Source organism: Hyperoodon ampullatus, assembly GCF_949752795.1.
Source record: "Hyperoodon ampullatus genome assembly, chromosome: 2".
Taxonomy (NCBI): domain Eukaryota; kingdom Metazoa; phylum Chordata; class Mammalia; order Artiodactyla; family Ziphiidae; genus Hyperoodon; species Hyperoodon ampullatus.
Genome location: NC_136915.1, coordinates 7,200,626 through 7,344,109, shown reverse-complemented (window position 1 = coordinate 7,344,109; position 143,484 = coordinate 7,200,626). Strand labels below are relative to the sequence as shown.

The 143,484-nt window shown below is 50.3% G+C and overlaps 2 protein-coding genes across 4 annotated transcripts; both read right to left on the bottom strand.

The window, feature by feature from the left end:
* Window positions 1–42,387: 42,387 nt before the first annotated feature.
* On the bottom strand, window positions 42,388–64,908 carry TMEM201 (transmembrane protein 201; the record flags this gene model as incomplete). 3 transcript variants are annotated; one of them, XM_079697817.1, is made up of 11 exons in its annotated part: window positions 42,388–42,485; window positions 43,675–43,812; window positions 44,623–44,922; window positions 45,602–45,673; window positions 47,882–48,114; window positions 53,488–53,691; window positions 54,178–54,530; window positions 55,665–55,841; window positions 57,055–57,249; window positions 57,900–58,035; window positions 64,796–64,908. In XM_079697817.1, 11 exons carry the CDS (start codon window positions 64,906–64,908, stop codon window positions 42,388–42,390), a joined length of 2,019 nt encoding a protein of 672 aa, XP_079553943.1. The 3 variants fall into 3 exon arrangements, with proteins under 3 accessions (XP_079553943.1, XP_079553944.1, XP_079553945.1); XM_079697818.1 differs by having other exon boundaries at window positions 57,900–58,020; XM_079697819.1 differs by having other exon boundaries at window positions 44,623–44,868; window positions 57,900–58,020.
* A 3,159-nt stretch (window positions 64,909–68,067) lies between these two features.
* SLC25A33 (solute carrier family 25 member 33) lies at window positions 68,068–98,828 on the bottom strand (the record flags this gene model as incomplete). The annotated part of the gene is made up of 7 exons (XM_079696457.1): window positions 68,068–68,564; window positions 69,755–70,035; window positions 72,977–73,043; window positions 75,011–75,111; window positions 77,497–77,574; window positions 89,718–89,897; window positions 98,773–98,828. The coding sequence occupies 7 exons, from the start codon at window positions 98,826–98,828 to the stop codon at window positions 68,362–68,364; spliced, it is 966 nt and encodes a 321-aa protein (XP_079552583.1). The 3' UTR covers window positions 68,068–68,361.
* Between the last annotated feature and the right edge of the window lie 44,656 nt (window positions 98,829–143,484).

Below are 143,484 nucleotides of genomic sequence, written 5' to 3'. Positions count from 1 at the left end.
AGAGTCCCACGCCTTCCACATTCACACACTAAAGAATTTCAACAGTGGCCGGAGAAAAGCGGGAGGCAGCCAGGAGCGCCCCCAAAGCCAAGTGCAGGGAACTGAGCAGGAGGGAGGGTAAGTGGGGCGGAGCTTGGAGCTCAAAGTCCCACTCCGCTCAGCCCTGGAGGGAAACGGTGGCCTCCAGGCTTTGATGGGTAGAGAGCATGGGGGTTGGGGGCCAGCGCGACCCCCCACCCCGCCCCGCCCCGCCCCAGATTACAGTAGTGGCTTCAGATCCTTCTAGGATGTGATGGGGGATGAGCCAGTCAATAGCTTAATCAAATGACTTAAAGGACCCTCCCCAACCCAGCCTGGGAGGTAAAACACCTGTTTGGTTCCCTTGGACAGATGAGGACACTGAGGCTTGGGGAGGGTCTCTTTCTATCCAAGAGATTCCCTGGCCTCTCAGGACCATCTTGGGCTCAGTGCTGGCTACAGCAACGGAAGGGCAGGCGGTTCTGTGTCTAGACAGGAAAGAGGAGAGAATTGGGGCAAGATGAGTGGGTTGCTAAGTGGTCCCAGTTTTCTAAGATCTAGGATGCAGGCTCTGATCTCTCAACTGGATGATACCTGTGGAGGAACCGGAGGGACCATGGGTCTCTTTGGCAGAGAATGTTGGGTCTGTCCCCAGGAGTGTACATCCTTCCCAACAGAACATCTGAGGCTCACAGCCTCACTCCTACCCCAGGCCAGGACCACTCCAGGGCGATACTGTCAAAAGCTGGAAGAGAAATGGACATTTCAGAGAGAAAATCTGATGGCAGGTGTGGATGTTTCCGAACATCTGTCCTAGCACTGCTTTTGCCTGGTTGTAATTTAAACACTGCTTGCTGGTTTTCAGAGCTGGTTGTAAGAAACAGTCAGATCAGGAACGCTTTTGCATCATCCAAAGGAACTCTTCGTTGAATACGTGTTTGCTGACAGCCAGTCAGATCATGCTTTGTAATATGCAAGACGGGAGACCTGCCAAGTGCTCAGATGTGCTTCACACGCTATTATCTCTGATCTCGACAATAGCCTCCCAAGAGAAATCTTATCATCCCCACTTGACAGATACAAAAACTGAGGCTCAGGAAGGTTGAATCCTTTTGAGGGGCCACACAGTCAGTGTCTAACTGCTTCCAGATCCTCGACTCTTTGTCCATGTCACACTGCTTATGCCCCAGTCCAAGAATAAGTTTCACTTTCCTGAAACCCCAATGCACTTCCTTTTAGAGACCAAACCGTAGGACTTATCCCCGTCTTTTGCCTGGGGTACCAGGAAAGTCAAGCTAACTGTGGCATCAAGTACAGTCAATATGGCCCCTCAAGTTCCCGGTAGACTTCTGCTTTCCTCTCTACGATTTCTGATCTCTCTTTCTCACTTTATTTTTAACTGTTGTCATGTGTGTTTTGGAGGAAGCTACTTCAAGTTCCTTTTGAATTGTAAGTGAAATGGACCCGCCAAGGTGGAGCATTTATAGCAGTCCTAGAAGAAAAGTGGCACTTGGGCTGTAAGGAAGTCAACACGTGTTACTCCCATGACCTCCTGACTGGGTAAGACTTTGGCCCCATTTTATGGAAGGGAAAAGAGACCTTGGGTATTAAGGGGGCAGCTGGTCGGTGGAGAACAGCTCGGCTGGACAGGAGGCACCCCGCGGGCCTCTCAGGGGAGCACACAGAGCCCTCCAGACCAGTTTCCTTCTGGGCCGGCCACCTCGTCCTGCAGAAGTTCCCCCTCCAAAAGCCAAGTCAGCCTCCACAGCTTCTCACGGGTGCAGTAAGCGTCTTTGCTCTGTTCGACCTTGAGTGCTTTCACCACCGCCACCCACACATTCCCGCAGTGGGGTTAACTCAGCGCAGCCAGAGCCAAGATGAGCACCCGGCTGCAGGGGTACAAGTGAGGGGCTCACTTCCTCAGCCCCTCCACATAGGGCTCCAGACACCTGCCTCCACGCCCCATCCTGGCACGAAGCCCACTTTGCCGAGGGGCCTTTCCTTCCAGGCAGGGCAAAAATTATCCAGCTCAAACCCTTGCCCATTTGCCTTGGCCAAGGAAAGTGTGGTGAAGATTCACAATTAAGAGCACCTTCCCTGCAGCCAAAGTGCCTGGCACTGCCACTGTGGAGCTGTGTGTGACCTCAGGTGAGTGGCTTAAGCTCTCTGTGCCTCCATTTCCTCATCTGAAAAACAAGGATGCTGATAATGGCTTTCAACATCTAGAATTGGTCTTAGGATTAAATGAGTTAATACATGTAAAGTGCTCCTAAGAATACCTGACACAGCGGGAACCCCCAGAAAATGGTAGTTATTGAGTTATTCCAGAACAGCATCTTTGTGCTTTGTGGGATTGGATGTTTCTGCTCTAGGACAATATTTTTCAATAGCAGTAACAGCAGGTTGTGACATATTAACACATTAGTGTACTGGAAATCCATTCAGCAGGTCAAGTTTATAAAAATGCAACAGAAGAAACAATACCAGATTGTATTCCACATAGTAAGGGTGGTATCCCTCCCTGAGGCTCTTTGTCCCATTTATAGGTATGTGTGGGTGACCATTAAGTCAAGATGCAAAATGCCTCCTCACTGCAGGTCCCTGTCAACACCACGAGAAAGCTGCTGCCTTCTGGGGACAACAACATAATGGTGGTGGCAATGGAAGGGAAGTGCAGATGGGTAGAGAACTCGGCCAAGGTCAGGCTTGATTCCTGGAAAGTCTGACTTCTGAGGACACAGGCTGCAGCGAGTGCAGAGAGATGGCCGGGGGGAATACCCGAGGAAGAGAAGCTGGGGCTCCAGACTGTGCCTGCCATGTGGGGAATGACCCAGGGGTGGATGGTTTGTGCCCTCGCACTTCATTCACCTCAGGTCAGAGCTGGACTGAAGGGCCCAGGAAGACCCAGACAACTCAGAGGTGGCCCAGATGAACCTGGCTCCCGTGGGACCAGGGCTGAACTGATGGGGACTGAGTTTCTGGACCCACCTGGATGGGAGCTCCAAACAGAAATCGAGTTATCCTTTTTGTAAAACATGCACACTCGGGAATTCCCCAGTGGCGCAGTGGTTAAGAATCCTCCTGCCAATTCAGGGGACACGGGTTCGAGCCCTGGTCCAGGAAGATCCCACATGCCGCGCCGCAGAGCAAGTAAGCCCGTGCGCCACAACTACTGAAGCCCACGCGCCTAGAGCCAGTGCTCCGCAACAAGAGAAGCCACCGCAATGAGAAGCCCGTGCACCACAACGAAGAGTAGCCCCTGCTCGCCGCAACTAGAGAAAGCCCGTGCGCCACAACGAAGAGTAGCCCCTGCTCGCCGCAACTAGAGAAAGCCCGTGCGCAGCGACAAAAACCCAACACAGCCAAAAATAAATTAAAAATGAAATCTAAGAAAAAAACCCCACTCACACTCAAAACCCAGGCTGCCTGGGTTCAAATCCCAGCCGTGCAACCCTGGGATAGTCACTTCAGCACCTCCTGACCCTGCGCTGGGGAGGGTTCCCTGAGTGGATGATCCTGCCCCTAGCACAGTCAATGTTCCAGAAACAGCAGTTGGCTTTAAACAAATCCTCTAAAGCTCTTCCTAGTCTAGGGTGTGGGGGAAATGTGGAAAGGGGACGGAGGGAGTAGCGGGGTTTGGGGTCATGAGGCTGGATCCAGCCCCCGCCCCCACACCTCCATACACTGGGGGTGACCCAGGTTTTGCAACACTGATTCATTTGGCAAGTTCTGGGCTTTGGGATCTAGTACTGTACGAGCCAAAGACCTGCCCTCCTGGGGCTTACACTCCAGTGAGAAGAGAAACTATGAAGAATGAAAATAGGATACAGTGTCATGAAGTACTAAATGCTGCAAAGAAATATTCAGCAGGTTAGGAGGGGAGAGGGGTGGGGGAGGGGACACTGGCGGTCAGGACCTTCCAGCAGAGCGAGGATCTGAATGAGGGGAGGGAAGGCCCTGAGGGAAGGGCATCCCGGGTGAAGGAAACAGGCCAGTGCAAAGGTGCTGAGCACCTTGGAGGGCCAGGAAGGAGGCCAGGGAGGCTGGAGGTGAGGTGGGTGCAAACAGCAAAGGGAAGGGTCTGGGGAGGGGATTTGGCTGAAAGAGTGATGAGAAGCAGAGGGAGGGTTCTCAGCTGAGCGGGGGCAGGGCGGGCTGTGATCTACATGTTAAAAAGTCTACAATATACACGTATATACTTCCTTGCTCTGCCAACCCTAAAGTTCTAGAAACAGTAACCCGCAAGAAGCATCGAGCACACAGCCAGCACCCAGATCTGGGTCTCTGATCCCACTCTGCTCAATAAAAAAGACCAGGACTCCTTGGAGAAATGGCTGATTCTTTGATGAGGACAGGAAATAGACAAGATGAGCCTGGAGCACCTTACAGTGCCAGAAAGAGAACACAGCAAAAACAACAAAACAAAACGCCACAGTGATGGGGTTAGGGACACGGCAGTGAACTGAACAGGCTTCTAATGGCCAATGAGGGGACAGTTTGAGCAACAAAATAAAGCATTATTGGATTAGAACCCAAGGTATAAAATCTGTACCCAGCTCTTTCCTTATGGACATATTATAGGGTGTTAATAATCAGCCATGAGACCACAGCCCTCAGGAGAGTGTGACTCTCCCGCAGAGCTACAGCCATTTGCCTGGAGTGTTGCCACCTTCAAAGATGAATTCACATCTCCCATATTATTCATACTACAGCTGTGAACTTCTAAGAAACAAATGAATACTTCTACAAAATAAATCTGGGAAGAGAAATTAGGAAATTAAATTTAAAACGAATAGTATTTAAATCATAATAAGCAGGAAAGATTGAGAATTTAAATTCTTTGAAGGCAGAGATCATTTTTTATTTATCTTTACTATCAGAACAGTTGTCATTATATTTAATTCAATAAATTATTTTTAAAGTGAATGACAAAAAAAAAGAGCCTAAGGTATAAAATAAATATCTGTGAGTCCAGACTGATATAAGTAAATGATTGAATAAATAAATAAACAAGGGAGACTAATCTTCTGCACAGAAGAACACCAGGTAATTTTTTTTTTTTTTTTTTTTTTTTGCGGTAAGCGGGCCTCTCACCGTTGTGGCCTCTCCCGTTGCGGAGCACAGGCTCCGGATGCGCAGGCTCAGCGGCCATGGCTCACGGGCCCAGCCGCTCCGCGGCATGTGGGATCCTCCCAGACCGGGGCACGAACCGTGTCCCCTGCATCAGCAGGCGGACCCTCCACCACTGCGCCACCAGGGAAGCCCCGAACACCAGATAATTTGGGAGAGGCTTCACCTGCCCTCACGGAGGAGGAGCTGAACTCACGACCCCTTCAGTGTAGGCTTGTGACTTCTTCCAAAGAGGACTCAAGGGAAGGGGGGACAAAGATGGACTTCCCAGTGGAGACACCTGGCAGCCACCGCCACAGCCAGGTGATCAAGGTTCCCATCATCAGTGGTAATTGTGTTGACAGCAGGCACCCTTGATGTGATGTGATGAGAATGACACTTTGCTCTGTGGTCTTCCTCCTAAGAGCCCATAAACACCAGTCTAGTCATGAGAAAAAAAAAAAAAAAAACCCAAAACCACCATGCAAACCCAAATGAGGGAACGGTCTACAAAAATACCTGACCAGTCCTCCTCATAACTGTCAAGATTATCAAAGACGAGGAAAATCTGAGAAACTGTTGCAGCCAAGAGCAGCCTAAGGTGACATGACAACGAAATGTCATGTGATGTTCTGGGTGGGATCTTGGAATAGAAAAAGGACATTAGGTAAAAACTAAGGTAGTCTGGATGAAGTATGAACTTTAGTTAATAGTCATGTACTTGTGACGAAAGTACCATCACAGTGTAAGATGTTAGCAATGGAGAAACTAGGTGTGGAATATATGAGAACTCCCTATACTATCTTTGCAACTTCTCTGTATATCTGAAACTATTCTAAAATTTAAAGTTTATTTATGGGACTTCCCTGGAGGTCCAGTGGTTAAGACTCCACACTTCCGATGCATGGGGTGTGGGTTTGATCCCTGGTTGGGGAACTGAGATCCCACATGCCACGTGCCACAGCCAAAAAAATAAATAAATTTGCAAATTTTGATTTAAAGAAAAAATATTAGAATGATGCTGGGGGGATGTGGGGAAGGACCAGGCTGAATGCCTTGGGGCCAGGAAGGATGTGCAGAAAGCAGGGGCATCGTGTTAAAAGCCTGGAGTACAATGATTTAGGCAGTTAGCCAGAGTCACAGAATGGGAGGGGGTGCAGCGCAGAAGGTTCAGAGGCAAGGCCTTTATTCTCTGGCCCTGGAGACTCAGCCTGTGGAGTCTGATGGGGCTGGGGGATGGGTATTCTGGAACCTTCTCTTCTGGGAGCCCTGAGACCCAGCCTTGCTCCCACATCGTCCAGTCTGTCTCCTCCTCTGTAAAATGATAATAAAAAGTTGTGATGCCAACCTCAGAGAGCTTGCGAGACTAAAAAGACGTGTTTCAGTGAAAGTGGTCTGGAGACAGACAACGCTTTGCAAATAGGGTGCAGAAGAGGCAGTGCTGGATGGAGCTGGGCCTTGCTCTCCCCCGACTACATCCCGGTACACACTTTACCCCCTGCTCTAAAAGCTTCTATCTACCTAGAAAATGAGCCTCTAGATAGCTATCTTTAAAGGCGCCCACTCTGAGGAGAACTGCCACGTGAAACGCTAAAAACCTCAATGAGAAAACAACCACCTGGGTTCTTTTCCCACAGGCAGAAAAAGCATCAGTAAGAGAAGGACAGAGGAAGATTCGAGACAGACAAGCAGAGGACCCAGAGACGGGAATAGGAGAGGGCCACGTGAAGACGGAGGCAGAGACTGGAAGGATGTGGCCACCAGCCGGAGACCTCCTGCAGCCACCAGATGCTGGAAGAGGCCAGGAAGGACTCTCTCCTAGAGTCTACGGAGGGGGCGGCCCTGCTGACACCTTGAGTTTGAACTTCTGGAAGGAAGAAACTGAGGCAGTGCCTTGGGTAACTGGCCAAGGTCACCCAGTTGGCAGGTGGGATTAGCGGACCCGGTGTGCCTAGGTCAATAGCTTCACCACTAGGTGGCAGCCTTCCTATGACCCCGAAGTCAGATGACCTGGAGGGTGTGGAGTCTATCAGACAAGCAGCAGCAGTGAGTTGGCCCATGAACCAAAAATGAGAGGAAGAAAATGTGTCACCTCAGCATTGTGGAGGGTCTGCCCCTTGGCCAGAGCTGTCCGGAGGAAGGCATGGGCCATCCACTGAATGGAATAGTATGCAGCCACTGAAAATAGTGATTCTGAAGACCTGGGGCATCATGGGAAGTGATCCCATCACGAAGTGAAAAGGGCTCAAGGCAGAATTGCCTCTGTGCTGGGTCACCACAGCATAAGTACCCCATACATGCACGTGCATAACAGGAGGTGACTTAGAACAGTGAAAGCTGTGTGGGAGGAGGGTGACAGATGTTTTTCTTTCTGTTTCATTTTCCGGTCACACTTTGCCGAATGTGTAATAAAAATGCAAAAACGTAAAACTTGATTTCCTCTCCCCAAGTCAGAGCTAATCCCTCTAACGGCTCTTTACATCAGGACATTAGATGAGCCATTGTTCCATCCTGCCTGGGCTCCACTCATATTGCACTGCAGCCAGATGGTCACATGTCTGCAAATGAGGAACAGGGGTGACCCTGTACAGGGATGAGCACCCAGGAGAAGGACTCCTTTGGGAATACAGGTGGCATCTGGGAACTCTGTCAGTGGATAGCAGGTCCTCAGCCAATGGGAGCTCCAATCCGTGGAGGCACCAGATGGCAAGGGCACCACGCTCTTCGGGTGCGTGTCCAGCTCCTTTCTCTAGAAGCACTCCCCGCCCAGTGCATCCCCGTGGCCATATCACACTCTTGGTCAGGTGTGCTTGCCTTTGAGCCTGCCCAGGTTGATGGAACCAGGGGCGGTCGCCTGGTGCCAGGTTTGCCAAGCAGTGATCTTCCCCAGAATATGGGATTAGAACTAGGAGAATAGTGCTTCTTCAGGTACGTGGAGCCTGGGCGCTGTAACATGTGAGCTGGGGAGCTGTGGGGCCTCTTATGCCCATCGAAAGGACGCAAGAGGGAAATTCCTTAGTGGTCCCGTGGTTAAGACTCCGCACTTCCAACGCACGGGACGAAGGTTCGATCCCTGGTCGGGGAGCTAAGATCCCACATGCTGCGCGGCATGGCCCCCCCCACCCGCCAAAAAAGGACTAAAGAAATCAGAGAGTCTGCTGTGCAGAGCAACGGAGGTTGAGAGAAGATTGTGAGGCAGGTGCATGGAGGGCAAGAGAGGATCATAGACAAGAGACAAGATTCGGGGCAACTTTTCAGCTCTCGGTCCGTGCATCTTTTTCAGGTCCCGTTGCATTCTTAGCTTTGGGTTCTTCTGAAAGCCCCCTGCACCCTTAAGCCTTCCTCCCATATGCTGCTCAAAATCTGGACCCGTTTCCTAGAGCTGCTGTAACAAATTACCACAATCTGGGCAGTTTAAAACAACAGAAATTTATTCTTTCACAGTTCCAGAGGCTAGAAGTTCGAAATCGAGGTGTTGGCAGGGTGGATTCTCTCCAGAGGTTCTGAGGGAGAATCTATTCCAGGCCTCTCTCTTATCACCTGGGGGCTGCCTGCAATCCTTAGCATCCAACAGCTGGTACATGCATGACTCTAATCTCTACCCCTATCTTCAAAGGGTATTCTCCCTTCGCATCTGTGTCTTTGTCTGAATTTCCCTCTTCTTATAAAGACACCCTCGTCCAGCATGACCTCATCTTAACTCATTAGATCTGCAAAAACCTATTACCAATTAAGGTCACATTCTGAGGTTCCAGGTGGGCATGAGTTTTAGGAGGACAATAGTCCACCCAGGACAAACTCTCTTGATTTAGGTTCTGTCATTTGAAACAAACAAACAAATCCCAAGTAATATAGAAATTGGTATCAGAAGGGGGGTGTTGAAAGAAACAGCTTTTCAAAGGAAGTATTGAAACTAGATATCTTTTTTAAAATTTTTATTGAAGTGTAGTTGATTTACAATGTTGTGTTAATTTCATCTGTGCAGCAGAGAGACTCTAATATATATATATATATATATATATATATATATATATATATATTCTTTTTCATATTCTTTTCTGTTATGGTTTGTCACAGTATTTTTTTAATAGATCTTTTTTGGAGTATAATTGCTTCACAATACTGAGTTAGTTTCTGTTGCACAGCAAAGCGAATCAGCCATATGCATACACGTCCCTATATCCCCTTCCCTCTTGAGCCTCCCTTCCACCTCCCTATCCCACCCCTCTAGGTCGTCGCAAAGCACCAAGCTGATCTCCCTGTGCTATGCTGCCACTTCCTACTAGCTATCTATTTTACATTTGGTAGTGTATATATGTCAATGCTACTCTCACTTCGCCCCAGCGTCCCCTCCCCGCCCCATGTCCTCAAGGCCATTCTCTGTGTCTGCGACTTTATTCCTGCCCTGCCACTAGGTTCATCAGTACCATTTTTTTAGATTCCATATATATGCGTTAGTATATGGTACTTGTTTTTCTCTTTCTGACTTACTTCACTCTGTATGACAAACTCTAGGTCCATCCACCTCACTACAAATAACTCAGTTTCATTTCTTTTTATGGCTGAGTAATATTCCATTGTATATATGTGCCACATCTTCTTTATCCATTCATCTGTCGATGGACACTTAGGTTGCTTCCATGTCCTGGCTATTGTAAATAGAGCTGCAATGAACATTGGGGTACATGACTCTTTTTGAATTATGGTTTTCTCAGGGTATATGCCCAGTAGTGGGATTGCTGGGTCATATGGTAGTTCTAGTTTTAGTTTTTTAAGGAACCTCCATACTGTTCTCCATAGTGGTTGTATCAATTTACATTCCCACCAACAGTGCAAGAGGGCTCCCTTTTCACCACACCCTTTCGAGCATTTATTGTTTCTAGATTTTTTGATAATGGGCACTCTGACCAACGTGAGGTGATCCCTCATTGTAGTTTTGATTTGCATTTCTCTAATAATTAGTGATGTTGAGCATCTTTTCATGTGCCTCTTGGCCATCTGTATGTCTTCCTTGGTGAAATGTCTATTTAGGTCTTCTGCCCATTTCTTAACTGGATTGTTTGTTTTTTTGATATTGAGCTCCATGAGCTGTTTGTATATTTTGGAGATTAATCCTCTGTCTGTTGTTTCATTTACAAATATTTTCTCCCATTCTGAGATTTGTCTCTTTGTCTTGTTTATGGTTTCCTTTGCTGTGCAAAAGGTTTTAAGTTTAATTAAGTCCCATTTGTTTATTTTTGGTTTTATTTCCATTACTCTAGGAGGTGGGTCAAAAAAGATCTTGCTGTGGCTTATGTTAAAGAGTGTTTTTCCTATGTTTTCCTCTAAGAGCTTTAGAGTGTCTGCTCTTACATTTAAGTCTTTAATCCATTTGGAGTTTATTTTTGTGTATGGTGTTGGGGAGTGTTCTAATTTCATTCTTTTACATGTAGCTGTCCAGTTTTCCCAGCACCACTTATTGAAGAGGCTGTCTTTTCTGCACTGTATGTTCTTGCCTCCTTTGTTGTAACTTAGGTGCCCATATGTGTGTGGGTTTATCTCTGGGCATTCTGTCTTGTACCATTGATCTATATTTCTGTTTTTGTCTTGATTATTGTAGCTTAGTGGTATAGTTTGAAGTCGGGGAGCCTGATTTCTCCAACTCCGTTTTTCTTTCTCAAGATTGCTTTGGCTATTCGGGGTCTTTTGCATTTCCATACGGATTGTAAAATTTTTTGTTCTAATTCTGTGAAGAATGCCATTGGTAGTTTGATAGGGATTGCGTTGAATCTGTAGATTGCTTTGGGTAGTATGGTCATTTTCACAATATTGATTCTTCCAATCCAAGAACATGGTATATTTCTCCATCTGTTTATGTCATCTTTGATTTCTTTCATCAGTGTTTTATAGTTTTCTGAGTACAAGTCTTTCGCCTCCTTAGGCAGGTTTATTCCTAGGTATTTTATTCTTTTTGTTGCAGTGGTAAATGGGAGTGTTTCCTTAATTTCTCTTTCTGATTTTTCATTGTTGGTGTATAGGAATGCCAGAGATTTCTGTGCATTAATTTTGTATCCTGCAACTTTACCAAATTCATTGATTAGTTCTAGTAGTTTTCTGGTGGCATCTTTAGGATTTTCTATGTATAGTATCATGTCATCAGCAAACAGTGACAGTTTTACTCTTCTTTTCCAATTTGTATTCCTTTTATTTCCTTTTCTTCTCTGATTGCCGTGGCTAGGACTTCCAAAACTATGTTGAATAAGAGTGGTGAGAGTGGACATCCTTGTCTTGTTCCTGATCTTAGTGGAAATGCTTTCAGTTTTTCACCGTTGAGTATGATGTTTGCTGTGGATTTGTCATATATGACCTTTATTATGTTGAGGTAGGTTCCCTCTGTGCCCATTTTCTGGAGAGTTTTTATCATAAATGGGTGTTGAATTTTGTCAAAAGCTTTTTCTGCATCTATTGAGATGATCATATTGTTTTTATTCTTCAACTTGTTGATATGGTGTATCACATTGATTGATTTGCGTATATTGAAGAATCCTTGCATCCCTGGGATAAATCCCACTTGATCATGGTGTATGATCCTTTTAATGTGCTGTTGGATTCTGTTTGCTAGTATTTTGTTCAGGATTTTTTCATCTATGTTCATCAGTGATATCGGTCTATAATTTTCTTTTTTTGTGATATCTTTTTCTGGTTTTGGTATCAGGGTGATGGTGGCTTCATAGAATGAATTTGGGAGTGTTTCTCCCTCTGCAATTTTTTGAAAGAGTTTGAGAAGGATTGGTGTTAACTCCTCTCTAAATGTTTGATAGAATTTTTGGTAGAACCTGTGAAGCCATCTGGTCCTAAACTTCTGTTTGTTGGAAGATTTTTAATCACAGTTTCAATATCATTACTTGTGATTGGTCTGTTCATATTTTCTCTTTCTTCCTTGTTCAGTCTTGGAAGGTTATACCTTTCTAAGAATTTGTCCATTTCTTCCAGGTTGTCCATTTTATTGGCATAGAGTTGCTTGTAGTAGTCTCTTAGGATCCTTTGTATTTCTGCGGTGTCTGTTGTAACTTCTCCGTTTTCATTTCTAATTTTATTGATTTGCGTCCTCTCCCTCTTTTTCTTGATGAGTCTGTCTAAGGGTTTATCAATTTTCTTTATCTTCTCAGAGAACCAGCTTTTGGTTTTATGATCTTTGCTATTGTTTTCTTCCTTTCTATTTCATTTATTTCTGCTCTGATCTTTATGATTTCTTTCCTTCTACTAACTTTGGGTTTTCTTTGTTCTTCTTTCTTGAGTTGTTTTAAGTGTAGGGTTAGACTGTTTATTTGAGATTTTTCTTGTTTCTTGACGTGAGATTGTGTTGCTCTAAACTTCCCTCTTAGAACTGCTTTTGCTGTGTCCCATAGGTTTTGGGTCATCGTGTTTTTGTTGTCATTTGTTTCTATGTATTTTTTGATTTCCTCTTTGATTTCTTCAGTGATCTCTTGGTTATTTAGTAGTGCACTGTTTAGCCTCCATGTATTTGTGTTTTTTACAGTCTTTTTCCTGTAATTGATTTCCAGTCTCATAGCGTTGTGTTCAGAAAAGATGCTTGATATGATTTCAATTTTCTTAAATTTACTGAGGCTTGATTTGTGACCCAAGGTGTGATCTATCCTGGAGAATGTTCCATGTGCACTTGAGAAGAAAGTGTATTCTCCCACTTTTGGGTGGAATGTTCTATAAATATCAATTAGATCTATCTGGTCTATTGTGTCATTTAAAGCTTGTGTTTCCTTATTTATTTTCTGTTTGGATGATGTGTCCATTGGTGTAAGTGGGGTGTTAAAGTCCCCTACTATTATTGTGTTACTGTTGATTTCTCCTTTCATGGTTGTTAGCATTTGCCTTATGTATTGAGGTGCTCCTATGTTGGGTGCATAAACATTTATAATTGTTATAGCTTCTTCTTGGATTGATCCTTTGATCATTATGTAGTGTCCTTCCTTATCTCTTATAACAGTCTTTATTTTAAAGTCTATTTTATCTGATACAAGTATTGCTACCCCAGCTTTCTTTTGATTTCCATTTGCATGGAATTTCTTTTTCCATCCCTTCACTTTCAGTCTGTATGTGTCCCTAGGTCTGAAGTGGGTCTCTTGTAGACAGCATATATATGGGTCTTGTTTTTGTATCCATTCAGCCAGTCTGTGTCTTTTGGTTGGGGCATTTAATCCATTTACATTCAAGGTTATTATTGGTATGTATGTTCCTATTACCATTTTCTTAATTGTTTTGGGTTTGTTTTTGTGGGTCTTTTTCTTCTCTTGTGTTTCCTGCTTAGAGAAGTTTCTTTAGCATTTGTCGTAAAGCTGGTTTGGTGGTGCTGAAGTCTCTTAGCTTTTGCTTGTCTGAAAAGCTTTTGACTTGTCCATTGAATCTGTATGAGATCCTTGTTGCTGGGTAGAGTAACCTTGGTTGTAGGTTTCTCTCTTTCATCACTTTAAGTATATCCTGCCACTCCTTTCTGGCCTGCAGAGTTTCCACTGAAAAATCAGCTGATAACATTATGGGGATTCCTTTGTATGTTATTTTTTGTTTTTCCCTTGCTGTTTTTAATATTTTTTCTTTGAATTTAATTTTTGTTAGTTTGATTAATATGTGTCTTGGTGTGTTTTTTCTAGGGTTTATCCTGTATGGGACTCTCTGTGCTTCCTGGACTTGGGTGACTATTTCCTTTCCCATGTTAGGGAACTTTTCCATTATAATCTCTTCAAATATTTTCTCAGACCCTTTCGTTTTCTCTTCTTCTTCTGGGACCCCTATAATTCGAATGTTTGTGCGTTTAGTGTTGTCCCAGAGGTCTCTGAGATTGTCTTCAATTCTTTTCATTCTTTTTTCTTTATTCTGCTCCTTGGCAGTTATTTCCACCATTTTGTCTTCCAGCTCACTTATTCGTTCTTCTGCCTCAGTTATTCTCTTATTGATTCCTTCTAACGTATTTTTCATTCCAGTTATTGTGTTGTTCATCTCTGTTTGTTTGTTCTTTAGTTCTTCTAGATCTTTGTTAAACATTTCTTGTATTTTCTCAATCCATGCCTCCATTCTACTTCTGAGATTCTGGATCATCTTTACTATCATTACTCTGAATTCTTTTTCAGGTAGATTGCCTATTTCCTCTTCAGTTATTTGGTCTTGTAGGTTTTTACCTTGCTCCTTCATCTGTGACGTATTTTTTTGCCATCTCATTTTTTTTATTTTGAGTTGGATTGTGTTCCTGTCTTACTGGTTGTTTGACCTGAGGCTTCCAACACCAGGGTTTGTAGCCTATTGGGTAGAGCTGGATCTTGTTGCTGAAATGAGGAGCTCCATGAGACCTCACTCCAATGAATATTCTCTGGAGTCTGAGGTTCTCTGTTAGTCCAGTGGTTCAGACTCAGAGCTCCCACTGCAGGAGCTTCGGCCAGACCCAGGGCTCATGAACCAAGATCCCGCAAGCCGCTGGTTCACTTTGGGGCTCCTTCCATCTCCTTGGGCGTCCAAGTCCCCCACCAGTGGCCAGCAGGTGCCCTAATTGTAGGGAGACACTAACTCCGTGTCTTCCCACACCACCATCTTGACTCTGCCTCCAGGATATTTTTTTAAACATTTTTTGGGGGGCCATGCCTCACAGCTTGCGGAATCTTAGTTCCCCGACCAGGGATCGAACCCAGGCTCCCAGCAGTGGAAGCACAGAGTCCTAACCACTGGACTGCCAGGGAAGTTCCCTGTCACAGGATATTGAATATTGAAACTAGGTGACCTGAGGTAGAGTGAGGGGCATTGAGGGTTCCCTATCCTGGGACAGGACACCGGCAGATCTAGCTACATGGTAACAGATCAGTTAAATTACTTTCAATGGGACTTCCCCGATGGTGCAGTGGTTAAGAATCCGCCTGCCAATACAGGGGACACAGGCTCGAGCCCTGGTCTGGGAAGATCCCACATGCCTTGGGGCAACTAAGCCCATGTGCCACAACTACTGAGCCTGTGCTCTAGAGCCTGAGAGCCACAACTACTGAGCCCGCACATCACAACTACTGAGTCTGTGCTATACAGCCCACGAGCCACAACTACCGAGCCCATGCACTGCAACTACTGAAGCCCGCACGCTGTAGGGCCTGTGCTCCACAACAAGAGAAGCCACCGCAATGAGAAGCCCATGCACTGCAACAAGGAGTCGCCCCCGCTCGCCGCAACTGGAGAAAGCCCGTGCGCAGCAACAAAGACCTGACACAGCCAAAAATAAATAAATAAATACATACATACATAAATTTATTTTAAAAAATTACTTTCGATGGTCTCATGCGGCCCAGAACATGTACCAATCAAGGCTGATACTTCAGGAAATTTGGTAGCAAAATGTCCAGGCTGCCAGTCTGTGCGTGACTTCTAGCTGTCTTCAGAAAGTGCTACAAGATGAGTTCAATTCTGTTCAGTTCTGCTCAAGATCAGGAAAAAGCAGGGCAAATATTTAAGTCTGTCAAGGGAAATTCTTTTTTCCTATAGCTGGTGACTACCCAGGATCTGCTAATCATGCACCTGCTCTAAGCGGCAGCCACATTCTCTGTCTCACCCTGTTTCTAACGCTCAGGGAGCACTGAACAGAAAAGTCTGTGAGCTTAGTGGTTGGAATGGGGATATCTGGGAAGAGCCACAGGAGTGAACAACCCTTAACCTCTGGTCCGTCTAAAGCCTCCTATTGTCAAGTGGCCGGAGGGCAGGCAGGGGTAACGTCCCAAGAGAATTTAGAGAAAAAGTCTTCCTTCCACCCCAAGTCAGATGATGATTCCTCTTCTCATCTTTAGGCTAAAAGAAGAAACTGGCCACCATGCTTACTGCTAAGAAACCCCAGCCCTGGGGCACGGCCCAGCCTAAGGCTGAGTATTGAACTGGGCAGGATTTCATGGAATTGGATATTAGTAAATGATGCCACCCAAAATAAAATGGACAGGCAACCAACTAGGGTTTTATGGGGGTTGAAACTCCAGGAAACCCTAAAACTTGGAAGTTGGGGCTTGTGATGTCTTACCCTCTGGGCGACTCCCAGGCCCAAGTACTGGCACCAACAAGAAGCAGGCTACCGGGGCAGCTGCATCCTCTTCTAGAAAAAGCCTTCCCAAGAACCTCTCAAGGACAGGCCTGAAAGACTGTAGACAAGGGGTCTCTTCCCAGTGGGCAGAACCTGGGGCAGCCACACTTGCCAACAGAGGAGCCGAGGTAGGTAACCAGCAGAGCAAACCCCACGTGATAGATTTTTCCTAAAGTTTCATTTACTGTGCCCGTCTAGAAGGCCATGCTGTGTGCTCTGTACGGTGCTTCCCTTTTTTGCTCTATAGATCAAGTATGGTAGGGGAGGTTAAATTGATCATTTAGTCTATCAATCAAGGGGGATCCTGAGGGGACACCGTAGAGGAGATTCAGCAGAAATAGAGGTGGGTGGGGATCAGCTGGAGATGGCAGCTCTGAGGATGGAGCCCTGGGCACAATCGTTTGACAGGGCTTGGATTGCCTCGCATTTGGTGCGGGGAGCGAAACATCTGTGGTTGAGTTTGTGGTGTCAAGGTTAAGCAAAGGCAACTGGAACGGAGATGTCTGGGGAAAGCCGAAGGAGAACAGCAAGGCTGTGGGTACTGGGCAGGACAGACCGTCTATCTGGCCCCCTTTTCTGGTCACTCTCCCTTGTGTGGTCATGAGGACAGGCAACTCGGAGCAGAAACTTGACCACTAACCATAGCTCTCTGGGCCAGAAGGGAGGCCTTGATCCAAGAGAGGATAGTCAACTCCTTCTCCGGAAATGGGCTTGGGACCTGGAAATGGTTCTCTTTGGGTGAAGGGATCCAGGATCCATCAGCTTGGCAGGTGCGATGCAGGTGGGCAAATGGGAACGAACCAGCAGCGCTGAGAGAGTGTCCAGGGCTGTCTGGTCCCATCACCCCAAAGCTGGCTGCGTCTCTGGGTCCCATGGGCACATCCTATACATCGGCCATGGAGTCCTCTTTCCTCTTGGAGCTAACAGCGCTGATTTCTGATTCTCGGAACCACACACATGGTGGGACAGTGGCCTATACTGGGGTATTCGGTGAGACTGAGGTTCAAGAACACAGTAGACATGGATAACCAGGGGAGCTGACACAGCTAGGCCCCCAGCGTTGCGGGCTGCCCTCCATGCTGTACCATGAGCTGTGACTTGCAGCTCCAGAGCAGCCCGGGCTCTCTCTCTGACTCTGGGCCTTTGCTCGTGCCGTTCCCCTCACCTGGAGCACCTTCCCAGCTCCCCCTCCTGCCCCTACCCCATACTTTATATGCCTGGCTACTCCGCACAGGTGTTACCCACCTGGCTCCCTTGCCCAGAGGGGGTCCCCATCTTTACTCCAGGCTGTGCCATCCCCATTGCAGACTTGGTCTGCTCGACTGTGACTGCCTGTGTGCATGGCTGCTCCCTGGGATCAGGGGCTCTGCATGGATCTGGCCTGGCTCCCTGGCCCTGAGCTCCGTGTCGGGCACCCAGAGACTGTTGCAAGTGAGTCTGTAGAAATGCTGAATGAATCGGATGAATGAATGGCACAGTCACGGCTGGACAAGTCAGGCTTTGCCCGGGAGAAGGGTCAGGGGACTGTAGCCAAGGGAGAGGAAAGTTCTGGTCCCAGCCAGTATGGAAACAGCTCCTTCATTTCCTTCCAGCAGGAACCTGACACCCAGTGACACTGAAACTGGATGCTCAGAGGCCGAACAGCCTCAGGGAGGCAGGGAGGCTGGACTCACCTTTCAGAGTGGCCCCTCCACCCCTCCTATCACCAGAGATGTGGCTTCAGCCTGGCTCGGTCCATCCCTAGGTCCTGCCCCAAGCGTAGGAACAAATGCCGTTTCCCGAGGGAGGATGAGGAGTAGGAACCCCTGCTCCTCCCGTCAGGCGGGCTCCTAGCCTCCCCCCACCAGCCTCCCAGGTTCTAGCATCCTTGTCTATGCTGAGCAGGAGCCCCCAGAGTCCAGAGCGTGTAGCTGGGTGGCAGGGTACGCCCCACGCACCCCTCTCTCTGGCTTCCCCAGGTTGCCTTCCCAGGCAGGCCTCTGCCTTCACCCCACCACCCACCAGCTCGCCCTGATGAAAGAGCAATGGTGCAAAATTCGTTGGGGAGAAAAACAGGAAGTGGAGCTGGAGAGCAAGGCTGCAGAAGCGCCACCAGTGGGGCCTGCGGCAGCCCCCTTCCACCCGCAGTCTTACAGGAAAGTGGTGAGTGGGCAGCCCCCGCCTGAGCATGGGGGTGAGGTCGGGGAGAATCCAGAAAGAGCCCTTTGCCCAGGAGGGGCTTTTTTTTAGACCAAACATCACACCTGCGTCCCGCAGTTTACATCTTCTCTCACCATTTTTTTTTTTTTTTTGGCGGTACGCGGGCCTCTCACTGCTGTGGCCTCTCCCGTTGCGGAGCACAGGCTCTGGACGCGCAGGCCCAGCGGCCATGGCTCACGGGCCCAGCTGCTCCGCAGCATGTGGGATCTTCCCGGACCGGGGCACGAACCCGTGTCCCCTGCATCGGCAGGCGGACTCCCAACCACTGCGCCACCAGGGAAGCCCCTTCTCTCACTTTCTGATAACAACTCCTCGAGGAGGGTAACTTGGCCCCATTTTACAGGTAAGCAGATAAACCCAGAGAAGTTAAGTGACTTGGTGGAGGCCACACAGCCTTTCCCACGGCTGGGTCATGGCTCCTTGATTCTTTCTCAGACTTCGATTTCTATTTGTGGCGTGTGTTTGTTCTGGGCCTGTGAGTGCGCGGTGGGTGGGGGAGGGCGGGGGGGAGGGCTGCTTCTGGCGCCTGCATCTCAGCACATCTGAGCTGGTGGGAAGAATGGGGGTGGGGCCGGCAGCTGAGGGCCTAACCCTTGAGGTTCTGGTTCCTGGAATGTCTGAGCTGGGAGGACCAGAAGAGAAGAGGGGCGTCAGGGAGGGGAAGGCACCCAAACGACAGCCTCAGAGGGAGGGCACCGCCCCCCCAAATCCAAAATCAGGTGTTTATGACCTCAGCGGGCCCACGGTCCAAAGGACTCAGAACTTCAGGTGAGTTCAGAACTCGCTTTCCCTCACAGGCCTGGAACTTGGGGTAGCCCCGATCCTTTCTCTCTATGTGTCTGAGAAGCATCATCAGAATGGGGCCCCAGGGAAAAGAGACGGGACTCCAGGTGGCCTGAGCAGCGAGGTGATGGGGTGGGGAGGGCACCCCGCAAAGGCTGCTCCCCATCCGGGCCCGAGGCCTCACCTTGACCCCAGCTCTCCCCAACCCCAGGGTCGTGAAGCCCACCTCACCCTGCCTGCCCCACCCCGGGACAGACCCTGGCGGGCAAATGGGGGCTTCTGGGGACCCTCCCGACTGAGTGCCCACCCCCAAGCCTCCCCCTGGCCAAGCCCCCCGAGATCTTGACCCACGGGGTCTCCCCTGTGCTTCAGCCCCCTGTGCCGCACCCACCTGCTTCCTGGGCACCCCCTTACCTCCAGCTGCTGCTGGGCTTCCCCCCACCATTCCACAGAGCTCTCCCGCCCCTGCGGAAGGCACTGCTGCCCCGTGGTCCCTGAGGTGGGGACCGTGGCGTCGTGCTGTGGCCTTCGCTCACTGCCACGTGCCACCGAGCGACCTCTGCCACGACAGGGGCCCCTTTCCCAGAGCCTCTGTGGCTGTGAGACCACACGGAGCCGGGTGCTCTCCCCGTGGGCAAGCAAGACGGGGTCCCGCCCTCAGCATCAAAGGCGGCCCCTGCTCTCCCTGCCCCCTGGGGGTAGCCGCCCCCCTCAGCAGCACCCAGGGGCCTCCTTTCCTCTGTGCAGGAGCCTCGGCCTCTGGTCCCCAGCCACTCCCGTGTGAGAGGGTGCTGTGAGAATGGGCTAGTTCAGGAGAGTGCTTAGAACAGTGCCGGGCCCTTAGGGAGACTGCAGTAGATATTTATTATCATCATCCTCTCGTTTAATCCCACAACACCCCCCTGAAGTCTCAGCATTATGATCCTATTTAACAGGTGAGAAAACCGAGGCAGAGAGAGGAGAAGCCACATGCAGCACGAAGGGGCTGATCAGGGGTTTGAACCTAAGTCTGTTGGAAGCTGTGCTCTCACTCACTGTACCTGGGGTTTTCCAGTCTCCTCTGGTTTAGGGGCCAGCTTTGGATGTACACACACTGCACACACACACACACACACCCCAGCTTTGGATGTACACACACTGCACACACCCCAGCTTTGGATGTACACACACTACACACAAACACATACACACCCCAGCTTTGGATGCACACACACAGCACACACCCCAGCTTTGGATGTACACACACTGCACACGCCCCAGCTTTGTATGTACACACACTACACACAAACACATACACACCCCAGCTTTGGATGCACACACACAGCACACACCCCAGCTTTGGATGTACACACACTGCACACACACCCCAGCTTTAGATGTGTACACACACTGCACACACACCCCAGCTTTAGATGTGTACACACACTGCACACACACACTGCACCCAAACACACACACTCTTGTGCCGCTCCCACCCCCACAGGAGGGCTGGATGGGATGCGATGCTGCACCCCGACAAAGAGGCTAAGGTGGCCCGGAGCGGAGCCTTCCGGTTGCCCACCGCCTTTTCCCCTGGCTCCCGCCGCCCCAGCCTCTGGGCCTCCTGTCTGGGCTCCAGGGGAGCACAGGCGCCACCTGGTGGCAATTTGGGGTAAACGCCACCTCTGTCCCAGCCGCGCCTCGCTGCGCTCAGCCCGCGCTCCCTGCGGCCGGTCCGGTTAAGTGCGTGGTGATTCTGCTAAGCTAATAAATTATAAAACAGGGAATTCACCTTCCTTTCTACCCAGCTCCCTCCAGGGATAGGAAAATAAGCACCCCCTGTGTTGCTGTGCCTGGGCTGCTGGTGGTTTGGGGCAGATATTTTGCGCCCCAATACATTGTGTACTTCCCCAAACTTCTTATTCTTTTCTCAATTCCTGTACGCAAGTGGCAGGTTATTCCAGAGGCGCTTTCCCGGCTTAGCTTGGAGCCGGCGGCTCAGCCCAGCTCTTGCCTCTTCCCGTTGCTCAGCTCCTGTGCCTGGGGCGCCCGGCTGCAGCTCCTTCCCGGCTTTCCTCCCAAGTTCCCCGCTGGCTCTGCAGCAGCCTGGTGGCCTCTCCACCTGGGCACGCGGCAGTCGCCTCCAAGGAATCTGCCCCCAGCCCGACTTCCCATCAACCTGCCCTCATCCTGCATTTCCTTCCTGCTTTGGTGAAAGTTGTCCCACCCTAACCGCCCCGCAGTGGCCTAAGCAGAAACCTGCCTCACCGTCCACTTCTCTCTCTTCTCTGCCACATGCGGGTGTCACCTTCGAGGGCCAGGGGGCTACAGGTTTCACTCACTCATTTGACACGTTGTCAGATGCCACCAAACATGGTCCTATGCCCTGAGGATACAGGGTGATCAGCGTCCCCACCCTTGAGGACATTCTAAAGGTGGGCGGTTCGGGGGGAGGGGAGGGGCAGATGTTACAGGAAACATACAAGAAACAGGCACATTCATAATACCTTGCAAGGCAGTATGCGCTATGCAGAAGAAAGCAGGGTAGGGGGCCGCCATCGACAGACCCCCAGGTGCCCTCCTCACCCTGCTTGGGCTCCACACCCCACATCAGGAGGCTGCTGCCCTGCCCGGCCTCCCTCCCTCACCGTGGAGCTCCCCAGCCTCTGGGACTGGGGAAGGGAGGAGTGTGAAGCTGGAGGCACAGCAGGCCGGCTCCCACCTCCCCCTGGCCCAGGCCTCTTGGCTGAAGCTGGTTTGAGCCAGTTTCTTTCACTTTATCACCTTGAACATTTCACTGGAACCTTCTAAATGCAGCTTCTTTTTTTAAATAGATTTATTTATTTATTTACTTTGGCTGCGTTGGGTCTTCGTTGCTGCACGCGGGCTTTCTCTAGTTGCGGCGAGCGGGGGCTACTCTTCGTTGCGGTGCGCGGGCTTCTCTTGTTGCGGAGCACGGGCTCTAGGCGCACGGGCTTCAGTAGTTGGGGCACGCGGGCTCGGTAGTTGTGGCTCGGGGGCTCTAGAGCGCAGGCTCAGTAGTTTTGGCGCATGGGCTTAGTTGCTCCGCGGCATGTAGGATCTTCCCGGACCCGGGCTCGAACCCGTGTTCCCTGCATTGGCAGGCAGATTCTTAACCACTGTGCCACTAGGGAAGCCCATAACTGCAGCTTCTTTCCTCTAATCCGTCTGCCCTCCTGTCCCAGCCAGATCCTATTTCCAGAAGAGTTCATTGCTCTACAGGCTAACTAGGCAAAGACAAAGTTCTGGAAAGTTCCAGGGTCCTGAGTGGGAGTGACCATAACCAGTGCTTACCAAGTACCAGGCACTGTTCTAAGCAATCCTCACCCAGCTAACTCACTCAGGTCTCACAATGGTCCTTCATGCAGCCTCTACTGGGATTTCCACAGCACAGGGGAAAGGTGGGCGGGCAGACGGGGGCTAAGGTGATGGACAGGCTGGGATCCAGACCCCCTGGGCCTGACTTGGTCCAGAAGCTGAAGGGCCCCATGTTGCTGGATGGCACAGGAGGACGGGTGCTGGCAGGATCCGTGCGTAACGTGCAAAGGGGAAACGTACAAAGGGAAACCAAGAATTTCCAGATGGCTTTTCAAGAAGGGCATTAAACCGAACATCGGGCCTCTGATCACACTGGTCGGACACCCAGGAAGAGGGCGTGGTGGTAAAAAGAGACAGGAGGACCTTGGCTCAGGCCCTTAAGAAAGGGAGGTCCAGGGTGGGTTGTCGTAGGTGATGCTCGCGCTGCTGCCTTTGCCTTCCCACGGGGACCCCCCTCCCCAACTTTCCAGGGGCCCCTTGTTGAGACTAGAAAGGTCCTCTGTGTCCTGGACCCAGAAAGCAGGGGCAGGGGTGCAGCCCCGCATGAGAGAGGGGGGTTAGGGGTTTCCCGCTGGCTTTGACATGATCCCTCCTCCCTGTCCAAATCCCCTTCTCTGAACTCAAAATCACCGGAACCCAGGGGGAGTATGGTATCAGGACCAGCAGCTTCCTCCCACCCACACCTTCTCCCCACCCTAGGTCCCTGGGGAGGGACATTTAAAATGTGCAGGGGTAGGGCTTCCCTGGTGGCGCAGTGGTTGAGAGTCCACCTGCCGACGCAGGGGACGCGGGCTCGTGCCCCGGTCCGGGAAGATCCCACGTGCCACGGAGCGGCTGGGCCCGTGAGCCATGGCTGCTGAGCCTGCGCGTCCGGAGCCTGTGCTCCGCAACGGAAGAGGCCACAACAGTGAGAGGCCCGCGTACCGCAAAAAAAAAAAAAAAAAAATGTGCAGGGGAAACTAAAGATCCCTCAAGCGGCAACGAAGACCTCATGTCCCTGCATGCCGCAACGAAGACCCGGCACAACCAAATACATACATACATACATACATACATACATACATACATACATACATACATACATAGGGACTTCCCTGGTGGTGCAGTGGTTAAGAATCCGCCTGCCCATGCAGGGGACATGGGTTCGAGCCCTGGTCCAGGAAGATCCCACACGACGCGGAGCAGCTAAGCCCCTGTGCCACGACTACTGAAGTCCTCGGGCTCAAGGGCCCGCCTGCCGCAACTACTGAGCCCGCGTGCTGCCACTACTGAAGCCTGCACGCCTAGAGCCCGTGCCCCGCAACAAGAGAAGCTACCGCAATGAGATAGCCCGCGAGCGGCAACGAAGACCCAACGCAGCCATAAATAAATAAATAAATATTTTTAAAAAACGTGCAGGAGATGTGTTCTGAGCATCCTTTATACACATAGGACTCGCTCTAACTCATCTTCCATTTAGCGAAGCTGCTTACTTTAATGAAGCCTGACGCTCAACAGCAGGGGATTGCTTTGAAAAAGTTACGGTACCAAAGATGAAAAAGTGTGCCATCATCAGAATCGTGTAGAAGAATATTTAATGAAAAGGGAAAATGCTCAAGATGTGAGACATTTTTTTAAAAGCTGTCTTAAAAAAACAAAACCAGCATGCCCAGCATGATCTCAGTTTTGTTAAACAAATATACACATTTTCACTCATTTATTCCTTCAACCAACATCTATCGAAAGAGGAGCCACCTGTGAGCCAAGCCGACCCTGCAGGTGTGGGGGTGGGGGACGAGTGTGAGGAAACCGAGCTGCTCCAGCCTCACAGGTGAGCCGCAGTCTTGGCTGCCAGAAGAAAGTCCCAGGGGCTATGGGAAGGGTTGAAGGCTTCCTGGAGGACGTGGCACTGGAAGGAAAAGCTGCAGGACTGAGAGCTGGGCAGAAAAGGTGAGGGAGACCCAGAGGCTGCAGAGAGCTCACCAGTTTGGGAACGAGCCAGATAGATCCCAAGCAGTGCTCGGGGCTGAATCGGGGGTGCTGACCAGGACAGATGGGGCCCCGTGAGCCACCAGAACGGGAGTCACCCAAGGGCCTGGGTCCATCCAGCACCCGCGCATGACACACAGTCTTGCAAAGGAAATAAAAATGGGTGGGAATAACGGTAATGGTCAGGGAAGGCCCCTCTGAGGAGGTGATGTCTGAGCAGAGACCTATAGGAAGAGTGTGGGGAGGGTCGTCCAGGCAGGAAGTGCCACGTGTCTGCGGGTGGAGGCCTGGAGGTGGGAGGGGCCTGAGATATTCCAGGAGCTGCAGAAAAATCACTGCACTGGAGCAGGGCTGCCCCCCGGTGTGCAGGGACCCCAGCAGGTGTTTACGGGGCTCCTGTCTGTATAAGCAATTCTGAGGAATCCAGAATCAGCGTGGCATCAGCATCCTTGCAGCCCAATCTCATGCAATCTCCCGAAGCAATGCCCTGCTGGCCAGTGGGAGCCACCCTTTACCAGGCTCCCTCCTGGGCTGACTGCATAGGTGTGAAGACCTGAACTCCTCGAAGCATCTGGGTGGTTAAGTGCCCCACCTAAATGACAATTCTGGCCCCTGTTGGTCCTGGGCACCCAGGAAGATGCTTTTTGAGGAAGCGGATCCAAAGTTTTGGGCACCCCTGAGGCACGGGGCCTGCGGTCCCCGTACCCCCTTGTCTGGGCCTAAGGGTGGTACTGAGGTGGAGGGTGAGTGGAGAGCCAGGGAGCCAGGGACGGGGCAGGGGGAGGGAGGCAGGGCCTGCAGGGGCTGGGCCTGCAGGGACTTGAAGCTAAGAACCCAGGGAAACCAGCCCTGAGTGTCCACCACACCCTTTGGGTCCCAGGCATCATGGAGCCATGAACAAGCCCGTCCCCACCCCTCTCTCCAAGAGTCATAGTCCAGTCCCTCGTTGCACAAGCAGGACCAGTGTATGCAATGAAGTCCTGCCCCTGGGTTTTCGGGGTCTCCTGAGCAGCTGTCGCCAGGTTCCAGCGTGGGCCGTGTGGGGTCTTCTCCGTGCAGGGCAGGAGGGGAGCCCCTCCTCACCTCTTCCCTCCTGGGAGTTAGCGGAGCAGTCCTCTCCTCAAACCTCTCCCTGGCGTGGGCCCCTCTGAAGGCAGAGGCCCCGAGGTGTCCTCTCTGCAGCCCCCGCTTGCCTGCCTGACCTTCTAGTGCGCTCAGCACCCAGTGAACAAGCGAACAAATGTGGCCGCCTTGACAGAGTGTCTGCTCCTCCCTGGTCCCCCCGGGTTCCTGCCCACCCCGATGAAACACCGTGATGTGGCATCAACGCCCACACGTTAGGAGACCCAGAGACCTTGTGCACGTTGCCCAAGCCCACCCAGATGATAAGGGGCAGAGAGGAGATTTGAGCCCAGATTCATCTGGTGACACCCAGTAACAACACCAACCAACCTTCCTCATGGGTCAACCCCATGCACCTAGCACTGCGTGGCTTCTGACCCACTGCAAGGTGTCTAAGCCTCGCCCTAGCTCTGGGGGGTGGTCCAGATTCACCATCTCACAGCCACAGGGGCGTCCAGAGAGCCCTCCATTATCAAACCCATGAGTCATTCTGCAGGAGAATGTGTGGCTTGCAGGCAAAGTGTGAGGGGGACGGGCGGTGGGTGGGGAATCCAGATCATAGCCTCATCTCAGTTCAGGTCAGAGATTTAGCCAAGTGAGTTTGTACCAGACTTCAACACTTGCCGTTTTCAGAGCTTTGGGGGCTTTGGAACTGACAATAAGGGATTGTGAGTCTGTACTGCCCCCATTTTATTGATGACAAAACTGAGGTCAATACAAAAAGGATCCAACTTTATGTGGGAGTTGGCTGAGTTGGAATTTATGTACTTTTTTTCTTGGTGGTGGTGGGTCGGAGGTCGACTGCGCTGCGCAGCTTGAAGGATCTTTGTTCCCTGACCAGAGGTTGAACCCAGGCCCTGGCAGTGACAGCACGGTGTCCTAACCACTGGACCACCAGGGAATTCCCCGAGTTGGGATTGAAATCAGGCCGTGTTGTCAGCTTCTGTGCTCTCCTGCCTCCCCAACCCAGTAACTATGTAACAAGCACCTTTATACTATAGACTCAACCTTATAGCGGCCCGGAGAGGTAGAAAACAGGTCCCCAGTTTTTTCCAGGAGGGGCCTGAGTCTCAGGAGAGTAATTAATTTATCCAAGGTGAGCGAGCCAGGTAGAGGCAGCGTTTCACCCAGTTCTGCCCACTGCAAGCCCACGTTGTTTCCACGGGGCGGCTAGATTGTGTCCTGGATATACGTATACAAGTTGCAAGAGAACAAGTGCTTGGAAACACGCATAGTGTACGGAAGGTACAAGAAATCCTGGCCTGCTTTCTCTCTGCCCCAGTCCTGTTCCCCAGGGACCACCATTGCTGATAGTCTGGTAGGAGCTCCTTCCTGGCAGGAGGGGATACAGAACTGCAGGGCCCTGTGCAAAATTAAACTGTGGGGCCCTTTGTTCAAAAAAGATGAAGAATTTCAAGATGGTGACAGCAGAGCATTAAACCAAGTGGAGCACGGAGCCTTTCTGCCCATGGGGCTGTGTGCCACTGCATGGGTCTCACACCCAGGAAGCCAGCTCTGCTTCCTGCTTTGCTTCTTAAATACACTCCTAAGGAGGTGCAGGCCTTTAGATCTATACAAGAATTGTAATAATTGTAATAATTCTATTGTACATGTTACTCTGCAACCTGCTTTTCTCATCCATGAAGAAGAACAAGTCACCCTACATACCAGCTCCTGTGCTAAGCACTTTATATGCTTATCTCACTTTCAATGCTGTGAGGTAGGTATTACAGGATATAGAATAAACTATTGCTATCCCCATTATACAGATGAGAGACCGGAGGCACAGGTCCAAGTGATTTGTCCAAGGCCACAGTGCAAGCGGAAGATGGAGGATTCGCAGACAGGTGGTTTGGTCTGGAGTTTGCCCACCTAACCTCTCCCTGATCATACCTGATGCGTGGGCTCTGGATGGTTGTCCGACTTCCAGATCAGCACGCACAGAGCTCTCTCCTTCCTTCCTTTTAGGAGCTGCCCGACACTCCAATGGATGGAAATGTGCCATATTTATCTGATCAGCCCCCGATGATGGACATGCATGTTGCTTCCAATTTTTTTTTATTGAAGTCTAGTTGATTTACAATATTGTGTTAATTTCAGGTGTACAGCACGGCGATTCAGTTATATATATATTTAATATATATATTACATATATTTTATATACATATATATATATATATTCTTCTTCAGAGTCCCTTCCCTTATAGGTTATTACAAAATATAGTTTCCTGTGCTATACAGTAGGTCCTTGTTGGTTGTCTATCTTATATACAGTAGTGTATATATGTTAACCCTAACCTCCTAATTTATCCCTCCCCCTACCCCCCTGCTTCCAATTTCTTGATCATAAACCCAGCAGCGACCCTCCTTGGCCCCTACCTCTGCCAATTTCTGGAGACTGTTTCCACATTGTAGGCCAGGGGCTTGCGATCTAAGCTGAGCCCCAGCCAGTGGGAACGTAAGGTCCTCAGTAGCATGGGATGGCAGTGTCGGGGAGATGTTTCAGTTGGAACATCCAGGCTGAGAATGAGTGAGCGGCGGGTCCAGGTGTGAAGAATGTCTTGGCAGGTGTTGCGGAAGCTTCAGGGCTCTCAGGGGGAGGCTGGCACAGGGGCTGGGGGCCGGCATGTGCCACATGACAAAAATCACAGGGGCTCTGTCTCGGATTCCGAGTGGGTGAATCTGGGCTCAGCTTCACTTACTGCTCACCCTGAGGCTGCCCCAGCATCAATCCCCCATGATCCCCTGCAACCTGAGACACACACTGATAAAAAAGAAACCAGCCCCCAGTGTGGGGAGGGCAGCCCCTCCTGGGGTATTCCCACAGAGACACCAGGGAGGCGTCTGTATGAGTATCCTCTAGTTGCTGTAACAAGTTACAGCAAATGTAGTGGCTTAAAACAACACACATTTGTTGTCTCACAGGTCTGTGGGCAAAATGTGCGACATGGGTCTCCCTGGGCTAAAATCAAGGTTTTGAGAAGCTGTGTCCCTTCTGTAGGCTCTAGGTGAGAAGCTGCTTCCTCGCCTTTTCCAACTTCTAGAGGCTCCCACGTTCCTCGGCTCGTGGTCCTTTCTTCTGTCTTCAATGCCAGCAGTGTAGCTTCTTCCAACTCTGTTTGACTCTAGCAGGTCCCAGGAATTAGGATATAGATTTCTTTGGGAATCATTATTCTGCAGGCCTCCATCTCCTTTGAATGAATCTCACCCAAATGAAAAATTGGAACCACTTACCTGAGACACTGAAAGAGTTGTTTGTTTGCTTTTAAAAAGCCCTTCCTTTTTTTTTTTAAAAAAAAAAATAAACTTTCTATTTTTATTTTTTTTTTGCGGTATGCGCGCCTCTCACTGTTGTGGCCTCTCCCGTTGCGGAGCACAGGTTCCGGACGCGCAGGCTCAGCGGCCATGGCTCACGGGCCCAGCCGCTCCGCGGCATGTGGGATCCTCCCGGACTGGGGCAGAACCCATGTCCCCTGCATCGGCAGGCGGACTCTCAACCACTGCGCCACCAGGGAAGCCCCCCTTTTTTTTTAAAATAAACTTTTTAAAGATATAATTTATGCACTGCTAACGACATCCATTTACAGTGTCCCATTGGCTGAGTTTTGGCAAACGTATTCACCCCAGGAACATTGTCTCTGTCAGGATGAAGAACATTCCCATCACCCCCAAAGATTCCTGGGGCCCCTCCATATCAGTCCTTCCCTCCACTGCAGTCTCAGGCAGCCACTGATCTGTTTTGTTTTTTATCATCACTATGGATTCATTTGCATTTCCTAGAATTTTACAAAAATGGGCTCATAATGTAGTATTGCTTTGTATCTAGCATCTTTCCCTTCACATAATGATTTTGATACTCATTCTTGTTGTTGGTTGTATCAGTAGTTCGTTCCTTTTTGCCAAGTACGATTCCATTTTGGGGATATGTCACATTTCGTTTATCCAGTCATATAGTAATGGATATTTGAGTTGTTTCTAGTTTTGTCTATCGTGAATAAAGCTGCTACGAAATTTCATGTACAAGTCTTTTTGTCACATACGTTTTCAATTCTCTTGGGTGAGTTTCTAGGAGTAGACTTGCTGGGTCATTTGGTGACTCTATGATTAACATTGAAATGTATGAGGGTTCCAGTTTCTCCAAATTCTCATCAATACTTGTTACTGTGTGTCTTTTTTTGTTATGGCCATCCTAGGTGTGAAGTAAGATCTCACTGTGGTTTTGATTTGCATTTCTCTAATGACTACACGGGGGAGGGGTGAATGCTGATGGGCACAGGGTTTCTTTTTGGGATGATGAAAATGTTCTATAATTAGATAGTGATGATACTTATACAATGCTGTGAATTTACTAAAAATCACTGAATTGTACACTTTAAGATGATGAATTTTATAGTATGTAAATTATGTCTCAATAAAGACATTATTAAAAATAGAAGACTAGTATATAGAGTATAGACAAAGCATATATCATAGACATTCATAACTTTCAGTGACCTATAGGGTTTGCCAATTATTAAATACAGCCCGATTCTAGGAACCAATAATGTCCTTAAAATGAGGCAGAGAAGCCCCTAGTTCCTTCATTCCCTACCCCAACTTGGACATATTCAGGTTCTCTGCACCAGACTATGAAGAAAGGATCTCAATTTGATAGCGTTTGGGCTACTGCAGTGATCCTCAATCTTGTGTCTATATTAGAATAACCTGGGGAACTTTTAACGTTTTCAACTTTATATTGAACTATGTCATCTGTATTAGTTTGCTACTGCTGCCATAACAAAATATCACTGACTGGGTCGCTTAAACAACAGAAATTTATTGTCTCACATTTCTGGAAGCTGGAAATCCAAGATCAAGGTGTCAGCAGGTTTGCTTTCTCCTGAGGCCTCTCTCCTTGGCTTGCAGACGACCACCTCCTTGCTGTGTCCCCACATGGTCTTTCCTCTGTGCACATGCCTCCCTGGTGTCTTTCTCTCTTCTTAAAAGGACACCAGTCTTATTGGCTTAGAACTCTATTCTTATGACTTCATTTAACCTTAATTACCTTCTTAAAGGGGCTATCTCCAAATACAGTCACATCGAGGGTTAGGGCTCAACGTATGAATTTTAGGGGAACACAATTCAGTCCACAACATCATCCATACAGGAAAGCACACAAATCCTAAGTGTACAGCTTGGTAAGTTTTCACAAGCCACACCAACGGCATCCAGCTTAAGAAGTAGAACATTACAAGCACCCAGAGCCTCACCCCTCCAGGCCCCCTTCTAGGTACTTCCCATCCCTCAAAAGAGTAACTGATACCAAACCAAACTTGGGTCTGCTCACCCGACGCACAGGAAAGCCAATCTACTGATTCTGCGTTGTGGTAAGGAAAGAAAGTACAGCGTTTAGGGCAAGGTGCCCAACATGTGGCCAAGCAAGGAGAACAGGCAGCTCATGCTCAAAAGACCCCAACTCCCCAGTGGCTTTTGGGGAAGGGATTTTAAAGGCAAGGTGAGGGAGAAGGTCGCGGGGCCTCTGATCAGTTTGTGGACATTCTTCTGATTGGTTGGTGGTAAGGTAACCGGGTGGTATTTTGGGAGTCAGCATCATCACCCTTCTGGTTCCAGCTGGTCTGTGGTCTACGTGCTGTGGTCAGCAAGAGGTTAACTTCTCCCACCTGGTGGGGGTTTTAGAATCCACAAAACAGCTCAAAGGACATGGCTCATGATATTATCTGAGGAGGAACTGAAGGTCCTTGACTTTGTTTTACGGCTAAACTATTATTATTTTGTCTTGCTTGACCGTTTTCTTTTGTTTCCGCATTTTCTCACTTCTCTGATTAAATCTGCTCTTTGGAACTCAGAGAAGGCTTAGGAGGCTAAAGCTTTTATATAAACAAGAGGCCGGAGGGGGACACTGGGGTCTGTCCCCAGGAAGAGCCCACAGGGTCCTGCTTGGTTTTATAACCACTATTGTGATTCTAACCTCATAGATTATTGTTGTCTGATTTTGAACTTTTTATATAAATAAATATATATGTATTCATTCGTGTCTATCTTCTTTCATCCAGTGTTGTGTTATAAGTCCATCCATGCTGTTGCCTAGCAAAAATCTGCTCATTTCATTGCTGTGTCAATGTCCACATGTGTCAATGTCCACGTTTGCTGTAATTTTTTATCCATTCTACTGTAGATGGACGTTTGGTTCGTTTACTGTTTTGGGTCCTGCGGTAACTACAGGAGAGTAAATAGGGACTACGCTAAATAAAGATCAACCTCTGAGAATCTAACAGGTGAAGGAATCAGACTTTTATCGAGCACCTACTATTGCGAAGCATCTTCATATAGATTATTGCACTTGTTTATCTCTCCTTCCTCTGGGTCCCCAAGCTGCTTTGTTTGGAACTCTTGCGTTTATCTGTCTCCCTGTATTCCACCCCCCCTTCCCCAAGCTCAGTTAGCTCATCAGGGGACTTCCCTGGTGGCCCAGTGGATAAGACTCTGCGCTCCCAATGCAGGGGGCCCGGGTTCAGTACCTGGTCAGGGAACTAGATCCCACATGCATGCCGCAACTAAGAGTTTGCATGCCACAACAAAGGAGCCCATGTGCCGCAACTAAGGAGCCCGCCTGCTGCAACTAAGACCCAGTGCAACCAAATAAGAAAAATAAATAAATAGGCTCATCAGAATCTCTGGGGGTCGGAACCAGCATCAGCATTTTTAAAAGTTTTCCAGGGGATTCCAATATCCTGTCAAGGTTGAGAATCAGTGAGTTAGACTCAAAATTTTAGGGCTATGTGTTAATAAGGCAGGGCAGTTCCAGCAGGCCTCTGGGCGTCACTTCGGTGGTCTTGGTGAGCCCTGCATCAGGTAGTGGGTTATAAATGCCAGCCTGGGATCAGAAGGAAGATTGGGGGCTGTGGGGAGCAGGTGCTGCCTCCTGGAAATGCCCTCAGGATCCCTTCTCCTGGTAACAGACTATGAGCAACATCTTTGGAGCACCACACCCTTGGGCACTTGCTGGAAATGCAGATTCCTGGGTCCCTCCCAAGATCTAAGGCTCAGACTTTTAATGAGTCCTGTGCACACAAAAGTTTGAAAACCACTGATTTAAAAAGTTGACAAGTTCAGGATCTGGAATCCAGAGCATGCATGAGATCCCTGCTGATGTTCTGTATTATCATGGGGAGAGGCAGTGCCTCTGTTTCCTCATCTGTAAAATGGGTCTTATGATCTCTAAGGTTGTTTCCTGCAAAAGGCTCTGGTCAAACTTGAACTGAGTCTGAATTAGTTATAAGTTGAAAGCTTTTAAGTTGCCATCAAGTGCTATGCTGATACCTTTAAAAAGATACTAATTTCAAAAATTTAGCTGGTGTGTTTCTACTGATGAGTTAGGGACCAAGTGAAAGATTAGGGATGTTTATTAGGGGAAGAATGCATAAGAAAAATAACTAAAGCAACTGTCCCATTAAGCAGTGTTATTGTAATGGCCAAGGATTTCCCCAAGTTCTGTAAATAAATTTTTTTAAAATAACCTTTTTATTTTGGAACAATTTTATTTCTTTTAAATTAAAAAAAATATTTTAAGTGAAGTACTTTTTAAAATTAATTAATTAATTAATTTAGGCTGTGCCACGGCTTAGTTGCGGCATGTAGGATCTTTTTGCAGCATGTGGGATCTTTTAGTTGTGGCATATGCACTTCTTAGTCGCGGCATGCTTGTGGGATCTAGTTCTCCGACCAGGGATCGAACCCTGCATTGGGAACGGAGAGTCTTACCCGCTGGACCGCCAGGGAAGTCCCTGGAACAATTTTAGATTTACAGAAAAGATGGTACAGAGAGTTTCTGTATACCCCACATCTAGCTTCCCCTGTTGCTAGCACCTCGCATAATGATGGTACAATCTTCACAACGAATGAACTGATATCACTACTAGAAAAACTCTATAATAAGGTTTTGTTTTTACATAGGTTAATATTTTGGAAATCCATACCAATTCCATGTATTCTAGTGATTTTGTGGGGAAAAAAATACAGCTGAGAAGCAACTTCGGGCTGGTTACTGCTTACTCAGCATGGAAACAGAAAATGGGACCTGCTGATTTGGTCTCTTTCTATACTGCTCGGTTGTGCCTGAGGTCACTTGGGGCCATTTCTACCAGCCCTTCTATAAGGTCATCAGCTAATGCAGTTGGTGAATTGGCAGTGTGGAGTGACGGGCCAAATAAAAGTGAAATATTCAATCCAACTCCCCCACCCTTTTTGCTATTTATAAGGTCAAAATAGAGATCCATGTCCCTCAGGCTCCACCACAGTGAATTTGGGAGCTGCAAGTTCATGACAAGGTGTCAGTGTCTCTGAAAACAGAAAACCAAATCTCTAGACAAAATCCCAACTCAGCAAACCTCTCAGCAGCTGCAGGGAGGCCTCAACGTCATAAAATGCCTTGACCAGTGATAGATGGCTGCTCCATACTAGGCCTGGCAATAAAATCAACTTCAGAAAACCACGAACTTTTCCTTAAACCAATTAGCTTTCCTGCATTATGTCTACAGCAAGTTGAAAAGGGGAAATCATGCATCCCCTCACCAGAAGGCAGCACCAGCAGTTCTTGGGGAAGGTTCTGGCGATCTGGTGGGCAGGTGAGAGCTATGCTATGTGGACTTGTGCTAATACGTATAATTTAGATGGATTAACTTGGAAAGGTCCGCTAGTATTAAAAGGAAGAGTTCAGGTTGTTTAAAGAAATTCTATAAAATGCACCAAGTGGCCCCAGCAGCAATGCCCTGACACACAGGCTGCCTGATTCTGGCTAAGGTGCCACAGGCAGTGAGGAAGCCCCTACATATGTATTGCTATTAATTTCCACACGTGATTCAAGCTAAGTAGCAAATAATTCAGCTAAGTAGAGGAAAACACCAAACACAGAAAGTGCTGCTATGCTCATAAATCTTGGACTCAGATCTTGGTTCTCCAAAAACTGAACAACTTTTAGTTTAAAAAAAAAAGAAAAGAAAAGAAATCACCACCAGAAAACTCTTCCCACCTTCAGAATTGAGGGGAACAGTGAAAGGACCCCAGCAAAATTTCACCTGCACATTTAGCCCACTTAATGCACTGAGTGGGGTAGGTAAACCCCCTGGGACTCACACCCAAAATTGCTTTCGGTGGGACTTCACTGGCAGTCCAGTGGTTAAGGCTCCTGCACTTCCACTGCAGGGGGCACGGGTTCAATACCTGGTCAGGGAACTAAGATCCCACATGCCCCACCATGTGGCCAAAAACAAACAAAAAAACCCCCAAAACAAAAACCAAACCAAAACACAATTGCTTTGTTTAACCCCAAAAACATATAGTAGAAGTGTCACCATTTCTGCCCCAGGGGACTGTCTCTTTGACATCGCATAGGATTTTCTGGGCAGCAAGGGCAGAGCCGGAACCCAGCCTCCCACTCAGTTTTTTTCCCCCTCAAATCCCAGGGCTTGGGCCCAGTGGGAGACTGTCCACTCTAAGCACGGTTATTGGTCCTTACTTGGTTTAGAAGGGGAAGGACAAATATCCCCAGAATCAGCTGCAGCTTCATCCCTGGGCCTGTCCAGGTCCAAAGCCAGCAGCTCTGCCCATCGCCACTGCCCATGGTCTGCTTGTGCCCCCGAGGTAGGAGGTTCCATTCCTGGGGCAGTGGATGGAACAGCCAGAGCTCGTGTCCCCACCTCTGAGGGGCGGCCTCCAGGTCCCTCCCCATAGCCCCCAGATCCAGCCTGGCCCCTTTGCCTTTGTTGGGGTGAGGGCAGGTTGGCGGGGTCACACCAGGCCAGATATTCGCAAATGCCCATCCGCATCCTCCTCATGAAGACTCTGCCTGGACTTCCGTGGTGTCACAGTGGTTAAGAATCCACCTGCCAATGCAGGGGACACGGGTTCGAGCCCGGGTCCGGGAAGATCCCACATGCCGCGGAGCAACTAAGCCCGTGTGCCACAACTACTGAGCCTGTGCTCTAGAGCCCGCGAGCCACAACGACTGAGCCCTCGCACCACAACTACTGAAGCCCGCATGCCTAGAGCCCGTGCTCCGCAACAAAAGAAGCCACCGCAATGAGAAGCCCCTGCACCGCAACGAAGAGTAGCCCCTGCTCACCGCAACTAGAGAAAGCCTGCGTGCAGCAACGAAGACCCAAAGCAGCCAAAATTAAATAAATACATAAATTTATTTTAAAAAAAGGGGAAAAAAAAGATTCTGCCTACCCCGACCCCCAGCCCAGCCTTAAACCACACAGAGACCTCACCTCTGAGTGTGGGTGGCAGACACTTTCCTCCAGACGATCCAAGAAGACAAAACTCCTAAATCAGACCCATTCCCCAGTGACTTCCAGTACGAGGTTAGAGGTGGACTTCTCTCCCACGCCTCCCCCAACCCGGCCCTCACAGGGACCCTCTAGCACCCTGGTTCAGCTCAGAGAGGAGGGTCAGAGCTTGTGTCCCTCAAGCCTGAAGTGCCACCAAACCTGCAGGACCCCTTCTCAACGGTGGCTTCTGCCACCTTCTGCCTTCGCCTCCCCCCATCATGAGCACCTATTCCAGGGTGATGGCTTCCTAGGTGGGAAGGGGCTTTGGATGCCTCCTGGCCTCTGTTGTCCTACCTGATGTTCCTCTAGGACAGTAGTAACTTGTTACTGTGACTGTTCCTTTAATCCTGTCTCCTCCCCATCAGCACTGCACACCCTGGGGGCAGGGACCGTGTCCTCCCCTCCAGTGGAAATGGGATAGGTGTGACCCTTGCGGCTTCCCTGGGGATCTGGTCTCCACTGGCCTCCTGCCCTGCCCACAAGTGCTCAGCCCAGGTTTCCCCTTCCCTTGTCTCTGCTCCTGGTCTGCCCTCCAGGTCCGTGAAAGACCCTCTCCAAAGGGGCTCTGAAGCCTAGCATCCGACACTCTCCCCCTGGCTTCAGGGAGCCCTCCTTGGAGCTGAGACCCAGACATACCTGCATGCTGGCAGCCTGATGGACATTTCATTCATTATTCATTCATGCATCAACAGCTAATGAGCCTCAACTCCAAGCCAGGTTCTCTGCTCTCGTGGAAATTATGTTCTGAAGGGAGAGGCAGCCGAGTAAGTAATCTCAGTGGGCAAAACCACCACTTGTCATTCATGGAAGAAACCGTACGATAATGAGAGAATAATAGGGGAACCCATTCAGAGCGGGCCTCTCAAGGCGGCCTTTTAGTGGGACCTGAAGCTGTGCCGTCAGAGGAGGAGGGCTCCAGGCAGGGGCACAGTTGTCTCCAAAGGACCCCATGCAAATGCCCAAAGCCTATGCTATGCCCCTGCCACCACTCTCGTTTCCCTAGGTCGGGAGGGACCCCTTCAGCCAGCCAGTTGTGCTCACTAAAAACCCAGGGGTCCACCTGGACGCTCCCCTGCCCCTAACCTCCAATCACCAAGTCCTGTGGGTTGTCCCTGGACCCTGACAGTGTCACTCTGCCTCCATCCCGTCCCAGCTGCCATTTTCTCTCCCCTGAACCATGGAGCAGCCCCCCTCCCCGCCCCCAATGGTTCCCTGCTTTCGTTCTTGTGCTCTTCCTACCCGTACTCGTTGTTCTGATAAATCATCTTTTGGAAATGCACGTTTGCTGGGACTTCCCTGGCGGTCCCGTGGTTAAGAGTCCGCGCTTCCACTGCGGGGGGCGTGGGTTCGATCCCTGGTCGGGGAGCCAGGATCTCGCGTACCGCGCGGCGCGGCCAAAACATAAAGAAAAGCACGTTTGCTCCCGTCCCTCCTTTGCTTATCCTCGACACGGGCTTTCCTTTTTTTTTTTTTTTTTTTTTTGCGGTACGCGGGCCTCTCACTGTTGTGGCCTCCCCCGTTGCGGAGCACAGGCTCCGGACGCACGGGCCCAGCGGCCATGGCTCACGGGCCCAGCCGCTCCGCGGCATGTGGGATCTTCCCGGACCGGGGCACGAACCCGCGTCCCCTGCATCGGCAGGCGGACTCTCAACCACTGCGCCACCAGGGAAGCCCTTTCCCTTTGTTTTTAGGATGAAATCTGAAATCCCTAACGTGCCCCTCATGGCACCCTTTGTGGGTGGCTTCTGCTCTCCTCCTGCGGTCACCTGGAGCTACTTGCACACTCCCTCCCTGGGTTCCTGCCGCACTAGCACTAACCTTTCGATTCCTTGAAAGCCACCCCAGGGCCTTTGCATAAGCACTTACTCCCACTTACAGTGATACGTCTCATCTTGCCTTAAAGTTTCATCTCCAACCTCAAGGGGCCGTGACCCACGACCTCACAGCTCTTTCAGGTGTGTAATGATGTACTGGGTACTTACCTAAGCCCACCCTCCTGCTCCAGGTAGGCTCTGGGGAGCAGGGGCATCTCTGTTCTGCCCACCATTGTAGCCCCAGTGCCTAGCACAGCCTGGCACATGCTAGGGGCACCACAATAATTATCGTGGAAATCTGGCTGGCAATGGGTGAAGATGCTGCGGAAATCCTGGATCTCTCGCCTCCTTCACTGTGATCCAGCTCGCCCTCACCTGCCAGACCCTTCGGGGATGGAGAGCAGCTTTCTCCACTTCTATCCCCTTCAGCAAAACGTCCTCAGAGCTGCTACCACAGAAAGCATTTTGCAGCAGTGGAGCCACTCCGGACCCCTCAAACATCCTCTAATGGGGGGCTTCTGACTCTGATCGCCCCTTAGACCCTTCTAAGGAGGTCATCATCTAGGTCCTTCAGCTCTTGTTGCACGGAGGGGTCCAGGCATCACACGGTTGGTAAGGTAGCTGGTACGCTAGCAGTGATTTTCAGAACTTTTTCTTTTTAATCTGCAGAACTGTTTTCTGACATACAACCCAAGTGGAGCCCAGCACTTGAAAACTGAGCTTCTCTGCTAGACATGGTGCTGGGCATCCTGCTTGCCCCCCTTCATCCTCCACCAAGTCCCTCCGTGGAGCCTGAGGGGGTGAGGAACCATCTCTTTACAAATGGGACCAGAACTTCGATCTTCTGATCATCTCTCCACCCCACCACATAAGCTGTCTGGTAAGCAGGTGCAGGTTTCCAAAGCAAAAGTCAGCTCAAGATTTTTGAACAAACAAAAAACAACTCATCATTTTCTGTAGCTTTCTAGAATGCAACCAGGCAACGCATATAAAAGGTTCAGAATCCTGAAAACCTTTGATAGAGCAACTCAACTCTCAAGAATTATCCTAAGAAAAGTCTTCAGTACAGACGACGTAGGTTCCTACAAGATGCTTACTGCTGTCCCAATTATAAAAGCAGGGAGAAATGATAAGCCTTCTACATGCTCAGCAGTAAGGGAAGGTAAAATTACCTGCTTGTGCTCACGGGGAAGGCAGCCTTTAAGAGGGACGAGAAATCACACTTGATTTGGAAATAGGCCCATGATGGTGTAAAGTGGGAAATAAAGTGACAAACTGTTGTGGACAGAGAGATCCCATTTTCGTAAAAGAAAAAAAAAAAAAAAAAAAAGAAGATATGTATGTAGAAAAAAAGGGTAGATGCCAATATTTTAATTGTGGGATTATGAGTCGTCTTCTTTTTTTTTTTGCTCACTTGTACTTTTAGATTTTCTACAATAAACGTATTTCCCTTTTATAAGAAAACAACAGGACTTCCTTGGTGGTCCAGTGGTTAAGAATCCGCCTTCCAATGCAGGGGGACACGGGTTTTGATCTCTGGTCGGAGAACTAAGATCCCACATGCCACAGGGCAACTAAGCCCGCACGCCACAACTACTGAGCCCGCACGCCATAGCTAGAGAGAAGCCCGCATGGCACAATGAAGAGCCCGCGTGCTGCAACGGAAGATCCCATGAGCCACAACTAAGACCCAATGCAGCCAAATAAATAAATAAATAAATAAATAAATATTAAAAAAAGAAAAAAAACAACAGATGACATTAGTAAGATAATAATAGACACACCTAAAGGAAGAAATACCTCACAGAAACAACTGTGGTTGAGCCTCCCCACGGCCCCCCTCAGCTGGGTTTCTTCTTCCCGGCACAGGGCTGGGTGGGAGCCCTGAGCAAGGGGACCCGCGTGACTTGTAAGGGAGCCTCTGGTTCTTCCTGGGCAGGCACCTCGCAGGCTCAACGGAGGAGAGGGCTCCTAAGAAGTGGGTCCTTTGGCCCCCTGAGGTCACAGCCTCAGGGGACATCACACTCCTGAGGTCAGTGAACTCAGGGTGTTTGTGGCTCCACCTGCAGGCAGCTTGGCCCTGCTGCCCCAGAAGGTCGGCCGTGACCCGCGTGCGGTCGGAGTGAGCAGCCCAGCCCCATCCCTTCCCATCTGCCCCGCCGGCCTCAGGGAGCCAAGCACCCACCACCCACCCTCCCCATGGGTGCTGGGCCCGAATGAGGCCCTCTGCATCGTGTGGGGCTTTAATTATCCCCAGCTCAACCCTGGATGGTGGGCTTGTTACTTCACAGCGTCAAAATGAAGCCCATAAAAATGCAGACTCCGCAGTCACCAGGCAGCCTGGGCCCAGAACTTGTGCTGGGACGCTTAGGACGCCGGCCCGCTGGTTGGGACGGGATCTCGGAGAGACGGCTAAGCCCCTGCTCACGCTGTTTGCCCAGAGCCTCCTGTCTCTGCTCAGGAGACTCCGGTTCACCCTCCCGCCGCCAGTCCCGTCCAGGCTGATAACGTCCTGTTCAAACCCTTCAGTCTGTCTGGGGACACTGCCACTCAGCACCCACCACCCTGGGCTCTGTATCCAAGAAACGAGTGAAATCACTTCCACGGCAGCCCGGGCTCCCCCGCCGCCGCCCCGGCCCCCAATCCAAGGCCTGGGCTGCCCAAGCAAAGAGAATAAAGACGAGACAGACTGAGGTATAGTTCAAAGGTTGGTATCTTTTTTGGTTTCCTTTTTTTTTTTGCTTTTGTAAAGAAAAATAAGGTTGTGTTTTTTGTTTGAAAGAAAACATAAGTCAGCCTCCTCCCCGCCCAGCCTCTCCCCTGCCCCTGGGGGGACGCTAGGACCACCGGCCCTGGGCAGGAGGGGCCAGGCTGGCCCAGGCGTGAGAGGAGAGGGCTGGGCACTCGGTCAGGGCTTCCTCAGAGCCAGAGAGGAAGGGCATTCGGGAATGGAATTTGGCTTGGTTAGGCAAACAGTAAAACTAAAAAACTCGACGCCCACGCCCACGGTACGAACGGGGGCCAAGAGGCACCACCTCCGAGCTGGAACCATCTCTGGCAGCTGGAGTCTGGGGCGTGGCGCGGCCCCCGATCCCCCTCGTTCTGGGGTGAGGGGCAGGGCAGGAAACAGTAGCTCTCAGGAGTGGGGGGACGTCAGAGCAACCTCCTTCCCCACATGGTAAAAAAAAAGTACTAAAAAAGCACCCAAAGCTTAATAAAACTAAACCTCCCCGGCAGGGAGAACTGGGGGCATCCTGCTTCCCAGCAGAATGCCTTACCTGGCAAAAATGTGTAGAAAAATAAAATTAAACTTTATCCCTGAATGACAGAGTGAAGACCCTTCCCCTGCCCTCATGACCCTCTCCCCACAATGAGTCTCAGAATTCACAGAGGCTGCCGCTTCCTCCTGAAGGGGCACGAACGCGCGCACTGACACACGCACGAGTGTGCACGCACACACACACACACACACAGCCCCACACCTGGGTCCAGGGCCCAGGGCAGCGGGACGGGGATTCTGACACCCACAGGCAGTCTCTCATTCGTCACGGCATCTTGAGGGTCCCTGTGCCAGACTGAGACCCATCCTTCCTCTTCTCGGGGGCAGGATGGGACCCCAGCACAAGGGCAGGTGTAGGGGGCAGACCTGCAGTATGGGTCGGAAGGGTAGTGGCAGGACCAAGGGCAGGCTAGCCACAGTGGCCTGGAGACAGAGGTCACGCGGAGCCCACCGTGACAGCAGAATGCTGAGGGTGGGCGTGAGGGTCCAGTCTCATCAGAGACCTGCAGGCTGAGGGGTCCAACACAGCCCCTGTGGACAGCGCACGAGGGAGGGGCCTGGAAACGGGGCGGGGTGGGCCCTGGGTAGTGCTCTCACGGTTGCAGGGCTGCTGCCTGGGGAGGTCACCAGAGGTAATAAAATGGGGGTGCAAGCAGGGAGAAGTGAGTCTGGGGGGGTGGTGCTTACACTAGTCCAGCTGGGCCCCTGAGACTCAGGAACTCTGAGGGGCCCTGGGCAGGAAACTCACCTGCCCACCCAGGAGAGCCAGAGGGAAGGCCTAACCCACAGCCCACAGCAAGGGGCAGGACAACGGCAAAAGATGCCGGTCCTCAACGGGGCCTGCCAGGGGAGGTTTATCCTCCACCCGACTGGAGGCCTCCCCTCCCTCCTCCCCCAGGGAGCCTGAGGCGGCCCACAGGACAGAGGAGTACAGTACGAAGATGTAATCACAGCCCGCGGGGGCGGGGTCAGGGCCAGCTCCTGATCCCGTCACAGTAGTCGTGGCATTCCTGCCAGGCAGGGCTGGATGGTGGGGAGGGACCCCAGGGTCATGCAGCCCCTCGGGGACCCCTGGCTTCAGGATCAGAGTGTCAGCACCAAACACACAACTGATGTCAGCCAAGGAGGTGGGCGGGGAGGGCTGTGACCCCCAAGACCATGCCCAGCCCCGCAGTCTGTTAGGTGGGGAGAAGGCTTCCGGGAACAGGACTCCCTCTGGCGAGGTCAAGGGCCCTGGAGAAAAGGGCGGAGGCGGCAGCCCCTCGAGGAGGGCTGAGGCCGGCAGTGGTGGAAGCGGCATGCACCTGGGCGCACCCTCCGAGATTCTCTGGGTGCAGGGAGGCTGCGGACCGCGGGTCAGCGCAGGCTCTGGTACAGGTAGGCCGAGGTGAAGAGGGCGTTGACAGTCAGGCTCACGGCCAGGAGGCCCCGGATCAGGAAGGGGCCTAAACGACCTTCCAGAGAGAAAACGAGAGACCTGTGAGCGATGTGGGGCTGAGGCCCCGCCCCCAGGGAGGCGCTCCTGGGCTGAGACCCCGCCCCCAGGGGAGGTGCTCCTGGGCTGAGGTCCCACCCACCCCAGTTCTTTCCGGGCACCCAGAGGCCTCCCCATCTGAAAAGACCCGGGAACGTGGGGTCCCTTGGTTAAATTCTGACTCCTTTTTTTTCTTTTTTGGCTGTGCTCCGCAGCTTGTGGGATGTTACTTCTCTGACCAGGTACTGAACCCGGTCCCTCAGCAGTGAAAGCGGAGTGCTAACCACTGGACCACCGGGGAATTCCCAAGTCCTGACTCCTTGAAGATGCCTCTTTTCCTGACCCTGTGCCACCAGGCAGGTACCGGGCTAGGGTGGTACACACCTGCACCTTGCCATGGGGTACACCAGCTTTACAGACGGGACAGGATGAGTACCCTGCCCAGGCCTCAAAGGCGATAAGCTGCTGACTGGGGTCCCCCACCCCAAGTTGATGCTGCTGGGTCACATCCCAGACCCCACCTGATTTGGGAGCAGCACCCATTTCCAGTCAGCTCAAAATGATCATTCCAGGAGAATCCTCTGTCAACATACATGTCTCCCACACGTCTGGGGGGTGGGTACCAGGAGCTGACTGCTGGGCTTTACACTGAACTGGGATTTGACGTCACAGCCCGCCCCCATCCCGCAAGCAGAGGAGCCAGGATTTGAACCCAGGCGACTCAGTGCCCTGCGCAGCCTGCAGCCTCTGCACTGGCCCCCAGGGCGCCCACGCTGACACCCTCCTGGGGAACTTTCTCCAAAGGTCAAAGCGGTCTGTATCTGTTCTGTCCAATCAAGCAGCCACAGGCCACACGCGGCAGTGGAGCACCTGCGATGTGGCTGGTGCAGCTAAGCAAGTAGATTTTTATTGTTATTACATTTTAATTGTTAGATGTAAAGAGCCACCTGTGGCCAGAGGCTCCTGTAAGAGCGCAGACACAGACCCTGATCTGAGCGGGGATGCTGTCACAGACGGGGTCCAGGAGGCCTCGGGTGGGCTGTCTCACCCTCTCCTGTCACCCAAGAGCCCTCGAGGGGCTGTTCTCGGACAGCTCTCAGGAGGTGGCTGCAGACCCGCAGACCCCGCGCGACCCTGCCCCCCTCCCGCACATCACGTGGGGTGCAGACCTCGCCAGGCGGGGGCCTCCTCCGCGCACCCTCTGGTGGTGGTGTCCACCACACAGGAGGATGACTGGGACGAGTCGTCCTCTTTCTTGATGGAGCGGCTGCTGCAGGTGCTGCCTCCCTCCGGCGCTGACTTCACGTCTGCAGGGAGAAGGGGCGTTTCAGTGGGAGCTCACGGCTCACCCCCAGGCACAGATGCGGGGCAGCTCCACCTCCAATCCCAGGATGGTCCTCGGACGTGGCCGGCCAGCCAGCCCTGCCGGCCCCAACTGGCTCGGCCCGCCCCGGGCAGTGGGCAGTGGGGGGCTGGGTCCTCATTCAGGTCCTGTCTGAGTAGCTGCCGTGAAGGGAGCTGGCTTTAGATCAGGAGCAGCAAACTCAAACACCGCCAGGCGGTGCGAGACGACGGCCACAGGCGAGGCTGCAGAGGGGGCAGGTCGGTGGGGCAGGGAGTGGCAGGGGCTGGGGCCTGGGACCTCAGCCTGCCCTTCCACCTGTCTGGCCCAGCGTGGCCAGATCTTCTGATATAATACGAGACACAGGAAATCCACACATTCATGTGAAAGTTCTAGATTTTAAAGGTTGAGGCTTAATTTAAAAAATTCTAAAATGCTTTGCAGAAAAACTTCATGTGAGCAAAACAAAAACATCTGCACCCAGATGCAGCCTGATGCATTTCTGATCCATCCCAAGGAACAGAGAGGAGCCTCCAAGTCAATTGCAAAAGAAGAAAATAAAAGCCAAAAAAGGGCAACGTCCTGAAGGGTTCAAGGTCACCAGAAGCCAGGCCAGGGATGTCTGGACTTGGGAGAGTGGCCACACAGTCAGATAAGAGCCAGGACAGGCCCCGTGTGACCTCTTGACGGTGTCGCCACCGCTGCACACTGACCAGAGGCCTCCCACGGCCCGCTGGGCTCTCCTGCCTCCGAGAGGGCGGTCAGAGGGCCGTACCCACGGTGTGCTTCGTGTCCCGCGCCGGCTGCCTCTGTGGGACGGGGGGCGGCTCGACGGTGAAGAGGCCGCCGTTGTGGGGCGAGTGTTCGTCGGAGCTGCTGGGGGTGTTAGGGGCCTCCCCAGGGGGCGACGGGAACAGCAGCAGCTTCTGCCCCTCCAGGTTGAGCCGCGCAGGGCTGATGAGGGGCCTGCGGTGGCGCAGAGAGCCAGAGCTGGAGGCCACGGAGCCAGCCACGGAGGGCGCTGGGGAGGGGACGGGGGAGGAGGGGCAGCTGCCCGACAGCAGAGAGAAGTAACCTGGAGGGCGGGAGGGTGACAGAAACAAAGAGGACGATATCGTGTCAATGTCTGCTCTGGTTATAGGAGCCGCTTTGATCCTGGTGCTTTTTCCTGTATTGACCCCGGGAGAAAGGCAAGGCTGGGCCTAGACTGGGGGGCAGAGGGGGAGCCCTGTTGGGAACTGAGGGAGGAGGGGCCTGCACCCCACCAGGCACCCGAGAGAGGGGAGAGGATCCCGGAGCCTCAGCCATGCCCCCCCTGCCCCCTTCCCCCCGACTTCTATCCGAAGCCCCTGGTTCCTCCCTCAGCTGAGAGCAAGGCCCGGGGAGAAACCAACCCTGGAGACCTGAGGTCAGCGACCCTGAGCCCTGCTGACGCCGGCACCCCAAGTGCCGCCTCAGTCCGTCGCCACTGTAAGGACGACAGCGTCGTAGCTGATCCTAGAAACTCTCACGCCCATTTCACAGAAGTGGAAACTGAGGCACAAGGGCAAGAAGCACTTGCCCAGGGCTGCACAGCTGGGAGGCACAGGGCTGGGGTTTGAACACGATCCCCTCTGGGGGCCCGTCTGACCCCAAAGCTCACGCTTAATGCGGCTGCTGTCCCGCCCTGCACACGCTCTGGAAACGCCGGCCCACACGCTGCCCCGCCTGAGGCGGCTTCCCGGTCACTCGTCTTGGCGTTCTGTCCTCCTCACCTGAAACCGGAACCTCTCTGGATCGGGACACCTGAGATGGTGGGCGGCTCCCACTGAACAGATACCCTGAGTCTGGAGAGGAAAGAGAAAGGCAACACAGGTCCGTGCGGAGACAGGGCCCCGGCTCCAGCCCCCTCCCCACCTCGCACGGTTGCTCTGCCAAGACCGTCACCCGCGTGGAGCTTTCATGAGGGCACGTTCCCACCTCGCAGGTGAGGAGACCGACACCCACAGCAGGCCGCACGGGAGGTCGCGTCCCGGTACCTGACCCGCGCCTTCTTTGCTTCAGCCGTTTGGAGCCCTGCCCCGCTCCACTAACCCGTCGCCTGACCACCTGCGCTGGGCCTTGGTGCGCAGAGCCCGCCGCCTCTTCCTCAGCCAAGTGCACCCCAAGGGCAGGGGCTCCATCTCATGAGCCCCTTGGTCCCCCAAGTGCCCCGCTGATAGCCGAGCGTGCAAAGACCCGGCGGCCTCCACGCGCCCGCGTGGGGGCTGCTGCTCCCCTGCCCGAAGGGTTCTGAGGGGTCCGTCGGCCACAGAGCCCCGCCTGCCCCTTCCACCCACCGGTCCGGGGACGCAGACCCAGGTCAACCCCCAAGTGGCTGTGTGAGGATGGCCACGTGGCCCAAGCACAGCCGGAGTCCTTTCCAGAACTGGGGAGGGGCCTTCCTGCTGGGGGTGAGCTGCAGGGACGCAGGGGTGAGGCCTGCAGCGAGAGGTGCAGAGGCAAGTAGAGCGGAGAGACAGAGACGGGAAGATGGACCCTGGCACTGCGCCTGCGCCCCGGACCACCAGGGCCTCCTGACACCTGAGCCGAGGACCCGCCCCAGCAGTGGAGACTCCGGGATCCCACCCTGAGACCAGCCTGCGTTCCACAGAACGGCTCTGCCACCCTCGGGGCAGAGGGCCTCCTGAGCCCTTGCCTTGGGCCTCCCAGGGCAACCGGGAGGCTGCCTGTTGACATGGTGTGCAGGGTCCACACCCGCGCTGTCCTGCAGAGGCTCAGGAGCTGGGGTCCCTGCCCCACCCTGGAGGCCTGGAGCTGGCGGGCAGCTCCAGAGAACACTCTTCCGGGGAAGGGCCCAGCTTCCGGGCCCTCCAGGTCCCCGGGCCCAGGGCATTCCATGTCCACTCTGCTCCCCTCCCCCCGGCTCCAGCTGCTGTTCACGGAGGGCCCGCAGAGGCCCTGTCCATCAGCCCCAGGGCCTGAGCTGGGACTCGCCGGCCACGGGCTCAGGAACTCTGCTGAATAGCCACTTCCAGAGGAGGGCAGGCAGCAGCCACCCTCGGCCAGCAACATGGCTCACGTTTGGTGACACAGAAGTCCCTGGAGTCCAGGTCTCCGTACCACTCGGGGCTCTCACCCCTTCAATCCCAGCCTGAAGGCCTCAAACACTACCCACCGCTCAGCTCACGCGCTGTGTCCAGCGAGCCGCGTCTCCTGCAGTGTGGCCCACCCTCTACCTACGAGCACGCTGGACTGCACACAGCAGACGCTGGGCGAGTCCTGGAGAGAAACAGGTTCAGGGGGGTGTCGGACTGGAGGGGGAGCCCCCTGCTTGGGGGAGCTGCTCAGGGGCTTAAGAGAGACACTGCACGTCAGCAGCCCGGCTTAACCAAGATGCCGCCCACCTTCCTAGAGGCTGGATCCTGCCGCACAGCCCCGCACCCCAGGCCGCACCCCGAGGGTGAGGCAAACCCCATGGGCACCGGGTGGCTTCCCAAAGTGAGGAGGGTCGTCACGGAAGACCCCGCAGGGCTCCCGGGAAGACCCTGCTGGGGAAGCGGAGGGATGAGACGGAGCCTCCCGTGACAGGGACCAGGTGCTGGTCACACCGGGGCTCCATAAATGCCGCAGACCTGAACCGAATCCCTGCCCTCTGGACCACACAGAAAGGCCGGGGCAAAATTTCCAGCCCCCAGTGTCTCAAAACAGTTAATAATAACGGTGAGAACAGTGATGAAAGACAAAACCCCACGGGCGGGGACGTGGACCCACCGGATGCCTAAGCACTTTAAATACACCACCCGGTTTAACCCTCACGACCACCCACAGGGTGGGTTCCACTACTGGCCTCAATTTTTTTTGAGGGCAACTGAGGCTCAGCATGGTTAAGCCCCTTGGCTAAGGCAGCCAGTGAGTGGACACAGCAGGGTCTGAACCCAGTTCCACCCGTCTCTACAGCAGAAGCACCACCACCCACCTCGGGCTCAGCCAGAGTCCCCGAGCCCAGCTGCCCCCAGCCCCGCGCTGCCCACCACTGCCCGAGCGCCACTTACCTGCTCGCGTCAGAGAGGGGATGGTTCCCAGCGAGAGGGCCCGGCTGAGGCGGCCGGGCAGCGAGGAGGGCGAGGCCCGGCGGGGAGACCGGAACAGCTGCTGGTTGGCAAGTGGCAGGAAGCCGGGCGGGGCAGGGATGAACAGAGCCGGCGAGGGGCCTGCGACGCTTGGGCAGGGGACGGCCAGGCTGGGGCCGGCGGGGAAGAGGCCGGCAGAGTCTCCCGGGAAGTACCTGCGAGAGAGAGCCCGGCGGGCATGGGAGAAGGGAGTGGGTCAGCCCCGGGGGCCTCCGGAGCGGCCTCCGCACGGCGGGCCCCCTCCCCTCCCACGGTGCGAGGTGGGGCACGAGTCGGGGTCCCAGAGGAGGCGTGTGTTAGTTGCAGCAGAAAAGCGGTCCGACCACATTCACGCCATTAGGAGCGGGTGGCTGGGAGGTGCCAGCGTGACCCACCCCTCCCGGCATGCCCCCTCCGATCCCCCTCAGCCTCACAGCAAACTAGGTCCACTACGAGTCTCGGTATTAAAGTGACACTGTCGCCCTCACCAGCCTCACGCCAACCCTTCACCTCGAAGCAAAAAACGCCCAGCCCTGCGCTGGCCGCTCCATCGGGCCGACGGCCTTGGGCTCCGCCGCGCCGCTTCCCGCTCGGGGCCCAGAGCCTCCTGGCAGCGGCCGAGCTCGGGGAGCCCCTGCTCCCCAGGGCCCGACCCTGGGAGTCCTGCCGCTGCCCTCTGGTCTCAGACACTCCTCGAAAGCCCCTGGAAGAGCGGAGCGGAAGGCAGCCAAGCTTGGGAATCTCCGGGAAGAGGCTCTGGCCGGACACCAACTTGAACTTAGAAAGACCCGTAACGATCGCAAGGCTGCCCGAAAGACGGAAGGTGACAGTGTCTCTTTAACTCGAGAATGGTACAGATCACACAACAGGACCCGGTGGCCCCAAGCCAGAATGTCAACCATGCTTCTGATTAAGGCAACCGATTACAGAGGGGGAGGGACAGAGGCAGTTAATACATGATTAGTCCGCCGTCTGGACGGAGCTGCGGGAGGTCCAGCCTTACCTCGGTCCCCAAGGGACAACTGAGCCCATGGATAATGTGCCGACGGACGGGCAGGCTGGCTCAGTCCCTGCAGCAGAGCCGGGGGGCTGCCTAAGGTACCCACCCCGTGCCCACCACGACCTTGAGCTCGGGGCACCGCTGGCCAAGCTCCACTCCACTGATTTCCCTATTTTTCATCCTTGTCCCTCTCTTTAAACAACTTTTACGAGAAAAGTGTGGGGTCAGCTGACGCCCTCCTGGAGAAACACGTGACCTCCTTAAAGCCTTTCAAAGCACCAGGAAGCCACCTGGACTTCAGAACCAAAGCCGGGGCCCAGTGTTTGGGGGACACGGGGAAATCAAGGCAGGAGCTCATCAAGCAAATCTACAGCGGAGCCTGGGCAACCTGGCTGGCCCCAGGCTGGACGCGCCTGCATTCCACCCGCTGACCCATCCTGCCTAAGCCTGTCTGACCCCTACACCTCCTTTCCCCCAAGACGCCTGCGGAAGGTTCTGCCTCTAAATACAAGATACGATTTTGTGCTGTCATTTTAGAATGACATACCGTTTGGCAGGACAGACGACCTTGAGGAGGGGCCCAAGGTGGGGGGACACTCGGCACCTCAGTAAAGGGCAGTGAAGGTGCACTGGGACCTTTGGCCAACTTGCTCCCATCACACACGAAGCCCCGCCCCCTGCTGGGGCCTGCACCTCCCAGAGGACCCTGTCTGCCCTGTGCAGCAGCAGCCTGATGAGGGCAGGGCACGTGGGCCATGGGGGCGGGCATGCCCGGGCCCTTCCAGCGGGTGGCAGCGCAACTCTGCCCGCACTGGGCTTCCTGTGCTGCCCCACCGGGCAGCCCACAGGCCAGGCCAGGCCACGAGTCGGCCGAGGGCCACCTGCAGTCATCGGCAAGTAAGAGGGGAGGGTCCAAGTCGGGCTGCAGGTTTCAGAGGCGGCCAGCTGGGCCCGGGAGAAGCTGGGTCTCGTCAGCTCTTTCCTACTCTTCCCAGATCCTGCTCACACCTGGGGCTGCCCCAGAGCTTATAACCTGAGTCTCTCAGCCACCCGGCACAGGTGCTTTTCCAATCTCTGATGCTACTAAAAATGGTGGCACCGAGGGGGAGACGGTTCTTTGGTCTGACCCTCTCGCTGGGACATGCAGTGGCGTCACTCAACTAGCAGATCCTTGTGAAGCGCCAAGCGTGAGCGCTTGTCCTGGCTCCGCAGAAGACAGGCCCCAGGAGGCCCCTGTCAAAGGAGCCCCATCTCCACCAGGCTCCCGAGCGCTGCACAGGGACCGACACTTCCTCTGGCGAGGCCCGCCCAGGCTGCCCGTGCCTTCAAATCCCATCTCAGAGAGGCCCCGGCCCGGATCCAAGTCTGTGTGTCCGCCGGGACACCGGGGCTCCAGCGAGGGGGCCGGCAGCTGGCTGCACTGCCTCCCATCTGACACCGAGGGGGGACCTTTGATTTTCCAAGCCAATCCCAGGCCAAGCCGGGAACAACAGGAGAGAGAGGACTACATTTTAAGCAGCAGTTTATGGAGATGAGGAGAAGTACGAGCCAGCAGGGCACCCGAGGATGGCGGGCCCTGAGCCGCTTGGTGCCCACGCTGCCAGCTCCCAAACCTGACTCTGGTGGGCACCCCCGCCCCCCGAAGCCCCCGCCCCCGGCACAGAAGCCTCTGAAGGAACGTGAAAGAAAAAAACCAGAAAAGACGTGGTGCCTGACGCCCACCGGTCAAAGCAGGGCCCCGGAGGCATTTATTGAAAATACAGCATCAAAAACACTACATCTATGGCCAGGAGTTGCAGTTACAGTAATGAGAGGATCGATCACTAGACAATCATCCACGTCTACACAAGACAGGACGGGACACTCGGTGACAGCTGCAGGCGGAAGGGACACGCGCCCCTCCCGGCGGGCTCCTGGGCAAGCGTTACGAGTGAGCCTGCTCGGCCTGGGGCGGGGACCCCAGAGCCGGAGGGAGAAGATGGCCCCTTGATCCCAGGTGGTCTGACTGTCGTCCCCAGCGGAGGGGAGAGAGGCCCCCAGCAGGGCCGACACATCCCCAGGTAATAAGCCACGATCCCAGTGGTGCCCGCACTTCCTCAGCTGTCGCCAGTAATGTCGGAAGGTGCTGGAATATGCTCTATGTCATGAAACTTTAAGGGACAGGTGGGTGATTTTAAAACATCACACCAAACACGAAAGAGGGCAGGAAGCCTTCCTCGATGAGCTCCATCTCAGTGACATGAAGGTGTCTTTCCGTCCCCACTAGAGGGCAGGAGCGACATCTGCTCAGCAGGCTCCTGGCCAGCAAGAGAGCTGGTTAGGGTCGTTATAAATAATTTAACTTAAATACACACGTACACACAGATGTCCTGCTTCTACTCAACACCAAGAAAAACAGTGATTAGCATCGCGCTGCCAGCTTCCTTGAGAACAGGAGATTCCAGAGGGCAGGGCACGCACGGCCAACAGACACGGGCTCCCCGCCTGGCGCCCGCTGCCCCTTCTCCCCGAGGCTGGCCGCCGGGCCGAGGGACAGCCAGCCCGCTCCTCCTCTGCCTCGTCAGCGTTCTTCCACCTCACGCTCCACCCGGGCGCTCCCCACCCGGGCGCCGAGGGCTGAGTGGCGAGGGGCGGCCGCCTCGGAGCCCGAGAACCCGAGGACGGAGGGGCCTGGGCGCGACTCCTGTTCCCCGGGGGCTCTGCGAGGGGCCTGAGCCGGGCACACGCTCCACCTGCCCCTCAGGCTCAGCCAGCTGGCGGCCCTTCCCTGAGTGTGACCCGCACACGCGTGTGATCCGCTCTTGCCTTCCCTGGGCTCCCATGTGTACAGCGGAGGTGTTGGCGCACTTGGGGCCACACCTGGCGGGGGCTCGTGCCTGCAGCGAGGAGTGGCAGGACCCAGGGCCCTGGAGGGGCACACGGCCTTGGTCCAGCCTCCTGCCACGGCCCTGGGAGGGCAGCCCCCAGGCTGGGAACTGCCTCCAAATGTGGACGGCACGTCAGCCTCCAGAGCACATCCACGCCAAGGTCAGCACTCAGGGGCCCTGGAGAGGGGTCCAGCTCTCCCTCCACAGGCGGTAAACAGGCTGGCACAGCAGGGCCTGGCCCAGGGAGAGCGAGGCTGAAGCCCTGGGGGGCCTGCGGCTGCCCTACAGGGAAGTGGGAAGCAGGAGCTGTGGTGCCCTCCCTGAGGGGCTCTAGGGGCCAGGAGGAGGGCAGTGGCAGGCCAGAGAGGGACAAGGTGACAATGACCTGGTGTCATGGGCCTGCGTGTCCCTTGGGCTCCTCACTCCATGCTAACCTTGGGCAGCTGGAACTCTTCCCAGGCATCATACTGGAGGAAGGGGGTGAGAGGAGGAAACCGGGGACACCCCTGGCATGGGGGGAAGGGAACAGGGCCGACGAGAGCAGTCCAGGCCCCGCGCTGCCTGCCAGTCGGGGCCGCCTCGGCCCAGGAAGCCTGAACCCCAGTCCCTGCAGGGAGCGAGTGGAGGGCTTGGCCATAAAGGCTGGGGTCCTGCCTTTCGAGGGCAGAGCCAGGGGCTTCCCAGGAGAGTGGGCAGAGTGTGTATGCCCAGGGTCTGCCTAGCTGGCTCACAGTGGTGCCCAGAAGATAGAGAAGTAAAGGAGAGAGTATTTAGACCTTAGACCTCCCCCCAGCCCGGGCCAATTCTCACCACGGCCTGGCTGTTAAGACACCTGCTGACCACAGGAGAAGCAGGATTGCCTCCTGTCCACCTTGAGAAAGGCCTCACCCCACACACTCATGGTCAAAGCCTGTCTGGGCCTAAGAACTGCACTCTCCATTCCTGGGGAAGGAGGCTGAGGGATGTCAGGGTCTCAGAGCAGGGAACCCAGGGGGCAGCCCTGTCTCCTCCTGGTTTCACCAGCTCCACGGGGCTTACGGGGCAACGGGCAGGACCAAAAGGACAGACCAGAGAAGCAATGGTGGGACGAGGTAGGGGGCTCCGCTCTGGCCCCGGCTCAGCAGCACCTGCCCATGACAAGCAGCCCGAGTGATCAGGCCATGCGGCCAGGGCCCAGCCTGCAGCCACCATCACCAACCCACGTCAGGGGGCCCAGAGAAGGGGCAAGGTGAGAGGAGAAGCAGGCAGCAGGCCTGCAACCCTCTTCCCGTGGTGTGAGAGCCAGGAAAAGGGCCGTGGCCAGCGTGGGGTGCCTGGAGCTGCCGGCAGGAAGCCACGGGTCAGAGGCAGGCAGCGTGGGTGCTGCCCGTGTTCCAGGCTCAGGACAGTGAGGGGGTCTTTGGCCAGAGAGGTGGTGGCGGTGAGCAGCTAGGGAGCACTCGGCGGGGTGGGGGCTGGGCTGGGGAATGGCTTAGTGGAGCCAGAAAGGAAAGGTGGGCAGGCCTGACTCCTCGGGGAAGTGGAGGGGCTGGGCCAGGACCGGGGGCCCTAGGCTGGGCGGGGGCGGAAGTGAGGCAGGTAAGAAAGATGCAAGACAGAGGGGCCCTGTCTGCGCTGCGGGCAAAGCCCTGGGCCTGTCCGTCCGTCTGTCCTCCCCCCGCAGTCACTGCTGCTTCTCTGACCTTCGGGGCCGGAACCTCCGTGGGCCCGTCGCCTTCCTCGTGGCCACGGCTGCTGTGAAGCCCACCAGGCAGCACAGGGACGTGGTGCTGAACTTGAGCGTGTCCAGCCAGCCGGGCGAGGCAGCCTGCAGGTACTGCTCGGCCAGGTGCAGCGCCAGCAGCAGGGCCCACAGGCCAGTGGAGAAGGCGTCGATCCTGCGGAGCCTGCGGGGAGAGCGGGAGTGAGGGCCCCGCGAGGCGGGTAAGCCGACCCCTCCCACTCTGCCACCTTCATCCACCCCCAGCCCTGCTCAGAGGACAGAACCCAGGGCCATGAGGAGAGCGTGGGCCTCTGAGTGCCGCTTCCAACAGTTACAGGCCGCGTGACTCTGAGTCAGTGTTTCTCTGAGCCTCAGTGTTCTAGTCTGTACGATGGGGCTAAGAAACCTCCCTCTGAGTCACTGGGAGATGATGTGGACACTGCCCGGTACAGGGTCTGCAACCGCACGGGGAAGCAGAGCGAAGGCCCAGGGGCGCCCACTCGACCCTCCAACAGCCCGTGAGCTAGGTTATCCTCACCCGGCTCTGCAGATGAGGAGCCTGAGGTGGAGCAGCGAGGCAGTGTGGCCCCGGAGGCCCCCCTCAGAGCCCCTCCCCTCCAGCCTGGAGCTTTGCTCCCACTGTGCCCCGCCCCGCCTGCCCCCCACGCACCTGATGCGGCCGGCCAGCAGCATGGCCAGCAGGCAGGTGAGCAGTCCCAGCCCCACGACGCCCATCTGGTGGCTCTGCCCAAAGGCCCAGGCCTCGTGCAGCTTCTCTGCCGCGTGCTTGGGCAGCAGGCCCAGCAGCTGCCGCCAGCCCTCGGCCCCAGGGGCTGTGCTGTTGTCAGGCGGGGCCGAGCCATTGCTACCAGGTGGCAGGGCCGGGGGCAGGGGCGCCCCCGGGGCAAAGGGGTTGCTGGTGCCATACAGCGCGGTGGTCAGCAGGAAGGCGCAGGCCAGGAAGGCGAGGGCTCGGAGCACGATGACCTGGAGCGGGGCCTTCACCATGGACGAGCAGAAGCTCTGAGGGGGGGAGGGAGGGAGGGAGGGAGAGACTGGTCAGCAAGAGGGTCAGAGCCACCGACGTCCATCCTGGTGCCCACCCTGTGCACGGCGGTCTGGCCAGGGGCCCACTTGCTGCAGAACCCACCAGTTCCTGATGATCAGAGAGGCCCTAAATTCTCACACACTCCTGGCTTTGTTTCTGGTTCACCACTGGGTCCCATTACCCTGTCTCATGTCTGGGCCGTCACCCCACTGCGAGCTCCTGTGTGGGCAAGAACTGCGCTGCCACATTCTCTACAGAAATCCTTTTGATGTGACGGTGACCTCTTCTTTCAAGTACGTTGTTTTCACTCGTTTTCAAATTCTCATAAAAAATTCCTACTGCGGCTTTAACTGGAATTGTAATACGTATACAGATAACTCTGGCCAAAACTAAGTTTAAAAAAACAGCAGTAAGTTGTTCAGTCTGGGAACACGGTGGAGAGGAGGAAAGCAAGGGTCAGAGCATCCCACTGTGCAAATGGGCGTGTGGCTGGCGTGTGGCTTTGTGGTTGGGGGCCTGGCTGCAGACTGGAAACCACACACCAACCAGTCAGCGAGATGGCCACAACCAGCAGGGCACCTCTGGGGACCCAGGGGGTGGGTGGGAGTTTCTTTGGGGAGGATGGTTTTTACTTCTAAACCCACTTGCTACTTATATCACATTTTTTTAAGCCAGGACATTCCAGCATCTGAGTACAGTGATAAAAATTAACAATGGTTTTAGCCAGCCAGTCCTGGGCTCAAATCCTGGTGACACCACACACCAGGTACATGGCCCTCTGCAAGTGACTTAACCACCCGAAGTCTGGTTTCCACGGCGCCTTGGAGAGCACCCACCACGAAGGCGCTGGGAGGTGCCCAGGCTCAGCAGGGCAGCTCAGAAACCCGTCACGCACGCAAATAACAAGCATTCTCCTTAGGACCCCTGCTCCGCTCCGTGTCTGGGGACAGGTTGGGATGTGGCCCCACGGGACAGTTGTTGCCCCAGGGAAAAGGGCCTCAGCTCTGCAGAGCTGACCCCCAGTCACTGGCCCAGCCCTCTGGGAAGGGGTTTCCTGCACAGACCCAAGGGCTGGGATGCCTGGAGTGCCCCATGGACGCCCCTCGGACCTGCGTGTGGGTCTGGTCGGCCTCCCGGCGCTTGAACTGGTGGCTGAGCAGCAGGGCGCGCAGCTGGCGGTTCTGGTGCTTGATGTAATGCTCGACGGCCGCCTGGCACGGCCGGCACAGCTTGTACATCTGCTCCAGGTGGTGCCGGTACACCTCAATCTCCTCGTCATATCTGCCCTGCGGAGGGGGACAGAGGCTCAGGGTCTCCAGGGGGCGACCGTGTGCAAGTTGGCCCCAACCTGCACCTGCTTCCCCCACTGCCCAACAGGACAAATGGATGGGAATAAGGGTCGCCCAGAGGCCAGGACACAGCAGGGCCCTCAGGTGACAGGAGACACTCCAGCCAATTCTGTCGCTCAGAAGGACGTACCTTGAGGCCAGAGTCTGGGACGTGGCCCCTGCTTCAGGCCCTGCTCCCGGACTCCAGAGCTCCAGGAAGGCAGGTGACCCACGGGGGAAGGGAGCTCTGGGCTGACACCACCTGGACGCGGGCAGATGGACAACCCAGAGGTGGGGCTGCCTCCCCGCTTAAGCCCAGTGGTCTAGAAGACACTGGAGAGCCCCTGGCCGGGCCAGGGCCCTAGCGGAAACCAAAGGGCCTTTACGTTTCAGGAACAGCCCAGGAGATTCGAGTCCCACCCCTCCTCCCCCAAGAGATGCAGCAACACACCCCTCCCTCCCTGCTTCCAGGGGAGGGCGGGAGGGTTATCAGTTTGATCTCTCGCTGGGACTGAATGTGCCAGAAGAGGCGCCCTGGCTGCCTCATCGCACACGCCTGCCCTTCTCTCTGCAGCCTCCTTGCCTCTCCCCTCCCAGCCCCAGCTCACCTCCATTTCCCTCCCTCCCCCACTCCCAGGCTGGGCCTTGGGAAAGTCAGTGTCTCTGGGCTTCAGCTGGGATTTTCTCCTGAGGTCACGGAACCCCCCAGACTGGGCGAGGTGACATCAGCTAGATGACAAGGCTGCTGGGCTCCACGGTGGACCCGGGGGAGGCAAAGCCCTAACACCAAGCCTCTCGGCAGCACCTGTCTCCCCCCTCCTCTCCCACAAGCCGGGACATCGTCCACCAACTCCAGAGCAAACTGCCCGCCAGCCAGTGGCTAAGACTGACTCAGAGGGACACGGACAGGATGGTCCAACAGGGCCCCAAGGACCCTACCTCCCCCTACCCAGGGACAAAGCCCTCTGGGCTGGCAGGAGCTGGGCTTTCCACGATGCTCCCAGGCTTGGGGCTCCCAGAGCAGTGACACGAGACAGGAAGAGCGAGAAGCGAGTGGCAGCTGAGATGGACTAGATCACACACGCGGAACGCAGGGCCAGCGTGGGGCTGGGGTGAGGAGGGGCCTCCCCTCCACAGCTCTAACCCCCAGCCCCTCCCACACTCCGCTCACCTCATCGCGTGGCGAGAAGGCGGCCAGCTGCTTGATCTTGGTGGTCTGGTGGTGACTGCACCGCCGGCACAGCAGCACCTGGCTGCTCACCCACTGCGGGGGCTGCATGGGGGCCCGGGGGCTGGGTGCGCCGCTCACCACGTGGTTCAGGTGCTCCAGGTACTGGGCGGGGATCGGCTTGTTGTAGTCGCCGTTCTGGGGGGTGGGGGAGGACTTGAGTCAGGGGGAGCCCCTCCCTACGGGCAAGAGGCCCCCCATGGGTTCGGGCCAGGCGCTGGACGGAGGGCCCGCATGCCCACACTCCACGGAAGTGGATCGCTAACACTCCCTTGCTTTACGTGCAACGCAGAAGCCCTTCTTCCAAAAAAACTTCACGGGAACCCCCAACACAGGCAATACGCTGAGGGTGCAGCCTGGACCCCGCCCCCTGCCCACACCCCCACCTGGCGTCCCTCCTCAGGACCCAACAGGGGCTGGCACAGGGGTCGGCAAACTCTGGCGATGGGCTGGCTGCCCACGTCTGTGAATAAAGCTTTCCTGGGCTTTATTCACAGCCACACGCGTTACGCATGTCTGTGGAGGCTCTGCAGTGCCGAGCAGTCGCAAGAGACCGCGTGGCCTGCAAAGCCTGAACTTTTCACTGCCCAGCCCGCAGAGAGCCTGCTGACCCCGGCCTGGTGCACGGCAGAGACTGGGCTTCAGAGCCAGAAAGATCTGGGTCTGAACCCAAACCTGCCAGTTTCAGAGCTGTGACTTTGCACCAGTCACCCTAGCTCCCCGAGCCTGTTTGGTCCTCCTCAAACGAGGGGCCCAGGGCCCACAGGTCCTGGATGGGAGGGTCGCACCTCCTGGAAGCCATTGTACTGTTCGCAGTGGGGGCAGTCCCAGCAGTTGCGGTTCCCATAGGGCACCACCGTGTCCTGGTTGCAGAACCAGCAGTTGACGACGGTGTGTGTCGGCTTCATCCTGTGGACGAGGAGAGTGGAATCAGCGGGAAGACCTCCGTACCCAGGCGACAGGAGACCAGGGAGAGCGTGTGGGAAGCGGGATGGGGACCCCGAGCTGGAGACGCAGGCAGGCGGAGGAGGGCAGGACGCTGTATGTCCAATGGCAGGACCTGGGCTTCTCCTTGGCCTCTGAGGCCAAGCCTCCCCCGAGCTGGAGACGCACCAAGAACCCAGGGCCAGCCAGGCCACAGGGCCGACAGGGACCAGGCTCCAGGACCACCCACCCTCCCCGCAAGGCCCGCAGACCTGGGCCTATTCCCAGGATGCGGAAATGGTGCTCTCTGGGGAGTTTCCAGATGGAAGGCACCTCCTGGGCTTCACAGAAGTCCCCAGGAGAGCGAGGGTCAAGGAGGCCAAGGGGTAGGGACTGCAGAAGGCTGCTCAGCCTGGGGCCACCCCTCCCCGGCAGGGGGACAGGACAGGCTGGCCACAGGGGCCCTTGCCAGCCACACGTGTGCTGACAGGTGGGGTGTGCAGGATAATCCCGGCCCAGACACCGACGGATCTGTGCTCTGGGGCCCTCCATCCATCTCCCTGGCTGTTGGGGGTGTGTGTGTCGAGGGGGTTGGGGAATGGACATGGCAGCTACCAAGCAAACCCCTCCAGTCCCGAGAATCTAAAACAATGTGGGCGACAGGTGGCAGCTGCTTGAGCCCTGGGGTCCTGGCCTTGCCACTCCTGTCTCCCTACTCACCCCCAGAGTCCACCTCCAGCTCTGGGGGTGCCGCCTGGGCCTTTGCCGGGATGGGCAGCCATACCACACACGGACACCCCTACTGTCCACAGGACGGCACGGCCCCGAGCTTCCGCGAGCCGGAGCCCCCGGCTCTGCCACCTTCTCCTCTCCCAGCCTCGGCCCACATCTGCAAAGTGGGAGCGATCACAGAGCCAGGGCATCTGCGTGTAACAAGGACCCAATGACACAAGACACGTAAAGGTGCTTCGCAACGCAGGGCGCTGGCTGTGTCACTACCCTGTCCCCGGGATTGTCAGGGGCCTGGAAGAAAGGCTGGCCCCCCGGGAAGCAGAGCTGCTGCTTCTGACACCGCTGATGCTTCCTGGCCTTGCCCTTCCACTGACCATGGGCAGGTTACTAGAGTTCTCCAAGCCTCAGTCTTCTCACCTGTCGACTGGGGACAAGACATGTCAAGTGTGGGAAGCGCTTACAGTGCCCAGCTAAATACCCAGTAAATGACAGTTTACACGGGGAGGGCAGGGGAGGGGAGGAGAAAGCCCGGACAGAGACAAGGACATGAAACCAGACCTTGCAGGGAAGGGTCCCAGGGTCCACAGAGGGCACCTGCAGCTCCAGTTCAGGCCAAGGCCCTCAGAATGGACGACAAGGGACTGCACGTCTTCGGCATCACTGAACCAGAGGGCAAGGCCCAGAAACAGCAGCACTGGGCAGCGCGGCTCGTGGTCATGGTGTGGCCTTTGGGGAAAGTCATTTCTTTATCTGGCCAAGGGGGATAATGATAATCCCTGCCCCCAAAAGGTTGCCGAGGGGATCGGACGGAAGGCACCTCCTGGGCTTCACGGAAGTCCCCAGGAGAGCAGCTGCCACCTGTCGCCCACATTGTTTGAGATTCTTGGGACTGGAGGGGTTTGCTTGGTAGCTGCCATGTCCATTCCCCAAATGAGAGAATTTAGGGAAGCGCTGAGCTGGGCAGGTGATCAGCGGAGGCATTTTGACAGCTTCACCGGGCTTCAGGCAAAGAGCAGTGGAAGGAGGCGGCTAGCGGTATGGGAACCTGCTCTGCTGAGAAGCCGGCACTTGGCATTCCTGGGCAGTTAAGCACTTGGCTTTCTCTTTGCTAATTTGTACCTGCTTTACAGGCTTCTCTGTTAGAGTGCACAGTGGCGTGTCCAAAGGGGTGATGAGGCAGGCCGGAAAACCTCTCCCCTCTGCCCCCTTCACCCCAGAAGCTCACCGCACCACACCCCGCCTCTGTGGAGAAGCCAGCAGAAGAGCTGGCAGCCCACGAATAAAGAGAGATGGGAAGGGAATAAAGACGACCGGTGGCAGGCGAGCAGGAACTGAGGCTTTGGTCCAGGGGGCCAGGCACGAAGCCCCTCGGCCCAGGAGGTCATCATTTCCACCCTGAACCTCCAGCTCTGTTGCTAGGGAAGTGAGCCTGGCCTGGAAGGAGAGGCTGGGGATGAGTCCTGGTCCCTGGGCCAGCGGCTCTGGCTTGGTAATCCCTGCCCAGGGTTGGCGGGGTGAGGGTCCTCTCTCGTGGACAGGGCAGCTGCCTGCCACCTTGGCCAGATGGGGTCCCCGTGCCAGGAAGTCACCTCCCACAGCTCCCATGGGGTAAGCCCTGAAAGAGCGTGCAGGCCTATGAGCGGCAGACGGACCAGCAAAGCTACGGGGAGCTGGGTGTGAATGGCAGCTCCCCAAGCACCAGCGCCGCTGCCGCCCGCCCGAAGCGTCACGCGCCAGACACGTGGATGAAGTGACTCACATTCACGGGCTGCACTCGACGGCTGACTTCGCAGCTCGTACGTACTGTCCCCACAGCCACGGGGCAGGCCTGGCCTCTGGGCCTGCACCCACCTCTACCAGGCCTGGCGCGGGAGCCCCTGGGTCAGCCTATTCTGTGCCCGCTTAGCCGGGGTCCTGCTGCTGCTCAGGGAGACGCCCCTCCAGCCTGCTCCCCTCCTGCCCCTCACCCGCTTCTCCCGCAAGCCGACAACCTCCGTCCCCAGTGAGGCTCTGCGTCAAACCACTCTTCGTGGTGGACAAGATCTGAGGGGACAAGACAGAATGTCCCTGTGACACAGGCAGGAGCAAATTAGATGGGTCCAGGCCAGGCCACCTCAGGTGGAAGGGTGGGCCCCAGAGGGTGAGCGGCCGGGAGGGTCTGGAAGGTGCTCACCCAGCTCCTGCTACCTGTGTGCTGAGCTCTCAGGCTCTGCGGGGGTTGGAGGAGGCCTGAGGCAGCCAAGGGCAGGATGGGCCCCTGGTCGCGGGGGGAGCCAGGGGCAGCTGCATGCTCTGGAACCGTCCCTCCACAAGCCCCAAACCCACAGTGGGGAAGAAAAGATGAACACAGGCCCGCAACAATGGTATCGCCCCCTCAGCCCCAAACATGGACAGTTAGTTACAACAGAGCTCCTGCCCTGGCATCCCACCGTGCCCTACAGGTCTGGTGGGAGCGGGGGGTGTCAGTTCTAGCCCACCACTGGCCCACCTCTCTGAGGGCTGCAGCTCCAGGCCCTCGGCCCAGGACCCTGCCAGGGGGCGGGCACCTGCTGTGAGCCCAGCACTGTGCCCCATGGAAGAGACACTGCATGGGGCTCAGTCCCTGTTGGGGGGCGGGGGGTGCTCAGAATCTGGGGGAGGCCCATGCGTCCACCAGTCTCCGCCGGGCCCTGAGAAGTTCCCCGAGAGGGTCTGGCACACAGCCTGAGACCCTGGGCACCACGTGCTGGCCTGGCGGGGTCTGGAAGATGGTCTCTGCGAGCCAGGCTGGTTCCCTCGGGGGCCGAGAGGTCAGCCTCCAGCAGGGCCCCGAGGGGATCCCAGGACAGGCTCACAGGCGAGGGGTCCTTGTTGGACCCCACACGGCTCCTCCCTTGCTCCTCTGTGCCCTGAGTGCTGTCCAATCCACCAGAGAGAATCCAAGGAGCAGCCTCCTGGGCAGCGGGACAGCGGCACCAATGTGCAACTCAGTGCCACCAGGACCCAGCGGGCCTCCAGCCACCCGCGCCGGCCTCAAGGCAACTCACACTTAGGCCCACAGCAGTCCAGCCAACACCAAGACAGAAAGCCCGGATCCGCCCTCGGTGGACCACGCCGTCCCTCAGCACAGCCCCCGCTGGCTGGGCACACGCTGGATCGCAGGGAGGCAGAGACGAGCGAGGCTCTCCACTCCTGACCCGGACACAAGGACGAGAACGACGACCTCCCAGGGCAGCTGGTGACAGATGCCACAGGAGAGAGCCAACAAGCGGCGCATTTGCCGTCACCCGGGTTTGCCGGCCAGCAAGGCAAACGAGCAGGTGGCCCTCAAACAGATGGACTGCGGGCAGGGGGGGCCCCACCCGGCACGTGTGCAGAGAGCAGGGTCCCCCCCCCGCCAGAGTGCGCAGCACCGGGAGAGCCTGGCGAGAGGTGAGCGGGAACCAGGGACCCTGGACGCCAGGCCGAGGCTCCGCTCCTTTACCCGGGAGGCTGCATGCTCTCCACCTCCAGACACCAGAAAGTGGACAATCCAATAACCACCTATGGGGGCCTTCAGAGGTCTTGAGTAGGGATGTGCTGGCAGGAGATGGACACGATGGCAAGCGGCAGAGCCCGGGGGTGGGAGTTTGGGTGGGGGAGGCACAGGAAGCCACCAAGACTGCCTGGGTACAGGGCGCGCCGGCCTGGGGAAGTGTAACTGGGGCTTCCACCTGGCCTCCTATGGGTGCAGAGCGACAGCCAAGTTGCTCAGTGAGGACCCAGAGCACGAGGCTTGGTGAGGGGCTGAAGGGCAGGAGTGAGGCAGGGCTCTGCCGTTTAGCAACTTGGTGTCATAGGGCAGGAAGCCCAATCTCCCTGGGCCTCTGTTTCCTCATCTGTAGAATGGGGCCAACAGCAGCTCCTGCCCGCACCCCCCCAGCCCCCAGGTCACAACACACGGTCCGGTCAAGAGGACTCCGTGGGTGGGAAGCCAGGGTTGGCCCTGCCCGAGGCTCTGGGGACCGCAGCCCTTCAGAGAAGCGGGCTCTTCCCCCCACTCCCCGGCCGATCCTCCGTCCAGGGCCCTCCATCTCTGTGCTGAGCCCCCAAACACCCAGCTGGCCAAGTCCATTTCCAGAAACAACTCTCCTCACATGCCCTCCCCAGGGTCACTCAAAAGCCACTCCTCACTGTCACTGTTTCCCCCACAGAGGGAGAAGGGCTCAGCCTGGTCTTGCTTCTGAATCGTGACAGTGGCTAATTTATGACCCCCAGACAAAAGCCAGCGCTCTGGTAGAATCTCAGAGCCTCCTGGGAAAGGGCTGGTCCTTCTCAACCAAAAGATCCCAGCGCCACACCACGACTCTGGTGTCACGCCACACTGGTACCCTCCTGGCTCCCCTCGAAGCAGCTCGCCCAACACTGCACCAAGGCCTCAGACTCCTGTCTCCGGGAGAGGGAAAGCTGTGGCTGGCAGCCCAGGTGGGGAGACGGGACCCCCAGGAACAGCCGCAGCACAAGACGGGAGCTTGAGGCACAGTGAGCAAACCCAGTGCGAATCCAGCCACACCAACACAAGTGAGAGCTGCAAAGCCTGGAGACAAGGCCCGGCCCAGGCTCGGATCCTTGGGCTGACATTCCCTGCCCCCGGTAAACTGGGAGGCAAACCAGGCTCTGGACACACCTCTGCTGTCGACACGCTCTGGGAATCTGAGCAACAGCAAGCGGCATGCACCTCTGCACCTCAGTTCCCTCGTGCATAAGATGACTGGTTTGAACCAGCTGGTCCGGCAAGCCCCTCCAGCTTCCAAATTTTGGGCGGAAGCTGGGACACGTGGAGCTGTGCGTTGTCAGGGGCCCCTTGAGGCCGCCCCCCTCCTCAGCCTGCCAGTCTGGCTCATCCTGCAGACACAGCTGATGTCCCTCCTACCCCTTCCTCCCCCGGGAAGCCTGTGACTCAGTCGCCCTCACTTCTTTTCCCTTTGGGTGAGAAGCAGTACACGGTGGTGGCTAAGGAAGAACAGGTTCAAGTCCCAGCTCCCCCGCTTGCTGCCAAGTGACCGTGGGCAAGTTCCTTCGCTTCTCCCACCTAAGAGCTGCGCTTCCACATCCCCTGCTGAAGCTACAAGCCCACCCATGCTGTCTCCAGAATGTTCTCACAACCCCACCTTTTTTCCCTATCCCCTGGGAAGGCGGATCAAGTGGGGAGACAGTGGGGCTGCCCCTGAGGTCCTCCTGAAGCAAGAGGCCGTTAAGCTTTTATTCCTGACCATGGAGGCCAGCTGTGCACAGGGGGGTCAGCATGATCTCGGAGCCAGGGTCGGGGGTGGAGCGCCGCCACTGAACCCGCTCGGCAGCCCAGCCCGGCTTAAACACCTCTGAAGTATGTCAGGCTTGCCTGCTCTTGGAGGCTGTGGAGCCCGGGAGTTAGGGATGCAGGCTCCAGGGTCAGGATGCTTCAGCTCACACCCTGACTCGTCTAATTAATAACAATTTATGTAGCTCTTTTGTCCCTCAGCTTCTCTAGACACAGCAGAGACTGTGACTCTGAAATGGGTTTATGTGAGATTAGAACAACGCCTGAGACAGCGTGTGCGGCTCAGAAACCACCGGCCGGTGTCCACGCGACCCAACGTTCCCCTGAGGACCAGGGATCGGGGCTCAAGACGAAAGGAGCAAGGCCCGACCCCCGCTCGACGCTCCCGCAGGGTTTGGGGGCCCTGAGACCCTGCGGCTGGGCCAGCGCAGATCTCCGCGGGGGAGGAAGTTCGTACGTCAAGCGCTGGCAGTCCCCGCCCGCCCCACATTCCTGGGGTCCCCCAACCCACTCCTCAGCCGCTTCCCGACTGGGGATCCCCAGCCCGGTTTTCTTTCCGGGGGCGGGGCGTGCACGGTGGGTCTCGGCGCGGGGACACGCGGGCCGGGCCCCACCGCCGCGCCGCGGCCTCGCCGCGCACGGACAGCGAGGCGCGGGCGGCCCCGAAGCCGGCGGGCTTGGGAGGACGGCGGGCGGAGGGCGGGGGCGCGGGCGTGATACTAGCCGGCCGCGTGGGCCGCGCGCACTCACCTCCGTGCGATCCGGTAGAGCAGCACGCCGGCGGCGGCGCACGCCGTGACTCCCAGGCCGCCGGCCAGGCCGGCCGTTGGGTAGCGGGCCAGCAGCGCGCTCATTCTCTCCATGGCTCCTGGCGCGGGCGATGGGCGGTGGGCGGCGGCAGGCGGCAGGCGGTAGGCGGCGGCGGTGGCGCTGGCGGCGGGGCCGAGGGCCGCGGGCGGGACGCGGAGCGGCGGCGCGCGCCTCCACCCGCCGTGACCTTCGCCGCTTTGTAGCCGGCGCGGGCCCGCCCCCTGACTCGGCGCGCTCCCGCCGCGCAGCCAATCGGAGCGTGGGGCGAGCCCGGGGGGCGGGGCGCCGGCGGAAGTCGCCGTACCGTCCAGAGCGCGCCCTCCCGCGGCCAGAGTGGGGAGGTGGCGCGGGGCCCGGCCCGGCCCTTCTCCGCTCCCGCTTCGCTCGCCCGGCGCCCCAACTTCAGCATCCCGGACTAATAAGTCTTTCCCCGGCTAGTCCTGTCTTCCCAACGCCTAGCGAAACCGGGCCTATGCGCGCGACGCTGTTTTACGGCAAGTCGGAGCTTCTTAAACCGCTTCCACTGAAGCCACTCCAATGGCCAAAAAATTAGTTTGCATAAACATGAACCCCGCCCCCTCCCGCCATAGGGAAGAAGGTAACTAGATCATGGGACAGCCATGCTACGGACCGTAATTCAACTATTAGAATGTCAGAGCTATAGGTATTGGCCTAGAGGGATGAAACACTTTTAAAAAAAAAAGCAACATGCACATTAATTTTGATAATACCTAAGTTTGAATAAACTCCTATAATACGTGTACGTTTATTGGAATAGACGATGGTTAACATTGAACTGCAAACAGCTACCTCGGGGGGTGAAGATTCGCTTCACGAAAGTGTTTTAGTATTATTGGTTTGTGCTAAATTACTTTTATAACTTAAAAAAAAAAGCTTAAGTTGGGAATATTTATATTTAATTCCGCAATATCTATTTCAGTGTTCCACAACTATTCGTGTTTTTTGAGGTCAACATTAGAATCATTACCGTCCTGGACAGTGATGGGTGATTTAGCAGCAAATGTTACCTGTTTCCTGTTGCTGGTTAATCTGTCCCACATCCTAGTCCTGTGCCTTCGCCAGGAACTGCAGACAAGGGGGCAGGGCGCGAAGCCTGCGCAGAGATGAGAGTCTGCCTGGACGCTCCACTTTCTTGGAAGTGTAGCCACAAATGAACGAATAGCAGTGAAGCTTCCCTTCAAAATGTGAGGCGTTGTATTTAAGCACCATTCTCTTTCCAAGGAAGATTGTCTGTAGAACGTCCCACTCAAAGCAAGGGCTCTGTGATCTATGTGGACAAAGAATGCACCCAACAGTTCTGTCCTGGGCATGACTGGAAGCTCACCTTGACTGGGGTGGAATCGTAATCCTTAAGTGAATTGAATGGAATGGTTTGCTGGACCTTAGCTTCAGAGTCAGATCATTGCGTAGGCTCGGATGCCCATTCCACCTTACATTCTTACATTCTTACATACTCAGCAAGCAGCACAAACCCACGACTGGTCCAGTTTACTACTTACCTCCGGCGAGACAGGCAAGTCTCAGAGCCTCTCTCATTTGTAAAATGTGCATGATGGTAATACGTGCCTCACAAGTTTGTCAGAATTAATTTAAATGAGAAAGTAACACCTTGCACAGTGCATGGCACACACGGGTAAGCAATGAGGGTTTTAAAAGTCTTATACATGACTACTGAAAAATGGTGAAATGTCAGTGACTAAGCTTGTGGAAAAGAGATAAATCAATCATGGGATTTTTCCATTAACAGCTCAGTGATATATGCCACTTCAAAATCCAATAAGCCCCTTTATAGAGGAAGCATCACTTTCTTCCTGCTTGTTCTCTTCCTACTGCTGGTACTCAACGTTTCTTTCATTTCAATGCCCTGGTGCAGAAGCAGAGAACTAAATTATACCAGCTTAACGTCAAACTTATTACCTCAAGAATGTATAAGTGAAAATTATTTCCAAATAATTCTCATACCCAACTAGTGAATATTAAGCAACCTAACTTTTGACCTTCATTATTAGATAAAATCTTGAGGAAAAATTCAGGCTTTCGTATGAACATTAAAATAGGAAGGTGTTGCTAAGTGCCACTATTAAACAGGTAAAATGAGCTTCTGGAATAGAAATATCTTTGCTACAATATCACGCATTGTAGAATCACTGAAGTTTGACTGAAGTCATTTATTTTGACTTCCATTTAGTGTTGACAGTTGTAGCAAACTATGCTAGAGGGCTCAGAAACACCAACCAGCCTCCTTTATGACCAAAGGTGAAGAGAATTAAACTCAACTGTATTTCAACTTGAAAATATCCTCTTCTCATCCCTACCAGAGTATCTGCCACTGAATCTGAAGTGACAGTGCATCAGTGATTAGAATCAAGTACCTTTCTAGATATTCAGATTGAAAAATAACCTTAATGTACAGTATATGCAAATTCAGTGAAAGAGTTCATGGGAAGACCATCTATCTCACCTGCCTTCTGTCTTATTATCTTTCTGTCCTTTATTAAATTTCCTTTAAAAATGAGGGGGGGTTTAAAACTCTGGTGATTTCTCATTTCTAGGATTTTTTTTTAAAACTTAAATTCTAGGGTATTTAAACACCATCAATGCCTCCTGTCAGAATAAAAGAGCACTCCCCTAGGGGTGGGCAGTCAACCGTGCTCCCCGCCCCTCTTCTCCAGTGGTGGAGCCCCGAGAACAGGGCTGCAGACGCGCCACGCTCCACACTCACAGCTGACTCGGGAGGCTGCCCTCTGACACTCTCACAAGGGACCTGGGCTTGACTAGGCTGAACTGGGGGAAGTACATCCAGGGCCAAGGTAATCGGTAAACCATTCTTTAAAACTCTTGCCTTTGGTTCAAACTGGGGATAGAGGATAACTTCTGGAAAAGGTTTATAGTTTAAAATATTTAGTGTCAGGAAGCTGTACTTATTTTTTAAAACTCAGCAGCCGGAAAGCTTAAATGATCAATCTGTGGAAGGTTTTTGGAGACTAGATGGGAAGTCTGTCCTGGTCTGCCCTGTGCCATCAAGATGTGACACTTCCTACCTGTCCCACAGTGCAGGATCTTACAGTCAGATTAGAAAACAACTGTACCTTGACTTGATAGTTTTTCTCTGCGTTTCTAGGCTTATGCTTCACTGAAGTCCTTAGCTACAGTTTACCCTATGGTGGACATAAAAGAGGACACAAAACAAATTTATACTTAAATACCATGGTTTAATTTACTGGCTGCTTAATCCTGAATTCTCTTAAGTTAAAACAAAACAAAACAAAACAAAAAACAACCAAAAGTTATAATTAACTGTTAACGTTAATGAATTTAAACCTTCCAGAAAGCATGAATCCAAAAGGAAACGTCCAACAGGTGATACAAGCCAGATATTCTACGGCCTTTCCTGTTTCGGTCTCAAACATTCTACACATCAATGGAAAAAAAAATTCTCTAGAGTTTCTCAGTTTTATTCTTCTAGAGCACAATGTTCTGGTCTGTTACTGAGCATGGTCTTCTAACAGGTACACAATTAACTCATAGGTAGACAACACAATGGCAGTATTTGGTATCTGCCGGATGAGCTGGGCAAAGAGTCCTCTATAAAAGGCTAGGTAGCCTTCTTCCCGGAAGACCAGCCGAGCAGTCTGGACAAAAGACTTGTACTTGGTGCCCTCCTCCCGGAGCCGTGTCCTTATGACTTCTGCAGAGAGAAACACACGTCAGGCTACAGATGAACTGTACTTCCAAGCAATATGTGCAGAGAACGCGAAGCACACAGCTTTATAAACGTTAATGTACAGCTATGGCTCTTTGCCATCTCAGCTCTATTTGGTTGGGGTAGTCAGAGAGAGACAACAAAAAGTTCTTTTCAGAACATTTTCTAACTCTGGGAATTGGTCAATTAGGGAATTGGTCAATTGTCCCAAGACTGATGTATACATACAAAAGTACCAAATAACTTCTAGGGGTTTAAAAAATAAGCTTAGTTTGAATGGGACTCAATTTTAAGATAGTTTATGGTTTTCTACTCTCAGTGAAGTAAACACTGTTGTTTCCCTGGAGGCGTATTTGTATTATGTATGGCGACATCTCCAATAAAAGTTTCTTCTTATGTACTCCCCAACTTTCTCCTCCTACCAGGGTCCTTCTCCACTCTGTCCAGCCTCCTCCTTTTTCAGACCCTTGCCCACCTGGCCCTGCCTCACCCTGGCACCCACAGCATGACACTTGTGACTGCCTGTCAAGCGGACTTCAGGGCACGTGACCCGGGAAGCATCCAACCCCCTCTCTGCAAGCCCGTGGGGCTGCTCGGTGCCCCAGCACATGACGGAGACTCAATGACCTGTGAGAAGTTGACCGTGTGCATTTGTCACAGCTGACAGTGCAGCGGGTGTTTGAAAACAAAACCTGTTTTTCATGGCACAATAAAATAAGCTGTTTTTTTTTCTTTTTAAAGTAGCTCAGTAGAACATTAGGTCTATTATTAATTCCTTAAAAAGTAAACTTACCCTAAGTAGTTTTCCTCAGCACTCCATTCAAAATGGAAGCTGAATTTTTTTTTTAAAGCTTGGCTCCTACATCATTTTTTTAAATTGAGGAATTTTAAATAAAATCCAGATTTTTGGCTTCTTTGGAAACATCAGAAGTTCCACAACCCAGGGCCCACATTCCACACAGCCAGGTTTTGGCCACAGTCTGCTGGAGCCAAGTAAAGCGGAGTTCCCACTGCCGCGTGAGCTGCATTCATGAGCTGAAGCCAGCTGAGCTGTGCTCAGCTACCCTGTCACCTGCGGGTGCTTTTGCACGTCCACCTGAGAGCTACGGAGGTCTGGATATACTGACACACACTGATGGCTTTTTTCCTGCTCCGGAAGGAAAAGCAAAACCTACCATGGGGGTAAGCGACACAGGATGCACACCCCTTGGAAAGAGCAGCAGCTGCCATAAGTCCAAAAAAATTTGTGGAGTTTTTCTCAGTCCCATTTGTAGAAGAGGCTAAGGGAGCTTCTTTCAGATACTTCTTTAAATTTTCATAAATAGCAAAACAGATGATGGTTTCTGAAATTCCAGCGTACGAGGCAGTTAGTCCCCTGTAGAAACCACGAATGCCTTCCGTCTGGTAAACATAGCGAGCACACTGGAGCGTGTTCATCTGCTTGGAGCCTCGCACTCTGCACAAAGGAGACCAACGAGAGGCCGTTATGACAACACGCTGAGGAGCCCGCCTGCTGCGCCGAGCCACAAAGATCAGCTGAAAAGAAATCGCATGGTGGGCGCCACAGTCTTCCCTGGTCTGTGGTTGGCTGAGCCCGGCCTGCTGTGAGGCCAGGCCCATCAGCCGGGACACCTGAGAGGTCCACAGGATGGGACGTGCACCTGTACTGAGTCACAGACTCGTGCTCAGGGTCTTTGATCTACTTTTGGAAAGAGCTACATGGAAGGTGTTCATCACAGAGGAAAATACGACTGCAACAGAATCAAAACAATCCCAACGTCTACACATGGGGATAGATACGTAAACCGTGGTACATATACTAGATTAAAACAGTTGTGAAGGCAGTCAGATACGGGGAAGTGCTTAAAGTGGAGAGCCGGACAAAATTACATGTGAAGTATAATTGCGATCGTTGTACAAATATGCTTTAAGAAAATACTGAAGGAAAACTCCCCAACGTTCCGACAGGGTGGTGAGCATGAGTATTCTTTCTTATCGTTCTAGTCTCCAAATGGTATATTTTGATTCCATTATTTCTACATTTGTAAAATTATAAACACAGAATAGACTATACAATAACTAAAAAGCCTTCGGCTTGGATGCTCCTACCCCACGACAGGAAGTTTTCATAAACCGTCGGGATACAAACAGAATCCCAGGACTGGACGGCGTTCACACAGGGCGCACGTGGGAGGCCCCCCTGTGGGGAGCAGAACCGTGTCCTGGGCCCCCAGTCCCACCCCCTACCTGGCGTGACCTTTGTGACACAAACGCCAAGCACCTCGCTCCCCTGCTTAACATCCCCTCGGGCAGGGCGGCTCGACCTTGGCGCTATAGGTATTTGGGGCCAGGTAATTGTCCACTGGGGGCGGGCATATGCGTGGTAGGAGACCTAGCAGCGGCCTGGCCTCCACCCACTAGATGCCACCTGAGTCGGGAGAGAGAAAGACATCTCCAGACATGGCCAGATATCCTCTAACGGAGGACAGACAGGCCCCCTGAACCACCGCTCTAACGCTTCTCTGCTGCCTCAAAATAAAGCCAAGTCCGAACGCCCATTCCTCCCCAGGGCTTTTAAGGATGTGGCCCTCTCTTTTGGCTTCTCCCGTCTTATCTCCCTGCACCTCCCCCCTTCTCCAGCACATCTGCATGCAGGACACACCCCTTCTTTCTGCTGCTCGGAATGCTTTCTTGCTTTCCGATTTTCTGCACAGCAGATTCCCTGCCTGAGGCACCTTCGCACCTGCCGAGGCCCACCGGCCATCCTGTAGATGGGAGGGTGGATGCCACAAGAGCCCCTCCCTGGCTGCATGTCCTGCCCAGACTGCATTAAGGACCCTCCAGGGTCCTGGAGCACCTCAGGCCTCTAATCCCACCAGCCTAGAATTCTCTTTATTTTCTGTGAAGCTGTGAGCTTCTGGAGGGCAGGGCCCATGTCTCTCTCATTCCCTGCTGTTTCTGCTATGACCAGTTGCACAGGAAGCATGCAACAAATACTCATTGTCAAGGGCTATGTTAACAAAGCCCACACAAACACAGCTTTCAAATGTCCTAAGCACGGGTCATTACCAGCCAGATTTAAAAGAATGCATATAAAGGAAGGCTCTCAGCTGACTCATGCATTTATCCACTGCTAAACAGAAGTGACATTAGGACACTGTGTGCACACCTGGAATTGGGAGTGATTGCCAAAGGTTTCCAGGAGAGGACACTGGTCTGAAGCTTGCAGGACAAGGTGTTCTTGAGGGACAAGAAGGGGAAAAACGGGATTCCCGCTGAGGGGACGGCAGATTCAGGGAGATGGAAGCATGAGAGCACATGACGTTTTTAGAAAATCGCAAAGGACCCTGAATGTTAAGCCAAGTGAGGATTTAACCCTGAGAGTAACTGACATTCATCGAAGGATTCTGAGCAAGCAATCTATTCAAAATGATTAGACCTGATGCATTTTAGAAGGTTCTTTCAGACAGAACTGATTAGGGGGAACACAGAATCAAAGACCAATTCAGAGGCTATGGGGGGGTCATTCAAGAGAACAACAAGCTAAGGCAGACCTCACCTCCACTTCCAGGGGGCGCTCTTGCTCGCTCTCTCCCGTGCTTTCTTTACTGGGAAGCTTAAGGTTAGACTGGACTAGCTGGAAGTTTCCAGCGCCCCACACAACATTTCTAGGCAACCTAGTAACAGAAGGGTTCTTAGAATCCTATCACAAAGCATCGTTTACCATCTTCACTAACTTGAAATTACAGTAGTTATGGGGATGCTCTTTGATCTTGTTATTTAATGTGTTAAAGAATTATATTACTATATTGCAATTAAAAAAAACCCACTGATAATTGTATTTCAATAATTGGTTTTCACTGCTTTTAAAAATATTGTTCTAAAAAGCACCTGTACGCTTCTCCAGAGACTGCCAAGAGAACCCACAGCATGAAAAATCTCAAGAATCCCTGGCTAGTTTCAGCACAGGAATCTCAGATATCTGAGGGCCTTGGAGATTAGAATGCCCCTTCTGAGACCAGGGGCATTTGCTGTTCTGCCGTTCCTGGCCATCTTCCCACTTGAAAGAGAGGCCACCTGGAGGAGAGCCTGCAGCACTCCAACTTGGGGGCGGTGGGGTCATCCAGGAGCAGAGACCCACCGACTACCCTGCAGATCAGGGGCCACAACTGAGCAAACTTCCGACACCCCCTTGTGTGTTATTTCTGTTGGCCTTTGTCTCCCCACAAGGCTTGGCAGTATCAACCTCAAGACAAAAGGAGTTTCTACATATGCTTATATTCAGACAAAACAAGGATGGGGATGGCTAAGGACGATCTCCCTCCACAGCTGGAACTGGTGGAAGAAAAAAAGCCCTAAGAATTCTTATATTAAGGAAGGAACAATTAACAACTTACTTCCGTTCTAGCTGCATCCGGGTTTTAACCATCCATATAGGATTCATTAAGGAATTTGTGACAAAAGCTGGAAGAAAAAAAGAATAGAAAATGTTATCAGTGAACAGAGTTAATGCTTATTAAAGCTGTCTACTCCATGTGATAAACTTTGAAATCAGGCTTTCAATGGCTTAATAATAAAAACGGATGGTAGGAAGCAGTTATATTTCCATACTACAGATGAAAGCTATAGTCCCCTAAAATGTAACATCTACTGGTATGTAGGACCTAACATATATCTCTCAATTTTCTAGAGCCCTGTCTAGTCCATTCGGCCGCTAGGTGGTGCTGTTGATATTCCTGTTAATGTGGTTCCATTGGTAAATATATATGAAACTATTCTAAAACTCAATTGAGAGGTTCAGGTTCAGAAATAATTTGTTTTAAAAAGTTGCTGATCTTATCCAAAAGGGTACCTGATATATAACTTAAATAGAAGAAACTAAATCTCCATTTACCTGAATCCAAACTTTGACATTTTAATACCTGACCATTTTAGGAAATCAAAGTTTTAAGACCGATCTGCCTATAGTAATCATTTTTAAAGTAAGTCTTCTCCATCTTAATATTGTTAATCATTCCAGACCAACCAAAAAAGCAGTACCGACCTGACACGCAGTGAGTCCTCTGGAATACCTCATCCCCTCCACAGTCTAAGTAGATTGATTAGATAATAGGACACTAGATAGTGGTTTAAAAATCTCCCTCCACAGATGAACAACAAGGACCTACTGTACAGCACAGGGAACTATATTCAATATCTTATAATAAACCATAATGGAAAAGAAACTGAAAAAGAATATATATGTGTGTGTGTATACATAAGAAACTGAATCACTCTGCTGTACACCTGAAACTAACAAAACTTTGTAAATCAACTATACTAGAATTACAAAGAAACCCAAAAAACTGAATGTTACCAGGAAGGAGGAAAAAAAAAACAAAACAAAAAACAATAACAGCAACATCAGCTCCTTAAAACAGCAAATTAAAGACTTCATTAAAAAAAAAATCTCCCTCTAGGTCTGTTTTATTTACCAAGGTTCCTCTATGTTAATTTTGCAAAAGTTACAGAACTGGGGCACAGCTTTTTGCGTATGGCTAACTCCCTATCGGCCTCGGCAGTGAAGCCTGACCTCCTCTGAACCCCACGCACTCCTCTCAGAGCTCCATATCCTGTAAAACACCTTTCTTGTTGTGAAGCAGCTCTGCTAATGTCATTTCCCATTTGGGGTCCAGAAATTATTATCCGTAACTATTCAGATGGATTACTAGTACTTTTATTTGGAGTAACAGGGACAAGGCTGATACGTACAACTTGGAGGGTAGAAAGTTTTCATAAAATGCCAATTTAATTACCTAAAACACCCTTCTATTAAAATAGACATAAAATCTACATCGAAAAAGACATAGCCTTCTCTCAGCAATCTACATGTCCATGTTTTTGCCAAGTATTTCCTGGGGAAAAAATCCTTTTGTGAATTTTCCATGGTAGCTGGAATGATTCCCTCAAAAAAGAACAGAAGCTACCTAATCTATCACTGGTCCTACTGCAGGAATCCCACTACAAGCCCTGAGCCCTCATCACAGAATCCAACGGTTAAGGACAGATGTGCCAACTGTACTCAGGGTAGGCTAGACACTGTCGGGAGCCACAGAAAAAGCAGCTCGAATTTTAGAAAATAATGTAATAAAAAGGCATGAAAACACATTAATATTCCTTTAAAAGATACATCACACTAACCAGTAGCATGCATGAGAACATGTCAATTTTGAGGGAGAATAAAAAGCTTCAGGGGTAAAAGAAAACGGAAGCAAGTTACAAACCGCTCTCAAACACTCATGTTTTATCACTTCTAACATAAAGCTTTAGGAAAATGATTTTAGATGCAAAAGAAGCAGAGACCTAATTTCTAATTCCTGGAGAAAGCTGTTTGGTACAACACATGCTTTAGGAAAGTGAGCAACTCATCTCCACTCACTATGGTAACATACCTGCAGAGCCAGCTGAGAAAATGTGCACAGTATTGCTATTAGGCACGAAAATGCCATTGAACTGCTCTTTGGCTTTGGAGTAGCATGCAAAGTACACAGCCCTGTTAGAACAAAGAGAGAATGCTATCAAGACATTGGTTCGACACTATATAATATGTATGTCCTTCCGCAACCCCTGACAAATCTAGCAATGTGGGAAAGAAGTTAACATGTAACCGAAAGCTTGACCTTATCTGTGCTAAAACCAAAACCTGCTGCAGGCATCTTCAGGAAGCTCCTGATTGGCTCTCCAGAAAGTACTCAATGATGACGGGAGTGCCCAAAACAACTGAGGAAAATGAGGTTTTGGTAATATACATACAAAGTCCGTTTACGGTCTTCATCCTGGATGAATGCCAATCCTTTTAAGCACCAACATATACCACAACTGTTAAAATTTATAATACATTTCTAAAACATACCACACTTGCCCTGTCTTACACCAAAATGAGTATGTCAGATGTACTGTGAACTCTTTTCCTGATGACTCAGGATCACATAGGAACATGTACGGTGGCACACGTGTTTTCGTCAAGTGCACCCTCCACTGACGTGCTCCCAGCCCCAGAAAGGGACCGCTGGGGGTGGCGGGCCCCCCACCTTGGCTCTCCGGTCTTCTCTTCTCTGCCTCTGTCTGCTTCCCCGCTTCTGTCTCCTCTCCTGCTGGGGCTGGAGAGCAGAGCCTGGCTGTGAGTGTCCCTGCTTCTTCACCAGCAATGTCAGGGAAAATGCTTTTTTTTCAGCTGGACCGTGGATCAATTATAGAATGTATTTTCAACTTAGGATCCTGACTACGTATCATGAACGTGTTATAAAACAGTCTTTCATTTTTTCTAGGTCCCAACTGTTCTAAATGGGTGTGGTGGCCAGAACTCTATATCAGATTGACAGGTGTTACCAAGTTAGCACTGTCCACAAGTAGATCTGACTCCATTTAGAAAATTTACTACATATATGCAGTATGTTTGCCTTCTCTTAATAATGCATACCTCATATAACCTCACGGACTAGTACTTTCTATATTTTCAATAGATTATACACATAAGCTACAGAATTCCAAAGGAACAAAAGGATTTAATAAGAATCTGCATTTTTTTAATGGCATATAATTGCTTTACAATGTTGTGTTAGTTTCTGCTGTACAATGAAGTATATCAGCTATATGTATACCTATATCCCCTCCCTCTTGGACCTCTGCATTTTCACAACATCCTCAGGAAATCTGTGTATAAACTGGAGCAAGTATTCTAGAAGCTTTTAGTCTTCACTTTGTATAAAACAAAATTCTCATTTTTGTTATAAAGATTAATTTTGCTTAAAGTCTATTCAAGTACTATGTGGATTCACATAAGTGACCCTTGTCACTGAGCTTCCCCTCCCAGGAGGCAATTTCTAGAAGCAGTTTCTTACCTACTTTTCAGAGATACGCTGCTATGAGTGCGCACGTGCACACACACACACACACACACACACACACACACACACGCAGAGACATTCACTTTCATATCCACACAGCTTATCCTCTGTATCAGCACTGTCGAAAAGAACTTTCTGCAGAGATGGAAATGTTCTATACCTATGATCTCCAATGCAGGAGCCACTAGCTACATATGAATGCTAAGTAACTTGAAATGTGGCAGGTGAGACCAAAGAACTGAATTTTTTTTTTTTTTTTTTTTTTTTTTTTTTTTTTTTTTTTTTTTTTTGCGGTATGTGGGCCTCTCACTGTTGTGGCCTCTCCCGTTGCGGAGCACAGGCCCAGTGGCCATGGCTCACGGGCCCAGCCGCTCCGCGGCATGTGGGATCCTCCCAGACCGGGGCACGAACCCGTTTCCCCTGCACTGGCAGGCGGACTCTCAACCACTGCGCCACCAGGGAAGCCCCTGAATTTTTAATTTTAATTGATTTAAGTATCCCCACATGACCAGGGGCTACTGCATTGGGACAATGTAGCTTGATATATTCAAATAAGTTTTAAAGAGAATTAAACCTTGTAACACAAATAAGAATATTTTAAATAAAGTAAGCTTGGAAGCCTTTAAAACTGCTTTAGATCAGTGCTTCCAAGTGCATATGAATCACCTGTGGGTCTTGGCAGAATGCAAATTCTGATGTAGGTGTGGGGTGTGGTCTGAGATTGCGTAGTTTTAACAGCCAATGCTGCTGACCACAGGCCATACTTAGAGTAGCAAACACTCAGAGAAGACACCACGTGATGGGAGCAGAATAATTCTCAACTTAAGAATAAAATAACTAAGAATCTCTTTCTCACGCACACACTGAAAGACATGCCAACAGTTATCATTACTTCTATATGTCAGATGCACTTTGGCAAATCCCCCACAGAAGAAGAAACTAGACATCTAGCGGTATTGCCCCTCCAGTAAGAAAGGACTCGGTGTATTAGATACTGTATGCAGTGAGCTAGCTGAAAGATTAATGCTTACCTTGATGGTGCAACTCCAACCAAATTTGGACCCAAGCCTCTAAAAAGTGACTTTGGTCCCTCCTTCTCCAAGATCGACCTGAATAACGAGAAAAGATGTATCTTTAAAAACCTTAGGGGCTTCCCTGGTGGCGCAGTGGTTAAGAGTCCGCCTGCCAATGCAGGGGACACAGGTTCGTGCCCCGGTCCCGGAGGATCCCACGTGCCGCGGAGTGGCTGGGCCCGTGAGCCGTGGCCGCTGAGCCTGCGCGTCCGGAGCCTGTGCCCCGCAACGGGAGAGGCCACAACAGTGAGAGGCCCACATACCTCAAAAAAAAAAAAAAAAAAAGAAAAAAAAAAAAAAACCTTAGGCAAGGCCTGTGCAAAATGATAAGGGGTCAGCCTTCACATTAGCTCCCTGAATAAAGAACAGAATGTTTACAAAACCCCAGGGTCTTATCTGATTATATTACAATACAAAATCAGAAGACTGATGAATACTGCTTTCATTACTACAGTGAAAAAACATGCTTCAAAATCTCCCTTGTTCAGGCAGGAGCAAGGTGTTCAGGGTTTGCACTACCCACCGACATCCTAGGAAGGCAGAGAGCAACAAAGGGTCTGATACAGGAAATGATGTCCTTGTTATGACAAGATTCACTGAGAAACAGGTTGAGAAATTTCTTTGGATGGTATTTCTTTTGGATTTATTCCTTATTTCTAATAATCCTATCTTCTAGATCTTTACCTATTATAGGAGAGCCCTAAACAGGGAAATGAGGAATAGAAAAATCCAGTAATTTTCACGGGACAGATGATTGCTCTTTAAAGCCAAAGCTTAGTATCTCAAGTTCAAAGAGAATACTGTGCCTGCTTTTTCTTTAAAAACTTTTTTACTGTGGTACCATATACATAAATTTTTTTTACCATTTTCCATTTTTAAGTGTATATAGTTCAGTGGCAATAAGTACATTCACACTGTTGTACAACCATCACCAGCATCCATCTCCAGAACTTTTTCATCTTCTCAAACAGACTCCAGAGATAGCCTCATCCACCAGAGGGCAGACATCAGAAGCAAGAACTACAATCCTGCAGCCTGTGGAATAAAAACCACATTCACAGAAAGACAGACAAGATGAAAAGGCAGAGGGCTATGTACCAGATGAAGGAACAAGATAAAACCCCAGATAAACAACTAAATGAAATGGAGCTAGGCAACCTTCCAGAAAAAGAATTCAGAATGATGATAGTGAAGGTGATCCAGGACCTCAGAAAAAGAATGGAGGCAAAGATCGAGAAGATGCAAGAAATGTTTAACAGAGACCTAAAAGAATTAAAGAACAAACAAACAGAGATGAACAATATAATAACTGAAATGAAAAATACACTAGAAGGAATCAATAGCAGAATAACTGAGGCAGAAGAACGGATAAGGGACCCGGAAGACAGAATGGTGGAATTCACTGCTGCGGAACAGAATAAAGAAAAAAGAATGAAAAGAAATGAAGACAGACTAAGAGACCTCTGGGACAACATTAAACGCAACAACATTCGCATTATAGGGGTCCTAGAAGGAGAAGAGAGAGAGAAAGGACCGGAGAAAATATTTGAAGAGATTATAGTGGAAAACTTCCCTAACACAGGCAAGGAAATAGCCACCCAAGTCCAGGAAGCACAGAGAGTCCTATCCAGGAGAAACACGCTGAGATACATAGTAATCAAACTGGCAAAAATTAAAGAAAAGTTACTGAAAGCAGCAAGGGAAAAACGCCAAACAACATACAAGGGAACTCCCGTAAGGTTAACAGCTGCTTTCTCAGCAGAAACTCTACAAGCCAGACGGGAGTGGCATGCCATATTTACAGTGATGAAAGGGAAGAACCTACAACCAAGATTACTCTACCCAGCAAGGATCTCATTCAGATTCGATGGAGAAATCAAAAGCTTTACAGACAAGCAAAAGCTAAAAGAATTCAGCACCACCAAACCAGCTCTACAACAAATGCCAAAGGAACTTCTCTAAGTGGGAAACACAAGAAAAGTACCTACAAAAACAAACCCAAAACAATTAAGACAATGGTAATAGGAACATACATATCGATAATTACCTTAAATGTGAATGGATTAAATGCCCCAACCAAAAGACACAGGCTTGCTGAACGGATACAAAAACAAGACCCATATATATGCTGTCTACAAGAGACCCACTTCAGACATAGGGACACATACAGACTGAAATGAGGGGATGGAAAAAGATATTCCATGCAAATGGAAATCAAAAGGAAGCTGGAGTAGCAATGCTCATATCAGATAAAATAGTCTTTAAATATAGTCTTTAAAATAAAGAATGTTAGGAGAGACAAGGATCCCTACATAATGATCAAGGGATCAATCCAAGAAGAAGATATAACAATTATAAATATATATGCACCCAACATAGGAGCACCTCAATACATAAGGCAACTGCTAACAGCTATAAAAGAGGAAATCAACAGTAACACAATAATAGTGGGGGACTTTAACACCTTATTTACACCAATGGACAGATCTAAACAGAAAATTAATAAGAAAACACAAGCTTTAAAGGACACAACAGACCAGATAGATTTAATTGATATTTATAGGACATTCCATCCAAAAACAGCAGATTATACTTTCTTCTCAAGTGCACACAGAACATTCTCCAGGATAGGTCACATCTTGGGTCACAAATCAAGCCTCAGTAAATTTAAGAAAACTGAAATCACATCAAGCATCTTTTCTGACCACAGTGCTATGAGATTAGAAATCAATTACAGGGAAAAAATGTAAAAAACACAAACACATGGAGGCTAAACAATACGTTACTAAATAACCAAGAGATCACTGAAGAAATCAAAGAGGAAATCAAAAAATACCTAGAGACAAATGACAAAGAAAACATGACAATCCAAAACCTTCGGGATGCAGCAAAAGCAGTTCTAAGAGGGAAGTTTATAGCAATGCAATCCTACCTCAAGAAACAACAAACAACTCAAATAAACAATCTAACCTTACACCTAAAGGAACTATTAGTAGACGGAAAGAAATCATAAAGATCAAAGCAGAAATAAATGAAATAGAAACACAGAAAACAATAGCAAAGATCAATAAAACTAAAAGCTGGTTCTGAGAAGATAAACAAAATTGATAAACCATTAGCCAGACTCATCAAGAAAAAGAGGGAGAGGACTCAAATCAATAAAATTAGAAATGAAAAAGAGAAGTTATTACAACATACACCACAGAAATACAAAGCATCCTAAGAGACTACTACAAGCAACTCTATGCCAATAAAATGGACAACCTGGAAGAAACGGACAAATTCTTAGAAAGGTATAAACTTCCAAGACTGAACCAGGAAGAAACAGAAAATATGAAGAGACCAATCACAAGTAATGAAATTGAAACTGTGATTAAAAATCTTCCAACAAACAAAAGTCCAGGACCAGATGGCTTCACAGGTAAATTCTATCAAACATTTAGAGAAGAGCTAACACCCATCTTTCTCAAACTCTTCCAAAAAATTGCAGAGGAGGGAACACTCCCAAACTCATTCTATGAGGCCACCGTCACCCTGATACCAAAACCAGACAAAGATACTACAAAAAAAGAAAATTACAGACCAAAATCACTGATGAATACTGATGCAAAAATCCTCAACAAAATACTAGCAAACAGAATCCAACAACACATTCAAAGGATCACACACCATGATCAAGTGGGATTTATCCCAGGGATGCAAGGATTCTTCAATATATGCAAATCAATCAATGTGAGACACCATATTAACAAACTGAAGAATAAAAATCCATATGATCCTCTCAATAGATGCAGAAAAAGCTTTTGACAAAATTCAATACCCATTTATGATAAAAGCTCTCCAGAAAGTGGGCACAGAGGGAACCTACCTCAACATAATAAAGGCCATATATGACAAGCCCACAGCAAACATCATTCTCAGTGGTGAAAAGCTGAAAGCATTTTCTCTAAGATCAGGAACAAGACAAGGATGTCCACTCTCACCACTATTATCCAACATAGTTTTGGAAGTCCTAGCCACGGCAATCAGAGAAGAAAAAGAAATAAAAGGAATACAAATTAGAAAAGAAGTAAAACTGTCACTGTTTGCAGATGACATGATACTATACATAGAGAATTCTAAAGATGCCACTCGAAAACTACTAGAGCTAATCAATGAACTTGGTAAAGCTGCAGGATACAAAATTAATGCACAGAAATCTCTTGCATTCCTATACACTAACGATGAAAAATCTGAAGGAGAAATTAAGTAAATACTCCCATTTACCACTGCAACAAAAAGAATAAAATACCTAGAAATAAACCTACCTAGGGAGACAAAAGACCTGTATGCAGAAAACTGTAAGACACTGATAAAATAAATTAAAGATGATACCAACAGATGGAGAGATATACCATGTTCTTGGATTGGAAGAATCAATATTGTGAAAATGACTATACTACCCAAAGCAGTCTACAGGTTCAATGCAATCCCTATCAAATTACCAATGGCATTTTTTTTACAGAACTAGAACAAAAAATCTTAAAATTTGTATGGAGACACAAAAGACCCTGAATAGCCAAAGTGGTCTTGAGGGGGAAAAAACGGACCTGGAGGAATGAGACTCCCTGACTTCAGACTATACTACAAAGCTACAGTAATCAAGATAATATGGTACTGGCACAAGAACAGAAACATAGATCAATGGAACAGGATAGAAAGCCCAGAGATAAACCCACACACCTGTGGTTAACTAATTTATGACAAAGGAGACAAGGATATACAATGGAGAAAAGACAGTCTCTTCAATAACTGGTGCTGGGAAAACTGGACAGCTACATGTAAAAGAATGAAATTGGAACACTCCCTAACACCATACATGAAAATAAACTCAAAATGGATTAGAGACCTAAATGTAAGACCAGACACTCTAAAACTCTTAGAGGGAAACATAGGAAGAACACTCTTTGACATAAATCACAGCAAGATCTTTTTTGATCCACCTCCTAGAGTAATGGAAATAAAAACAAATGGGTCCTAATGAAACATAAAAGTTTTTGCATAGCAAAGGAAACTACAAACAAGACGAAAGGACAGCCCTGAGAATGGGAGAAAATATTTGCAAATTACAGACAAAGGATTAATCTCCAAAATATATAAACAGCTCATGCAGCTCAATATTAAACAAACAACCCAATCCAAAAATGGGCAGAAGACCTAAATAGACATTTCTCCAAAGAAGATGTACAGATAGCCAAGAAGTACATGAAAAGCTGCTCAACATCACTAATTATTAGAGAAATGCAAATCAAAACTACAATGAGGTATCACCTCACACCAGTTAGAATAGGCATCATCAGAAAATCTACAAACAACAAATGATGGAGAGGGTGTAGAGAAAAGGGAACCCTCTTGCACTGTTGGTGGGAATGTAAATTGATACAACCACTACGGAGAATAGTATGGAGGTTCCTTAAAAAAATAAAAATAGAATTACCATATGACCCAGCAATCCCACTACTGGGCATGTACCCAGAGAAAACCATAACTGAAAAAGACACATGGACCCCAATGTTCACTGCAGCACTATTTACAATAGCCAGGACATGGAAGCAACCTAAATGTCCATAGACAGATGAATGGATAAAGAAGATGTGGCACATACATACAATGGAATATCACTCAGCCATAAAAAGGAATGAAATTGGGTCATCTGTAGAGACGTGGATGGATCTAGAGTTTGTCATACAGAGTGAAGTAAGTCATAAAGAGAAAAACCAATATCGTATATTAACGCATATATGTGGAACTTAGAAAAATGGTACAGATGAACTGGTTTGCAGAGCAGAAATTGAGACACAGATGTAGAGAACAAACACAGACACCAAGGGAGGAAAGTGGCGGGGATGTGATGAATTGGGAGATTGGGATTGAGATGTATACACTAATATGTATAAAATGGATAACTAATAAGAACCTGCTGTATTAAAAAAATAAAGAAAATTCAAAAATTCAAACAGATTCCATACCCAGTAAACACTAACTCTCCATTCCCCAACCCCAGCCCTGGCAACCACCCTTCTACTTTCTGTCTCTATGAATTTGACTGCTCTAGGGATCTCATACAAGTAGAATCCTACAGTATTTGTCCTTTTGTGACTGGCTTCTTTCACTCAGCACAGTGTCATTAAGGTTCATCTATGTTATAGCATGTGTCAGAATTTCCTTCTTTTTAAGGCTAAATTATAAATCCATTATATGGATGCCCCACATGTTCACCCATTTATCCGTGGATGGACACTTGGGCTGCTTCTGCCTTTTGGCTACTATGAACGTGAGTGTCCAAATATCTGTTCAGGTCCTGGGGCAATTAAGCCCATGCGCCACAACTACTGAGCTGGCGCGCCTCAACTAGAGAGCCTGCATGACACAAACTACAGAGTCCACATGCTCTGGAACCTGCGCGCCACAACTAGAGAAGAGAAAACCCGCAAGCCACAACTAGAGAGAAGCCCGCGCACCACAACAAACATCCGGTGTGCCACAATTAAGACCCGACACAGCCAAAAAATAAATAAAATAAACAATAAATAAATCTTAAAAAAAAAGTAGGTTAAGTGAAAGGAGCTGGACACAAAAGGCCATATATGCTGTACGATTTCATTTAGATGAAATATCCAGGAGACAAATCTATACAGACAGAAGGAAGATTAGTAGTTGGTTGTCTAGGGCTGGGGTCCTGGGGATGGGGAGTGACTGAAAACAGGTTAGGGGATTCTTATAGTGGGGATGAAAACGTTCTAGAATTGTGATGGGTGCACAAAACTCTGAACATACTACAACAGGAGAACTGTGTGCTCTAAGTGGGCAAATTGTATGGCATGTAGATTACATCTTAATAAAGCAGTTAAACAAACAAAAAAAACCCTAGAAAGCCTCACTGAAAAGGTTCTTGAAAACAGAAGACATATTGGTAGGAACAGAGTTTTAAAACAAAATTTAACCCTTGTGCTAAATCAATCGCTTAACAATAGATAAATGATAAAACTGGAATATAGACTGTAGATTAGTTAAAAAGCAGTATATCAATATTAAATTTCCTGAATTTGAAAACTGTGGTTTTAAGAGAATATCCTTTTTGTAGGAAATAAATGCTAAAGAATTAAGGGTAAAGGGACATAATGCAATGTAACCTATTTTCAAATGGTTCAGAAAAAAAAAACATATGTATATAGAGCAAAAACAAATAAGCCAATGTGGCAAAATGTTAAAAACAAGTGACCTGAGGTAGAGTATATAAGCAAGTTATTTGTACTGATCCTGTAACTTTTCTGTAAGTTAGAAATTATTTAAAAAAAAAAAAGTTCTTAAAAAAAAGCTATAGGTCATAGGTTATAAAAATACTGAACTCATGTTTGTAGCCCACAAAGCCACGAAACAAGGGTTGGGGTAAAGACAATTCGTGGGTTTCTGTAAACCTAACACTCCAAATGAAGGACACGGAGTTTCAGTGCATTTTCACACTGGCCAAAACCAAGCCATTTGGTCCTTAATACAGGCATCAGAGTTTAGTGTTTTCAACTTTAAATACTTTACTGTTACTCTTTCTCAAAACAGGATTGGGCTTTTAAAAAGCCAGGCTCTCTCAACCAAAACTTCTCTCAAATAACACCCTGAAGTGACCTACACCTTATAGTATAGCATGTAAAAGATTTCAAACGGTCAATACATTCAACATTTTTTAAAGTTCAGACTCCATCTTTGGTCCCCACGACTGTTCACCGTGCAGCCGGCCCAGGGGTCACCTACACACAATTAAGGGAATCTCTGGCTCCAGGGAGCTGGGAGCCGCTCATCTATAATGCAGTAGGGAACTCATGTCCTCAAATGACTCAGGCCTTTTAAGAACTGCAGAAAGGCTGTCTCCATAGTTACGCATATTAACAGTGGGCAAAAAGTCAAATCTGTTACATAATTCAAACTGCTAACCTAGCTGGATGTTTACAAAACTTTTCTGCAACAATCAAGTTCCTACTATAAGTGGTACTCCTCAGCTTGTTAGGACCCAGACTAATTTTCCCACAGTCACAGAAACTTTCATTTAGGAAAGAAATGCAGAAAGAAATTAGGGTCCTGTTTGGAGCATTTCATTCTCTTCACTATTTTAGATCATACTATGCATACCACAGACCAATCCAGGACAAGGCTCTCATCTGAACCCATCAGTTTTTAAAAGAGAAAAGACCTCACTAACATATTACTTTTCAAAGAGGTACTTCAAAAAACAAAAATAAAGTACCTGAAGTGGTTTAAAGAACAGGAGTTCTGATTAGGAAAAAAAAAAAAAAAAGAAGTCTAAGTCATAAGACTTTTTAAGGCAGATACCTGAATAAAAGGATTATTAATTACCCCTTGGTAAATTTAATAGTGAGAGCCTAATTGTTTTAACATCTTGTCTGTTTTCTTTTTAAGTAACTATATTCAAAATATAAAGGTAATTGATGCTCCACTGGAGAATATTTTTTCTCTAATAGGTTAACCTAACACGAGACACAAGCAAACACTGATTTGTACTTTGAAAAATAAACTTCCTGTACACAAATTCTGTTGTCTGTTATGTCTTTAAATGCAGTACTTCTTGGGCTTCCCTGGTGGCATAGTGGTTAAGAATTCGCCTGCCAATGCAGGGGACACGGGTTTGAGCCCCGGTCCGGGAAGATCCCACATGCCGCAGAGCAATTAAGCTTGTGCACCACAACTACTGAACCTGCACTCTAGAGCCCGTGACCTACAACTACTGAGCCCGTGAGCTACAACTACTGAACCCACGTGCCAGAACTACTGAAGCCTATGTGCCTAGAGCCCGTGCTCCGCAACAAGAGAAGCCCGCGCACCACAACGAAGAGTAGCCCCCGCTCGCCCCCACTGGAGAAAGCCCGCATGCGGCAACGAAGACCCAACGCAGCCAAAAATAAAAATAAATAAATAAAAAGAAGTAAGAAAAAAAAAAGATAAATGCAGTACTTCTTGGAAGAGTAAGACTAATAATAAGCAGCTTAGTTTTAAATGAATAATCATCTGATAAACCCAATGGCTTCTAAAACTGTGAACAGACAACCTTGATGGGCTTTGTGGCATAGAGAAAAGGCCTGGATCTCTGTCCTTGGTTTACTATTTCCTGGATAGAGCAGGCTCTGAAGACCATCATCACTGCCCTAGCCTGGGGGTGATAAATGGAAGAATCAAAAAGCAGTCCAATGATCCAGATGAGCCAGGAGGGTGGTGGTAAAGTGAAAAGTAGTCATCTTCCATTAAAGCATCCTAAAAGATAGGCTTCTTATGCTGGTACACCGTCTGATGTAAGTACTGGGTAACAGACTGCTTTCAGAACTTATTAACAGGAAATGACATATATCTGCCCCGAAGAGCAAGTGTGCTTTCTCCAGATGAGAATTATGTAGTGTGATAGTCCCGTTTTTGCCTTGGCTACCAAGAAACTCAGTTATAATTCTTATGTTTCAAAAGTACAGAAAGTATGTATTATGATAGCAGCTAATATTTGTTATTTACATGGTGGGGGGAGGACTGTGTGTTAAGCTCTTTACATTCAGTATCTTACTGATGTGCCACATTCTATTTGTCCTGAATTCTTGCTGTGTGACAGGCGGCATTCTCAGTGCTTGGGGATACATTGGTGGTCAAAACAAACCAAAGTCCCTGCCTCTGAGGTACTTCCGTTCTGGTGGGGGCAGGGAGAGAAAAGAAACAATATAAATAAGTAAACTACACTGTGTGTTGGATAGAGGTGAGTGCTGTGGATAGAAACAAAGCAGGAAGGAGGCACAGGGTGTGACGGAAGGGCTCAGTTTTCAACAGCATGGTCACTGCAAGGTCTTCCTGCAAAGGTGACAACTGAGGGCCAGCCATGCAGATAATGTCCAGTAGAAAGGCCCTGATGTGGAATGTTCCAGAGTTCCCAGTCTTTTAAAGGGACAGGAGGAGGCTGGTGTAGCCGAAAGGGTTCGGGAGGGGAAATACGAGGTGAAGTCAGGGAAGTAATGGGAGAGGTGGGTGACAGGGGTGCTGAGACCGGCAGGCCCCAGAGGTAGCTTTGGCTTTTACTGGGGGGTGGGGCATGGGCCTTGGAGGCATCTGGGCAGAAGTTTCTCCACTGCTCCTGAGGATGGAGAAAGGGGCAAGGTCTCTCGCCAGACCACTTAGGAAAATGGGTTTTCTTGCGTGCGGTGTGGGCACTGTTCATGTGTTTTAAAAGATGGAGAGGCTCTTCTTCCCCTTTGGTTTACCTTTTAGTAAACAATTGTCCTAATTGGGGAAAAGCATACATGGAGAGAGATTTACTGGAGACAGAGAGACAGAGGTACTGGGGGCACAGAACACGCACCCTGAAACACTTGAACTAGAGAAGCAGTCCCATTTATCTACGGGCTTGGCCCCGGTGACACCCTCAACTTCCGGGCAAGAGCTTCCCAGTTACAGTAAGTAGATGAATCCACTCGTCATGCGTTGTTGGCAGGCATGCAGGAGGAAGTTCACCTTGGATGTTAGCAGAGTTGGCAAATTACCTGTTTCACTAGGTCCAAAGCATTTTAAGTTCCTCAGAAGAAAGGTGTCATTTGAGACACTGCTAGTGACTACACTTATAAAAAGGCGAACTGAGACGGGGTGTCTTCAGAGCCATGTTTCTGGAGGAAACGGGCTTGTCTCTCTCCTTACTGAGAGCAAAGTGTGCCTCTCGTCTCTGTGCGTCCGCCTTGCTTGCGCCTGCCCCTAACTTTCTGCCTTTTGTGCCTCCCCAACCCTTCTCAGTGTTCAATTAAAAAAAAAAAAAAAAAAAAAAAAAAGATTCTCCTCAAGTCTTGGGTACCAGCCGCCTCTTTCCCTAGTTGGGTTTCTGATTCTCCCACTTGGGACCTTGCCCTCGGCAGCCGGTCCTGCTGCCCAGTTTTACCCGAGCTTGGATGCACCCTCGTACGTGTGTTTGGCATGGGTGCCTGAGTGACTCAGAAGTCGGCTTTACAAACAAAACGTACCTAAAAATAAATTAAGTGCTTTCCAATCCATTCTACCTTATCTAAAATGTGACGGAATTCTGCCCAAAGTGCGAAGTGTCGCGGTTATTAAGAAAGAGCACTTCCATTTTACTGCATCTTTTCCTAACACTTCCCAATTAAACACACACACTGATACCCAGCCGTGTCCCTCTTGAACCCACGCTCTCCCAATGATCAGTGCTAGAGTTCTGAGTATCAGTGTAGTCAAACTCAACTATCATTTACTGAACATCTCTTTTAAAGCACAAGGCCCCAAGATAAAACGCAGACATTGCCAAGCGCTCTTCTGAATTACTGATTTTGCCTTACACACAGAGACTGATAAGCCAAATTCGACCTAAGAACATTTAGCTACTTTGTAAACAAATGAGATATTTTAATGCAGTAAAAATAACAAATTAGGAAGATAGCCTAGGTATGAAACAAAAATTTTAAAGACCATTTTACTAAATATATACTTCAACTTTTCTATAAATGTAAAATTATTTCCTAATAAAAAGTAAAAAATTGCAACATTTTATTTCCATATTACTTCCTCTTAAAAATATTCACAACCCTCCTCTTGTGTAATTTAAAAAATTTTAGGGCTTCCCTGGTGGCGCAGTGGTTGAGAGTCCACCTGCCGATGCAGGGGACACGGGTTCGTGCCCCGGTCTGGGAGGATCCCACGTGCCGCGGAGTGGCTGGGCCCGTGAGCCATGGCCGTTGGGCCTGCGCGTCCGGAGCCTGTGCTCCGCAACGGGAGAGGCCACAACAGTGAGAGGCCCACATACCGCAAAAAAAAAAAAAAAAATTTTAATTTCACTACCACCTCAGAGCTTCTCGCTAGCCCTCAGAAGATTTGGGGCAAGAGCAACACTTTGATGCAACAGTTTAAACATGGATGTTGGGTTTGCTTTGTTAGGTTTACTTTAACTGTCCTTGCACGTTGATCACGTGCACACAGGGAGCCCTCAGGCCAAGAGAGAAAGGTCAAAGTTCAAAGGTATTGGTACAGAAACCTAATTCTTAAATTTGGACAAAGCCTGTACAAACAGAACATTCCATCCGATGGGCCTGATAAACATTCTGCATTGACAGTGGGGGCGGGGGGCTGGGGGCAGGAGTTGGAACCAGGACTGAACTTACTTCAGAACCTGTAAGAGTCCAGGCGTCACTGACGTTGGTCTCACCATCCCAGCTCCGCTGATGGTTCCCAGATGAACCTGAGGATAATAGACTGTCCGAAGAGCTATTCTTGAAGACTGCAACCTCGTCTTAATGACTTCTAGTGGACAAGTGAAAACAGCACCAACCGTGCCTCCACACCTGTAAGAGAAGAAATCACAACAGGATCGGGAAAGCTATACTGTTCTGTACACAGATGAAATGGGAAACTGAACTTTTCTCTGTTAAAAAAAAGAGAGAAGGTACCTATGTTCATCTCATAATTAGAGCATACCAAGAGTTTAAAAAAAAATTAGTTGAAATCCCAGCAGCTTAAAAACATAACCACTGTTAGTTAACACGTTAGTACATCCTTTAGGGCTTTTCATTAGTGGTTTTTCAATCTCACATATTTTTCTTCTTATCTAGATATTGTGAATGTCTTTCCATGTCAATATACACCTACACCACCATTTGTAATGGTTGCATACTATTCCTCTTTATCAGTGTACAATATTTTAACCTATTTCCTACCGTTAGACATTCATGTCATTTCCAATTTCACTCTCATGTTGCAATGAATATTCTAGAGAATGCATCTTTTCACAGTGAAACAAAATAGTTATTCAGGTAATGCCACTATTTTGAAAATCAGTATTTATTACAACCCAGATTTTCATTAAAATCTGATTAATTTGGACTCCGTTGAAAACCAAACTAAAGCTTACTTTTTAATCATTAAGTCCTTGTGTTTCCCTCAGTCAGAACTAATCAATTCATCCTCTGGGATTTCATTAGATGCACTGTCTCTGTGGGTCAGCGTTCCCCAAACTACCCTTTACAATTTGTTCATATTGAAATATTACCTGAACTTAAAATTTAAATATTTTTCACCTATTTATCCTAGAATACCTACTTTCATCTTTTCTTAAACAATAATATCCACGAAACTGCACGTCTGATGGGCTGGTTCTAGGTAATAATGTCCTGTACCATCTAAAGCCACCCCCATACCACCAGCGACACAGGTTCTATCTACTCTTTGGAAAACACTGAAGATCAGGACCTGCGTTGTATTCATCTTTGTATCCCTGGCATTAAAATGCACAGGTTCGGGACTTCTCTGGTGGTTAAGATTCCGCACTCCCGATGCAGGGGGCCTGGGTTCGATCCCTGGCCAGGGAACTAGATCCCACATGCATGCCACAACTAAGTGTTTGCGTGCCACAACTAAGAAGCCCGCATGCCGCAACTAAAGAGTCCACCTGCCACAACGAACACCCAGTGCAACCAAATAAATAAATAAATATTTTTTAAAAAGAGCCATGTGCTTGAAAAACAGTGTAACATTTTAAACAATGGAAAACTTACAAGCTCCAGGGTAAGATAAAGAAATATCTGAAGTCAATAACCTGACTTCATGTCGCTGAAAAAAAATAAAAATAAAAAAATAAATAGAGCTTTGGGTAAATTCTTTCATCAGAAAGTCAACAAGTTCCAATATGATATGGGTCAACCACCTTTGGTTTGTTCCCAGGCCAGCAGTGCTCCTTACCTCGGCCAACTGTCATCCACACCAATGCCACCGATCAGAGGATGGCCTGCCGGACGGTGCCTGCTAACAAAGCGAACGCCCAGTGATAGCGAGCTGGGCACCTCCTGGGGATGGCAGGCCACACTCACTCCACAGCCACTGTTCTACACATTACACACCGTGCCCAGGGCAGGGGTGGAGTGGTGAAAAGGTCCCGGCCTCCTTCAGGGCAAGCTGAGGCTCTCCAGCCTCACAGCATCACGGGGAACAACTAAAAACTGGGAAAGCACTGTCAGCTGTAAACTCAGTAGCTAAGCCCTTCCTCATCTACCAGGAAAAAAAATCTTAGATGAAAAACACCCAAAGGACTTTTTTTTTTTTTCTTGGCTGCACAGCTTGGCATGCAGGATGGCATGCGGGATCTTAGTTCCCTGACCAGGGATCGAACCCATGACCCCTGCAGTGGGAGTGTGGAGTCTTAACCACTGGACCGCCAGGGAAGTCCCCCCTGCTGAATCTGAAGAGAATCATTAAGCTGTGTTGGATACAAATTCACGAAAATACTCTTAATTAGAAGACAAGTTCTGACATTAAATTAAATTGTCCAAAGAAGATTCTTCCTCAAATTTAAGACATTTCACAGCAAAATTTTAAAAGTTAATCTTTCAGTTCAACTGCTTTTTCTTTCTTCATGAACCACACGTACTGGACATGCATCAGTCTGAGGAGATAACATCATATGAATCAAAACACTGCCTTCTCTGGATTGGCTTTCCAAATTTTCTAGAGATATTTAGTCAAGTTGGGTCCAAAGCACTTCAGAGTACAACAAATTATATTTTTTGTAGGAAAAAAAGGTCCTGTCAATTCTCAGTTCTTCAATGCAAAGACCTTCAATATCAGCCCGGCTCCTCACCCGGTCAACTAGCTGGGATGAAGCCCCATCCACCGTGACCCTGCAGAAGGCATTAACGGAGCTTTTCAGGAATCTCCGTTCAGAGACGGTGTAGACCTCCGCTCCGTCTGCCAGGCCTCCCCGGCAATGCTTTTCAGCTGTGCTCCACCGAATCCTGCCTCTCCTATCCTTGCAGGTGTTCAAATTCAGTCTCGTGAACACATTGAGGGGACTCGGTCTGCTCTTTCATCTTTTTTTCTTCCCTTCCTTTTAGGGCTCTCTGGGCACGAGGACCAGGAGAGAAGCACTCTTATGTAAATGGTCCAGGTCTAGCTGTGGGTCCACCTGGCCACGTGTTCCGTATACTGGTGGCCACGTGTTCCGTATACTGGTGGCCTCCGAGAATGTTATGACCAGTAGGGGCTGGTGACAGGGAAGGGGACAGTGATGGGAAAAGCCTCTCTCAACACTCCAAATGCCACAATGCTGACAACTATAACCTTTCTGCTCTGCATATACAGCCTGGGGTGCAGCGGTCAATGGCAGTCAGGCAAATTCTGCCACTTCCTTCTAAGTCTTAGAGTAGGTTCAGCTGAGGGCCCTGGTAGCCAATGCTCAGAGGGCAGGAAAAGTCACATTCGACATTGAGCTTCACGGTGACGCAGTCCTGGCATCACACAGTCAAGAAACTGACTAATTCTGATTGGATACCCATATCTTAGACCACTAAAATATGCTGAGTACTTTCCTGAATCACCATCCTGCCACGTTGCTGCTTGTTCAGCAGTTAAATTACACATGTCTCAAAGCAGCCACAACAGGTAGTTGTTCTCTGAAACCTATTTGCCTAATTTTCTAAAAAAACCCCTATAACCTGTATTTTTCTGCACCTTTTTCATCTTTTACTACTTGTTCCTTCCCCTTCCCCTCATTCTCTACCTTCTCTCATTCTTCCTGCTCAGAAATGAAGTCTTGTGTTTATTACATAAAGATGTATTTAATGGTTTACCTTTACCCACACACGCCTTGCTTGTTTTTTCCACCTGTGGATTAGACTCCTCCCCTCCACTTTATAGCAGAACAAAACTGGACTATTACTACTACAGTATGTACACTACATTAATCTACAATCTTTATGTGATCAGAGACAAAATTTTTAAATTATGTACACAAATTTTTACCTTTTAACTCTGAGTTTCAAGCAACAAGGAGGATTTTAAAACCTAGATGTTTTCAACAAGAAGCTGTTTTCTATACACTCACTCATTTTAGACACTGAAGCCAAGACCAAGATGCTCTTTATTATAATTGCTACCCAACTGATAGTAAACTGGTTTCCAGACTCACAGCTTATACATTAACTACAATATGGATTCTACTAACTAATAATACGGTCAGACACCCTGTGATCCCAATCTTTGGAGCTTTTGGTAATTTCCTCCTTTCATCTGCTACCTCTATTGTCACTACTTGAAAAAAAAAAGAGTGCCTCTTTATACATAATTTTCTGGAATGTTTTATTTGAATACCTAGCATAGGGCTTAGAAGATTTTGATTATGCAAATTCTGTATTCACTCAGTAAAAGCAAAACGCATATTTTTTGATGCAGGTAACTATCCTTTAGATGCCATTTTCTATATTCTACCTCATTTAGAAAAAAAATCTGAAAGAGCACCCGAATAAAAAAACTCTGCAGGCTTCCCTGGTGGCGCAGTGGTTAAGAATCCGCCTGCCAATGCAGGGGACATGGGTTCGAGCCCTGGTCGGGGAAGATCTCACATGCCATGGAGCAACTAAGCCCATGGGCCACAACTACTGAGCCTGCGCTCTAGAGCCTGCAAGCCACAACTACTGAGCCCACGAGCCACAACTACTGAGCCCTGTGCTACAACTACTGAGCTTGCATGCCATAACCACCGAGCCCGCGTGCCTAGAGCCCGTGCTCCGCAACAAGAGAAGCCACCACAATGAGAGGCCCGCACATTGCAATGAAGCATAGCCCCCGCTTTCTGCAACTAGAGAAAGCCTGCGTGCAGCAACGAAGAGCAAACACAGTCAAAACTAAATAAATAAAATAATTTTAGAAAAACCTCCACAGTACCTGCTGAATCTGAAGAGAATCATTATCTTTCACAAACACACAAATCCAAAATAATATTACCTTATGCCAATTCAGTTTCAGCAAATCTTACTACAGAACCATGTTCATAATTCACAAATAAAGTACTGCTTTTCTTTATTTGGGACAAGTTAACAGGCCACATCAATTAGTTACTCATTAAACAAGTATCAGTGAAGTATCTCTAACATGTGGGGTGGGCACTGTACTTAGGATGGACCAGTGAAGAAAAGAGACATGGGTGCTACCCTCATGAAGCTTGAATTCTAGCAGGAATCTTTCATCCAAACACAATACATTTTTTAAAATGTCACATATATGAAATACACTGGATGAAATCAAAGTTAATTTATAGGCTTAATACATTTATATAAGCCTTATATAAGACAAATGGGCACACTATATCAAAACTTCTTTCATCACTGCAAATAAATCTTGCATCTTCTCTACATCGTTCCATATATATATATATATATATATATATATATATATATATTTTTTTTTTTTTTTGGCCGCGTTGGGTCTTCGTTGCTGCCACGGGCGGCGAGCAGGGGGCTACTCTATCGCGGAGCATGGGCTCTAGAGCACAGGCTCAGTCGTTGTGGCGCACGGGTTTAGTTTCTCTGCGGCATGTGGGATCTTCCCAGACCAGGGCTTGAACCCGTGTCCCCTGCATTGACAGGAGGGTTCTTAACCACTGAGCCACCACGGAAGTCCCCTTAGCAGATATATTAACATGTGCCTAACACTTCACAACTAACCATTAGCTGATACAGATTAAATCTGCAGGGACAAGGACAGTATAGGAGTACACCAGGTGACAGCTGTCCGTAATGGGGGGAAATATTGAATTATGAACATTATCTTAGGTTACATATTTTAAAAACCTTAAAGACATACCATATCCCCATTAAAATACATTTTAAAGGCTATGTAAGTACATTTAATGACAAAACCATGCCATAAAAATAAGACTTAATGCACATTATCGAGGCCATCCACCTCTAATCTAAGGGCAGCTTAGCACAGCTATTTCAGGTGCTGAGTACTCTCCTGAATTGCCACCCTGCCACGTTGTCGCTTGTTCAGCAGGCGAAGGACATCACTAACACTACACGCACAACCAGAATTCCCAAGTCATTTTGATAGGGAAAGTAAAGAGATTTTTCTCAACAGACAGGCCTAGACACAGAAGGGCCACTTCAGAGGATTTCAGTGTTTCTCTTAATGGTCTGGTTTAAACAGTAGAAAAGGAATGATAGGTTTACAATAAAATTTGTTTAGGTTTTTTGTTTTGACAACAATACTACCCAGATTTTGGGATAGGAGAAGAGAAAGCAGAAAACAGCAGAATCCCTAAAAATACTAAAAATCGACATCAAATGAATGAGGTTCCCTCACAGAGAAGCAAACCACCCTAAGAGATGGCTAATGAAGATGCTGGTAGCTATCAAAAGCCTTAAAAATGTGTTTTGACTCAGCAATTGTACTTCTAATGGTTTATCCTAAGGAAATAATCAGACAACTACACAGGTACACATAAGGATGTCCAGTTTATAACGGCAAAAAATTAGCCATGAAAGATCAGAAAGAAATTATGTAATCAGAATAAATTAGGTAGTCCTGTCATAAATCACTATAAGAGCCTCCCTGAATTCCTGTCACTGGGCTTGGAAACTGTTTACCTTCTTCACTGCAACCACAGAACAGTAACGTTTGATTAGGAGTACACTCAGAGAATTCACTACCATGCTGCCATCAAAACCCAACATATTTCTAAGGAGGAAGTAATGTATAAAGAATGGGAGTATGTATGTATGTATGTATGTATGTATGTATGTATGTATGTATGTATGCATGCATGCATGCATGCAGTACGCGGGCCTCTCACTGTTGTGGCCTCTCCCGTTGCGGAGCACAGGCTCCGGACACGCAGGCTCAGCGGCCATGGCTCACGGGACCAGCCGTTCCGCGGCATGTGGGATCTTCCCGGACCGGGGCACGAACCTGTGTCCCCTGCATCGGCAGGCGGACTCTCAACCACTGCGCCACCAGGGAAGCCCGGGAGCCTATTTTAAAATTAACTATGAAATTACACATTTGGTGTAATTTGGTGCACATATACACACACAGACCTGATTCTAAAGTGCTTATTTCTAGGTGTTGGTTTGTGGGTGTTTCTCCTCCAGTTCTCTTCTTTCTTAAAGGGCAACACTGTATTAAAAAGATGACTATTACAGGTTAACTTAGGAGTATTTTTGCCTTGCGAAGAACACATAAAACTGCTTTAAAATTTTTTTAAGAAATTTAAAAGACAGTGAGTTATTTTGGGTGTCGTTTTTACTTTCCAGGATCTAAAATTAATTTTCAACTATTCATAAGCCTGTTATACCTGATAAAAATATTTACTCAGTATCATTAATTAGTTATAGCATTAAACTTGTTCGATGTTAGTTTCCAATGGCTATTCAAGAGTCAGGAGAAATGTCACAGAGCCCCCCTTAAAAAGCAGGGGCTCTGACTCCTTTTCAAAGAAAGTACTCAGTTCTTTGGAAAGAGGCCAGCTTAACAGTGGAAACTAGTTACTTGGAGCAAAGCAGCACAGCCTTCTACCACACAGGGGGGGACCATTGCACTGACTGATTTTAACTGCATGATACACCCATTTGATACTTAGCTCCTTTAATGATCTTCCCTAAAAGAAATGGAAGTAGTATATTTTAGGCTAGTGGGAATGAGTCGAAATCCAATTAGTTACTCTGAAAGCATCCTTTTCGAAGATTTATTTTCTTTCTTGCATATCTGCAAGGAATCCCGAACTGCTAATGAAGGAAAGGAAACCTATTAAATACAATAGCCCCAGGCACCCCTCTAATAAACTCCAAGTTTTAATCAGTCCAGAGCTGTGTGGCTACTGCAGTTTTCCTCCATCACAAGTAAGAGGCTGGTGCTCCGGGAGGAGAATCAGCAGCCAGAGGGCACTGTGAAGGTCGTGTAGGAAGATTCATGTCGACAGGGGAATCAATTACCAAGCAAGCCTCACAGAGGCTGCTCCAGAGCAAGTAACTCTCCCAGTTCGGAATACAAGAATTTTTTAAAAGACCATCTCACTTAAAAACTGTAAATCAAAATCACTGAGTATAAAATCATTAAAAAAATGATTAGCTATCCTTCTTAGCTTGAGAAATGACTTAAATAACATGGTCAACTTGTTTAAAATTCCCCACAAGGACAAATTAATGTACTGTCTTAATTTAGGAATCCCTCCCCAAACCTTGTGTTACTCTCAAAGTATATATCAAGGGGGAGATGAAGCAAAAGGAGGGGGATTGATAGGGAAGAGCTGAATGAGAAATCGTTCCTGTGTATGAAGAACAACCAATTTTCTGACCGGGAAACAACGTAACTGGGTAATCCACTACGATAAGAAGTACAGAGCGCTCAGACACACTCTCATCATGGTCATTTTTGCAAATAAATTCTCAACCATTACTTGTTTGTAATAAGGAACATATCTGGGTAGTAACTAAAACACTAAGCTGCAACTAAAATACACAAATCAAGATAATAATCCAGGATAAAGTCTACTTTATGCAGAATGTCCTACACTTAAAAATGGCTGTGCCAGGCCTGTGAGGTCCTCAAATAAGACTCCAGACATCTAGAAGACTCCAAAAGGACCCAAAGGCTGTATTAAAAGAAAACAAATTACTAATACAAAACATTTTTACTTTTATTTTCTGAAAAAAAAAAAAACACCAGCTCCCTTCCTAACCCCCTACCACCCCACCTCCCTAAAAATACGTTGCCTCCACTGAAAAAATACAAGGTGCCATGACGATTAAACTAATGATACTTTCAAAACAGGGCACATCTTAGATTTAATGTTGTTTCTGACGTTGGACGCTTCAACCAGCAGGTGAGAAGCATTTCAGCACACCTTCCCGACTTCACTTAGTCCCGAGGTCCCCCATCAGCTCTCCCACAGGTTGTTGTCCGCTGCATCACGGTTCACTAGCACTTTCCAGGCCCCTGCTGATGCCCAATACGGGCAGCCCTCTCGACCATGTGAACTCGCCCCTGCGCTACCCTGAGGGACTCCCGGGACTCCCCAAGACCGCCCAGAGCCTTCGGGAAAAGGCCCAGGAGGAGAATCTAGGCAGAGGGTCGTTAAGTGCAGCGTGGCCAGGCAGGACCGCCCCCGAGTGACACTCGTCAGACCAGCCACTAACTGTTTAAAAGGAGAAAAAGCTGGAGGTGCCGTGGGGATGGGGATGGGCGTGGGCGCGGCGCACGCGGCGTAAAATCACCCTCCGGGGATGCGACCAGGAGGTGGGACAGGCCTTGCTCCCCCCGGGGCTCCCCACCACCCCCACGCCGGGACTTCCTCTTTCGGGAGGCGGAGCTTCAGCCCCGGGAGGGCCGGTAACCGGCCCCGGCGCACCGAGGACGCGGGGCGGGGGCGCGGAGTCGGGCCGGGACACTCACCCGCCGGCGAAGAGGTGAAGCAACGTGTTCTCCTTCTGCTGACTGCCCGTCGCCATGGCCGCGCCGGCTCCTCGGCCCGCAGCCGCCGGGTGCCGCGGGCTCGAGGCGGCTTGACGGATGCACGAGGTGGCCGCTCCGCTCTCCCGGTAGTTCTCAGGCGGCCGCCGGCACCGCCTCCATGCGCGCGCGCCCCCACAACTGGCTCCCTCGGCCCGCGCCCTCTGCCGCGTGGCCACAGACGCCTCACCTGCTTCTGCGGCGCGAGCCCGGCAACCAGCGGGAGCCCAGCAGCCAGCGGGAGCCCGGCGCGCGGCTGTCACGTGCGGGGGCCGGGCCGTGACGTCACTCGGCGGCGCGGGCCCGGGGCGGTGCGCGGCGGGGGTGTGGACCCGGATCCCGCACACCCATTGGCTGGCGGGAGGACATGGGCGGGGCGACTGCCTGAGCCAATGCGCGTGAAGCGAGAACCGGCCAAGGCTGCCTGGTCCCTGATGAGGGAGGGACAGAAATGGGGTCTTCGTTGAGCGTACTGAGACGCTGCGCCTGGCCTTTTTTCCTTTTTTTAGTCAAGTTTACTTTGGGATACGCTGTGTAAAACAGTATATAAATTACATATGACATCTCACAGCTCTGTAATCATCACCCAGTTTAGGGGAAAAACAAGATCCAAATAGCCTTAACCCCCAGTGTACCCGTGGTATCATTTTGTGTATCTTTGATTTTTCTAGAAATAGCATTTTATGCTGAGATACGGTTTTTGGCCTCTTTTCTGATCAACTCCAGCCCAGATTTCTGAGCATCTCTATCCGAGCTGCTTTTCTGCTTGTATGTCCTTGGGTCACCGTCAAACTCAGCCTGGCAACTTCTTAACTCCAAGTCTGGACACACAAGCCTTCCTTGGCCCCCCCTTGCAGCACACTCAACCACATGACTCTGCTCAATTTCCTCACATAGGCTTCTGCAGTCACTTTGTTGTTTTATTTGTGTAAACTGTCCTTCCGCCCCTGGAGCGTAAGCTTCAGGAGTGCAGGGACTTTGTTTCTTTTGTTCACGGTTTTTCCTGACAAGGTATCTGCCACTAGCAATGCCCAAGAAACGAATGAATAAATGTCCTGAACAGAACTCGTGACTTAATTCTTCCCCTCCCCCAAACCTGTCTGCTTCTTGTATTTCCTGTCCTGGAAGATGGTGACACCACCATCTGCACAGTCACCAACGCCAGAAACTTAACTGTTACTTTGGACTCCTCTCTCTATCTCTCCCCTACCACCACCCCCCACAGTCCACCTGGCACTTCTGTTTCCTGGAATTCTCCCAAAGTATCCCCCTCTCTGTGCTCCTTCCACTGCTGCTGCTGGTTTCAAGTCTTCATGTCTCTTGTAACAAAACTCTTCTACCTGCTCTCACAGGCCACCCCTTCAACCCTTTAGTCGTCGTCCTCCACTCTCACCCCTCTCCAGAGGCACCAGGTACAGAATATACCAACACTTTGTTTTCAGTCTCCCAGAGCTGCTAAAAGCAGTACCTTGACCAGACCAAGCTGCTAGATGTCCTGTGTGTAAACACAAGAGCTTGAGCAGAAGGGAAATTGTGTGCAAACACAGGAGCTAGGTATTTGATTGCTGGGAGGACTCTTTAAAAACAGCTCTCAGGAGCAGTCATCCAAAATACAAATACAGTGAATGCTGTATATTAAAGCCATTACTCCCCCTGGGAAGGGGGAAAGCCATAGTAGTGCTCCATATTTGGGGAAAAAGAAGGAAGGAAGGAAATGAGGGAGGCAGGGAAAAAAGAAAGGTTTTTCTTCATGCTTCCTGGATCTCCCAAATCCCTTGATTCAGTTGCTCAGAAAGTCAGTGCTGGTTTTAGCTGAAGACGATTTATGAGGCATGAGTAGAAACAGGAGAGAGTAATGCAACCCTATTAACCAGGAGGGAGCTGTTCCCATCCGGGTGGGATTCTAAACCCAAGGAGGTTCCTTCCTTGGAGCACTGCCCTCCATCTTGGCTGCTCTCCCATAGAGGTGTCTGAGACTGGGACCCAGGCTTCTCACACCCCAGCAGCACCCTGCCCCCTCCTTCTTTCCCTAAGGACTGTCAGTCTAGGCTGTGCTGGACACATAAACAGGCTTCCCCATCCCCTTGTTAATAGTAATGCTGCCTTCATGTTAAGAGTTTTTGCAAGGTCTTTCATGTATTTATCTCACTGGACACTCACACTCTTTGGCAGCCCTGTTGTTTTCCTTCCCTTTTTATGGATAAGCAGGATAGATTTGCCCAAGGTCACACATCTAGTTGGTGGCTGATGCAACAATCTTTCATGCCTCCCTGCCTCGGAACATGCTGTTGCTTAGGATGTCCCCTTCCTCCATTGGCCAGACTCTTCTGGACCTTGTCTGAGACCAGCTCAGAAGTCACCTCCTCTGTGAAGCCACCCCCTGCTTGCCTGGGGAAATGGAGTGCTTTTTTCTCCTGTCCCTCACGGCTCAGCCAAGGGACTGTGGCTGTGGTTACCAGGCCATGTTGCTGTGCCTTGTGGCAATGAGCTGGACCAGCATTCATTCCCTGATGTATGTGTTGGTGGGAGAGAAGACTGGGACATTTTCAGAGGGAAGTCTGGACATTTCTGACAAAATGTTGAAAAGCATACATTGTTTGATCCCCATGTCGAGGAAGCTATCTGATTCATTCAAGACATTTTTATTGAGTATCGACTCTGTTCAGAAAAAGCATTTGACAACACAGGATACCCATTCCTGTAAAGAGTTCTTAGCAAACTGGAGCAAGGACTTCCTCTACCTGCTGAAGGGTGTCAAAATAAACCTACAGCTGGCGTCATAATTAACGGCATAAGACTGCATGCCTGCCCCCCTAAGATTGGCAACAAGGAAAGATGTCTGCTCTTGCCATTTATTCAACATGGTACTAGAGGTCGTAGTCAGTGCAATGAGACAAGAAAAAGAAATAAAAGGCATAAAGATTGGAAAGGAAGAATTATAACTGTCTTTAGTCATAGGTGATGTAATAGTTTACTAGGAAATCCTAAGGAATCTTAGGATTCCTTAGCTGCTAGAACTAATTAGTAAATTTAGCAAGCTCAAAGGAGACAAGGTCAATATACAAAAAAAGAAATACTTCTTTTGCTAGCTGCAAACAGTGTGAATATGAAGTTTAAAAAAATTTTATTTACAATAGCAGCAGAAAACCCCAACAATAACAACAAAGAAGCTGGACATAAAGGAGTACATGATTCTATGTATGAAATTCTAGAAAAGGCAAAACTAATCTACAGGGACAGAGAACATATGAGTAGATGTCTGGGGCTGGGGCTGGGGCTGGGGCTGAGCCTGGGGCTGGGAAGGGGGTTAACTACGAAGAGGCCAGAGGAACTTCTTGGGGTGATCCAAGTGTTCTGTATTCTGGTCAGGGTATACACACTTGTCAAAACTCATTAAAACTTATTCTTAAAATGGGTGCATTTTATTGTATGTAAATTATATCTCAATAATATTCCTTAAAAAGAAAAAAGTAAGGCAGACTACATAAATGCATATGTGTACATCATATCAAGTTTAGAAATGTGGAAGGGCACAGACAGATCGTTACACCCGGACATCCACTTAGGCATTGTTTAGTTTCAGACGTGGACTACTCCCAGACTTGGTGGGGTCTGGAGGAGAGACTTGCTTGGGTTTTTGGTAATGAAACCTGAGGTTTTGGTTTTGAAGGTCCTGAGGCTTCCTGCTGACCTGTTACCGGTTTCTTTTTGCTTTCTTCTTCTGACAGTTGGCTGTCAAACCTTTAATTGCTTCTTTAATCCTTGTTTTTCTGAAAAAGGGACACTATTGGGAAAACATCCCACCACCCATCCCACCCCCAGGGCCTGAGATTTCATTTCTTTGCAGAGATTCGTAAGGAGCATTTCAGTTTGCAGAGTCTAAGGCTGGGCAGGGACAAGTCTCTCCTGGTGGGTCCCACATCTCAGGAGATGCTGAAAGGCCTGTGCCCGCCTGGGGGCTGGAGGGAAGCAGGGGCAGGTGGTGTGACTGGGGTCACAGGACACAGGCCAGCAGCCTCTCTCCCTCCTTTCCTTTCTCTTTACCAGACCCAGCCTGAGTCGGGTTTCTGGTTACCGTCCTAATGAGGCTCTGCAAGCCAAGCCTTCTCACTAATGAAAGGCTGTGTTGTTCTGGCTCCTTCAAGGGTAAGCCACTGCCTGTGGGTCTCCCTCTCCTTGTCCACAGGCTGGAACCTGTTTTTCCAAATGCTTTGTGAGCTCATTATTCCCGACACCACGTTTTCCTGACCGTTTCTTAGAAGGAAAGCGCCTTCGGTAAAATGTAAGTTCTAGGAGGCCCAGACTTGTGCTTCTGATGTATTTTGAATAAAGCTCGGGACTTGACTGGACAGTCTGTCCGGCTGGGCAGGCACTGCCGGGGTGGATAAGGCCCTTTTTCTTCCCTGCTCCCTCCCTCCCACTCTTCCCTTTGTCCTGACTTCTGGGAGGCAGTAGAATATAGCACTGTGTCACCCCACTGCCAAGTTACTTAGTCTCCTCATGCCTCAGTCACCCAACTTGTTCAACCAGGCTAGTTATGGGATGTACTTCAAAGTGAAGGTTAATGATACTAATTCTGCTAACACTGAGTATGTGCTACATGCTGTTCTGAGTCTTTCTAGGACACTTCCAGTTGGAACGATGACTGTATCCCCATTTACTATGTCACGGGATGAGGGGGGGTCATCACACAGCAGGCTTTGCTAATAAGTGACAGAGCTGGGATTTGAACAAAGGGAATGCGCTTAACCACCCAACTACGGGGTCTGAGGTAGGACACATGAAGAGCTTAGAGCCCTACCCGTGATCGATACTGAATACACAGTAGTTATGACCAGGATTCTCACCAGGTATCTATTTGCATCCATTGAAATGCACAAGAACTCTCATTTCCAATTTAAAAAAGCAGAGCAGGCTGGAGAGAGGGGTTAAGGACATGTGTGACCTAAGAGAAGAGAGAACGGTTATTTACTGATCACCTGCTCTATGCCAGCCTTGTGCAGAGGATGCTATAAACACAACCCCTTATCCAAAACCCTGGGGTGTGTGTCACAAGTCAGAGCTATTCTGATGATTTTAGAAACACTGGACAGTGCATATACTGCAGGCTAGATGACACCCCAGGCCCAGGGCAGCACTCCATCAGCAAACACAGAACAGTTCTGGACAGTCACACCATGTGGGATTAAAAAACACTGTGTAAATAGCCTCATGATCCAGCAAGGTCAGAGTCTGCCGCCACATGAGGTGGCTCCAGGTCAGGTTCTGCTGCCAAGGGAGTTAGCTTTCAATGTTCGGGGCTTTCTGCGTTTTAGGATGGTGGATGAGGGATTGTGGAGCAGTGGTTCACTTCATCCTCCCATCAAGCCTGGGAGGTGGGTATTATTCCACCAGAGAGGCCAGGCTGAGGACTTTGCCTGGGGTCACAGAGCCCTGAGAGAGACAACGGTAAGAGCATTCACGCTAGCCAGGTCCAGTGCTATCTCATTTAATCCTCCCAACAAGCCACGACCTCTTATTATACCCATTTTGCAGCTGAGCAAACTGAGCTTAGGTGAGGTTAAGCAAGCTACCCTGCCTGCAGAATGGGAGTGCTTTACCACCAAGTGGCGGCAAAGGTTAACCATACCCACCTAGAGTCAGGCCATGTGGGTTCAATTTCCAGAACTTTGGGCAAGTCACTTAACCTCTCTAAGCATCTGTTCCCCTACTATAAAGAGGGATAGATACTAATAGTGCTTGCCTCTCGGGGCTGTGGAAAGGATTACATAAGCTAATTGTGCCTTGGCCAGAGAAACTGCCAGTAAACCTAAGTCTCATTATTATCATGCTTTTGGCTCCCCAGCCCCTTGATATGGGTTTAAGCTACATTGATTGGGGAGGTGGCTGCTGCTGGCAGTTGGCAAGGCTGTTGGGTGAGAGACTTTGAGAAGCGGGGTCTGGGTTTTTGTCCACAGGGTGGGGCCTTGAACTGGGGAGAGGCCCCTTGTTCTCCTCAACCTGGTACCCAGTGCTGACTGTGCTGACCTCTGAGGGGTGCTGGGCCAGGAGCATCAGCGTGGATGCAGCCATCCCACAGGGAGAGGCAACGGTGTCTAGACCCAAAGCAGCTTCCAACCACTGAGGCGGATGGGGCTGAGCAGGAGAGAGAAACAGGGCAGACACTTCTCATTCATTCGTGAACAAATACTGATTTGCCCGCTTCTCTGTTGCAAACCTGAGCCTGGCACACGGCATCCTTAGTGGATGAATTTTATAGGGTCCTGCATGCCTGGGGCTTCAGTCTCTTGGAGACCTGAAGATTGACGTTGAATGAACCAGGCTAAAAGGAGGGGAGAGAATGGCCCATGGAGGAAGAGCAGCCGGGGCAAAGGGCCTGAGGCCTGGAGAGAAAACAAGTCCCATGGGGCCGGAGAATGGCAGGGAGAGAGGGCAGCCAGGTCAAACCAAAAAGGCCCAGGATTTTGCACTTTATCCTGGGGGGAATGGGAAGCCACTGAAGGGTGGTGGTTTCAAAAGGGCAGTGGTAGGACCTGAGAAGACTTCTGAAGATGCTTCTGGCTGCTGTGTGGTCAAAGAATTGGTTGGTGGAAGATTAGAATCGGAGAGATGTTTGGATGGTACAGACAAGAAAAGAATGGTAGCCTAGAGCAGGGTCAAGACATAGGGGGCAGAGGAAAGGACTGTGCATTTATTTAGATGACAGACTGTGTGAGGGACGGCTGCGAGGTGGGGATACAGACCGTGGTCCCTGTGGCAGACAGCTGGTTTTCTGAGCTCACGTATAATGGAGTGGGGGGTACTCCTGTTACAGCCTTCGGCTGGCGGGGCATGGCTTCCTCTACCTCCTTCCGCCAACTTGCTGACTGTCACGCTGGGCTCTCCTGGCCTAGCCTGAACCAGTTATGATTTTAAAGTGGGGGCCCAGGGACTTCCCTGGTGGTCCAGTGGTTAGGACTTGGCACTTTCATTGCTGTGGCCCCGGGATTCGATCCCTGGTTGGGGAACTAAGATCCCGCAAGCCGCGCAGCAGGGCCAAAAAAAAAAAAAAAGTGTGGGCCCAACGTAGATGGCCTAGAGCCAGGGTGCTCGTGCCAACTCTGACACTGATGATGGCGGATGTCAGAGCCCAGTGACGACCCCAGAGTTCCCCTTCACCCTGCTCCGAAAACCACCCACCCGTGTAAGCAGAACAGGAGAAATGCACTGAGGATCTGCCTTGGGGAAGCTGGGTGGAGAAGGGCTCTTTTTCTTGGGGCAGCTTCAGCTCAGTTGTACCTGACACAAGTGGGGGAAATTACAGCTCCCTCTGGCTTCCTGTAGGACCACAGGGGAGTTGGTAGACAGGGGACATGAGAGTAGGGCTGGAGTCCCGGTGGGTCCCTGCAGACGTGCAGGAGGGCACAGGTGCCTGTGTATCCTGGGACTGTCCTTCAGGCTCTGACGGCTGACTTCTCAATGGGCTTTTTTCCTGGGCTGCCTGGCCCAGGGAGGGGGATCCAGGGCACCAGGCTTTGAAGGCTTCATTAGCTCTTGGAAATTATCCCACGTTTGCTGTCCTCCCAAGGGGAGCTGGCTCTGGTTGCAGGCCTGGCAGCCCCACAGTCTAAGTGGGGCAGAGCTGGGCTGCTGTTACCCTGGGCCCAGGTCAAGGGAGGGGGCAGGGGTACAACAGGGAGCCAGAATCCTAGTAGCCTTTATAGAGCACCTGTGCCTGTATTAACTCACTCAACTGTCCCAACAACCCGTGAGGTGGAGAATGTTATTCTTGTCCCCATTTTACAGATGAGGAGACTGAGGCACAGAGGCTTTGAACCAGTGTGGTTGGGCTCCAGACTCTATGTTCCAGCCTCCCAGGACTGGATTAGGGGCTCTCAGCAGAACGCATAGTTATTCTTTCTCCCTGATCTGTAAGCCACCTTGCCATTGATCACCCCTCTTTGTGGATTTGTAAATCTATTACCAGTGAAGGGAGAGGAAGGCAGGGGTAGGGAAAGAAGACAAGCTGGGTTCTCATTACCAGAGGGCTTTGGCTGCCACGGCCATGGCCACGAGCATCAAAGCTAATGATAGCTGAGCGTGTCACTGTGTGCTCTGCCACTTACGGGCTGTGTGACCTGGAATGAACCTGACTTTCCTCTTTTATAAAAAGATGCTTAAAATGCTTACTTCACCGGGCTGTTCAGAATCTCCCCAACACACACCCTCTCTCAGAGTTAGAAGTGGCCCCTCCTGCTTCCTTGGGACTCAGCCCACTCCTTCCTTGTAGCTCTCCCACTAAACTGTGGGGTCCAGGACGGGGACAGGTCGTTCCCAACATCAGCATGTGAGGACACTGGGGGAGTGTAGTTGGATTATTGCTAAATAAAGTCAGTCACGTGCCCCACAGTAATTTTACAGATGGGGAAACTGAGGCTTAGAGACGTTGCATCTCGATAGCTCTACAGATCGTAAGGGACAGAAATAACAGGAGACCTGAGTCTTATCATTCCCGATTCCATGGGATCCCGATGCCCATCCCCGAAGGCTACGTGCTGGGTGGTTGACAAAGTGTTTTAAATGTGGTCCTTACCGCTCAAAGACAGCTAAGCCACCCAGTGCTGTGACTGGGGGCCAAACCCTCTCTCTAGGTGATGTCATCAAGTTCAAGACTTAAAAACCATCCATATGACATTCGTGTTGACTCCCAATTTCTATCTGCAGCTCCACCCTTTCCCTAGATTTGTTCTGGAATATCCGCCTACTTGACACTTCCAGATGGGGATTGAATAGGCAGGTGGGGATGAACATTGACAAAGCCCGTCTACTGATTCCTCAGCCCACCCTCCCCAGCCCACTCATCTGCCCCACTGGATGGTCTCCATCAGAAGGACATCGCCACCCACGTGTTGCTTTCTAGGCCTGGAATCAATTCAGGACTTAATGGAGTCATTGAATCACGAAAAGTCTGATTTTTTTTTTCTTTTTTCACAGCTTCTAGCTGAATTCCTTCTGATCTGGGCACTAGGGACTCAGGTAAAAACAAGAAGTGGTCCCCACCCGTCACAGAGCTCAAATTCCATTAGGCAAGACTGTCAATAAACAAAGGAACAAATGGTACAAGAGGTAAACTATTACCTCGTGTCCAATGCCACGAAGGAAGTAAGTGGAACACTGTGATGGTAAATGCTTTAAGTATCTAACATTCCCTTTGGAGAGGGTGGTCAGGGAAGGCCTGTCTGCAGAAGTGGCATTAGGCTAGATGTGGAGGATGCAAAGGAGCTAGACATGTAAGGACCTGGGGTGAGTGTCCCCACCAGCGATATAGCAGGTGCAAAGGCCCTGAGGTGGGAGTGAGCTTGGATTGTGTGAGAAGCTGGAAGAAGGAGGTCTGTGTGGCTGGGGGCTGGTGAGCAGGGGAGGGGAGATGCCAGGGGATGGAGAGGTAGGTCCTCACCAGGCCAGGCAGGCTGTGTGCACAGACACAGACTCCAACCTTCAGGACCTGTTTTTACCCCACCCCACCCCCTCCCCCTGAGTCTGGGGATTGGCTTGCAGCAACTTACATTCTGAATACCTCCTTGTTCATATGCCGAAACTTCACCGATTCAAGCCCCGTGAGTCTGTAGCAGTACAGACATGGCTGAATCACACAGTCAGGGAGAAACAGGCTCGCAAAGCAAACCAACTGTGTTTACAAGTGTGTAAAGGGGATGATGACAGGGATGCCGAGGGACCTTCAAGGCCCTTCACTCCTTGGTCCCAGAGCCTCTGTTTCTGGAAATATGACTGGTTTGAGGTCCCCAAAACACCTTTTGCTACAAAACTCCTCCAAATCCAAGATGAGACACAAAGGATAACATTTAAAACACAAAACCAAGTTATTCTCTGATTCATTTATTTATTTTTAATTGTAGTAATATAGACATCACACGATTTACCATTTTAACCTTTTTCAAGAATACAGTTCAGTGGCATTAAATGCATTCACCTTGTTGTCCAACCATCGCCCACATCCATCTCTAGAACTATTTCATCCTCCCAAACAGAAATCCTGTCCCCTCTAAACTTTATCTTTCCATTCCCGCCCTGAGCCCCTGGCAACCACCCTTCTACTTTCTGTCTATGGATTTGACTGCTCTAAGTACTTCCTCTATGTGGAATCCTACACTATTTGTCTTTTTGTGACTGGCTTATTTCACTCAGCATCATGTCCTCAGGGTTTGTCCATGTTGTTTTTGTTGGTCCTTCCTTTTTTATTTTTTTAAAGATTTATTTATTGTTTATTTATTTATTTTAGGCTGTGTCGGGTCTTAGTTGTGGCACGCAGGATCTTTCATTGTGGCGCGCTGCCTTCTCTCTAGTTGTGGCGTGAGGGTTTTCTCTCTCTAGTTGTAGCGCGGGCTCCAGAGTGCGTGGGCTCTGTAGTTTGAGGCACGCAGACTCTAGTTGTGGTGCGAGCTCAGTAGTTGTGGTGTGTGGGCTTAGTTACCCCGTGGCATGTGGGATCTTAGTTCCCTGACCAGGGATCGAACCCGTGTCCCCTGCATTGGAAGGTGGATTCTTTACCACTGGACCCCCAGGGCAGTCCCAGTCCTTCCTTTTTAAGGCTGAACAATATGGTACCATATTTTGTTTACCCATTTATGTGTTGATGGTCACCTGGGTTGCTTCCACCTTTTGGCTTTTGTGAATAAGACTGTTCTGAATGTGGGTGTATAAATAAATGTCTGCTTAGGATTGCAGACAGCTTTCAGTTCTTTTGGGTATTCCAAAGAAGTGGAATTGCTGGATCACGTGGTTGTTCTATTTTTAATTATTTGAGGAACTGCCATATTGTCTTCCATAAAACTTCGAGAAATTACTCCAGGGGGTCTATGGAGAGGGAATCACGACTACCCTTCAGTTGTTGGCTGAACTTTGTAGCCGGGATGTTTGGCATGAGGAGACTGAAGGAATAAGGGCGCAAGGGCCCTTCCAGGGCCCAGAGCCTCTGTGAAGGTGGATTTTAACATAACTGCCAGCAAAGACAGGTGAAGAAATGTGTCTGTCCAGCTGGACTCAGGAGGAAAGAAAAAAAAAGCTCCTCTGAAAATCTGTGGACTTCCCTGGTGGCGCAGTGCTTAAGAATCCACCTGCCAATGCAGGGGACACGGATTCGAGCCCTGGTCAGGGAACTAAGATGCTGAGGAGCAACTAAGCCCGTGTGCCACAACTACTGAGCCTGCGCTCTAGAGCCCGTGCGCCACAACTACTGAGCCTGCGCTCTAGAGCCCGTGTGCCACAACTACTGAGCCCGCGAGCCACAACTACTGAGCCTGCGCTCTAGAGCCCCTGCACCACAACTACTGAGCCTGCGCTCTAGAGCCCGCGAGCCACAACTACTGAGTCCGCGAGCCACAACTACTGAGCCTGCGCTCTAGAGCCCCTGCACCACAACTACTGAGCCTGTGCTCTAGAGCCCGTGAGCCACAACTACTGAGCCCGCAAGCCACAACTACTGAGCCTGCACTCTAGAGCCCGTGAGCCACAACTACTGAGCCCACATGCCACAACTACTGAAGCCCGCGCACCTAGAGCCCGTGCTCCACAACAAGAGAAGCCACCGCAATGAGAAGCCAATGCACCGCAACGAAGAGTAGCACCTGCTCGCCGCAACTAGAGAGAAGAACTATGTGCAGCAACGAACACCAAATGTAGCTAAAAATAAATATATAAATAAACTTATTTAAAAAAAAAGACAATTTGTGCCCACAGGCCCGCCTTCATGTGAGTCTGGGCTTTGAAGTTATACCGCCTTGGTGACCCAGAAAGACCCCAGGGTCTGTGAGAAAGCCTGGCTGTGGGCAGCTGGTGGGGCACATGGTCCCAGGCTGGGCAGGGAGGTGAGTGGAGGGAGGGAGGGTAAGCGGGTGCCAACGAGCTGTTACCACTGCGGGGATGTGGAGCCAGACCCCACGGGGCCCCAGGGAGGCTGAGTGGATGCAGCTCAGGACGTCCCTGAGGGGGCTGGGGGCTGGGCGTCTCTCCCTCAGATTTGCTCCTGGGCGACCAGCTCCTGGTTCCCTCCGACCGTGTGTGTCCCCGGCCCGGGCACGTCCTCATGGAGGACTCGGGAAGCCACTAGGGCTTGCCTGGGAAGTGTCTGCCATGACTCTGGGGCTGGCTGAGGGGATGCAGGTGGATGCCTGAAAACATTTAATCCATTAAGTTAAATAGTCCGGGGAGCGGGGTTGGGGGCATCTAGCAGAAGCCCTACACCCTCAACCATGGCTCTGCGGGATTCCCATCCTAAGGCGCAAGCTGAGTGCGAACTCAAAACCACCATTTCAAAGCACAATCAGGACTTCCCTGGCCATCCAGTGGTTAAGACTCCGTGCTTCCACCGTAGGGGGCGCGGGTTCAATCCCTGCTGGGGGAACTAAGGTTCTGCGTGCCCTGCATCGCAGCCAAAAAAAAAAGCACAATCTACCCCGGGAGTGTTCCCAGATTCTTCTGCCACGTGACACTCTTTCATGCCCCCATGCCTTTGTATATGCTGTACCCTCAGCCTGGGACTCTTTTCCTTTTCCGCGCTGTAGGTTTACCTTCTCCCCGACCCAAGCATTCTTCCCTCTGCACCCCTAGGACACCTCAGCCAGATGTCCCATTTGTTTACATTTGTCTTTCCTGCCTTAGTGTTTACTGCCCAGCCGGTGGCCAGCCCAGGAAGTACACGTGAAGTGAGTAGATAACAGAGTGGTGAAAGGGGACCAGGTCTGGGGACCTGCCTAGACCTCCCTCTCATCCCCTTGTCAAGGGTGAGCCTTGCTATGGAAAAGCTGGTCAACTTAGTTTCAATAACCCTGTGTCCGTGAAAATAATAACACTTAATTCTTTAAAACAGTCTGTGAATTTTAGACCAGGTCTCCCTTTAAAGTGTGGATATCTATGTTTTTGTCTTTGTTTTAAATTGAGGTGAGATTCACCTCCCGTTCAGTGTAGAGTGAGGTTTGTTTTGTTTTTTTTAATTTATCTTATTGAAGTATAGTTGATTTACAATGTTGTGTTAATTTCTGCTGTACGGCAAAATGATTCAGTTATACATATATATATATATATATATATATATATATATATATACACATTCTTTTCCATATTCTTTTCCATTATGGTTTATCACTGGATATTGACTATAGTTCTCTGTATTATAAAGTAGGGCCTCGTTGTTTATGCATAGAGTGAGGTTTTAAATGTGTCTCTTGGTTTGGGGTATGCACTGGCCGACTTGGTGCTGCTTCCTTTCCTTCTCTGTTTGTCCATCCCTGGGAGACCAGCTGGTCCTGGCAGTGGTCCCGGGAACTTGCTGTACTGTGAGGTTGGAGATGTTTCCTTCCTCCGCTCTGCCCTCTCTCCAAAGGGCTTCCCCTGGGGGACGATAGGGAGGCTCAGCTGATGCTCTAGGATAAGCCTGGGGTTGCCAGCATTTCTTAGGCAACCACAGGGCCAGGCCAGTCTTCCAACCGAGGAGCGGAGCTGGCACTTCAACCCCGATTGTTAGGGACACCGGGCAGGGACTTGGCCCCCATCTGTGCCCTCACAGGGGACCCCACAGTCATGGATCACATTTCCATCCCCAGAATTTGAGAAGCAGATTGGTCACAAGTCACAAGTCTTGAGTGAGGAGTAAACTGGGAAAGTGAATTTAAGTGAATGTTTTCATTCCAGAATCAACTTCCCAGGAGGAGGTGGAGGTGGGGGTACCTATCCTGCAGAAACATTCCTATCTTTTTTTTTTTCTTACTTTCTTTTTTTCTGGGCCATGCTGCACAGCGTGTGGGATCCTAGTTCCCCGACCAGTGTCCCCTGCAGTGGAAGCGCGGAGACCTAACCACTGGACCGCTAGGGAAGTCCCGCCATCTTTTTCTTTTTTAACTGACGTATGGTTGATTTACAATGCTGTGTTAGTTTCTGCTGTACAGCAAAGTGATTCTTTTATATATATATATATATATATATATATATATATATATATATACACATTCTTTTTTTAGTATTCTTTTCCATTATGGTTTATCAAAGGATATTGAATATAGTTCCCTGTGCTATATAGTAGGACCTTGTTGTTTATCCATCCTATATGTAATAGTTTGCGTCTGCTAATCCCAAACTCCCAATCCTTCCCTCCCTCCTCCTCCCTCCTTGGCAACCACAAGTCTGTTCTCTATGTCTATGAGTCTATTTCTGTTTTGTAGACAAGTTCATTTGTGTCATATTTTAGATTCCACATATAAGTGATATCATATAGTATTTGTTTTTCTCTTTCTGACTTACTTCACTTTGTGTGATAATCTCTAGTTGCATCCATGTTGCTGAAAATGACATTATTTCATTCTTTTTTATGGCTGAGTAGTTTTCCATTGTATCTGTATGTCACACGTTCTTTATCCATTCATCTGTCGATGGACATTTAGGTTGTTTCCATGTCTTGGCGATTGTGAATAGTAGAAACAGCCCCATCTTAACTTTGATTTTTGTAGCTCAGATATGACATCAGGAATCATATCCATCAACAAGGACTGAAACAGAGGAACCCTGATGAATCAGTTAGACTCGGGGTCATCTTATTATACATCTGGCTTGATGAATTTTTTTTTTTAATTAGAATAAGGGTCCTCAAACTACAGCCTGTAGGTCTGTTTTTGTATGTCTCGGAAGCTAAGAATGGTTTTTACCTTTTTAATTTTTTTTTTGTTTATTAAGAAATAAATAAAAATTTTGGTCATGCCACGTGAGATCTTAGTTCCCTGACCAGGGATTGAACCCGTGCCCCCTGCACTGGGAACGTGGAGTCCGAACCACTGGACCATCAGGGAAAGCCCTGGTTTTTACATTTTTAAAGGATTGGGAAAGAAGCACCAGAAGAATACTATTTTGTGACAGGTGAAAACTACAGACATTTAAATTTCTGTGTTCTTAAAGTTTTGGTGGGGCACAGCCATGCCCATTCATTTACATATTGCTTGTGGCTGCTTTCCCTACGAAGGCAGAGCCATGTAATAGAGACATAGATGGGATGGCTGCAAAGCTGAAGTTACTCTTTGGCACTTTGCAGAAAATTCACTGAGCCTTGGGTTGGGATGTTGGTGATAAATGAGTTAATGATGCTGCCGCACCTGGTAAAACACCCCGCTACACTGAGCATTCCTTGCTTATCGAAGGACAGACAGAAGGAATGGATGGAGTGAGCGAGCAAGATCACCTGGCCTCACGTGGAGACCAGTGCTCTTGTTCCCAGATCCAGGTTGCACCAATGTCAAGGCCTGAAAGAGGACTTGGTGGTCACGGCCCCCTGGAAACCCACACACTTCTGGAGAATGAGGGTTCATGCCAGCGTGATGAGACTCAGGGCATCAGGAGACTGCCCCCTGGCCAGCCACCCAGGAACCCACCCACTCTACCCAGGAATTCACCCCTCCCATCCAAGTGGGTGTCCGTGCCACTCCCTCTTCTCAAATGTCAGGTTACCTAATGTCTTGGTCTGCTTGGGCTGCCTGAACAAAGTACCAGACTGGTGGCTTCAACCACAGACATGAATTTTCTCATAGTTCTGAAGGCTGGAAGTCCAAGATCAAGGTGCCAGAGGTCTGGTTTCTCCTGAGGCCTCTCTCCTTGGCTTGCAGACAGCTGCCATCTCCTTGCGTTCTCCCTCACCTGGTTTTCCCTCCCTGGTGTCTCCCTCTTTTCTTAGGAAGACACCAGTCCCATTGGAGGACAGCCCACCTGTATGACGTCACTCAATCTTAATCACATCTTTAAAGGCCCGGACTGCAAATACAGTTGCATTCTGAGGTCCTAGGAGTTAGGACTTCTGAAACTGAGTCCGTCTCAAACCGAGTTCTCCTGCCCAGTCTATGATTAACCTCTTTTTCCAGAACTTTATTCTCTTTCTCGCCCTGTCCCCTGTTCCCCTCAGGATTGAGGAGTATCTAAGAAAAGGGGGATTGAGAGCTTGTTTGGAGGTTCTGGAAGGGGAGCGCAGCTACTCGTATACCCTTGACCGAAGAACCATCCTCCCCTATCGGGGAAGGTCGTCCTCTTCGACACAGCATGCAGCTTCAGGAGGGACGCACGTGGAGTGGTGAGGGAGGAAGGGGACACACGCCTAGCCAGCCAGATCCGCCGAATCAACCCTGGCGATCAATCGGGTGACAGATATCACAGCCAGATCGCCCTCACATCCAGAAAAGGGGGATTGAAAGTAAGCAGGACCCTCCGGGGTCCTCCTGGGTACAAAAGCCCATCCGTGTCCCCTGTTTCTTTTCTGTAGAAAAAGGACTTCAGTCTCCTAAGGCTTCCCCGGCGTTCCAAAGAGCAGATCCAGCAGTTAATGATCATAACAATACAGTTACAACAGGACTCCTAGTGCCTCCTGAAGAGACGGAGATAACAATCTGAAGCATACCTTTGAGTTGTTCTGCAGAAACTAAGACTCCCACCTAGTGGAGGATGATGACGACATGCTAACCGCAAGCACTAGACCCCAGACTGGTTGGACCCAGAGGTTGATGATTGAGATTCTGGAAACATCTCCCTATTACCTTAGCACCAACCAGTCAGAAGAAGGTGCATGAGCTGATCAGGCAACCTACCCCCTAACTCTGTCTTTAAAACCCTTTTGCCTACAAGCCATTAGAGAGTTTGAGTCTTTTAATCATGAACTGCCCCTTCTCCTTGGTGCCCTGCCAATAAACCTTCTTTGCTTCAAACTCTCTGACATTTTGGTTTGTTTGGTCCCACTGTTAGTCAGGCACATGGATTTGGGTTCGACAATAACTTCAACATATGAATTTTGGGGGGACACAGTTGACTCCATGACACTTTATTTTCTTCTTCTTTTTAAAAATTTTTTTAATTAAAAAAAATTTTTTTTTTTTGCGGTACGCGGGCCTCTCACTGTTGTGGCCTCTCCCGTTGCGGAGCACAGGCTCTGGATGCACAGGCTCAGCGGCCATGGCTCACGGGCCCAGCCGCTCCGCGGCATGTGGGATCTTCCCGGACCGGGGCACGAACCCGTGTCCCCTGCATCGGCAGGCGGACTCCCAACCACTGCGCCACCAGGGAAGCCCTCATCTTTTTTTTTAATGGTAGCATGCCATACTTATTCTTTTTTAAAAAAATTAATTTATTTATTTTATTTGGCTGCGTCATGTCTTAGTTTTGGCATGCAGGACCTTTCGCTGTGGCGTGCAGGCTCTTTGTTGCAGACGCATGGGCTTCTCTATTTGTGGCGCGGGCTTCTCTCTAGTTGTGGCGCGTGGCCTCTAGAGCGCTTGGGCTCAATAGTTGAGATGCGTGGGCTTTGTTGCCCAACAGCATGTGGGGTCTTAGTTCCCTGACCAGGGATCGAATCCACGTCCCCTGCATTGGAAGGCGGATTCTTAACCACTGGACCACCAGGGAAGTCCCCGGACACGTAATTTTCTTTAAATCAAAGTATATCTGCTCCGGGGCTGGGTCATGCAGCACGGAAGGGAAATTCATTATCAGGCTTCACTGCAGCTCCGCCCTCCTGCTTTCCCACCTTCGGAGACGCTGAGGGTCCTCTCAGGCCATTGAGACGTTGGGGCAGGACCCTTGGAACTTCTGGCTTCATTGGTCGCTGCTGCTCTGCCCTCTGTCCTAGCTGCCCTCTTCTGGATGAAGCTGGGAGGCCCAGTCCCACCTGGTCCCCACATCCTCCAGGTGGCTGTTCCACTTGGGCCCCCAAGGACACAGGCTGGCCCTCAGTCTCCCCTTTCCCTGCCTGCCACTCCCTCAGCCCCCGGCTGCAGAAAATTCAACTCTTTTTGGAGAGTAAAAAACCTCTGAACTTTATCCCAGAGCAGAGGATTCTGAGTGTCCAGCCTCAGAGCCCAGTCGGTATGTCTTAAGGTGGCAAAAGGGAGAGAGTCCCAGATAGTTGCGTTTTTTTCTTTTCCAAGAGTAGGGAGGCAAAATGCTCATATTCCATAGTTTAGTAGATGACGCCAGCACATTCAAGCTCTGTGCCCTCCGCTGGGTGCTCTCCCAGCAATGGCCTCTGCAAACCTCCTCTTTGCTCAGACTCCACCCACCCCCCTTCCCGGCCCCTAAAAGACGCCAGCTTGTCTGCAAAGGGAAAACAGATGACGGGCTGCTGCCTTGAACTCCCGTGGCTTCCTGCCAGGGACCCATGCACACGGCACCATCCCTTCTCCCCTCCTTCCTGGGAGGTGGAAGGGGGTGGGGCCCAAAGCTCCCACATCCCCTCCAGCTCCATCCCGGTCCCCTCTTGTATGTTGTGGCTTTGTTTTCAAATAGAACTTTTATGTTTAGAATCGTTTATGATTTACAGGAAAGTATACAGAGAGTTCCCGTACACAGCCCTCCCACCCAGTTATACATTATTATTAACTAAAGTCCATACGCTCTTCAGATTTCCTTAGTTTTTACCTAATGTCCTTCTTCTGTTCCAGGATCCCACCCAGAACATCACATGACATTTCGTTGTCACGCCTCCTTAGGCTGCTCTTGGCTGTGACAGTTTCTCAGACTTTCCTTGTCTTTGATAATCTTGACAGTTTTTGGAAGTGCGGGTCAGGTGTTTCTGTAGACTTCCCCTCGTTTTGGGTTTGCGTGGTGGTTTTTGTTTTTTCCTCATGACTAGACTGGTGTTTGTGGGCTCTTGGGAGGAAGACCACACAGGCAAAATGCCATTCTCGTCACGTCATATCGAGGGTGTCTGCTGCCAGCATACTTCCCACCGTGGACGCCGACCTTGATCACCTGGCTGAGGTGATGTCTGTGAAGTTCTTCCTTGTCCTCCCATACTGTGCTCCTCGGAAGAAGTCACTAGGTGCAGCCCCTACTTAGTGGGTGGGGAGTCGTGCTTCACATCCTTGAGGGGGTCGATATATATATTTTTTAATTGGAGTATAGTTGCTTGACAATGTTGTGTTAGTTTCTGGTTTCTGCTGTACAGCAAAGTGAATCAGCTATACGTGTACCTATCTCCCCTCTGTTTTGGATTTCCTTCCCATTTAGGTCACCACAGAGCACTGAGTGGCGTTCCTTGTGCTATAAGGAGGTTCTCATTAGTTATCTCTTTTATTCAGAGTAGTGTATATATGTCAGTCCCAGTCTCCCAGTTCATGCCATCCCCTGAAGGGTCAATATTTACTTCAATTATTTAGAATTTTCCTGTACGGGAGATTTCTCTCTCCCATTTATTTGCTGATTCAATCATTTATTTGTATCAGTGTAGACTCACAGATATTTATTTTATTCTTCGAGTTTTTATCAAATACATTATTATTATTATTATTTTAAAGCTGTGGTTTTCTTTTTTTTCTGAAGATGTTGGGGGTAGGAGTTTATTAATTTATTTATTTATTTTTGCTGTGTTGGGTCTTCTTTTCTGTGCGAGGGCTTTCTCTAGTTGTGGCAAGCGGGGGCCACTCTTCATCGCGGTGCGCGGGCCGCTCACTATCGCGGCCTCTCTTGTTGCGGAGCACAGGCTCCAGACGCGCAGGCCCAGCGGCCATGGCTCATGGGCCTACTTGCTCCGTGGCATGTGGGATCCTCCCAGACCAGGGCTCGAACCCGTGTCCCCTGCATTAGCAGGCAGACTCTCAACCACTGCGCCACCAGGGAAGCCCCAAATACATGATTTTTTGTTCAAATTGTTCCAACGTTTGCCACTGGGGGCTCTTTTGTTGGCTTTGTGTTCCTTTGACTAGCCCCATCACTTTGTTTTGGGAGCACTTCCTTCCTTACTTCCTGGCTTTACAAGATGCTCCAGGCTCCTCCCCCAGGCTAGAATCAGCCACTTCTCCAAGGAGCCCTGGTGTCTGTTACTGAGGAACGGGCTTAGGAATCCAGGTCTGGGTGCTGTGTGTGCTCCTTGCTATGTGGGTATCGTTGCTTCCAGCCCTCTCAAGGGACAAAACTGGAAATGTATGTGTAAATATAAGAAACCTGTGTATAGACACATACTTAGGATTTCTGTGTTTATGCATCTATATTTATATAAGCTAAACATGAGTCTCTACTGATATCTCCAGCCCTAAACCAGTACCACGGGGTTCATTCTAGCTTCCCCCTGGCTTATCTGTAACTTCCCTCTCTGACAGGGAGAGACCAGGCTTCCACCACCCGTCATCCCTTTACTTGTTTATTTATCCGTGAGGTTCAGGATTGTTAGCCTGTTTACCATGAGAAATGACTCTATCAGCAAGAGCACAGTGCTACATGCAGCTCCTTTTGTCTGAAGACTCTGTCTAAAGTCTTACGGTTGCCACTCATTCCCAGAGTTGCTTAGGTAACTTTAGATCAGCACCTCTTCTTCCCCACCTCCTTCAGGGAGGTTATGTCACTTTTCTAACGCACTTAGATTCTCTTCTCACAGTCTGCATTCCGTGCTGGCATCCCCCAATCTCCTAATTGAGTTTTTAAAAATTCGCCTCCATTAAAGTACTCTGTGCTGCCGGCTTGACAATGGGCAATGTCACACATCCACCACCACAGTATCATAGAAAACGGTTTCACACCCCCCTGCAAATCCCCTGTGCTTCACCTATTCAGTCCTCCTTCCTACCCTTGGCAAGCACTGATCAGTTTTCCATCTCCATCTTCTGCATTTTATTTATTTATTTTATGTTATTGTCTTTTCATGGCTCTATAGCTCATTTTCTTTTTTAAATTTTTTTTATTGGAGTATAGTTGATTTATGATGTTGTGTTAGTTTCAGGTATACAGCAAAGTGAATCATATATATATATATATATATATATATATATATATATATATATATAAAAAAGGCCACGTATTATATGATTCCATTTATATGAAATGTCCAGAACAGGCAAATCTATAACCAGAAAGAAAAGAGTAGTGGTTGTCACTGGCTGAGGGGAGGGAGAATTAGGGGGTGATGGCTAAGGGGTAAGGGGTGATGAACACCTTCTAAAATTGATTGTGGTGAGGATTGCACAAGTCTGTGACTCTACTAAAAACCATTGAATTGTACACTTCAGATGGGTGAATAGTATGCTATGTGAACTACAGTTTAATGAAGCTGTTACAAAACAAAACAAACAAAACCATACCCTTATCGATTGCTTTAAGGTGATATCCACTGAGATTAGTCACACTCACCAGTGAATTCTCAGGCTGACTCAGGGTTACTTTCATGACAGCGCCAACTTCGGCTTCAGGCTGACTCAGGACCTGCCAAGGAGGCTTATTCAAAGGTGCCCAGATCTGTCCTTACACAGGAGCTTGCCATGCACACCTGTGAAGCCTCTTAGGCTGTGGGTCCCAGAGGTGGAGAAGGTCGTGCACAAAGAAAACAGTCACGGTCGTTTCACCTTTGGACCCTCACCTCCCTCTGCTCTAAGACGCGAATTGGGATTGGAATGGGGGACAATTTTGCAAGTGACAGAATTTTAGTCCCGTCTGCAGGACTGCGACCCTGTCTCGGGGCAGGGACCACTTTCTGATGCCAGATCAAACGTGATTACAGCAGCAGGGTTAGGAAATAGCAAAGCAGCCAAAGAAATCAGTTCCAGAAGCTAATCTGAGAGGGAGCGTCACATGTACAGAGTCACACGCATCTGTTCTCAATGAGAGTGACCTGTCACGGGGGAAGCAGGGGGAGGCCAGGTGGCTTTTCAGAGCAATTACGAAGAATTCGCTCTCCCTCCATTTCCAGCTCTACCTGCAGACCTGTTGGCCTTGCTTGTAACCTCTCAGCACGTTGGTGGGGAATCTGGACGCTCCGTGTTTCCTGGTGCCCGGTTCTCCCCGTCCACCACCGGCGGGCATTGAAGGAGCTGGTTTATCTTCCCTTTCACCATGAACTCACGTGGGGTGTTAGGCCCCGTGGTGGGTTGAATGGTGCCCTCCCCTCCCCAAAAAATAGGTCCACCCAGAACCTGTGAACGTGACCTTATCTGGAAAAAAAGGGTCTTTGCAGATGTGATTAAGAATCTCTACTTGAGATCATCCTGGATTATCTGTCATTGGCCCTAAATCTAATAACTGGTATTCTCACAAAAGCCAGTAGGAGGAGAAGGTCGTGAGGAACAGAGACAGAGACTGGGGTGGGGCAGCCACAAGGCAAGGAAGGCCTGGAGCCACCGGAAGCTGTTAGAGGCCAGGAAGTTTCCTCCCCTGGAGCGTTTGGAGGGAGCCAGTTCCTGCCGACACCTTGATTTCAGACTCTGCCTCTGGAACTGTGAGAGAGTACATTTCTGTTGTTTTCCACCACCCAGTTGGTGGAAATTTGTTATGGCCGCCCCAGGAAATTAATACAGTCCTGAGTCTCTGTTCTTCATCTGTAAGGTATATTAAAATAAAGCAGCATTTGCCATGTGTCAGGGACTATGTAGGCTAAGCCTTAACCTACTTACACCATCTAATCCCTGGAATAACCTACGCGGTGGACGCTAGTATTCCGCTTTGCCCACGTGGGAGGGAGAGGCGGTAGGAGGCTGTGATCGGGCCGTGGCCAGGCAGGGACCTGCTCTGCGGTCAGCTCCCCCAGGGCTCTTGCACTTGGCTCCCTAATACTCAAAAGAGCACTGGGGGGCTTCCCTGGTGGCGCAGTGGTTGAGAGTCCGTCTGCCGATGCAGGGGACACGGGTTCGTGCCCCGGTCCGGGAAGATCCCACATGCCGCGGAGCAGCTGGGCCCGTGAGCCATGGCCGCTGAGCCTGCGTATCCGGAGCCTGTGCTGCAATGGGAGAGGCCACAGCAGTGAGAGGCCCGCGTACAGCAAAAAAAAAAAAAAAAGCTCTGGGAATCTAATTCAGATAGACTCTGGCCTGGCCTCTCCCTGAGATCTTCCATTCCAGCACCAGCTAGCACTGCAGGAACCTGAGGGGCGTGGGGTGGGGAGCTGGGGGGGATTAAAGGGTTAAACCCAAACCTCAGTGGCCAGGCCTTGGAAGTGGTCCTGGGGGTCATCTATTGCCCTGCCCATAAGGTCCTCTCCTCGGCAGCTCTTCCCACCCCTAAAGTACCCTAGTCAGGAGAGGGATGCTTAGTCAGGCTGGGAACCAGAGGTCAGACCCGGAAGTGGCCCCAGAGAGCATCCTGTCTTTGTACAGGGAGACACTGAGTCTAACCTGGATGGTGACAGGCAGGTTGGCCTGTTGCTTCCTTTTGGTGTGTGTAAGCGGGATTGGCGGCAAGATGTTGACAGCTTGGCGGGGCACAGCCCGGCCCCGTGAGAAGGGACAGTGCCCATGGGACAGTGGGCTCACTGAGCCCCACGAGGGTGGCGACCCCTCATCCCTGCACACAGCCACAGCTTCTAAGCCCGACGGCTCTTAGGAGTCTGCCCACGTGCACCCCTCCTCTCGCATCCTTTTGCCCCAGAAGAAAGCAGCACGGGTTGTTAAAACACATTTCATAATAAACACGTTTGGGTCCCAGGCTGAGGGGCTCTGAGGGACACTCGTTCAAAAGGCAAGTAACATGAGCCCCGTGACCTTTCCCACGCTGGCCGGGTGGGAGCCTGTCTACCTGTGGGACCAGAGCAAGTGCACCCATGAAAGTCACCCGAGACGCCTTCTGCAACTCCCTCCTTCTCCAGCAGCAGATAACAGCTCGCTGATGCCACGGGTGCCAGCTGAGGCCCAGGCGGGACGGCCTGTACGCGCTGGCTCCAGGGCTGGGGCCACGCCACAGTTATTTATAAGCTCTGGCTGCCGCCAGCCCTCCTGGATCAGAGCGGTTTGTTTGAGTCTCTGGTGCCAAGTGTTTTCCTGTTTCTCTTTCTCCAATGAGACTCTGAACCTGAACATCGCCAGGGAAACCCAGAATCAAATCACTGGATCAATACTTTCTGTCATCCACTGTCAAGCCTCGAAGGTAAAGATGTGTGGTTTGTCTTCCACTCTCCCCCAGGACAACAGTGGGGCTGTGGGCATGGTGGGGGGGCCCCAAGAGCATCTGCCTAGAATTTATCCTCCACTGTGTCCTATACAGAGCTTCGTTGTTATTTGCAAAGTGGACTGACATCCCCGAAGAACGGGCGACCAGAACGTTCGCACACTGTAGGGCTCAGGGCTGTGCTGTGACTTCCACGGGCCCTGAGAACTTCTGCTTTCCCGGGTCCCTTCTTTCATTAAAATTTTTTTAAGATATATTTTATAAGTGCATAAAGACAAACATAATTCAGGCTGGATTTCCCTCTCTACATTCATTACTAATATATTCACTTTTTTTCTTCCGATTTTGTAAAGTAATTAAAACAGGTTTGTGGTCTCCTAAAGGTCCCAGAGCCCGGTGCCTCCTGCTGGGCCTCCATTCCACTGCTGTTTTATTCTTTGATGGTTACCCGTATGCAGGTTTACATGCTAAGTGATTTACATGCAAAGTCCTATTTCTACTCCGCAAAAAGTCCGTGCGGTAGGTGGTAGCCTCGCTGCCCCAAACCCATAGATGTGGAGGCTGAGAAATGAGGTGACTGGTCCAAGGTCATGCACAGCTGGGGCTGGACCCGTTGCTCACCACACCCACAGCCTTGTTCTCCATCTCCATGCTAGATGCCTCTTCACCCACACTTGACTTTGAAAAGTTTACACGCCCACAGCTCATGGTAAAAGCCGCACACAGCTGCCTGGAGGCCTCCGTTAATCAGCAGCCACTCGTACCTGGCCCAGTGGGAGCCACCAGGAGAAGAAAGTCCAGAACAGGGGGAAGTCCAGGGCTGAGGCTGAATCTGGAGCCATGCTCTCCCCTCCCCCTCCTTCCCTCGACTTTCCTGGGCCCAGCATCCTCAGTGCTGTTCAGCACCGAGGCAGCTGGCTTCCTCCAGCCTCGGCTACCCCAGGCTCAGGGCCATTGCCCTGTGAAAATTTGTAAAAGGCATCCCTTCCTCAAGACCCTTGATGGTCAGGAAACTGGTGCACTAAACATACAAATCTATGATGTCCAGCATGCCTGTGATGTGAATGGTACCCCCTTTGATGTGCAATGTGCACATCCCGCCCGACCGCACGGGGTAGCCCTGTCCGGGCTCCCAATGCCCGGTGCCACTGAGCACTTTCAAGGATGCTTTAAATGATGCTTCTCTAGTCTTGGGAGAAGGATGGAGATTAAAGTGCTTGCAGCAGAAAGGAGGGGGACTGGGGAAGGTCTCATGCTGGCACCAGAGGGAGAATTGGGGGGATGCAGTTGGAGCTGAAAGCAGAAGCCCAGGCTGCCTGGTGGGACATGGTGGCCACATAGGGACCAGCACTACACTCTCCTAGGGAGTTGTACTTGGGGTCAGGAATATCCAGTGTAGCGTGAACCAAAGGTGGGCCTTGGAGCATGCATCAAATGCTGTAAAAGCAAAGACAAAGGGGCAATTAAGTCTGCCTGAGCAGGAAGGACAACCAAGAAACGATTCATGAAATAGAAAGCATTTGAGCTGGGTTTTGCAGGATGAATAGGAGTTTGCTGCACCAAGAATCCAGGAAGAACTTTTTTTTTTTTTTTTTGGCTGTGGCTCGTGGGATTTTAGTTCCCCAATAGGGACGGAACCTGGCTACAGCAGTGAAAGCACTGAGTCCTAACCACTGGACCGCCAGGGAATTCTCCAGGAAGAACATTTAAAAAGGTGAGTAGAAGAGAAGGAACAGAGAAGCTGGAGACTGCAGAGCTTCCAAAGACCCCCGTGTCACCCTTGTTCTGGCACTGACTCCCCAACTGTGTTACAGGGGTTGGTTTACTCACATCTCTTTCCCACAGCACTGAAGGCTCCTGAGAGCAGGAACTGGGTCTAGTTTGCCTTGTATTGCAGAACCAAGCTTAGGACCTGGCATAAAGGGACTCTTGGTAAGTATGTGCAGGATGAATGCACCACCCGTTGATTTATTGTCTGTTGTAGCCAGAGTTTAAGGGGCCGAGAAGTGGAGTGGGGAGGTAAGAGGAAGCAAGGCTGAAAAGGCCAGCTGGGGACATTGTGTGGGCCTAGGGGCTCGGCGACAGAGCCTGTGTTTCACCATGTAGGGGATGTAGAGTCAACAGAAGGGCGATCCGGACCTGCTAGGCCCCTGATCTGTTGCCTAAGGTTTGGGGTGGCTTCCAGTTCAAGTAGGCAGAGCCCTGAGATAGCAGAGGAGAGAGGAGGAAAGTGTCAGGATTGTGGGCTCTTGGCCATATCTACTTGTTCTAAAAAGTTGGAAACTGAGGGAAGGAGGGAGTTCTCCAAATCAGAGGCATGAGTTAGGACGAGCATTGCAATTTCATGCGTCAACTTTGTTGGGGTGGGCGGGTGTGGTAGCACTTGGGATGCATAACGTGTCACAAGGCTAGTGCATAAAATTATTCACTCAACACCATGACCAAGTGGGATTTATGCCAGGTATGTAAGGCTGATTCTACATTCAAATATCAGTGAATGTAATCTATCACATCAACAGCGTAAAGAAGAAAAAATCACATGATCACATCAATAGATGCAGAAAAAGCATTTGACAAAATCCAACACTCATTCATGACTAAAACTCTCCACAAACTAGGAAGAGGGGAACTTCTTCAACTTCATAAAAAAATCTACAAAAAGACTACAGCTAACATCATCCTTTTTTTAAAATGTATTTTTAAAAATTTATTTTTGGCTGCGTTGGGTCTTTGTTGCTGCACGCGGGTTTTCTCTAGTTGTGGAGAGCAGGGGCCACTCTTCGTTGCGGTGTGCGGGGCTTCTCACTGCGGTGGCTTCTCCTGTTGCGGAGCACGGGCTCTAGGCACGTGGGCTTCAGTAGTTGTGGCACACGGGCTCAGCAGTTGTGGTGCACGGGCTTAGTTGCTCCGCGGCATGGGGGATCTTCCCCGACCAGGGATTGAACCTGTGTCCCCTGCATTGGCAGGCGGATTCTTAACCACTGCACCACCAGGGAAGTCCCAAGACTATGGGAAGCTTAAATGTATGTTAGTAAGTGACAGAAGCCAATCTGAAAAGGCTACATACTTTATGATTCCAACTACGTATATGACATTCTGGAAGAAGGCAAAGCTGTGGAGATGGTAAAGGATCAGTGGTTGCCAGGGGATGGGGGGAGAGAGGGGTTAATAGGAAGAGCCCAGAGGATTTTTAGGCCGTCAAACTGCTCTGTATGACACTCCAGTGTTGGATACCTGTCCTTATACATTCCTCAAAACCCATAGAATGTACAACACCAAGAATGAACCGCACAGTCAGGCATGAACTTTGGGTGATGATGTGTCAACGTAGGTTCATTGACTGTACACTTGGTGGTGGATGGTGGTAGTGGAGGAGGCTGTGAGTGTGAGGGAGCAGGGGGAAAATGGGAAATCTCTGAACTTTCCCCTCAATTTTGCTGTGAACCTAAATCCGTTCTAAAATATAAAGTCCAGTAAAAAATTATTCACTGGGCTTCCCTGGTGGCACAGTGGTTGAGAGTCTGCCTGCCGATGCAGGGGACACGGGTTCGTGCCCGGGTCCGGGAAGATCCCACATGCCGCGGAGCGGCTGGGCCCGTGAGCCATGGCCGCTGAGCCTGCGCATCCGGAGCCTGTGTTCCGCAACGGGAGAGGCCGCAACATTGAGAGGCCCGCGTACCGCAAAAAAAAAAAAAAAAAAAAAAAAAAAAAAAATTATTCACTGAGCCCAAAACCCCTCACCCTGGTCATCAGCCCCTGATCTGGGAGTAGAAGGAAAGCTGGGGCTCACAGGAGAAGGGCCCCCAGGAGAGGCTGTCTAGAGAGGCGAAGGACCGCCGTTGTCCCACATCCAGGCCTGCCCGGTTCAGCCTCATCTCCCCAGGTCTCATCAGCCTTGGAGGGGACACTTGAGGCGCCAACGGTGACTGTAAAACAGGGGCTGGGTGGGGACTTCCCTGGCGGTCCAGTGGTTAACACTCCGCACGTCTACTGCAGGGGGCGCGGGTTCGATCCCTGGTCGGGGAATAAGATCCCACATGCCGCGCAGCCGACAACAGCAGCAGCAGCAGCAGCAGCAAAAATAAAAAACAAGGGCTGGGTGGTCTCCCACCTGTGGGCAGACTGCATCTGGGCTCCAGTCCTGCTTCATCACTTTTCATTGGGGAAACTTGCCAAGTCTGTGGCTGTCTGTAACATGGCGATGGCACCTCCCGTGGGCGTCGGTGAAGGTTACCGAGGTGACACGGGTGGATGGCCGGGGGTTGACAGCTGGACAGCAGTGGCGGGAGGGAATTGTCAGTTCCCTGAGTTCCTGCTGGCACCGCTGCGCCCCCTCGTGGCCGCATTGGGAGCGGCCGCTCTGGCCGTCTCTTGGCCACACTCGCCCCTGCAGCTGCCTGCAGCTTGCTTTGCCAGCGGTTTATAACGTACTAATCAAGGTCCCCAAAGGTGGCCATGCTGAGTTTTCTTCCAGCTTCCTCTTCTCGGGTCCTGGGGTCGCCATCCCCAGGACAGGACTGGTGGATGCTTGCAGGATTTTGCTCTAAACCCTTTCACACACCCATAACCAAATCTACCTGGGATGGAGACCCTACCCCTGGTCCTCTATTTCCCCCTACCCCATGCCCCTTGGGCTCTCCCAGGACACATCCCCAGAGGTGGAAGGAGACAACCCCTTCCCCTCTGGAAAGCCCACACCAGCCCTGGACAGCCCACCCCACTAAGGCGGACTGCTAGGGCTGGGTATATAGACAGGTCCTCCCTTGGGACCCTCCCTCAAGGGGCAGAAAGTCCAGGGAAGGGCCCTGCCACCTGGTTTTTGAGGGACGCTGAGTGCTAGCACTTGGAGGGGATTTATCCACTCCCATCTTCTCCAGCAATCACAAATAAGGATAAAAAAATTGGCAAACTATGTGTTTCAAGTTCCCAAATTGATGGGACTACTGGTTAACTCATGAAAGGAAGAAATTAAGAGAAAACGATAATGTACTGGCGGAGTCATTGATCGGTCATTAGGGGAAAATTCTAGATTCCGCTTTAAAAAACCCTATTAAGTCACGTGTTTGTAAGGAAAAGTATTTATTTATTTACTTAAACATTTATTTAAAAATTTTTTTTAATTTTTTTAAAATTAAATTTATTTATTTTTGACTGTGTTGGATCTTTGTTGCTGTGCGCGGGCTCTCTCTATTTGTGGTGAGCGGGGGCTGCTCTTCATTGCGGTGCGCAGGCTTCTCATTGTGGTGGCTTCTCTTGTGGAGCATGGGCTCTAGGTGCATAGGCTTCAGTAGTTGTGGCTCGTGAGCTCTAGAGCACAGGCTCAGCAGTTTTGGTGCACGGGCTTAGTTGCTCCACGGCATGTGGGATCTTCCCGGACCAGGGCTTGAACATGTGTCCCCTGCATCGGCAGGCAGATTCTTAACCACTGCACCACCAGGGAAGTTCCGGAAAAGTATTTATTAATAACATCTTTCTGGATTATTTTCTGGTGCTGTCCTCAATTGGCTGATGACAACTTTCATGTCAATGTGCCCTCAGCTCTAGCCCAGCTAAAGAGCCACCCCCTAGCCCTCTGATGAGGGAGCCCTGGAGCCCCACCCACCTGGCCATTAGTATCTTAGTAAAGGTACCCATCGCAGGACATCCTAAGTGTGATTGGATTCTGGAGGAAACTGGCAAAGGGCACAGGTCTGCTGACCAGAAGCTGAATGGAGGTCCCCCAACCGCCGCCACTGCTGGGAGAGCAGAGTGGGAACCACGGGGGAGGAGGGCAGAACACTGTGTGCCCGTGTGTCCGTTTGGGGTTTTAGTCTGGACCTGAGCCGGTTGTGAAATCAGGGCATTTGAGCCATGTTTATCTAAATTTCAAAGGGCCAAGTTGGCCCAAAGTGACATCTGAATCGGTCACAATATTTAAAATCAGTGATGTTGCCTTGGATATCAGGGTGCTGCCAGCAAACAGGCTGTGTGACAGGGCCGCCAGGGCTGGAGGATGGCAGACTGCTCTGGAAGGAGAACAGAGGAGGGCCTCCGAGCTCAGGGAGGAGGGGCAGCTAAGAGAGAGGGGTCCAGGGCTCCCTGTGTAGACCGGGGCCAACTTGGGAACCGAGCGGGGGCCTCACCTGCCCAGACCTGGACTCAGGATCTCAGAGATCCTTGTATTTCTCACCGCCTCCTTCACAGGCTTGGAGCTCTCAGAAGGACTTGGACAAATTTTAGGGTCTGGTCATTTGAAAGACATCAATTGTGTGGTCTTTGTCATTTTTCTCTGACAGAGTCTCAGGTGTATTTTCTGTCTTCAAAATCGTTTTTCTATGATAAAAGTAATAGAGCCACAGAGAGCTGGGAAAACTGGGACAGAAAAGCAAATAAAACTGTAGCTCCAACCACAAACATGGTCGGCATGTGGCTCCGTTCCCTCTGTTTGTGAACACGGCTGCAATCCCAGGCCACTTGCAAATCTAAATTATGGGTTAAAATAGAAAAACGCTGAGAGAGTAGGTCTTAAGTGGTCTCACCACAACCACTCACACCCCCCCCCCCCACATAACTATGTGAAGTGATGGATGTGTTAATTAGCTTGATTATGGTAATCATTTCACAATGTATACGTATATCAAATCTTTTTGTTGTACATTGAATGTATATAATTTTTTGTCAATTATGCCTCAACAAAGCTGGAAAAAATAGAAGAGCAGTTTTCTTCAACAAATAAGATGCAAAATGAACAGGGAGCCTATAACCTTTCTATCTAAAAGAAATTTAAATGTCAGACCAACCAAACTTCGTGGATCCTGATTCAAACAGTCTGTTTAAAAAAAAAAAAAAGGAATATTTTTGGCATTGAGGAGACTATTGATGATATGACACTAGTAATTTAATTATGTTGAAGATTTTTTTTAGGTGTGACAGTATTGTGGTGAGATTAAAAAGAGTCTGTCTTTCATGCATTCAGAAATATTTACAGATGGAATAATATGCTCTCTGGGATTTGGTTTAAAATAATACAGATGGAGGGAGTGGACGGAGGTCAAGACAAAATGAGGATGAGACTGGCCACGTGTTGGTAATTGCTGAAGCAGAGTTGTGGCTACACATGGGTTCGTTAGGCTATTTTATTTTATTTTTTTATTATTTTTATTTTTTGCGGTACGCGCTCTCACTGTTGTGGCCTCTCCCATTGCGGAGCACAGGCTCCGGACGCGCAGGCTCAGCGGCCATGGCTCATGGGCCCAGCCGCTCCGCGGCATGTGAGATCTTCCCGGACCAGGGCACAAACCCGCGTCCCCTGCATCGGCAGGCGGACTCTCAACCACTGCGCCACCGGGGAAGCCCTATTTCTTTCTTTAAAAAAAAAAAAAAAGTTTGCAGTTCTCTATAATAAACGCCCATAGTAAAAAGGATTTAAATTTTTTTAAAGGGTCACACAGGGGCTAGAACTGACCTTCTTTGGGTGCAAAGGGACTCAGACACCAAGAGGTACCCCTGTGGGCTGGGAAGAGTATGCCAGGCTATTCAGACTGGTCCAGCCGCCAGCTCCCTCCGTATGCCCCTTTCTAAGGCTCAGTCCCCAGTGTCCACCAGGGGGCGGCTGAGACCACGTGAATTGACCCAGAGCAGAGGGGCTGGACAGGTCCTCCTGGCTCTTTTCTCCACCTCCTCTGAGATGTGCTGAGATTTGACTCCTCCGTGGGGGAAAGTTTGGGCACAAACCTAAGAGATGTGCATGAAGTCAAGGCGAGGACCGAGAGTGCAGGAATGTTGCTGAAAACTTGTAGATGAAAACTGGGCTTTCCTGCTGTTTTCTTTAGAGAACTTTATTTTGTTGGCTTCTGTCCCAGAGTTCCTCCAGTCTCCCTTGTGGGTCTTTTTTACACAATTGTTCTGGGGGATATAATTTACATATCATACAGATCGCCCACTTAAAGTGTACAATGCAGTCATTTTTAGTATATTCAAAGATATGTGAAACTATCACCTCCTACAATGTTAGTTTTTTTTAAATCACTTTAAAAGGAAACCATATATGGTTTAGTTATCTCCCGACTATCTTCCCATCCCCTGTCCCCAGCCCTAAGTCATCATCAATCTACTTTCCGTCTGTAGATTTCTCTACCCTGGACATTCCCTTGTGGTTTTGATGAACGAGAAGGCTTTTTTCTCTCCCACCCTGGAAGTGAGAGCATCACGGGACCCCCCAGGGGTCTCCTGCCCCTCCCTCAGCGAGCTTGGTCCAGAACACGGAAGCTGCCGGTTGCCATGATACTCTCTAGACTGGTCGATAAAACTGGCTTCTCTAAAATTAGAGTCTAAAGAGGTTGGGGTCCACTGGATCACACCCACCCCATACACACATGTGTGCACACACAAGGAATTAGAGCAGGGTGATGAGCAGTTACAGTTCAAAAAGACTCTGACCGCCCTCATACATGGTTGGGGGGATTGTACAATGGTGCAGCCCCTGTGGAAAATGAGCTGGTAGTTCCTCAAAAACTTAAAGTCACCACAAGACCCAGCAATTCCAAGACTAGGTTTACACCCAAGAGAACTGAAAGCATAGGTCTGTGCAAAGAACTTGTACACAGATGTTCATAGAAGCATTATGCACAATAGCCAAAAAGTGGAGACAACCCAAATGTCTATCAACAAAGGAACAGATAGGGCTTCCCTGGTGGCGCAGTGTTGAAAGTCCACCTGCCGATGCAGGGGACGCGGGTTCGTGCCCTGGTCTGGGAGGATCCCACATGCCGCGGAGCGGCTGGGCCCGTGAGCCATGGCCGCTGAGCCTGCGCGTCCGGAGCCTGTGCTCCACAACGGGAGAGGCCACAACAGCGAGAGGCCCACGTACCACAAAAACAAACAAACAAAAAACAAAAAAAACAAAGGAACAGATAAAATGTAGTAGAGCCGTACTGAATACTATTCATCCATAAAAAGCAATGAAGTACTGATCCATGAGTGAACCTTGAAAACATGATGTTCAGTGAAAGAAGCCAGACACAAAAGGCCACATATTGTATGATTCCACTGATAGGAAATGACCTGAATAAGCAAACTCATAGGGACAGAAAGATTAGTGTTTGCCTGGGTTGCGGGGAGGGGGATTAGAAATGACTGCCAACGGGGGTGGGGTTTCTTTTTGGGGTGAAGAAAATGTTCTGGAGTCAGAGAGTGGTGACGGTTGTACAACGTTGTGAATGGGCTCAAAACCAGCGAATTACACACTTTAGAATGGTTAAAATGGTGAGAAAAAAAAAAAGACTGAACCTGAGAGGCCGTTTTTCACCCAGGTGGGCAGAAGGTCTGAGGACTCCTTCTAGAACTGGGGTGCAGAGCGAGATCTGGAACGTTCCCAATCTCAGGCTCCGGGTGCTGTTGCCCTCACCGCTCCCCCGCGATGGCTCTTGGGTCGCGGCTGACGCTCCCCTGGTTTTCTCCTGCTTCTCTGCTTCTCTGCCCCTCAGTTCCGCCTGCTGGTCCCTCCTACTCGGCCGGCTGGCAATGCTGGTGTGCCCTACACCCAGCCCTTGGACCCCTGCTCTTCTGGTCACTCCCAGGTGCCTCCCAGCCATCAGTCCAGCCCGAACTGTCCCCTGACTCCAGACTCCCCCATCCACCTGCCTCTCCATCTTGCCGAGTTGCTCAACAGGAAGCTCAAACCTAACTTCTGCAGATCCACTTCTGCCCTCCCCACCCCAACCGGCTCCTGACCCCTGTGACCTGCACTCCATCCTGCCAGTTGCCCAGGCCAAAGACATCGGGGTCATCCCTGGTTCTTTCTCTCACACTCAACATCCAACCTGTCAGGAAATCCTTTCAGCTCTACGTGACATGAGAAGATGTTCTGGATTTGACTGTTCTCACCACCTCCCCTGCTTCCTCTCTCGCCCGATTACTGTGATAACCCCCTATGGAGTCTCCCTTTTGCCCTTCTAGAATCTTCTCAACACAGCAACCACATTGATCCTTTTAACCATAAATCGGATCATGTTTCTGCTCAAAACCTCCTGCGGCCCCCATTTCACTCAGAGAAAAAGCTGAAGTTTGTACAAGGTTCACAGGACCCTCTTTGATCAGACCCCTTGTGTGGGCCAAATAACAGCGCCCCAAAAGATGGCCATGTCCTAACCCCTGGGACTGGTGAATATGTCACCTTACCTGGGAAAAGGGTCTTTTGATGATGTGATCAAGTGAAGGATCTTGAGAGGAGGCGATCATCCTGGATTATCTGGGTGGGCCCTAAGAAGATGCAGGAACAGACTGCCCGGGAGCCTCCGGCGGGAACCAACCCTCCCTACACTTTGATTTTAGCCCCATAAGACTTGTTTTGGACTTCTGACCTCAGGACACCACAGGAAAATAAATTACTGATGTTTTAAGCCACTAAGTTTGTGATGATTTGCTACAGCAGCATCAGAAAACAAATACACCCTCCTCATCTCTTTGACCTCGTGGCCTAGTCCCTGCTCCCTCTCTTCTCATGGTGGCTCCAATTGGCCAGGCACTTGCTGGCCTTGGGGTGTTTGCTCTGGCTGACCTCTCTGCTGCAAACACCCCCAGATGAACCCATGGCCAGCTGTCTCGCCTCAAGTCCTGAGAAAAGACACCTTCTCCAGGAGGCCCACCCTGACCACTCTATTTAAAAAGGCAGCCCACCCCATCCTTCCACCCTGAGCACTTCCAAAATCCTTTCCTTGCTCTGCTTTTCATAGCACTTACAGGTATCACTTTGAGCACAGCATGCCAGTGACTTAGTAGCCAAAGCCAGGTACCGCTGATGATAAGCTTCCAAAGTGATAAAGCATAGTACTTAGAGCATGATTTGCACGTGCATGTGGAAAAGACCCGGAGAGGATGGAACAAAGACACCACCAGGGATGGTCTCCAGGTGGTGGTATTCTAGACGACTGCTGCAGTCCATAAACTTTCCTATATTTTCAAAAATTTCTGCCAAAGCTTAAAAAGTGCCATTTTCATTTTTTATTATGAAAAATGGTGAGCATATACAAAAGTGGACAGAATATTATAATGCATCTCTACGTACCTGTCAGCCAGCATCTGCAATGGTCAACTCATGGCCAGTCCTGTTTGGCCTACATCTCCACTCACTCCTCCGCATTTCTCCATCCTGTATTATTTTGAAGCAGATCTCGGCCATCATACTGTCTACAAACAACAAGACCCCCCGAGGCTAACTCCGCTTCGTTGCTGTAAGGAAAACGTCTGGGCCTCCCTCATATCTTGAATGGCAGAATGGGCAAATGGGCAGGACAATATCATATCAGGTTCCCTTCCAGCCACGTTACCCAGTGAAGGATGGTAGAGCTGTTGTGTCAGCCAAGAGGGGTCTGCAATGCCAGCCTGGAGCCCCATTTAATTTTCGTTTATTGTGGTAAAATACACGTAACCTGAAGTTTACCATTTTAATCATTTTAAAGTGTATACTTCAGTGGCATTAAATACATTCACCATGTTGTGCAACCATGACCATTATTTAGTTCCTGACCTTTATCATCACCACAAAAGGAGCCCCCCACCCATTAAGCAGCTACTTCCAGTTCCTTCTTCCCTCCAGCCCCTGAAAATCACTTGTCTGCTTTCATTTCTTTATGGATGTACCTATTCTGGACATTTCTTTTCTTTTTTTTTAAATGAAAAAAAGAACTTAAAAAAATTTTTTTTTTGGCCATGCCGCATGGCTTGCGGGATCTTAGTTCCCCGACCAGGGATTGAACCTGTGCCCCCTGCCATGGAAGCCCAGAGTCCTAACCACTGGATCACCAGGGAATTCCCTCTGGACATAAATAAAATGGAGTCATAGAATACGCGGCCCTTTGGGTCTGATTTCTTTCACTAAGCATGTTTCCAAGGTTCACCCGGGTGGTGGCGTGTGCCAGTGTTTCATTCCTTTTTATGGCTGAGTGACATTCCATTGCATGGCTGTGCCACCCTGTGTACATCCAGTCGTCTATGGACACACGTGTGGTTTCCACCTTGTGTGAATAGTGCTGCTATGAACATTCGTGTCCAAGTTTGTTTCATGTATTTAATATTAAAGGGGTAAATGTTAAGGCCTACCCAGAAGAACAAAACACCAATTGCTCAAGTACAGGAAAGTTCTGTGCCCCAAATCTGGAGTTTTCCTGCATTCTCATCTCATTAAGGACCTATGGTGTGATGCAGTTCTTGGGGAAGTAGATGCACGAGTGCAGTCATTGGAGTATCTTTTGTTCAGCTTGGATCAGAGACCAGAAGTGCATTGGCTGTTTACTCTTGGAGGTAGAGCAGTGTCTTAAGAACAAGTCCCTCTTTTTTTTTTTTTTTTTTTTTTTTTGCGGTACACGGGCCTCTCACTGCCGTGGCCTCTCCCGTTGCGGAGCACAGGCTCCGGATGCGCAGGCTCAGTGGCCATGGCTCACGGGCCCAGCTGCTCCACGACATGTGGGATCTTCCCGGACCGGGGCACGAACCCGTGTCCCCCGCATCGGCAGGCGGACTCTCAACCACTGCGCCACCAGGGAAGCCCGAACAAGTCCCTCTTTACCAGAAGTACCAGCCCCTTGGTGTCCCGGCTGATCGGCCACAACCATTGAGGCATTACGGGTTCCACAGGAAAGGTGAGGCCTTGGGTTCAAATTCCAGTCCTGCTGTTTCCCGACTGTATGGCCAAGTTTGTTACTTAACCCATCCAACCCTAGCCTCCACTCCCTATAATGGAAACCTCCTAGGATGGTTGTTTCAGAGGAATTAAGATAATGTGGCCAAGCCCTCCGGTATTACCTGCCACATGGAAGATGCTCCACGGACGTTTGCAGGGGCCCTGGGATGCTGGAACGACCAGCGGAGGTGGCTGGCATGGGCCCAGGGCTCCAGGATTACCTGCTGAGCCCCACGGCTTTGTTCCTCAGGTTGAATGTGCTTTAGGCAGAAACAGATCATAACACAAAGCAGTTTCCTCTTACAGCTTGATAAAGAGGATCCAGGGAGAGCAGGAAAGTAGGCTGGGAGTGGGGAGAAAACCCACGCTCAGATAAAGCATGTAATACCACGAGTATCGCAAATAGGCTCGATCCAGCCAAAATCGTGTCTGCAATCAGGCTGATGAGAAGTCCTTGCACAAAAATAGCACCCTTGGAGATAAGAAGATGTTTCTTATTGGGAGAATTTTCTTTTGGGTCTTCACATGGAGAGTTCACCGGCGACTCTGGAGGAATTTTGAGGAGAAAAGGCAATAAAAGTGATGAAGAGGCTGGAGGGCCTGATTATGAGCAAAGATGAAACGACAGCTTGGCCGTAGCACAGATTTTGGGGAGACTCAGCCTCATCTGGCAGATGTGAAGGGTCCCAGATGGAAGGAGAGGTTGGGAAAGTCTGGGAGGATGTAAGTAGGAGTAAGGGTGTGATATTATGAAAAGAAAGCGATAGGCTGTGGATCAAGATGATTTCTGGGCAAAGAGCCTGTTTAGGAGAATAATAGCATCCCAAGGGCCGTAGACATGCTCCAAGGCTCGATACAGCTAACATTTGACAAGATCAAAGTCTTAGAAGCTGCTCTGTTGGAAGTGGCCACCTCCTCCCCAACTCAGATGTTTCATCTCCAGGCCCCTTGTCTCTTTCACGAGTTTGGAAATGCCGTGTGGGTTTGCAGCCCAGGTCTTCAGGGCGGTGGACGGGGCTCTGGCCTGTGAACACAGGCTTAGAAGACAGCTTAGCGAAGAGGAGCAGACGCATGAGCCGGCTGGAGAGCATCTTTATCCACCCAGGGAGCGAAGGATGGATGGAGGACCAGATGAAGGGGATGCTGTTGGAATACCGGGGTAAACAACCAAGGCCCTTCTGGCCTCCGGTCTGAGCTGAGCACACACTGGGCTGGTCCCTCCCAGGCCAGTCTCTGATTTCTCTGGCTCCTCTGCCCACGGGGTCATGATGCCTCAACGTTTCCGGCTGACAAGGCACTTTCATGCCTATTACCTCCTTTATCATTGTTACTACTTGAAGCTGACCTTCAGAGCGGCAGAAGTATTCACATCATTCGATTTGCTGATGAGGAAATTGAGGCCCGCAAAGAGCAAGTGACTTGATCGGAGGCAGCCAGCGCTCCCAGACCTTGCACGTATAACGCAGAGACCACGGCGCATGACTCCATGCCCGTGACACCTACGAGGGCAACGCTTCGCTGAACTCCAGGAGGGTGCCTCTGGGAGGAGAAGTGGGTGGCTGTGGGTGGACAGGGGTTGGAGAGAGATGTACTGTATTCCCCTTGCGTACATTAAAATTTTTTAAAAGTATATTTATTATTTTTTGGCCACGCCACATGGTTTGCGGGATCTTAGTTCCCCGACCAGGGATTGAACCCCGGGCCCCAGTAGTGAAAGGGCCGAGTCCTAACCACTGGCCCATCAGGGAAGTCCCCCCTTGTATACATTTTAAATTCGAGGCCATATACATGTAGTACTTATTGAAAACTAATATTTACAAGAAAGAAAGAAGGAGGGGACTAGGGTACCTGGGACAAAGGTGCTCCCTTTGTGGTGGAGGAACTGAGCTCAGGGAGTGGGGTGTGATCAGGCAGGCCAGTGTCAGGAATTTGAGTTCTATCATGGCTAGCTGTGTGGCCTTGGCCAAGCTACTTAACCTCCCTGGGCCTTTGTTTCTCAGGGGCAATGAGTGAAGCGCTTCAGTGGTGCCTGGCAGACAGACCCCTATTAAAATCATGTACTCGTCCATGGAGATGGGTGCCACGGGAGGGCTCTAAGCAGAGGCGTGACTTGCTCTAGAGCTTATGCTGTCACAGGGTCCCTCTGGCTGCTGTGTGAAGGGGGGTCAAGCAGAGACCAGGGAGAGATGAGACCAATTAAGAGGCTTCGGCCTCCATCCAGGTGAGAGGCCAGTGGCTGGGGCCAGCAGGAGCAGTGAGGGTGGTGAATGTATTTTGAGAGTCTGGCCAATAGAATTTTCTGATGGATTAGACAGGGGCTGAGAGAGGAACAGAGGGCTCAGGGGCGACCCCAGGGTTTGGGGGCATGGCACCTGAGATGGGGAAGTCCGTGAGAGGAGCAGGTGTGGGGCATGGAAGCCTCGAGATGCCTGCCCCATATCCACCTGGAGGTATGAGTGGGAAGCTGATGGCCTTAAAGCCCCGACGTGGGGTGAGCTCACAGTAGGTGTGAGGGTGGATGGAGAAAAGAAGAGCCCAGGCCTGGGCCCTGGGGACCAATAACCTTAGGGACTAGGAGAGGAGGGGGAGGGGTGGGGGTCAGGAGAGGGGGAGGGAAAGAGGAAGGCTGAATTATTCCCACAAGCCTTTATTGAGCACCTACCATGTTCCAGGCCCCGTGGAGGCCCTGGGATGGGGATGGAAAGCCCAGGCTCCGCAATTAGGAGCTTCCAGGCTGATGCCTAAGGCCAAGGAGCAAACCGCTGTCCTCAGACTTGGCATCAACGACACCGGGGCCCAGTTTTGGGGCTCAAGCGATAAAGAGAAGGGCATCTAAACCTGACTGTGCATTGAGAGAGGCTTCCCAGAGTGGGATGCTTGAACTGGGCCTTAAAAACAATCAAGCGTAGGAAAGGGAGGAAGAATGATCCAGAAGAACCCACAAGAGAGGTGTGAACTGAGAACCGCAGATGTTACGTGGGGGTCCATGGGGGGGTCCAGGGGGCCCTAACTGGAGGAGTGCAAGAAGCCTCGTGCTTGGGTTTGATCCCAAGGGTTGTGCAGCCATCATGTCAGGGGTGGTTGGCCAAATCCAGCTACAACCTGTTTTTGTAAAACCTGAAGACTAACAGTGGTTTTCACCTTTTTAAACGCTTAGGAGGGAAAAAAAGCAAAAGAAGAATGTTATTTCGTGACACGTGAAAATAATATGAAGTTCAAATGTCAGTGTCTATAAATAAAGTTTTACTGGGACAAGCCAGGCCCATCCTTATGTACTGAACAAGGCAAAGCAGCCGTGGCAGAGTGATGGTCTCAACCGGGTGGTGGGACCTGTGGACTTAAACAGCGGGTTGTCTCGTCCTTTACAGGACAGACGTGGTGAAGAAGACAGAAGTCGGGCCCTGGTGGAGTTTCCATCCGGGTGAGGCTGTCCCAATCCAGAAGCTTCCCCTTTCTGAGAGCAGAGACCATTTGGAACATGATCCACTCCTGCTTCTAGAATTTCACCTGTCCATTTTCCCAGGAGAGAGTCAGTGCTCACGAGGGAGGCTGCAAGCTCCTAGCCGGGCCGCCCTCTGAGGCTCCCTCCCAAACCCCTGGGAGAGGTGATGAGGCCGCTGGGGCCTCAGAACGTTCTCTCTGGCTGGCGTTCACGTGGTGGTCAGCGGTCCAGGCGGAAGGGACCACAGGGGTCCTGGAGCTCCCTCTCGGAGCCCATCCCCCCTCACTGGTAGAAGGAGAGGCCCTTTACCCAGTGTCAGGTTTCACCGTGTTGCTTTTCCTTCAAAAACAAACAGTTCATTCAAGTTGAATGGGGGTGTAAAACCTTGTTCTGAGGGGTGGGAGGCCACCTCCTGCTCTGCACTGCACAGACCCTTGTGGCTCCTGGAGTCCACCCCTGATGGCTGGTGGACAGAGACAGAGCTATCCGGCCTGAGAGCCCTACCGCCCTGCGTGGAGCCCTCGGCTCGGCTGACCTCTGACCTCAGAGTCATTTAGATCCCGGAGGGCTGGCTAAGAGCAGGACCAGAGCCAGACTGCTGGGGTACAAACAGCACTCTGCCACTTAGCAGCTGTGTGACTTTGGGCACCTCAACCTCTCTGTGCCCTGTGCCCCCCAGCTTCCATAAAATATGGTTATAATAATACCGACCCCACAAAGCTCTTTTGAGAATGAAATGGCTTAGTGTTTGTTCTTAGAACAGCGCCTGCACCGAAGGCTCTGTAAGTTCTTGTCACATAAACTAAATCAGGGAGGGCGAGAGCCTCAGAGGGACCCCGGCTCTCTCGTTCTCTCCCAGGTCCCAGAGCACTCTGTCACTGTGCTCTTCTGGCACTTAGCAAATATTTTTTGTTTTTGGCATGCTGCACGGCTTGCAGGATCTTAGTTCCCCTACCAGAGATTGAACCCGGGCCCTTGGCAGTGAAATTGTAGAGTCCTAACCACTGGACTGCCAGGGAATTCCTGGGCACTTAGCTATTTTTAACTCATATTATTGTTATTGGGTCCAGGGTGGGCACTGCCTTAAATCTCTGCAACCCACACACTACCTAGCACAGCATCTGGCTCATAGTGGCTCTGGATGAAGGTTTCATAAATGAATAAGTGAATGAAACATCCCTCTTCTCCCACATTAATAGACTGTTCCTGGAAAAATGAATCCTTAAGAAGCCACCTTTGACTCTGGCAGCTGGGTCCCGTGCTCACCCGCCGGGGCAGCTGGGTCTGGTTGGGAGCTTGTAGGGTCACTGAGTGACCCTGGAGGGGAGTACAAGGGCCATGCAGGCGCTTCAAATGCAGGCAGGTGTCTGGTGAGTGACTTGGCTTCTCAGAGGATGAGGCTTCCAGTCCGCCCGGTCCTGACCTGCTGATCCCAGGAGAGAAGCCAACAGTGGGTTCCCCAATACCTGCCAGAACAGTGGGACCCATTCTCCCTGAGTAAGTCCTAGGATAGGCCGGGTCATTAGAATTCTAGGGTCCAGGTGTGCAGTTGGTCCAGGGAAGTTAGACCAGCAGTTGCAGGAGGCACGAAGTGTCCAGAGAGGCAACTTTTACTCCCTGACAAGTGACTGGAGGGACTGGTGGGGGAAGGAAACCACTGGGAACCAGCTAAAGTTGCCTATTATTGAGGCAAAGGCAACTGTGCATCTTCATCCTTTGACTCAGGATAGCCAGTTCCCAATGTCCACAGTACCCAGCTCAGCCCCACCCCAACGGTTCACACCTTAAGCAGCATCCAGAGGGGCGGTCCCTTCTGGGACACCCAGAAACAAGGAAAAGCGTGCCTGGCAGGCTCCTAGCCCCACCCTGCCACTGTCACCTCCCGACGCCCCTCTCTGCTCACGGAGGCTCAGACATTGCATTTAAGTGCATGGAGCCAGCTAGCCAGAGGCAGGCAGAGGCCTGACTTGATTGCCTTGGCCGGTCTGCAGATCAGTCTTCGGTGAGGAAGGGGAGACGACAGATGACCCCCTCTGACAGCCTCCGGGCTCTCACATTTAAAGACATGATTGTGGCTGCTACGAAAAGCCTTAGACAGGCTTTGGGTGGCATCGAAGGGCCTGATCAGGATCATCCCAGGCTGGGGGAGAGATCTTCGTGCTCCCCGGCATCAACAGTAGGAGTCAGAGGTCTCCCTGTGAGCGGGTCCCATCTCTCCCCATCCTCGCCTTCCCCCAACCATGGGCGGGGGTGGTGTGGCTCCAGGGAGGGGAGGGCTCCAGAGTCCAATCTCAGCCAAAACAAAGACCAATCACTGAAATATTAGACATTGCATCCTTTTTTTTTTTTTTGATTTTCAGAATCTGAATTTTTATTTTTTTATTAATTACTTTTTATTGCAGTATAGTTGCTTTACAATGTTGTGTTAGTGTCTACTGCACAGCAAAATGAATCAGCCACACATATACATATATCCCCTCCCTTTTGGGTTTCCCTCCCATTTAGGACACCACAGTGCATTAAGTAGAGTTCCCTGTGTTATACGGTATGTTCCCATCAGTTCTCTATTTTATACATAGTATTAATAGTGTATAGTGTCAGTCCCAATCTCCCAACTCCTCCCACCTCGCCCTCCCTTCCCCCTTGGTATCCATACATTTGTTTTCTATGTCTGTGTCTCTATTTGGACATTGCATCCTTAAGTACAGGACAGAACAGAGCTGACGCTTGCCTGGATGAAGGCTGCTGCATAAATTTAAATCTTTGGGAAAAACTTGGGAAATAAGCTTTCCTTTAAAGCAGTTCAGGGACTTCCCTGGTGGTCCAGTGGTAAAGAATCCGCCTTCCAATGCAGGGGATGCGGGTTCGATCCCTGGTCGGGGGAACTAAGATCCCACATGCCTCGGGGCAACGAAGAGCCCGCACCGTATCAAAAGATCCCGCAGGCCTCAGCGAAGACCCCACATGCCGCAACTAAGACCCGACACAGCCAAAAAACTAAAGAAAAAGAAAAATAAAGCAGTTCAGCCTCACTGTGGCCCAAGCACTGTACTGTCAGCAGAGCCAGGCACACACTTGGCCCTGGAGGATCCCTATTTGGGCGGGGTGGAGACCAGACATGGGCAGATAATGAACAACAATGTGTGGGCAAGATCTGTGACTGAATCGCACGCAGGGCTGTGTGGAGCCCGGGGGACATGCCTTTCTGCTGGAGGAGAGGTGGGGCACTGAGTCAGGGAAGGCTTTTTGGAGGAGGTAATGCCTGAATCAAGTGATAAGGGATGAGTTAAGTGTTTGGGAGTCGGGTGGGGGTGATGAGAGCATTCTGGAGAGAGGAGACAGAAAGAGCAGAGACCCTAAGGCAGGAAAAGCATTTTGTGTGTGTGTGTGTGTGTGTGTGTGTGTGTGTGTATGAACTGTGTGGCTGGCATATTAAACAAGGAGGGGGTGTTATAAGAGATGAAGGAGGAAAGAGACAGGGCTGCATCAGGAAGACTGTATGTTCCTTGCTAAGGAGTTGTATTTTATTTCATAAAGGATGGGAGCATGCAAAGGCAGGTGAGTGAAATGCCACATGTATTGTTTGGGTCTCTTTTAGTTGCATATTACAGAAACCCAGTTCCAATCAGCTTGATCACAAAAGGATGCGATCGACTTTCAAAAGTGAAATGTTTTGAGGATAGTGCTACCTTCAGGCAGAGTTGAATCCAGGTGCTCAGACAGTGTGGACAAGAACCAGCCTCCCGCTGAAACCGACTAATTTATAATTAAAATAATTTATAATTAAAATTTATAATTTTAAATTTTAGAATTATAATTAAAATTTATTAGTCATTGTAATGACTAATTTATAATTAAAATAATACCCAGGTTTCTGTTCTTGGTCTTCTTATTCCTCTCTGTCCTAAGCCATACCTGTTTGATCACGTTTGCCTAATTAATAAGGAATAGTGAAGGTCATGTGCCTTGAGCCACAGCTTTCCAATAAGCATCACAGTTTATGTGATGTTCTGGGATACCTTCCAGGTCAAGATGACCTGTACAGATTATGTCGACACAGATGCCCCCTGGTTCACAGACCACAGGTTCAAAGACACATAGACCACAGATGATTAAGATGATTAACCCCAGCTCCTTTGTTCTTCCCCTTTAGAAATCCCTAACTCAGAGACCAAGTTGGAGTGGATCTGAGATTTGTCTCCCATTCCCTTGCTTGGTGCCCTGCAACAAAATCCTTGCTTTGTTGCAAACTCCCGCCCTCAGTTTGGCTTTCTTTGCTTCGGACACACGAGCCCTTTGCGCGGGTTCAGTGCTTTGTCTCTGCTTTCCTTCAGGTGGGTTTCTTTCCCAGGTGGGTACTCCTTCCATGGTGACAAAGGTGGCCGCCAGCAACCCCATTCTCCCATTCTGCTGATTCAGTGAGCCAAGCAGAGAAGCCACTGGCTCCAGAAGTCCTGTGGCTGCTCTCATTGGGGGAGATCGAGTCACAAGCCCATCCCTGAACCAATCACTCTGACTGATTCGCCAGGTTTGAGTCATGCGCCCGCCCCTGCACGCAGCGGGTGGGCAGCCAAGTGGACTTAGGGGAGCGGTGGGGTGGCTTCCCCAAAATGAAGTGTGGGCGCTGCGATCAGAAGATGGGGAAATGGGGCGCTGGGCAGCTACGAACAACAGATGT